General features: G+C 44.2%; 1 protein-coding gene and 2 long non-coding RNA genes across 4 annotated transcripts; 1 reads left to right on the top strand and 2 right to left on the bottom strand.

The window, feature by feature from the left end:
* Window positions 1–16434: 16434 nt before the first annotated feature.
* On the bottom strand, window positions 16435–96552 carry CREB3L1 (cAMP responsive element binding protein 3 like 1). 2 transcript variants are annotated; one of them, XR_014545058.1, is made up of 13 exons: window positions 95892–96552; window positions 51358–51586; window positions 41089–41249; window positions 37716–37794; window positions 33685–33842; window positions 31846–31995; window positions 29071–29129; window positions 26374–26442; window positions 23149–23248; window positions 21624–21744; window positions 18676–18940; window positions 17243–17938; window positions 16435–16820 (listed from the first exon to the last, which is right to left on the bottom strand). XR_014545058.1 is itself a non-coding variant. In XM_083602543.1 (12 exons), exons 1-12 carry the CDS (start codon window positions 95997–95999, stop codon window positions 17902–17904), a joined length of 1536 nt encoding a protein of 511 aa, XP_083458669.1. In that variant the 5' UTR covers window positions 96000–96533; the 3' UTR covers window positions 16435–17901. The 2 variants fall into 2 exon arrangements, 1 of the variants encoding a protein (XP_083458669.1); XM_083602543.1 differs by having other exon boundaries at window positions 16435–17938; window positions 95892–96533.
* Window positions 96553–99902: 3350 nt separating this feature from the next.
* Window positions 99903–112184, bottom strand: LOC310757813. The gene is made up of 5 exons (XR_014545487.1): window positions 112082–112184; window positions 110899–111034; window positions 110672–110796; window positions 109947–110118; window positions 99903–101241 (listed from the first exon to the last, which is right to left on the bottom strand). It is a non-coding gene; the product is annotated as an uncharacterized lncRNA (long non-coding RNA).
* Window positions 101240–105272, top strand: LOC310757776. Its single transcript, XR_014545466.1, has 2 exons — window positions 101240–101763; window positions 101864–105272. It is a non-coding gene; the product is annotated as an uncharacterized lncRNA (long non-coding RNA).
* Window positions 112185–118555: the final 6371 nt, after the last annotated feature.

The following is a 118555-nucleotide window of genomic DNA, read 5'->3' as shown; positions in this document are numbered from 1 at the left end:
TGCCCTTGAACAGGGGTCAGCAACCTAAGGCCCATGGACCACAAGCGGCTCACAGGGGTCATTTAACCGGCGCAGAAGCCACCCCCGAACCGAGCTGCTCGTTCAGTGAGTCCCCGCGTGCTGTGCTAAACCGGCACGGCGTGGGGACTCGGTTCTGTGGCGCCAGAAATCATGTCTGCACATACGCAGACACTGGAAATTGCGTCTGTGCAGACGCCGGAAATTGCATTTGCGCAGATGCTAGAAATCACACACATGTGATCTGGTCCACAGAGGGATCTCCGCTGGAGTGAACCAGTCCAGGCGAAGTAAACCTTGCCGACCCCTGCCCTTGAAGGTCCTTTGATCTGAGATGGCCACCTCCATCACTAAGGGAGGGAACCTGGTAGGCTGAAAGCTTCTCCTGCTGGTTCCTGAACAAAGTCCTGACATTCCATTGCCATTTTTTATTTGCAGCAATGGCTGGTTGCACTAGCATCTATTCCTATGGATTAAAAGATCAATACAGAAATTGGTCCGTTAGGGAAAATGCAACATTGTCTTACCATCCTCAACTGGCCCCTACCTACCTGTCTGTCTACTGACTTACGTCCCACCCAGGAGGTGGCATTTGCTTTTACCTTCCTCCTCCTTAGTATCAGTCTCACCCTTGCAGATCTCAGCCGGGAGGAGGGCAGGAGCAAAACTAGGATGTGGGCTTGGCTTATCATTGGTTCTAGCGCCACCTGCTGTTGACCTCTCTGCCTTCCTCCCTGTCATGAACTGGCATGACAACGGGGAGGACAACGGGGAGGAAGAAGAGGATCCTGGCGAGGGGTGCAGCCGGGACTGGGATACACGGGGCAAGCTGGGGGTGGGGAAGGTTGGTGTAGGAAGTATTCACGGGGTGACAGAGGATGACGAGGAGGTGGGGGCACTGGCGGAGGAAGAGGAATGTGGGGGAGCACCCCGCACCGGTCAGCGCGATCCCAGTGGGGTGCCATCGCACACCTGCGGGTGGCACGGCACACTCCTGGGATGCACGCCAGCCCCGCCTCCGCCTGCTCTCTGCCCCCCAGTGCCAGAGCATGAAGCTCCACCACTGGATGGGGGTCCATGCACAGGAACCAGAGCAGCAGGACCTATCACCAGAACCAGAGGAGCCCCTGTTTTCATGAACCTGGCGGACTCTAGATATGTAGGGAGCAGCAGGCAGGGTTCCCCAGGAGGCTGAGGCAGGCAAGGGCCCACAGCCCAGCTCCCTAGCTGGCCAGGTGGGGCTCACTAGCTCTGGGGGGAGGTGTGTGGTTCCGGAGTAGGCGAAGAACAGGTGAGGGTCTCATGTCTCATCAAGCCCAGATGCTGCAATCAGCAGGCAAAGCACAAAAGGAAGGCAGAGCTGAGCTGCTGTGCTTGCTCAACTGCCCATGTTGAGGAATCTTGCTTTGGATGTTGTGGGGTCTCTGTGGGACTGTGCTTTAGTTTGGACTTTGAACATGTGGATTGACCCTGGCCTGGGGATTTTGACTTGCTGCCAGGTAGGCAGGATGCTCCCTACCAATTCCAATGGGCAGCAGCCCCCATACAACCTGAAGCTCCCTTGACCTTGCGACTGCTGCCCTCCCCACACTCCACCCTCATCCCTATGTGTGGCCCTGGGAAGACACGGTGGCCTCTGTCGTCACCCCCAGTATGAGCCATTGATGTGATTTCCTCCCGGCCAAGTGTGCTTAAGCCTGCTGCCTCAATCTTCCAGCTGCAGCTCTGACTGTCCTTTTAGCATGGACCCCTCAGGCTTTGCCAATGTAAAACGCCAGGCTTTGCTGCTGCGCCTTCCACTGAAGCCTGGCAGGCTGAAGAATCACTGTAGCTCCATGCCAGCGAAAAATTCACATGCTTAATTTCCACCTGTTGGGCTGCTGTTTAAAAGCCAGGGAGGAGAGAGAGTAATAAATAAAACTGGCAGCACTGACTGTATGAAGTGGGATAAAGGAGGAAACATATAGCTACTTTTTGATGGTGGAGCCAGAGGAGATGAGCTCTGATCTGTCTCAGTTGGAGGTCCCTTAAGGAGCATGGTGGGAAGGAGGGCGCCCCCTCTAGGGGCTCATGGCAACTGCATCCTCTTTCTTTCTAAGTAGGGGGTAGAAGAACTCCACGGCTTTTTTTCTGCTTACTGAGCCATGGAATTATTTCATTAGTGCTTTTTCTCCTGTGACATTTCCCCTGACACCTGTGCTCTGGTATCCCCAGGGCTAATTAGCAGAGCGACCCACAGTGAACCCGGGGGTGTGATTTCCAGTCAGCTGGAGGTGACATTTCCTCCCTTGATGCTGCTATTGCTGATGCTGAGGTACTGAACTCCAAGCAAGGGCTTTTGGGAAGGCCTTCAGCAGGAGCTCTGCATTCCTTCATTTTAGTGAAGCTGCTGTTCTGTTGGGAGGGGAAGCGGAGACCAATCCCTGCCACCACCCCTCCCTTAGCGCCAAAATCTTTGGCCCTGGGCACCTGAAGGGGTGGTGGAGAGCAAAGTTGAAGGAGCTGAAGCAAGGCAAGGTAGAAAAGAGAGGCGATCAATGGGATCCTACAGTTACTACTTCCACCCAATTTAGGTTAGAACATTATTATTGCTGCTATTTATCGATTTATGAATCGGCTTTAACACACAGCTCAAAGCAATTTAACAGCTGAAAATAGTTCTTAAAAAAACCAGTGCAAAAACAACCAAAGATGGGTGTTTGTGTTTTGTTTTTCAAAATTAAGGCGGAAATCTTGTCATCCAGCTAGAAAAAGCTTTGACAAGCAGCAAAAAAATATGTATTCTATTGTTTCCTGAAAGTGCAGATAGTGATATGCATGTTGTATTTCAAGAGGAATGTGTTGCTCCACAAAACAGGGGCAGTCACACCGCAAGCCCTGCTCTGAGTTGCTATGGAGCAGGCTTCTGATATTTTAGGGACTTGGAAGGAGAAACTGTCTTGCAGAACAGTGAGTTACAGGATATGCAAATATGCAAGGATAAGAGCTCCGCTGGATAAGACCAAAGGTCCATCTAGTTCAGAGGTGGGGAATCTTTGGCCCTCCAGCTGTAGCTGAACTCCAACTCCCATCAGCCCCAGCAAGCACGACCCAATGGCCAGGGGTGGTGGGAGTTGTAGTTCAACAACAACTGGGATCCACTGCACCTGGAATAACCAGCAGACACACTCCTTGGAAGATCTTAAAAGATTGGCTTGGTCTGTGTCAACTTTTACCAGCAACTGACAAAAGCCTATTTGACTTGAAATGATGACAGGGCAAAACAAGTGTGATCCGAGTCCACAGCATACATTTCAAATGCGCACAAACAATCCTGGGAAATGTAGCTTATGTCTCACATGGCTATGATCCCCAGCACCATCAACACACTACAGTTCCCAGGATCATTGGAGTGTGTGTGTACTTTAACAGTATGGTGTGTGTGTGTGTGCAGCTTAAGGTCTGTGTGATGCCACTTTCAGCCCCCTTGTCATGGGCCTTGTTGTGGGTTTGTGTTGTGGGGTGGGGAGGAAGGAGGAGATTGCCTGGCGTCTTGAATGTTAACCGGGAGGGGGGACTTGAAGGAACCACAGGATTCTGTCCCTTGACAGCGGGGAGAGGGGAATCAGCTGGGTAGAAAGGAGATTGCTAGTTCTAATCACATTCACCCCAGACTTCAGTTCACAGGAATTTGTTTCTATTGTCACTCAAATAAACACTCTTGTTAATCTTGGGTAATTGTCAGTAAAACCCACGCTTGAAGGGTTTGAACACCTACTCTTCTATCTACACCTGCACACCCCTTTAGCACAGTGAGGCTGCGACAAACAATTGTTTCCAGCCAGAGTTTCGCTCTCCTTTGTTTCCTTCTTGTGGGCATGCCTTTCATCCTCCTTACATGCCCCCACATCTGCTATTTAACCATAACACTGCTCATATTCATGGCTTGTAAATCAGAATCTCTATTATAGTTGAGGGTTTTTTTTAAGAGGCTTTGAAGCTGCCTGAAAGGAACCGATCCTCCAAAACTACACATTTGCAGGTGCTTTTTGACTAATCCTCTAATTTTTGGCTAATTTCCCCCCTTTGAAAATAAATGTGACTGAGCTGGATTATTGGAGCAATTTCCCCACCCACGAACATAGCGGTGGAAATGGCGCTGTGGTCACCGTTGCCAGGCAGCTTAACCGTGCTTTCCACTTCTCTGCCAGGATTAGAGAAGGGGGAAGGAGGGAAATGGACTTCTAGATGTAGACCAGTCGTAAATGGCAGGAACGCTGAATCGGCAGGATCCACATGCCTGAACCATGGCCCAGAAAGAATGAACAGCATCTTTAGAGCTGTACTGTATTGGCAGAGGGGAAACAGCAGCTGTACTGCAAAATGGCTAACAGCAATGCTAAACCTTCATGCTAACCAGTACTTCTTAAAGCAGGGTGGTGGTAGTTTTTCCATCACCTTTGTTTTTGCCCTTTGACAAAGCGGCAAAGCGCTCCATAATCACTAACCACTCCAAGACACAGTCCTTTCTTGGATCTAGAAGCTCTCTTGGTTCTTTGTGATTGATCTGACCTGTATGCAGTATTTCTATTGATTTCCACCTTTTGCATTCTGCCTTTGTCCTGGACTGAGCCGGATGCCGTTTATTTTATGTATTACACTTGACCCTGATCTTCATCCAGGTTGCTCCAGCAGCTCGCACCCAATTGCTCTTTGATCTCAGATTCAGCTGCTTACAAGCGCAAAACCTCCTTAGTTTCAGCAGTAAAACTGAATCCTGGGTCTTCGGACCATTCTCAAGGCCAGGGCTGGCTCCAAGTTTGAGGGGGTCTTTGGCAAAGTGCCCAGTGGGGCCCCAGACCTACCTGGCAATGGGGAGGAGCAGCAATGGAGCAGTGAGCAATAAGCACAAAGGCATAACATAAAATCATTGAATACTTTATAAAAGCATAAACAGCAAAATGCAGCAGCGGAAATAGAAACAGCAGGATGCTTTTATGTCTGTTAATTTTTTAAAAAGAATTCCTTGTATGGGCAACTATTCAAACTGTAAAATTAGCCTATTCTGAAATACTTTTATCAAAAACTAACTTGTTGCCTTATTAAATCTTTAAGAAAAAAAACACAATTTGTTTTGAAAAAAGGTCAGAAGCCTTGCTATTCGCCTGTCATGCCACTCTACCCAGTATAAGGTGTAGGATGGCTGAATAAAATCCAGAAGGTTCAAGGGTTGTAGAAAATTAGATATGAAGTTGGTTATAAGAAAGTTATGGTCTGGATTGGCATAGCTAGTTTGCTTGCCTTCTGGTGATTCAGGCTACAAACTGTGCCATTACGGCCTCTCAGAGAAGTCCGAAGGAATGCACAGCACACATATCATTATTAAAATTTCAATACCAAGCTACAATATAAAACCACAAAAATACATACCATAACATCAAATAAAAACAATACCCACTACACACAGTTTAAAAGGCCATTGCTTGTTTAATCAACCAAAGGCCTGAAAGAAGAGGACTGTTTTTGCCTGGTGCCTAAAGATATATATAATGAAGGCATCGGGCAAGGATCCTTTGGGAGAGCATTCCACAGACAGGGATACACTGCAGAAAAGGCCCCGCTCTCATGTTGGCACCCACTGGGCCTCTCAAGGAGGACGCACACGAAGAAGGGCCTCAGATGATGATCACTGAGTTTGGGTTGGTTCATATGGGGAGAGGCAGTCCTTGAAGTATTGCAGTCCTGAGCTGTTTAAGGCTTTATAAGTCAAAGTCAGCACTTTGAATTGGGCCCGGAAACTGATTGGCAGCCATTGCAGTTGGGCCAGGGTTGGCATTCTTATGCTCAAACTGCCTTGCCCCATTGAGCAACCTGGCTGCTGAATTCTGTACCAGCTGAAGTTCCCAAGCCCTCTTCAGAGGAAACCCCACATATAGTGTGTTGCAGCCTAACCTACAGGTTACCAGAGCATAGGCTATTCCTGTCCAGATGGGGGCGCAGCAGGACCACCAGAGGAAGCTGATGGAAGGCACTCTGATCCACTGAGGGGGGGCAGTAGTGACCTTTAAACACCTTAAAATACATTTATTCAAGCTTCCCAGGACTCGGACTCTAAATTTTTATTATTTTGTTCTGTACATGACTCAGTTTTATTTGTGATAAACTGTTGCATTTTGTTGGTATCTAGTTTTTAGGACATTTTTATCGAATTTTGCTGTATTTTATTACTTTTATGTAAACTGCTTAGATATTATCATGAGACAATATATATAATTTTATAAGAAAACGAATAAATACATTTTTGATACAGTACCAGACCCTGCAAAACCTCTTGGTCAGAGGTGATAGTGAGCTGAGTGTAGACACCACAATCGATCATGCCTCCATCATATTTTTTTGCAGTGTTTTAGAGGAAAGCAATCTGATTTTCTGTTTCCAGCCTTCAGGACCCTCAGTATAAACTACTGTCAAAAGCCCTTCCTAAAGACTAATAAAAATGTCTTAATACATCAGGCGAGCTTTGCAAAGTGGAGGTGACAAGCAAAGTGGTTGTAGGCAAGGCAACTAAAGAGTAAATTGCTCTGCTACATGACATTCACTGTTTAATTCTTAAATAACAAGAGTTGCCTGCTGAGCTAGGTTTGATGACCTGCTCTTGTGCTTTTAAATATATAGATATGTTTTTTACTCTGCTGTTGTGCATGTAACAGCAACACTGCTGATCTCCATGCCATAACAGCATCCCTCTGCTGATAGCATTTTGCACTAACTGCTCCTTCCAGATCAAGCTCAAGGGCAGCCCCACATACAGTGCATTGCAGTAATCAAGCCTTGAGGTTACTAAGACAGAGTATTTCCCCCTACAGCTTCCCTGACATAAACTTTTCCTTGATGAGAAACATAGATCTGTTTTCTGCTACTTTAATTATCATAGTTTCCCAAAAGGGATCTTGGGGGGGGGGGGGTGAGGACATAGGGCAGTTGGGGAAAACACTGGATTCTGACCACTTCTCAGCTAGGAGCTCAGAAAAGGGGGTTGATAATTAGGGTGAGAGCTTGGCTCCTCAACTATGCACAAAAACTCTGTGTGAAGGAATGTTTGGTGAATGGGATGATGTTTTTTTGGGGGGGGGTTGGTGGAACCCTAGATTAAATCTGGTTTTGGCTTCAATATGTTGGTCTTTTAGTATACAGTGGTACCTTGGGTTACAGACACTTCAGTTTACAGACTCCGCTAACCCAGAAATAGTACCTCGGGTTAAGAACTTTGCTTCAGGATGAGAACAGAAATCGTGCTCTGGCGGCATGGCGGCAGTGGAAGGCCCCTTTAGCTAAAGTGGTGCTTCAGGTTAAGAACAGTTTCAAGTTAAGAACGGACCTCTGGAACGAATTAAGTACCTAACCCGAGGTACCACTGTATGTACCTAGGAGACTGTCGGGATTAGTACAGTGGTACCTCGGGTTACAGACGCTTCAGGTTACAGACTCCACTAACCCAGAAATAGTACCTCGGGTTAAGAACTTTGCTTCAGGATGAGAACAGAAATCACGCAGCGGCGACAGCGGGAGACCCCATTAGCTAAGTGATACCTCAGGTTAAGAAGAGTTTCAGGTTAAGAACGGACCTCCAGAACGAATTAAGTTCTTAACCAGAGGTACCACTGTAATTGTATGTGAGTGTGGGTATGAATCAGATTGGATCTGAATTGGGAAAAAGAACTCAACAAGCCCTACCTGTGTTTTAAGGCACAAAAACACTGACCAATGAAGACAGTGGCAAGCTTGATGCAAACTGCAAGTACATGAGCAATACCTGTAAGCATGGAAATTTAGATTATTATTTGTATACAGTGGTACCTCGGGTTAAGAACTTAATTCATTCCGGAGGTCCGTTCTTAACCTGAAGTTGTTCTTAACCTGAGGTACCACTTTAGCTAATGGGGCCTCCTGCTGCCGCCGCTCCGCCACCGTGCGATTTCTGTTCTCATCCTGAAGCAAAGTTCTTAACCCAAGGTACTATTTCTGGGTTAGTGGAGTGTGTAACCTGAAGCGTCTGTAACCTGAGGTACCACTGTATATGTATGCGTGTCAGAACTAGTGCCAACACCGTTATGTCCCTGTCATGGGAGCCTGTATTGGGGCAAACCAAGACCCAGGGTGAGGAAAAGTAAATTTAGTTGCAGTGATACCAAGGAGACAGCAATGAGCCTTGGGTCCCTGCTCTCTTGACAGAAGGGTTCCCAAGTAACTAGAGCCATTTCTTTAAATAGAAGTCATCACTCCACTTTAACATAGTGTCTGCGCTACACAGAAATAAAAGCCAATTCTTTTTTCCTTTGACAAAGGCATCAGTGCCCAGCGCAGATCGCCGGCCTACCCATTTCCTGCTCAGTATGTTAGGGAAGAATGATACACCCACCTGGGGGCTGTGTCTGCAGTAAATGGCATAGAGCTCAGCAAGGAAATGTAGCTCTCATGGTAGAGGAGCAGAGAAGGCTTCATCTGAAGTGCAACCCTTTGTTAAAAGTATGATGCAGTGCCTAATAGGTACCCATTGTTGAAGTCCCCGTCCGTCCGTCCATCCCCAGTTACACAAAATCATGGTAAACAAGCACATGGAGCTGTGTGTGAAATGACAGGACAGCCTTTATGATTTGGAAGTTTTTTACTCTCAAAAGAAAAGTGCATCCAGGTCTGCCTACAATAAATTAAGCAGATTGAAAGAGCAATCCTACAAACCAGAACTTGCTACCATGACGACAGGGATGCCACTGAAAGCAGGAGGCCTGGCAAAACCATTAGGTAAAGAAAGGAGGCTGTCATGGGCAGCTGATCTGGGCTGTTATGAAAGGGCAGCAAATTACCCATTATTTTTATTTTTATTGGACTATTAGCACCAAGGAAGCTGAGAGCCACTTGGTGAATTATCTGCCTCACGTGCCAATATAACTTGACTGGCCTTGGGGATTCTGGACCTTGGCCTGGGCAGAAGTAGGATCATTTTTTTGTTCTGCATCAGGCAGAGAAATTGTCGCTTATAGAGAACCAGTTTACTGGGCATTCACTCTGTTTTGTTTATGGTGAGGTTAGATATTGTGTCAAACAAGGATCTAGGAGTCTTGGTTGACCACAAACTTGACATGAGCCAACAGTGTGACGCGGCAGCTAAAAAAGCCAATGCAATTCTGGGCTGCATCAATAGGAGTATAGCATCTAGGTCAAGGGAAGTAATAGTGCCACTGTATTCTGCTCTGGTCAGACCTCACCTGGAGTACTGTGTCCAGTTCTGGGCACCACAGTTCAAGAAGGACACTGACAAACTGGAACGTGTCCAGAGGAGGGCAACCAAAATGGTCAAAGGCCTGGAAACGATGCCTTATGACGAACGGCTAAGGGAGCTGGGCATGTTTAGCCTGGAGAAGAGGAGGTTAAGGGGTGATATGATAGCCATGTTCAAATATATAAAAGGATGTCACATAGAGGAGGGAGAAAGGTTGTTTTCTGCTGCTCCAGAGAAGCGGACACGGAGCAATGGATCCAAACTACAAGAAAGAAGATTCCACCTAAACATTAGGAAGAACTTCCTGACAGTAAGAGCTGTTCGACAGTGGAATTTGCTGCCAAGGAGTGTGGTGGAGTCTCCTTCTTTGGAGGTCTTTAAGCAGAGGCTTGACAACCATATGTCAGGAGTGCTCTGATGGTGTTTCCTGCTTGGCAGGGGGTTGGACTCGATGGCCCTTGTGGTCTCTTCCAACTCTATGATTCTATGATTCTATGATTCTATGATTCTATGATTCTAAGTGTTATTCCATACTTTCCAGGACATTTCCCCATTACTTTCCTTACTGCAAAAAAACAGTCTTGGGGAAAAGCCCATTTGTTGTGCAGGGACTCCAAATCAATTCTACTTGTATGAACTGAATTTATCACTGAATCACACCTGACAATCTGCAAGTGCTCTGTGTCTCAGGCCAGCCCTGGAAAGTAGCATCCCAGTTGCGCCTTCTCAACAATCTGTAAAGAATGCAGCTTCTCTCATTTTAAAAATGTCAAAATAGAAAAAAGATTCCTCTTGGATCAGACCAAAGGCATGTTTGGTCCAGCATCCCTTTTTCTGCTATGGTCAACCACCTATCACTGAGAAGTCCACAAGCAGGAGACAAGGGCGAAACTGAGCTTGCAGGGCAGCAGCAAAAAGGGTTTTCTTGTGTGTGTTTCTTGTGGCTGATTAGCTGCTCTCCCTGTGCAAAGGTCAGAGGGGACAGGGTTTCTGTTGAGGCAGGTGATTAGCTGTGGGAGGAGCTTATCAGAGCTTGCAGGGCAGCGGCGCGTGCCTAGTGGCGCGCGCAGTTTGATCCATCTTTTAGATTTAGGGGAGCTAGTCTCAAACGTTTGTTGGGGGAGACCTAGGTTTTTTGGGGGGGGAGTTATTTGTCCTGTCTTCATGCTTTTTATGATGGAGGACCGCTGTAGTCACCCCCAACGACACGTTCTCAAGATGGAGGGTGAGGGAACAGCTGCAGTCGCCTGCGGTTCCTGCGCAATGTTTGCCATCTTGCCAAAGGTTGCAGGCAGCTTTACCTGCAGCAATTGCATGTTGATTGCCCTCTTAGAAGACAAAGTCCAGCAACTGGAGGAACGTGTAGCTACGCTCCAAAGAATTAGAGAGCTGGAGCTCTTCTTGGAAGCAACAGAGCACACCGTCTCCACCAAGGAGGAGACAGGGGACTCCCCTGAGAAGGAGGCTAGTTCACCAACACAGGAGCCAGATATATGGAGAAACGTGACTCAAAGAAGTAGGAGGCCCAGGGTTTGCTCTGATTGTTTAGAAATACACAATCGCTTTGAGGTCCTCTCCCCTAGCATGGAAGACGAAGAGCAGACTCCATTTGAGGATCTCTCCCTCATTACAGTCAATCAGGTATATGAAGACAAGCAGCAAAGTCAGTCCTCAGGGAATGTGCAGGTGACCTTGGAACGGACAGCTCACGGAAGAACCCCGACCAGACCTAAGAGGAGGCGTGTAGTGGTGATAGGGGATTCCCTACTGAGGGGAACAGAAGCAGTGATCTGTGGGCCTGACAAGATGTCTCGGGAAGTGTGCTGTCTCCCCGGGGCTAAGATCCAAGATGTAACTGAACGACTGCAAGGAATCATAAAACCCACTGACAAATACCCCTTCCTCTTGGTTCATGTGGGAACCAATGACACTGCAAGCAATAGCCTCCAGAAGATCAAAAGAGACTACGAGGCTCTGGGCAGGAAATTGAAGCAATTAAATGCACAAATTGTCATCTCATCTGTCCTCCCAGTTGAACGACGTGGCCCAGGGAGAGAGGGAAAAATAGTGGAAGTGAACAACTGGCTTCGCAAATGGTGTAAACAGGAACGGTTTGGATTCTTAGATCACGGACTGCAGTTTCTTAAAGATGGACTTCTGGCAAGCGATGGGCTGCACCTCACAACAGTTGGGAGGAATGTTTTTGCCAAAAATCTCAGAAACCTCATCAGGAGGGCTTTAAACTGACTAATGTGGGGAAGGGAGACAGTGCTCCTGAAGGTAGGAGTCTATCAATTGATGAAGATGATCATCCAAATGTCATAGACCAAAAGGAGCAAACAGCACGCAGACCTAGTGGTGGGAGGAAAAAATCCTTAAATAAGAGACACGGGGGAATGATTAATGGACTTCAATGTCTGTACACTAATGCGCAAAGCATGGGAAATAAACAAGATGAGCTTGAGCTCTTGGTACAGCAAACTAAATATGACATAATAGGCATCACTGAAACCTGGTGGGATAAGTCCCACGATTGGAATGTAATAATGGAGGGATACAATCTATTTCAGAGAAACAGACCAGACAAGAAAGGAGGAGGAGTGGCGTTATATGTCAGGGATGTGTATACCTGTGAAGAGATCCAAGATTTAGAACCTCAAAGCCAAAGTGAGAGCATTTGGGTCAAAATTAAGGGAGAGAAGAATAACAGTGACCTCATTGTGGGAGTTTACTATAGATCCCCAAGCCAAACGGAGGACATAGATGATGCCTTCCTGGAACAGATGGCCAAGCATGCAAAAGGAAGGGAGATAGTAGTAATGGGGGACTTCAATTACCCGGATATTTGTTGGATGTCAAACTCAGCCAAGAGCATAAGGTCAAACAGATTCCTCACTGGCCTTGCAGCCAACTTCATTGTCCAGAAAGTGGGAGAAGCAACAAGAGGAACAGCCATTTTAGATCTGGTCCTAACCAATGTTGATGACCTGGTTAGTGGGGTAGAAGTGGAAGGATCATTAGGCGCGAGTGATCATGCTCTTCTGAAGTTTACTATACAGCGGAAAGGAGTAGCCAAGCATACTAGGACTCAATTTCTTGACTTTAAGAAAGCCGACTTCATAAAACTTAGGGAAGTGCTGGGTGAGATCCCATGGACAGTAATACTAAAAGGAAAGGGAGTTCATGATGGCTGGGAGTTTGTTAAGAGGGAGATAGTAAAAGCACAACTTCAGGCAATACCAATGAGACGGAAACATGGAAGGTACCTAAAGAAGCCAGGGTGGCTATCTAAAGAACTTTTAACTGAGTTAAGATTAAAAAAGGATGTGTACAAAAAATGGAAAAGGGGGGAAACCACCAAAGAGGAATTCAAACAAATAGCCAGCACATGTAGACACAAAGTCAGAAAAGCTAAAGCACAGAATGAACTCAGGCTTGCTAGAGAGGTTAAAAGCAACAAAAAAGGCTTTTATGGGTATGTTCGTAGCAAAAGGAAGAACAAAGAAACAGTGGGGTCACTCAGAGGAGAAGATGGTGAAATGCAAACAGGGGACACAGAAAGGGATGAACTCCTCAATGCCTTCTTTGCCTCAGTCTTCTCCGATAAAGAAAACAATGCCCGACCTGAAGAATTTGGAGCAAATGATTCAGCAGAGGAAACACAGCCCAGAATAACTAAGGAGATAGTACAAGAATATTTGGCTAGTTTAGATGTATTCAAGTCTCCAGGGCCAGATGAACTGCATCCAAGAGTATTAAAAGAACTGGAAGATGTGATTTCAGAACCACTGGCAGTCATCTTTGAGAATTCCTGGAGAACAGGCGAAGTCCCGGCAGACTGGAGGAGGGCAAATGTTGTCCCTATTTTCAAAAAGGGGAAAAGAGAGGACCCAAATAATTACCGCCCAGTCAGTCTGACATCAATACCAGGGAAGATTCTGGAGCAGATCATTAAGCAAACAGTCTGTGAGCACCTAGAAAGGAATGCTGTGATCACCAATAGTCAGCATGGATTTCTGAAAAATAAGTCATGTCAGACTAAGCTGATCTCGTTTTTTGACAGAATTACAAGCCTGGTAGATGAAGGGAATGCAGTGGATGTAGCCTACCTTGATTTCAGCAAGGCATTTGACAAGGTGCCCCATGATATTCTTGTAAAGAAGCTGGTAAAATGCGGTCTTGACTATGCTACCACTCAGTGGATTTGCAACTGGCTGACTGACCGAACCCAAAGGGTGCTCATCAATGGTTCCTCTTCATCCTGGAGAAGAGTGACTAGTGGGGTGCCACAGGGTTCTGTCTTGGGCCCGGTCTTATTCAACATCTTTATCAACGACTTGGATGATGGACTCAAGGGCATCCTGATCAAATTTGCAGATGACACCAAACTGGGAGGGGTGGCTAACACCCCAGAGGACAGGATCACACTTCAAAATGACCTTGACAGATTAGAGAACTGGGCCAAAACAAACAAGATGAATTTTAACAGGGAGAAATGTAAAGTATTGCACTTGGGCAAAAAAAATGAGAGGCACAAATACAAGATGGGTGACACCTGGCTTGAGAGCAGTACATGTGAAAAGGATCTAGGAGTCTTGGTTGACCACAAACTTGACATGAGCCAACAGTGTGACGCGGCAGCTAAAAAAGCCAATGCAGTTCTGGGCTGCATCAATAGGAGTATAGCATCTAGGTCAAGGGAAGTAATAGTGCCACTGTATTCTGCTCTGGTCAGACCTCACCTGGAGTACTGTGTCCAGTTCTGGGCACCACAGTTCAAGAAGGACACTGACAAACTGGAACGTGTCCAGAGGAGGGCAACCAAAATGGTCAAAGGCCTGGAAACGATGCCTTATGAGGAACGGCTAAGGGAACTGGGCATGTTTAGCTTGGAGAAGAGGAGGTTAAGGGGTGATATGATAGCCATGTTCAAATATATAAAAGGATGTCACATAGAGGAGGGAGAAAGGTTGTTTTCTGCTGCTCCAGAGAAGCGGACACGGAGCAATGGATCCAAGCTACAAGAAAGAAGATTCCACCTAAACATTAGGAAGAACTTCCTGACAGTAAGAGCTGTTCGACAGTGGAATTTGCTGCCAAGGAGTGTGGTGGAGTCTCCTTCTTTGGAGGTCTTTAAGCAGAGGCTTGACAACCATATGTCAGGAGTGCTCTGATGGTGTTTCCTGCTTGGCAGGGGGTTGGACTCGATGGCCCTTGTGGTCTCTTCCAACTCTATGATTCTATGACAGCTGCTGAAGACCTAAGGCCCCCAAATTCATGTGTCAATAAATTGATAGGTCAGCAAAGCAAGTACATTTGGACTTGGGGGTCACTACACCAAAAAGTTTGGGAGCTGCTGCACTACAGGACCAAACAGGAAGGGCTTCTGAAGCTGAGGCTTCATCCTACGTACACACAGAAGATATAAAGTACACTCACCACCCATGTCTGAAACCAGTAGTTTCCCATAGGTGACAGAGGTCTGACAAGCATGTGGAACTCCCCTCTGTAAAAGCTTTCCCTTGATGTCGTATTTGTTATTGCAGAATGGAAAGGGGAAGGGGGCCATTTCAAGAGTGAACAGTCATTCTAGCTGCCGGAGGTTTTAATGTGAGCAACAAATGCAGATTAATATACATTAAACCCAGTAGTTAGATTGCTGGTTATGAAAATAGTCTATATATTTCCCCTAAGAGCTTGTTCACATTTTACGGTGGAAAAACGAAGTAATTTCTCCAGGACTATATTTTTAGCTTACTGGGTGGGTGTAGTGCTGGAAGAATATTGGAATATTTTGACGTAGGCTCTGTGGGTCCTTACTTACATGTACATGTTCACAGTCTAATAGTCCCAAGGCTCTGATAGAATCTGGCTAAACCAGAGGAGGGGAACTTTTCCAGTCCTGAGAGCCACATCCCATTGGTGCATGGGCCCAAAGGCAAAAGAGGCAGAGCAAATATCACTGTTACCTTTGTACAGCTCTGCTTCTCCTCCATCCAGACAAGCAAGCAAGAGGCATTATTCAGGTTCAAAGACACATTCCAGCCAGGCAGAAACACTCTCGGAGGAAGTGAAATGGGACCAGCTGGTATGGCTGCATAGCAGGAGTGGCCTGGGAATGAGTCCCAAGGGCCGCATAGAGAGACCATGAGGGCCCGTTTGGCCCATAGGCTGAGACCCCTCACCCCTGGGCTGAAGTAGTGCATTTTCAGAGAAGACCTTTCAAAGGTCACAGCCTTTAGGACATCTATTGGGCTTTTAGAACTCCTGTGTATGTTGGATCCCTCCCTCCATATTTCATCCTCACAACAATCCTGTGAGATAGGTTAGACACATTTGATTTCCTTGAGAAATTGCTTTGTATTTGCAATTAGTCTTGAGGAAGACCTAGGTGTTCCCTCCAGGTCATGCAGCTGCCATTGCCGGGAGCCTGGAATTTGCTTTCGTTTTTACAGCACAGTGGTACCTCAGGTTACATATGATTCAGGTTACAGACTCTGCTAACCCAGAAATAGTGGTTCAGGTTAAGAACTTTGCTTCAGGATGAGAACAGAAATCGTGCTCCGGCGGCGCGGCGGCAGCAGGAGGCCCCATTAGCTAAAGTGGTGCTTCAGGTTAAGAACAGTTTCAGGTTAAGTACGGACCTCTGGAACGAATTAAGTACTTAACCTGAGGTACCACTGTATTATGTCTTTTCTTTTCTTTTCTTTTTTTTGCATTGCGATTTTTTGTGCTGTGAACCGCCCTGAGTATAGAGCGATGTGCAAATTTAATAACAGCACATCTTTTATTTGCTTGTTTTGAAAAGCAAATATGCTTTGCTCCTACCAGCAAGGATAGTCCCCATGCAACAAGATTTCTTCCTCATCTATTATATTATAAGTATATTATATTATAATTATATTATTATAATACAATAGCTACCGGGGTATTGCTATCAGAATGATAGATCTAGGAGGGAAGCTGCTGTCATCATTTCTCAGTAATTAACATTTCTGCATAAGCCCTCAGAGAAACACTGCTCGGCTCAGAGACCTCTGCTCACAAAGGGAGAGCACAGCTATTATTCGGTGAGTGATGGCAGGCCTGCACTTGCACTGAGATTTGCTAAATTAATAACCCCTCAATTAAATAATGAAGAATCCGAACAACAGAGCTGATGCTGCATCTTTTTTTTTTTTAATTTTGCTGCTCCAAAGCAATTGCAGAGCTAGTAACAGGAGGAAAAGAGTGATATATTTAAAAAGAAAACTAGGCAAACAACAGCTGCTAGACTAAGAGGAAACAGCGACCTGCAAAGAGAGGAAGTTCATAGAGGCCAAGCTCGCAATAACTCTTAATAAAATACAATACAGAAAATAGGATCTGAGAGTCTCCAAAATACAATATCTTAAGGGATTGGCAATAATACAAAATAAGGTTCATTATGTACAAACAATTTCTGCTTTTGGTCTCTGTACAACCATGTGAACTTGAGGCACGCATGGACTATGCCCAGGAGCATGTCTAACTATGGAACAGTGGTTCTTTATGCTGGTTTTGGGTTGGGACAGAGAAGGGTGTTTTAGGGGTGGGTTGGGGGGGCTGCAGCGGTATGTGTTGGTCCCTGGTGGACTTGACTGGAGAAGAATTGCTCTGAAGGATCTCTCCATCCCTACATAAACTTTGGAAAGGAAAGCCATGGCTGCAGCTTGTTGACTTTTACATCGGTCCCAAATGTCACCAGGAAACATTCAGTGAATGGGGGCATGCAAGGAACATACACTTGTCCCTTCAGTCTCATGTTTTAAAGGGGGAAATCATAGGTAAAAGGAAAAGTCCTTGAGGTGGCTTGTCTAGAGAAAATTGAATGAAAAGAGGGTCAAGAACTGGGATAAGGCAAGTGCGTTCCTCATCACAGAGGAACTGATTCATGGGGTGCTTTGTGAACTTTGCTTAATGTTTAATGGGGGGAAAGCCTCCTATGAAGAACGTTTTTCTTTTTCTCTTATCTGAACATTTAACTGTAATATGTCTCTGCCTTTGAATTCTCTACTTTTTTTTAATGTAACTATGTAAAAATAAGTCACAAAATAGAAATTAAGCTTTTTCTGACACGGAGACAGACACAGCTGGGGAAAATTTATATAGTACAGATTTGTGTGCCAAGAAGTTGGTAACTTTTGGTGACATATTGCAGAGAGAGGAAAGAACATAACCAGTGGCCATGGTGATTGTGAGTGGGGGTAAATTAGAGGGCTGACTGAGGCTTCTGTCCAAGTTGCCAGACGCTATCCCTGATTGTAGGGAATGCAATTTTGACACTGGAAATCAAGTGTATAAGAGGCGGAACTCAGGGCCAATTTGGAGATGTCTAAATGGAACATCCTCTCCCATGTGCTGTGCAATCCTATGCATGTTTATGCAGAAGGAAGTCCAATGGACCTTCTCCCCTAGTAAGTGTGTTTAGGGTTGCAACCCACGCCCCTTACAGTGTAATCCTGCACATGCTTACTCAGGAGTTAGTCCCACCAAGTTCAATGGGACATACTCCCAGGTAAGCATGCATGGAATTGCAGCCTTAACCAGGCATCTACTAAAGGATCCTACATCCAGACGGAAGAGGCCTTGAGGGTTGGCAGCTGCTACAAGTATTCAGCTGCATCACTGGAGATTCTGTCTCTGCAGAAAGAAAGAAAGAAAGAAAGTACCAGTCAGTCATTTTGTCACCTGCTATTTATTTCTCAACTCTGGCCTCTGATAACTGCTCTGTTGCTGCCTCCTCCTCATTATAATCAACAACAACAACGTTTTATATATTTCTATCCCACTTTCCCCCCAGAACTGGGACTCAAAACAAGCACAGATAAAATACAAAATCCTTTGTTCTATTTTTCAGGTTGGCTGGTGAGGTTCCTCGGAAGATTCTCCTATTTCTTTATTTCTCACTGTCAGTTGAGTGGGGTGGGGTTCTCTTTGCCTGGACCAAGTTTTCCCAAACTTGGGTCTCCAGCTGCTTTTGGACTACAGTCCCCATCATCCCTGGTAGCTTGTAGTCCAAAAACAGCTTGAGACCCAAGTTTGGAAAACCCTGGAACATCGCTTAGAGTTAAGAGTTTATGCTGTGCACGCAAGAGGTCTCAGGGAAGGATCAGAAACTTTAGGTTGACGGTTACAAACAGAGAAGAAAAAACACAGCCTGCCCTTGTGACTCTTGAAGACTGCAATCAGCAGTGATGTTCTGGCATGGAAATAAACACCATGAGTGGCTGATGCCTGCAGATCTGTTAAAAGCACAGGAGTAGTGGTTAGTGGTTTGCTTTAAAGTTGGCAACCCTGCTTAGACCCCACGTTGCACTTTGGAGATGGAATATAGCTGGTATGAGCTGGAAAGAGACGAAAGCCCCACACCTGCTTACCTCTCCTGGAATTGCTTCTTGGGGTTAGTGAGAGCTGAGCTGGTCTGGTTCTGATCTGGCCCCTCCTGGTGGGGCTTGTGCAGGTATTTGGCTGTTTCGTGAGCCACAGCCAGGGGGCTGTGCACATGCTCCTGAGGTCGCTGTTCTTCGCTTTGGCGTTGGTCAGCTTCCCACTTGTCGGGATGCTCCACAGAGATGAAGGAGCTGTAGCCTTCCTCGAGGGAGCCCCCATGCTCATCGTAGAAGAGAAGGCGCCGTGACTGAACTGAAAAGGGAGAGTTTTGTTAAGGGCTGAGAATAGGAACTTCATGAGGCTGTTCCCAGCCCACTCCCATGTGCCAAGGCATGTAGATAAAGCCAGTCACAGAATATAGAGACATCTTGACCCTCACACACAAACTTATTGCAAGGCTTTGCATTCTCTCCCCTTCTTGTTCTCACCAGCTACACAGAAAGCAGAAATCTAGCAGGTGAGGCATTCATCTGCTGCATCTCCATAGGAGTAAAAGCTGCACTGCCTGTCATGCAGTTCTTGGAGGCTAAAAAACCAGGCCAGAAAAAAGTGGCAACTGTAAGAAAACTTAGTTGTCGGATTACTTCCATGTGGATGTTGCATGTAGAATATACCAGGCCAATACCAGAGATTCTTGGTGGCTGCTACAGAGTGAAGTTGCCACACAGAAGCTGTGATTTATAGGCTGCTGCTTTGTTTGGGCCAAGAATGTGCAGTGAAAGGCAGCACTTTTGAACATGACATCTGTACCTTTAAGGAGCAAATAAAGTCCTTCCTCTGCACCCCCCATGCCTGTATTTAAACAGAGCTGAGCCTGACCAGTGTTTGAATGGGAAGCCTACATATGTTGTTCCAGCTTTTTAAGGGATGGTTGGGATACAAAAGCAATAAGGAAAAAGCACTACTAAAACTGCCACTGAGGCTATAAAACAGACTATCCCAACTGCTTGAGGGCTTTAAAACAGGCCATCTGTTCTGTGAGAGAGAGAGAGAGAAAGAGAGAGAGAGAGAGCGCTATTCTTCCTCCCTTCAAGGCTTTCAGCTGGTCTGGCTACCCAAGGGCCAATATACACATTGCAGCTGCCTCCCTACTGAGTGTTGGCTGAGCCATAAACAAACAACTTAGGTCTGGTTGTGGCCTCCATGCTGCCAGGCTTTAAAGCAGACCATCCTGCCTATGGCCGTATACAACAAAAGGGTACCAGCTGTTCGGAAGTTATTGGAGATTTTAAATTCCCCCATTTCAAAATGCCAGCTCAGTTGAGATGAGGAAGCACTTAGACCTAGTGCTCATGAACAGCAGATAGGTTGGTAAGCCAGTGTCTGGACTGTAGCATTTCAGACTGCAGGTGAGGCCTCAACAGAATAAATAATTCTTATGTACTTATTTAATATCCCCCCCCATCCTTTCCCAATGAGCTAAGAGCAGCATACAAGATTCCCTGGCACCAGTAGGGAATCACAACAACCCTCTGTGATAGATTAGGCTGAGAAATATTGATACTGTCAGGTTTATGGCTACATTAGGGACTTTAAGCAGGCAAAATATGTGCTCCCTTTTCCATGACATCTAATTTTCCACAAAGAGGAAATTTGTATGAAGGAGAAAGCTAGCGTGGTCAGGGAGTAACAAAAGGAAGCTGCCTTATCTGAGGGCTCAATGGACAATGAGGCTGACCGGGTACAAGGCAGCTGCCTGTGTTTCTCCTTGGCAAGCTAGCTCTCTGTTTACAGGACTTTTAAAAAATGGAGAAGCATTCCATAATATCAATCCCCCTCCCAAGTACACTCCTTGTACAATCTAAAGTGGTGCAGCCCACAGGCTTATGTGGGAACCAGGCCCTTGTTTCCAGCTTTTCTTGCCGTGTGTGTTAAGGAGACTCATTAGCCCAAAGAAGGATTTTAGATCAGAGGGCTGAGTTGGAGTGACAGATATAGGCCCCATTTGTACTTTAAAGCAGTATCATACCACTTTAAACCATCATGGCTTCCCCCAAAGAATCCTGGGAAATGTAGTCTGTTAAGGGTACAGAAGGTTAATCAGGAGACCCCCTATTCCCCTCCAGAACTACAATTCTCAGAGTGGTTTAGCAAGCAATGTCTCTTCCCAGAGACCTCTGGGGGTTGTAGCTTTGTGAGTAGGCATCTCCTAATAACTCTCATCACAATTTTAAAGGCAGGCTGAGAGTGAACAAATGAACTGGAAGATCACATGTTTATTTGAATTTGGGTTTTATCTTCCAAGGTCAGGGAGACTTCCTGGCTAATTGGTTTACTTCCCATGGTGGGAGAAACAGGAGAAGAAGAGAAGGAGAATGAATCCTTTAAAAGGCAAATGAGGCTTTACTGTACAGCTAGGCCATAGGACCATGTAAAGAATAAACTGGAGCAAGCAGCTCTGGAGGAAAGATCACTCAGGAAACAAGAACAATGCATCACTCTAATCCGTGTTTCCCAAACTTAGGCCGTCAGCTGTTTTTGGACTACAACTCCCATCATCCCTAGCTAACAAGACCAGTGGTCAGGAATGATAGGAATTGTAGTCCAAAAACAGCTGGAGACCCAAGCTTGGGAAACACTGCTCTGTTCAATTGATACACTCTTGTGAATAAAACAAACCACAGGGACAAGACTGGCTGTGTACACACCATACATTTAAAGAACGTCTCCACCAAAACAAAATCCTGGGAGCAGTAGTTTGCCTTTCACAAGCCTATAATTCCCAGCATCCTTAAACTACAGTTCCCAGGATTCCTTGGAAGAAGTCATGTGCTTTAAATGAATGGTACATATGCAGCCTTGGCTAGAGCTACCATTAAGACAGAAGGATAATCTGCACCATTTGAGGAAATGGCTGGCTGGATTCAGCAGTGACTTGGGGTAGTTCTGGCTCTTCAAGAGGGCTTTAGTAACAATTAGATCACATGTGACTCACTTTTACTGGTTGTGTATATGTCTGACGTTGGAGCTGTTTTTACTGTCTGCGATGCTGAAGAGAATTCTGGGAGACACGGCATTAGGGAGCCCAGAACCAGAACAAAGCACAAAACGAGGACCTGTGGAGGAGATGTGGCAGAAATAGTCAGTGCAGTCAACAAACAGGGTGTGGATATGTACATGAGTTCACACAGGTCAACTGAGGAGAAAAGAAGGAAATCATAAACTATTACAGTACGGTGAAAATCAACAGAATTCAGTTACTAAGCACATATTTACTTTAGTTTTTAGTTTAGATGTGTGTACAGTGGTACCTTGGTTTGCATACATTTTGGATTACAAACACGTCAAACTCGGAAGTGCGTGTCCTGGTTTGCAACCTTTTTTTAGATTACAATCCTTTTTTTGGGATTACGAACAAATTTTTTTCGGAGGCCCCATTGGTGACAGCGCGCCTTGGGTTACAACCTGTTTTGGTTTACAAACGGACCACCAGAACGGATTATGGTTGTAAACAAGGTACCACTGTGCTTATACCATTAAAATCCCAAATGCCATTATGATACTTGCAAGCAAACCAAGCCACCTGACATCTGAATGTTAGTATTACATTCAGGTTTTAAAACAAATTATTTACTCCATTTCTGTTCTGCCTTTCCTCCAATGAGCTTGGGGCTGCATACATGACACACACAGCCCCCCCCCCCAGTTATTCTCACAACAACCCTGTGAGGTAGAATAGGCAGAGAAAAAGTAATTGGTCCAATGTGAGCTTAGTGGCCGAGTGGGAATTGAAACTGGATGTCCCTGGTCCTAGACAGACGCTTTAACCACATTTAGAAGAAAAGTAGGAGAAACAAAATTCAGAGACCACTAAACTAAAACATGTCATTCTTGCCCATAGAAGGCTGACACCTTTCCCCCCCCCCCCCCTGGCAAGACTTGTGATTTGTCTCACTGTAAACAAAACATGAACTGTAACAAATGTTTCTTCTTGGATTACCATTCTTGGGTTTGTCTGGGGGAGACAAACCACAAATGTGGCCTAAACACCGTCCAAGTCCAAGACCCTCTGGGGGGGAAATGAGATATATGTACTGAAATATACTCGGAGTCGAGAGTGGATTCATGCTCTTTATTCAGCTCATAGTGGTGAGGAGGAATGGAAATTCCCCCACAATATCTGCTTTATATACATTATTTACACAATGGGCTGCACGTGATTGGCTAATTCCGGGATTCTCCTGTAGGCCAATCAGGTTGTGGATTCACTTCCACCTGGAGCTGGATTGGGTGGCTCCTGCGGACCAATTATACTGCTGCATTGTTCTAGGACTAATCAGACTGCTGCATTCTGAATCCTATTGTTCTAGGACCAATCAGACTGCTGCATTTTGGATCCTATGGTTCTAGGACCAATCGGACTGCTGCATTTTGGATCCTATTCAAGTCAGTACATAACATGTACACAATGAAGAAATAAAGCTTAAGTAACCAAGGAATGGATAGCATGCAGACCTTACCATCAAGCAGGTCCCTGTCTGTGTGGAAGCCATTTTATATGGCCTAGAAACTTTCCCTGCTACCAGAGCTTGCAGCTTTTGTAGTTGCTGGAGGAGAGTCCTATGAGAGAGCAATTTTTTACATTTAAAAGAAACTGTTAAAAAAAAAAATCAGAGAAAGGAAGAAACAGAAAGAAATCCAAAGACATTACAAATTCAGAAAATTATTATTTATTGTTATTATTTATTGAATTTATATACCGCCCTATTCCGGAGGTCTTAGGGTGGTTCACCCTGAGCTTAATACTTTCAATGTTCTTTTTTCCAGAAATACTATATGCACAATGTAAGATATGAAATGTAAAAATCAGTTAAATGTTCTGCTGAAGATATAAGCATGTCAGAAGAATACTTATATGAACAAGTCATGCAAATGAGATGCTCCTTTAGCTAATGCTACCTATTTACAGACCCTTTCAACATTAAACATGGAGACTGTCTTACAAACTGCTCTACCATGGTAGGGTATGCACATTCTCAGTGGCAGGTTAAATGCCTATTTTTGTTAAACCCCCAAAATGTTGATATCCTTTGGGATTAATGCCTGAAAACCTCATTTGTCCATAGGTATAATGCTGGGGTTGTTTATTTTTCCAGTAGCTGCAATCTTTTAAAAGAACAGTGTGAACAGTTTGAGGCTGTGACGTAATTACTGCTGCACATCGTGAACCATGGATTCAGACTGGAGCTGGATTAGAGTATGTAGACCTGGGAACCATTTCAGAATAACTGCTTTGATGCACATAAGCAGTAGTACCAAGAGAGGAAGGAAGAGTGAGACGGGAGGGGGCAGGGTGGGGGAGATCTATTATTCCAAATACAACCAACAATAAACGGAACTCCAGAATTCATGGGAGAAAGGGTTCATAAACTGAACACAGGAGTTCATAAATTGCCCAGCAGATGGCAGTCACCAACCACCAACATAGCTACTTTAGCTACTGAGAAGCTGAGAATATGCTCAGCACTTCCAGGGTCTCTAGGGAGCAGCATCAAGCCACAAAGGTAGGGTCAGAAGCTGCTGTTAGGCAATCAGAGGAAATGAGTGTGACAAAGAGTCTCTGAATGAGGGCAGGGAGCTCAAGTGCAAGGTCAAGTGTGCTGGCAAGATTAAGTGAGGGGATAGGTCCTGGATAACAGGGTCACTGATGATAGTTTCCCCCATTTGGTTGAAGTCTTGCAGATTACAGAAAGCTCTGTGCTTGATGGGAAGAGCCTGGGAAGGCAGCATCTAAGGCTGATTACAAAGGACGTTAAGCAAACCATTCTGGGAAGCTCCTCTAGAGGTGCTTTATTCCTGCACTATTCATACATATGCTGCTCACAAAGGAATGCCTTAATTCTGCCCACAGATGAAACTTGGGTGCATTTCAGAGGGCAAATAAGCCCATACTGTTTGTGACTAACGGGAATGCCGGAAAGAGAAGGCCAGGTTCTGTTTCTGCATTGCTCACCTAGACCAGGAGTAGCCAATGTGGTTCCCTTTGGATGTTGTAGATCACAGCTCCCATCATTCCTGACTGTTAGTTATGCTGGAGATGATGGGACCTGTTATCCAGAATATCTTGATGGCACCACATTGTCTTCCGCTGACAGAAAGTTAATCCTCTATAAAGAAAAAGCTGTACTCCTGGGTCCTTCTTTCTTCTCAGCACCTCTTGGTGTGGATAATACATTTGTAAAGCTGAAAAAGCTATTCATGTGACCCTGGCCTGTGGGCATGCGTGGAGAAAAAGAGTGAAACTAGAGCAGAGTAGCCTAGTTTAGGATGTGAAGGTGTTGCCCCCAAACCTGCTGTCTTTTGCATATGTTTTATGTGCTGTGACTTCATTTTGTTTTGGCCCTTCATGGGAGGCTAGGCAAAACTCCCGGTCCCTCCTGTTGTCTTCTCCCATTCCTACATGAAGCGGATATTTTGTCTTCTCCATAAGCATCAAAGGAAACAAATTCCTTGGACAGAGATTCTGCCAGACGGGAATAAGGGGGCCTCAATGATTCTTCAGGCAGAAGCCCAGCTCACGGCAAGAGGCGATATCTGCTTCTTTGTTATGGCAAGTGTGATGCCTTGGAGGGGGTGGCACCACACCAAAACCTAAACCAGAACCGTACAGAGACAACTCTCCCCCAGATTATGAACAGAGGAGGAAATGCACAAGCTGTCAGTCTGCGGGACTAAGGAGCTATCACATCCACACCACATACTTTAAGCACATGACTTCCACCAAAGAATACCAGGAACTGTACTTTCCCCCTCTCAGACCTACAGTGCTTTACATGCAGATGTAGCCTTTGAATCTGGGGGCAGCAGTTTAGCATTCTGTTCCCAGCCTATTTGTTGCTAACAGGCCTGCCATAAGAACTCCCTTAAAACTGCTCCTCATATAGCTGCTAGACTCTTTTCTAAGCTTTCATGTCTCTAGGTAACACTCTCTGCACCTCAAAGAACATAGAAGAGAGTTTCATTTAATGTAACCAAAGGCCAGGGCCTCAACCACTAAGTCAGTATAGAAGGCCTGGGGGAAAAGTAGAACTCCACACAGTCCCCTGTTCCTTCAGGCATCTTGATTGGCTCTGAGCTCAGCTGGGTGTGTTTTTTGCCCCCCCCCCCCCCCGGTAAAACCCTTCCAAGAGATCAGGTTCTAATCTGGACATTTGGCTGGTGAACTTCAGTGACTGAGCCAGGATTGACTTCCTTGCTCCCTTCAACTCAGCCCCATTTAACCCTCATCCTGGTCGCTGACTCTTGTTCACCATGGCCTGTTCCTCACCCTTGACTATATAGAATGCTTCCCAGGATAATGATTCCAGTTTATAGCTACCTGACCTTGGCAAGCACTCTCCCTAGAAACCAATCTACAATTAATTTCACTTCAGCTGTCAATCACTTGGTCCCAAGGCCAGGCAGGCTACTGAGAGAGAGGCAGGAAATGGTCCACTCAGAGGTGCCCCCATCTGCACCTCCATCTGTCAAAAGTTCCTTCCTGGCTGTCATAACACAAACATTCCTCATTTGCTAACCAAACCCAGCTGACTAGCTGCTGCTGCTGCTGGAAAAATGAAAAAGTTATACTTTTCCGCCAAAAGTCCGCCAAGAAATCTCTTCTCTTTTTGTTCCCAGCCTTCCCCTGACCTCCCCCTTTGCTTGGCACCATCCTTCAGTCAAATATCAAATTGGGTTCTCCTCACCTGTTTGCATTTTCTAAGGTCTCTACTTTTTTCCATAGTTCATTGTTCTCAGATGTATAACTTTCAACCCTGGAGAAGTAAAAACAAGCCCCGTTTTAAAAATAAAGCAATCCATCAGCCTGATCCACACCCACCTCCAAAATCTCATCCTTAAGAGCCAACCTAGATGCAGCAATGAATTGCAGTTAACATTCACAGTTTTGTGATGTAAATAACAGCAGCAAGGAAGCTTCAGAAGTCCCTAAACTGTTAGATTAGGGGGGAACTTTAACTCCTTCTGTCCCTATAATGGTCCTGACAAAATAGCTTCTCTGACATTGTAATCCTACACGTGCCTACTCATAAGTAACCCCCCCCCCCGCCCCTTAGGTTCAACAGGATTTACTTTCAGGTGCATATAGCCCTGCTGCTGCTATTTGCATTTCAAGAGAAGCTGCACTGGTGCCACTCTGGAGATCCTTGAAATACAAATAACATATTTGGAAAGGCAATTTTATCAAGACTGTGGCAGAGAGAGAGAGAGTTAACCTTCCTTTCCCACTCCAGTCCCAAGGCTGCTCAGAATTCCTCTTAGATGCTGTTTGCATAACAAGAAACACTTTTTTTTTAACTCTTGGGGGGAACTGATTTTCTAGATCCATTTCAACTGGTGTTTTAGGCCTGGTTTTGGTACAGAAACTACTTGGGCTGCCCTGTGTGATTACTTCTGTTGGGAGAGAGATGGGAAACATGTTCCTGTTAATTCTCCTTGACTTCTCAGCAGCTTTTGATACCATCAATCATGGTATCCTTCTGGAGTGGCTGTCTGGGTTTGGGTTTGGGGTGGGGTGGGCAGCACTGCTTTGCAGTGGTTCCAGTCCTACTTGAATGGTCATTTCCAGAGAGTGATGCTTGGGGAGTGCTATTTGGCCCCATGGAGCCTTCATTGTGGGGTTCCTCGGGGTTGGATTTCATCTCCTATGCTGTTTAATATCTACATGAAACCACTGAGTGGGGTCATCCAGAATTTTGGAGTACGTTGTCAGCAATATGCTGATGGCACACAGCTCTACTTCTCCTTTATATTTGCAGGGGTGGCAGTGGATGTGCTCAACCATTGTCTTGCGTTGGTTAAGGAGTGGATGAGAGCCAATCCAGATAAGACTTAGCCATTATTAGTGGGTGGTTCCCTAGAAAAGATCAATGGAAGGTGGTCTGCTCTTGATAAAATTGCACTCCCTCTGAAGGAACAGGTACATAGCTTTGGAGTTCTTCTGAGTCCACTGCTGTTGCTTGAGGCTCAGGTGGCCTCAGTGACACATAATGCCTTCCATCAGCTTCAGCTGGTGGCTCAGCTGCACCCATATCTGAGCAGGGATAGCCTAACATCTGTCTATGCTCTGGTGACCTAGATTACTGCCATGCATTATAGTTGGGGCTGTCTCTGAAGACAGTTCCAAAACTTCAGCTCATGCAGAATTCAGTTGCCAGGTTGCTCACCAGGGCAAGACAGTTTGAGCATATTGAGTTCCCATATTTTGAAGAGCAAAAAAAGAGGACACATTTGCCAACTTCTACTTTGAATCACTTTGACAACTCCCGTTTTACAAATGCATGAAAAAGAGGGTGTGTCCTGGAAAAAGAGGACATATGGCAACCCTTAAACCAATCCTGCAGCTGTAAACGCAGAAATCAGGGCTGAATAAGCCCTGTTTGTAGGAAGTATAATTTTATATTTTCTTATTCAGATTCATATGCCACCCTTCAATTGGGGGTGGGGGATCCAAGGCCGTTCACAACAAAACAAACAAAATGCAATAAGAAACAACCATTAATGGTAACATCAAGGTGTACAGTATTCCTGCTGTTTTTACATGGTGCCCACTGTGCAGAACATGTTGCAAGAAACTATTGTTATCTCCCATATAGCATTTTTCTATATACAAAGTTCTTTACAATTCTAATTGCATTTACCTTCACTATGGAACTGAGAAGTAGGTTAGGCTAAGTAGATGGTGACTGACCCAAAGTCATCCAGTAAGCTTCATGGATGCTTATTGTAACAAAAGCTACTGCCTCATTCACTGATCCACGCTTCTTCCTCCCACTCCCTTTTTCAAGGATGAGGATCAGTGAGATGGTGGTACCAGGCTATCCACGAAGAATAGCACATTTGTTATTGAATTCAAGGACACAGATTCAAGGACATCTCACCCAGCAGCAAATTCCTTTCATGGGAACAGGAACTAAGGAATTTGTGCTATAACAACTCGGGTTTCTCCTTCCATCTTTATTAAGCTATTTGCAGTGCTTGGGAAAGCGCACCAAAAGCTCAAGGGGTTTTGAACAGGCTGGTGGAGAACAATCTTTCTCCCTTGGCACTCGAGTTTCATTTACATAATTGTTACATGGTGAAACGTTCAATTTAAGTGATATTGTTAAGCACATATCGTTTCATGCATTTATTTATTAGATGTGCATCTTACTCTCTGGGTAGCAGGTGGACTTCTTGAATCATTACATTCAAGACTTTGTCAACAGCACGACTCTTTCCTAAAGCAGGGACGCATTAGGGAAGGGACTTAAGAGATTGTGCCACTTCTGCAAGAGGGTCACGATGCTCCAGTAATTCTCATGATGCTGCCGAGTACAAAAGAAACTACTGATCTTACAAATCCAGAGTTAATGTAGCATGGGAGCTCAGAGAGAAGAACATACTTTTTCTCCAGACACTCCACATATTCTTTCTTCTTCCTGCGACTCTCCTGTGCAGAAATCTAAGGAGTGAGGAATACCAGCGTTAGAAATGCTAATTTAACCTCCTGAAGAACAATTCCCATATAGTAACTCTCCAACCTGGCACCTTCTGGGTGTTTTGGACTACAACTCCCATCAGCCCCAGCTAGCATGACCAATGGTCAAAGGTGATGGGAGGTCCAAAACAGCTAATATAATAATTATAATAATAATTTATTATTTATACCCTGCCCATCTGGCTGGGTTTCCCCAGCCACTCTGGGCGGCTTCCAGTCAAATATTAAAAACACAATACAGCATTAAACATTAAAAACTTCCAATAATAATAATAATTTATCTAGGAAGTATGTGGGTAGGGAAGGCTGTTCCAAGGGGTCAAAGTCAAACTAAATGTTACGTGAACAGAATCACCCACATTTCGTTTTGTTTTTTTTAGAATTTAAAAGCAGCCACGGAGAAGCCCAATTTGGATCAGGGTCACAGCACTTGGGAGAGTTAACCCTTTCTACCCCATATCAAGGTGCTGTTCCCTTTGCTGGACAAAACCCTCAATGGTTACCTTGTGTGTGATATAAATTGGGGGAATGGCATGGGAGGAAAGAGTTAAAGACCCCTCTCCCAACATCACAGCCCCAATCTCACATAAGAACCCTGTTGCTCTTTTAAAATTGTGTGTGTGTGTGCACGCACACACACACACACACACACACACACACACACACACATATACAGAAGATAACCTGTAAATAGATTTTCTGTGTCATATCTAGTTTGGCCCTGAGTCAGGCCTCCTGTCACTACATAACTCCCCAGAGCACTTTCATATGTTCTTGCGCCAGCTGAAATGGGAACTGCATGTGAGCTGGACTTCTGCTTTCTGTGCTCCTCCTATGTCACTTGCCCACTGTGGTCATGGGGAGATGCACACGACAACAATTTATTAATTTATATCCCGATTGTCTATTTTCATAATCGTAATCAGAAGGTCTTCCAAGAAAAGGTCCATTAAAAAGTATGGTGTGCTCTTAAGGTTTCCTACTCTGTCCAGTTGATCAGCCCTAATTTGGCTGCTGTGTCACAATCTGGGAAGACCCGTAGGCTAGAGGTAGAGTACACACACTTTGCCTGCATAAGGTTCCAAATTCAATCCCCTGTAATAAATAAAATCCTCTGCTTGAGACCCTGGATGGTTGTCCCTAGCAGAGCACAGAGCTAGGTGGGCCAATGATCTGATGGTGTATGCAAAGGATCTTCATGTGTTTGTGTGGCTAAGCTCATGCTTTGCACACCAAAGTTCCCAGACTCAGTTCCTGAAATTTCCAGTTGAAAAATTATGCCTCTATCAGGGCTGGAGATCTCCTGACAGCCAGAGTAAGCATTACTGGGCTAAATGGAGCAATACACTGAGTGGAGGGCAACTTCATATATGATCTATTAAACTGAACTGACAACCCACATTAATGTTATTGAACTTGAACCATTCTCCTTGTGCTATTTACTTTAATAGGACTGGCGCCCTGTCCCTAAACATTTGCTCTAAGATACCTTGCCTGGGACACCATGATACAGTGTTTTTTGAGGTCACCCTATCCTGTTTTAAACACTTACATGTTGCTGAATCAAATGTTATGATCAGAATGCAAACCAACTTATAAGCAAGGGCTATGACTTAACTTCTTTGTGGATCAGAATTTCCCAAAGTGGCTGAATCACTTGGGCCAAATGGGTTGTATCTTTGTCTGAGTCACAACAGGTGACTAATGCATACTGTGGGCTCGTAATATGGGAACTTACACTGAGGGGGGAACCACAGTTAGTATTTCATATCACTCCACAGACATTTGCTTGCTCATTCACCTGGGTGAGAAACAACTCTTTCTGAGCAATTAGCTGATGAGACTGACCACTCAAGAGGCCCATTATGCTCACAAAGTTACAAGGGAATGGGTAGTATGCTGCAAACAGTTTTGATGGAATGGTGCATTTATCTTCAAAGCTTTTTAAATATATTAATAAAGGAATGTAGGGGGGGAGAGGGGAAAGAAGGGGTGTCTAGTTTTCCAAATTCTCCAGCTAGAAGGCCCACGTGCTGCCATGACACTAGGCCAAACCGTGGCTCAGTGCAAACACAAGGCTCCAGGAGAGGAGGTTCTTTCAGTTATATGGGCTGAGTCTTAGTCATGAAAATCATAATATTGGGACAAGAGGACAAATAAACAATTAAGCATGATAACTCCCAGAGCGCAGATTGCAGCAGCTTTGCTCCTTCCAGCTTCCTTTGCTGCTGTGCCATGCTGAGATAAGTCATTGTTTGCCTTAGCATGTCATACAAACTCAGGCCCGTATTTTAGCTCTCACAAAAAAGCACAGACCATAGGACAGACCTTAGTTACAGCTGTGGTTAGTTTGGAGAGAGCTAAACCATGAGCCTGGGCTTCAACAGCATGGTAGACTACTGGTAAACTATGGCTTAGCTCAGCATGGTACAGCAGCAGAACGACTAGGAAAGAGTGAAAAACTGCGATGTTGAAAATGCCCTTGATGGTTATTTTTTAAAAGAACTTCTTCAAGTTCTAGATCTAGAAAGCTTATGGCAGCATTCAAAGCCCTATCACTACACAGATTTAATTTTAGCCAGCGAACCTCAGATGAGGCAGCAAGTTAAAGAAGGATGATCACATTAATCAAACACACACACACACTCCTGATTTTTCCCAATTCAGTGGAATTACCGACCTTGTTCTTGATCTTTCGTCTAACTCTTTTCAGTGCTTTCTCCTCTGCTTTGGTGAGAGGCAGCTTGGTTGGGATGGGATAGCCCTCAGCAATCAGGGTACGTTTCTCCTCCTCGGTTAGGAGCAGGGGTCCCGAGGTCCCTTGTAATTTCTGTAAGTGAAAAGGAAAAGCAGCAACATTTTCAGCATTCATATCAACAACCCTATCCCTAACTTTCCCCTGCAAATAGAAGGACCTTGCCCCAAAAGTCACTATTGTACCGCTTGAAATTTGGGGTTGATATACTGCTTTTTTGCGGGGGGAGCAGCATTCCTCATTAACACAACCCAAGAGGCCTAACTACAAGTTACATTAATGGTTTTGCATCGTGAAACTCCAACTCTTCAGGCAATCTGAGAACTGTAAAATCTAAGGCAACAAAAAAAAAACCCCGTGCATGTGGCAGAGGTCAGTGTAAATGACTCTTGGCTGTGGCTGTCTCCTAGCACAGAGCTGGGTCACGAAGCCTGAGCTTCCACAGACAATGCCTGCCATGAACCAGAATTGGCAGTATAGGCAGCAACTGTAGCAGATATGTTCTATGTTTGTGACAATATTTCTAATGTTTTAATGTTGTCTTTTAATCTTGTTTTTAAGTTGTATTCATTCAACTTGTTTTTATTATTCTTTGTTAGCCGCCCTGAGCCCGGCCTTGGCTGGGGAGGGCGGGGTATACATTTTATTATTATTATTATTATTACTATTTTACTCTCCTGCTAACTATGCTGTTTTAAATGTGCATTTTATATTTGATTTCCTTTAGTAATGTTTTCTTTAGAAATGTTTTAGATAAAAAAAATTTTTTACTGTGTTAAATGTGAATTCTATAGTTTACCTCCGTTGTAATGTTCTATTTTGAAATATTTAAGGTAAGATTTTAGTTTCCTGTCAGTTATGTTGCTTTTAATGTATACCTTATGTTTAACTTTCTTCTGTTTTGTTTTATTTTGTTACGTTTTATTTGATGTTTTAATGTTTAATATTGTAAACTACTTTGTGATTTCCCCCCTTAAAGATATAACACTGTATAGAAATGAAATGAATATGAAGTGCCTTAAAATAGCTGCTTTGCCAGTAGTTATGGATTATTTCAGCTTCACGCTGATGGATGAATCTGCCAATTTCACTTTCTTATTTTTTCAATCTTAAGTCCAGCTTACCCCATTTCTACATTAGTTTGCAATTAAAAAAAACATTTTGCACAAAAAAATTGTACAATTTTTGTGTGTGCATTTAAATGTACTTTTGTCTACTACAGTCATACCTCGTGTTGCGTTAGGTTCATGTTGCATCTTTTCGGCTTGCGAACGCAGCAAACCCAGAAGTGTATACTTCTGGGTTTTGCTGCGCGTGCGTGCGCAGAAGCGGCACTCTAGTTACAGACTTTTTGGGGTGTGAATGGCACCCCAGAATGGATCGAGTCCGTAACTAGAGGTACCACTGTATATGCATTTCTGCAAGCAAATTTTCCTGACTTTTTGCACAATATTTTAACTACTATGCACATTTTTAAAAATGCATATTTTGTTGGGAGAACTCCCATTACAAAATTCTGAGGAGTGTGAATTTCGAAGGGCAGCCGCATTTCCGTTTGTGCCTTGGTTCGGAAAGTGCAAATTAGGAAAGTTCACACTTAAAATGCAAACCATTTTGTTTTCTCCTCCATCCTTGTCACAATCCTGACCTGTCACACATTCCCACTGTGCACCTTATTAGGGGGTCACTGCCAAAAGCCACCCTGGACCTCGTGCTCCGAGCGGGGAGATGCCTTATGATTCATGACAGGAGCTCCCTGCTTACATGTGGTGCTGTGAGGAGAGGAGAAGAAGAGATTGCTGTGGAGGAACGTGCAGTAGGGCGGACTGGGCTGGAGGGAGGGAGGGATCTTGGGCTCTGAGATCCGTCACTGTCACTGCCATGGCTGCTGGGAGGAGTCGGTGGCATCTGCACCAGGTCATCTAATGCAGGAGATACAAAGCAGAGGTTAACAGATGGTAACAGCACACTGAGTCATGGACAGGGAAGGAGAGAAAGTACAGTGGTACCTCGGGTTACATATACTTCAGGTTACAGACGCTTCAGGTTACAGACTCTGCTAACCCAGAAATAGTACCTCAGGTTAAGAACTTTGCTTCAGGATGAGAACAGAAATCGTGCAGCGGCTGTGGGAGGCCCCATTAGCTAAAGTGGTACCTCAGGTTAAGAACAATTTCAAGTTAAGAACGGACCTCCAGAATGAATTAAGTTCTGAACCCGAGGTTCTACTGTATTTGATGAGAGAAGAGTGGGAACAAAGGAATGTTTCCAGGTGACATTGAGACATAGAACTGTTCTGGGAACAACAAGGCAGTCAGAAAGAGACAACGAATATTAGGAGAATCATAGAATTATAGGGGTGAAAGAGACTGCGAGGATCATCTAGTTTGACCCCCTGCAATGCAGGAATCTTTTGCCCAATGTAGGGCTTGAACCCATGACCCTAAAAAACCAGGGAAGGTTACATGAAGACAACACCACTAAAATATTTCACTGAACACAGATGTTTAAATGAAGCAGGAATAAATTAAGCTAGGAGGACTGCTTTGTGCGCTCTGGCAATAAATAATAATAATAATAATAATAATAATAATAATAATAATAATAATAATAATAATAATTTATTTATACCCCGCCCATCTGGCTGGGCTTCCCCAGCCACTCTGGGCGGCTTCCAACAAAACATTAAAATACCATAATACATCAAACATTAAAAGCTTCCCTAAACAGGGCTGCCTTCAGATGTCTTCTAAAAGTCTGGTAGTACCGTAGTTGTTCTCTTTGACATCTGGTGGGAGGACGTTCCACAGGGCGGGTGCCACTACCAAGAAGGGCCTCTGCCTGGTTCCCTGTAACTTGGTGTATTAACGGTGTATTAAGGCTCATGAGAGGTTTGAGCTAAACTGTGGGGTGGATCTTTTATTATCTCCTATGCAATAGGTCTTTGGTTCAGTTCCTGGCATCACCAGCTAAAAGGTTCTCCCATACAAAGACAGACTTCCAGCAAGATCTTGGAGAGCTGCTGCCAGTTAAGTAAACATAAATGGTATAGATGGTTCAGTGCCATGACTTAATATAATATGGTGGCCTTCATATGAATATTTTGTGTTGCCCACATCAAGGTCCTAAATGAGAAATAATTATTTGAGATATGTTGCCTTTTGATATAATATGCAGCTTGGCTCATTTGCTTGATTCATCTGAAGCAAATTGTTCTGTGCACACCATTATGCACAGGGCATGTTGTGATCTGTATTGTGTGGCGCAATTTGACAAGGGGCAGATAGATTAATACTCCTATCTTTGTGCAGTGGTTTGGACTTGTTTTCATGTGGTACTGTGAGCTCTATGATTCTATCAATGCAAGCAAACTTTGATTATCTTGAGACAGCAGTAAATCTTTGGTCTGGGGTGCAAGCTTGAGCCACTTGGACTAAGCACCAAAATAACTGGATTCTTGATGATGATTTGTTGTGATTGCAATTCATTCACATTGTTCCATCAGTGATGCACAAATCAATTCACCAAATTCAGTAAGATGGATATCTGAATTCAAACCCAGATAAAGGGGGAAATGAATCAAGGAAAGGAATGGAGGGGGTGGGGGGAAACCACTCTTTGTTCTGTAATGTTTGGGGATGTAGAGCATACGGATGGCTTTCCAGCTCCTCTGAGTAATTGGTTCCACTGCAGAACTGCTCCATTTTGCTGCTCTTAGCATCGCTTGCCAGCCTCAGCTATTTAGCTTTCCTGACGCCGTCTTTACAAATCTGAGCTGCTCATCCTTGGTGGCCTGTTCCTCTTCCCATTGCTTATGCATGTCCTTTTTTATTTTCATCTCTGCAGTAAGCTTTTTGTGCTGTCGCAGTGTCTTTTTAAGATGCCTCCCACTGGAATAATTTGTAGCCTTATCAACTCCATCTTTAGGAGCTCCCACCCATCCTGGCATCCTTTCCCCCTGTATCTCTAGTCATAAATTATTACCCATTAAAGCCTATTACAACCAGCTTTTCTGAAGTCCAAGGTGAACACACTCATCACACTCATTCCGTTGTGTGACAGTCACTCCCCCCACCCCCATTTCTTTTGGACAAGTTATATTCTTCAATTGCTCCTTTCCTATCATGAGAGTTGTCCCAACGAGAAGTCTTCTGGAACGTACTCCCCTTGTACCTTCCACCAGAACCTGGATTTGTTAGATGCTGCCTCTCCTCCTTATTTAATGGACTGCTGATGGAAGATGCTGAGCTTGCTAAAAGTCACATTTCAAAAGACGCCTGTTCTGCGAGGATAAATAATGAGCTGAGCATTTAAGAGGGCCTAATATTTTGTGTGAAGCATTGCTTGCTTACTTGAATATGAGTGCTTAGTGCCTAGGGGGAGGATATTACATTTTAGAGCAAATAAATAAATGTGCTCATTTGTTCTGAGCAGACCCCTCTGTGGTGTGCTAATGACTGCCAAGCTGCATTCTTGATGTCATTACCCTTCTGGAAACCAAACTGAGATCCTTTACAGTGATACCAGACGCATAAGAACTGGCACCATACGCTAATATCCTTCTAATGGCTTGCCGCTAAATGTCCTATACAAAATGAAACAAAAAACCCTCAAAATGTCTGATTATAAGACAAGCCTTCTGGATCAGACCAAAGGCCCCTCTGTTCCTGCATTCCGCTTCTCAGAGTGTTCAACCAGATGCCTATGGGAAGCCCAGAAGCAGGGCTGCTATTCAGAGGCATAGCGACTCTGATCCCAGAGACAGAATATAGAACAGAGCTGGGTAACCTGTAGCCCTCCAGATGTGGTTGGACTCCAGCTCCCACTGACTCCAGTAGAAGTTGGAATCCAACAACATCTGGAAGGCTAAAGGTCCCCCATCCCCAATATAGAATACAGCTATCATGATTTAATAACCATTGCTAGCCTTTGCTGCCATGATTTGCCTAATCCTTTTCTAAAGTCATCAAAGCCAACGGTCATCACTACATCTTGTGGTAGCAAATCCCATAATCTATGTATTGTGAAGAAGTATTTCTCTGTTCAGCACCTGTTTAAAACATTTTTGTTTAGGCAAGTTTATTTAGACATGTATTTTAATCTGTTTTTACTTGCTGTTGATTTCAATTATCCTTTGAATGTTTTAAAACACCTGTTTTTAGCTGTCTTCTATTGATAATTTTAATGTGGCTTTGTAAACCACTTGGAGGTGTTATTTCAATTCAGCAGTATATACATTTTGGGTTTTTTTAAAATAGTTGTTGTTTTTAGCAAGGGGTTGTATACCCTTTCTCTTGGTGAGCTACTCACCCCAACCAATAAGCAGCCTGCTGAGAAACAGCATTGGCATCTCGGGTTTCACAGCCAGCTAAAGGTTTTCCCAAGCTCCAGGCACAATGGCATTTGCATTTCACAGGTACACTGTTTAGTCAGTGCCATGCGACTATGAGAAAGCCCACTAAGAGAGGCATAGCACTGCTAGTTGGAGAAAGTACACACAGACACAAGACTCATGAAATCACTAATACTCAAAGAACTCAAGTACTTGTGCCCTGTTAACAATTGTTTCTTGCAATCTCATTAGGTTAGTTTAGCAGCATCAGCGGATTACAAGTGAATCCCACACATCCACAGCTGACATCCCTCATAGTAACCTTTTTGGGCTGGGGGAGGAGAGAGAGATGCTTTAGAAGCTTGTGCTAATGGGTTGGTGGAGGATCCACTCTGCAAAAGATAGTTTTTTAAATTAATGAGTCTGGAGGGCTGATGAAAGCAACTTGTAACTATTTTCTTACCTGTTGGTACATTTAGAAATTGGTTCATCTCTCTGGGTTCAGCTTTGATTATAGGCTGGGGCGTCATTTCTATGGGAGCCTGTATGAAAGAATACAGAATGCAACAGTTTGATTTTGCAAAGGCAATTCTTGCATGATTCTACCCTGCAGATTAAGAGGTTGCTTTACCATGCAATGTAGACTCACAAGGTGCAAAACATCATACTGCAGCCCATCATTTGCTTCTTATCATTTACTCTGGCCTTTGATAGTTAAGGTTTTTTTTATGCAGGACACACCTCTTCTGCTGAATGTATATCATTCTGCTCCATTTGGGCTCAGTTTTACAGGTTTTATAATTGTAATGGTTTTAGACACTTCTCTAATTGTATAGAAAGGGACGCGGGTGGCGCTGTGGGTTAAACCACAGAGCCTAGGGCTTGCCAATCAGAGGGTCGGCAGTTCGAATCCCCGTGACGGGGTGAGCTCCCATTGCTCGGTCCCTGCTCCTGCCAACCTAGCAGTTCGAAAGCACGTCAAAGTGCAAGTAGATAAATAGGTACTGCTCCGGTGGAAAGGTAAACGGCGTTTCCATGCGCTGCTCTGGTTCGCCAGAAGCGGTTAGTCCTGCTGGCCACATGATCTGGAAGCTGTACGCCGGCTCCCTCGGCCAATAAAGTGAGATGAGTGCTGCAACCCCAGAGCCAGTCACGACTGGACCTAATGGTCAGGGGTCCCTTTACCTTTACCTATAATTGTATATTTTGTTACCTGTCCTGGGACCTTACGATGAGAGGCAGGTAAGAAACCATATGAGTGAATGAATGAATGAATGAATGAATGAATGAATAGGTGGATTCATTCTGAGACCATACAGTTCTGCACAGGTATGGTGTGATTTCTGACACCCTTCTGGGTGCCACTGAGGCCTGCACTTCTTTTTCTAATGATGTAATTCTGTGCCACGGGTAGAGACAGAAAGCAGCAGATCCTGTTAGTACCATAATGGATGGAATAAATTCTCTGATGCAGGGACTGGAATTATTAGACACTGTGGCATTCAACCCAGGAACCGTGAAGGTCAAGCATTGATACTCTGCTCCTTGCACCATCTGGGCCTCTGGTCAGAAGAGAAAATGGCAGGCAACTTGAGCTAGGATGCAGCTACCAAGGACCAGAATTCTCCGGAAAAATCATGTGATTCTGAAGGGCCAATCCCACGCTTGCTGTATGTGTCATGTTCCCTCATTCTGCACAGCTTGAAAAGAAGTTAACCCAAAGGCCAGGGTCACCTTTGATTTTGTAGCAGACAGCTATAAAGACTGAAGGCCAGGGCTGGGGAACTTGTGGCCCTCCAGATGTTGCTGAACTACAGTTCCCACTATGCCTGACCACCCTGGCTGGGACTAATGGGAGGACCCTACACTAGAGTATCCCTCTGGACTTCCAGGCTGGTTCCTTGCCTGCCTGCTGCCCCCTCTGCTCTGGGCACTTGCCACCTCTCCAGCCATTAGAGGCCGGACTTTTTCAGCAGTTGCGTATTGTCCATGAAAAGCCTTTTGAGCTATTATTGAGCTATGGAGCCTTCTAAATGCATGGTAAGAGTGCAGAAGGTGCAGGTCAGTTGGTAGCTAACCTGCCTGAAACAAAACTTATGGTTTTACAGCCATAATCCTTCTTGCTTTGATGACAATTATTTCTCAGCCCTTCAGTTCCCCCTTCTTCTCCATCTTATCAGCTTGCATACCAATAGCCAGCTGCTCAAAGACAAGCAAAAACTTTTTTTAAAAAATAAAGTTGTCTCCAGGGAAGTCACAATTCAAAACAAGAGTGTTTTGCCAAGGGAGAGTGAGCATCATGCAGGTGTGCTGCCAGGGTGCACGGCGCAGGTGGCATTCACTTTGTGGACAGAATCAGATTTGTCATTACCTCCTCTCTTCTCAAGCTGCTTAAAAAAAATCCATTTAAACTTTTCCTCCACATTCTCTCCCTCTCTTTTGATCTGTTGTAATCTGAGCTGGGAGTATTTGCACAGCCTTTGGAGATAGAGAATAGCCTCTACTGTTCTCTGGGCCTTCTGCAGGACCACTCAACAGCTGCTTCTGATCAAATGAGATGAAGAGTTAACAGGAACAGCACTTAGTTCCCAGCTGCACCAATGCAATCCTCTTACCAGCATCCCTTTCCCACCAAAGGCATACACACACACACACACACACACACACACACACAACATTAAACAGACATATTTCACACTGCCTCATACTGTAAACACAGCTCAGGGAGGGAGCTTGGTATGGCTGTCAACTGCACACACGCGCCACATGGGTCTGCATTTGCAGGCCCAGGGAGTTCAAGCTGTGTAAACAGAGAAGGAAGTTTGTGTACATGTTTGGCTCGAGTAGCTGGCTTGTTGCATCCAGTTTCCCTTACCCACCATAAGTGAAAGGAAGATAACCCACGCTAGGCTTTGCAACAGATCAGGGTGATCACGCACTTTATTCCGGACAACAGAAAGAACTGCAGGCCAGGGTTGGGGAACCTATGGTTTTCCCAATGGTACTGGACTACAGCGCCTATCATTCCTGACAATTGGTCATGTTGGCCAGGAATGATGGGAACTGGAGTCCAACACCATCTATGGAGCTACAGGTTCCTTACCCCTGTTGTAGGTAATGTAAGAAAAACCTAATGCTACCTCTGACCTTACAAAGCACCCAGCAGTAACAGTTACGGTCTAATACTGTAGGTCCTTTGCCAGCCTGAGAGGCAGTTATGTGGTATAGTTAGGTAACTTTAAAATCTAGATTTCATGGTTTTATGGGCCAGATGGTGACACGTGTTAACGCACTGCTTTCAACACGGGGTGTGTTTGGCTGCCCTCTGGCTCATACTACTGAAAGCAGCCAAGGAATAATTTAAATTTCTATAACGTCCTTCATCGTAGGATCACAGGGCATCATCTGGATGGCAGTTTCCTCCCATGAGTGATTTAACACTGCAGTGCTAAACCTAGAACAAAAGCAGGAAGGTACTGCTAGGAAAGGGTACCAACTGGTGCAGGAGTTTGACTCTATAGATTTTAAAATTTTATTTTAGACTGTATTTTGCCATGGGTCACTTTCATGCAGATCCTACTAATTCTGGGCCTTCCATATGAACTAACAGCTATCAGCAAGAGAGTCAGCACTCTTTCCAGACATGCCTTAGGTGTCCTCTGTTCCCTTTCCTCCATTAGTGGCTTATTTCAAATCAGTCATAACAAAAATAAGAAAAAGCTAGATTTTATCTTCCACCACATAACAGCCCTTTCATTTGGAATGAAGGGCTTGTAGGAAGATAGGTTGAAGAACAACTTGTTATATTGCAGACAACAATGATGCAGCAAACTCACCTCTTCAGGGACTGGCAACCTTTGCAGTGGGTTCAGGTTCAACATGGGTACTGCATTAGCTGGCAGCTGGGTCTCAGGAAGTTCTGGTGCCATGTTCTGCTCCTGTTTCACCAGGATGGAACACAGCTTGTGCTGGAGGGACCACATCCCATTTTCCAGTTCTGAGAAAAGAACCACATCAAGTTGTACTGTAAGCAATGTAAGGGGTGTGTGTCTGTGTGTCTGTGTGTGTCTCCATGTCTCCAATGCCTTCTAATTAATACACAGGAAGTGTTGCAGTAGGCGGGAAACCCCAGTAATCTCAGCAATAAGCTCTGCTGTTTCAGAAGGCAACACTAAAACCCATCTGCACTACACATTTAAAGCAGTTTCATACTGATATAAGTTTTAAAAAAACTGCTCCTTTTCCCTTATTGGGTAACCAAGAGCCCATATAGAGCCCTTTTGTAAGTTCTCTGTCGGTAGAAGAAAATAACAGAGACCAACCAGAGGATATTGAGAAGCAAAGCAGCTAGTAAGCCTGATCTTTATTAACTGTTGCAACAGGGTGCTCCCCCACACGCAGGAGAGAGGAGGAGGACCCTGAGCCATGCATGCAAGCCCTTATGTAGATATTTTAAATTGCCCACCCTGAAGTCCAAGACCACCCCCAGAAACATCATACATACATCACAGAAGGGGTGTAGCCCAAGACCACTCCCCAGATACAGCATACCTACATCAAAGAAAAGGTGGTCTACAACAGAAATCTGAGTGCATTGTTTATCTCCTGTCTGGCAAGTTACCTAATTGCATTATCTGGGTTTTGGCCACTCTTTTGTTATTATAACTACTTAATTCCTGAATCTAGGTCACAGGTTATAGGCTCACACCCTGTTCATATCTTGAATGTGCCCTTAAGACAGGATTCGTGAGGACAGGATTTGTGAGGAAAGAGACAATGGGGAGGTTTTCCACTTTGACCTTGCAGAGAAATATTTGAGGTCAATTGGTTCAGGACCTTTTCTGTTATGAACATTTATTTTATATATATATGACCTTAACATTCTTATAACAATACCATTTTAAACAGCCAAAGCACTGTGGGAACCGGAGTTTGTTTAGGGTGCAGCAAATTATTAGGGAACAGCTATTCCCCTCACACAGCTACAATTTTTAGAGTTCCCTGAGAAGAGGGATTGATTGTTAAACCACTCTAGGAACCGTAGCCTCTTACGGATGATGCATGGTATTGTCTGCAAAATGTTATTCCACAATAAATGTGTCTTAAAGACACATTTGGTCTCTGTGTTGCTTTTGCTACAGCTGGTTAAACAGGGCTACTCTTCTGAAATTTGCAGAATTAATGTTTGCAGAATTGTGGTGGCTATAGACTCGCCTAAGCCCATCCTTAATTCAATTTGACACCGCTACTTGGTTAGACGCCAGGTGAAATATTTTATATTTGTGGATCCATTGTTGCTCCCCTTGCAAACAACTTATCAGGCATACCATTGTAGAGTCAGATATCTAGTTTTAGCTGAACACAGTCGAACACTCAACACCTCAAGAGCAAAATGTTTTTAAAAGCAAATTCCTCTAGTACTGTTTTTATTTTTGACAAAACAGCTCAAAACAGAACTTGTCAAGACGGACCCTTCCTTACCAAGTGCTCTCTTGTAGTCTTCCCAACAGCTGTTATTTGCAGTAAAAAAAAATAGTATGCTGCTAATTCCAGGCAGAAACAAGCACATGACTATTACATACAAACTACATGGAAGCTTCTCAGTGCTGGGAACAAGAATGAAAAGGAAATTTTCTTCCAGAAATAGCTCCTGCTTGAAACCCTGGAAGACCTCTGCCAGTCAGTGTAGACCATAATTAGCTGGACCAATGGTCTGGTTTTGTATATGTTCTTCCTGCAAAGGTCTGCAGGTGCCTCCCATTGCAAATTGCTGGAGGCACTTATCTGCTTCTTGTCTGCTGCATTCATTTATTCAGCAGTAACTGCAGCTGCACTGGCTTCTGAAATACGTTGGTTAGTAAAGTGACCACAAAGGTTCCCTTAAGAAAAAAAGCAAATACAGTAACAATGCTTAATCTCATGTTGTATCTACAGAAGCAACAGGAACACATCCAGCAACATTTACTATTATGGTCATTCTATTGGGAATGGAAGAGAGGCAACAAACTAGCATTTTGTGTATGGAAAAACAAGAGAAGAATTAGCTTAGCTACAGTCTAGGCTTGGTCACAAGTTATCCTGCAATATGTTATTATACTGTTACTTAAAAGTTCACTAAGTAATAGCAGGCTTGGATCTCGATGGTGTCTTACATATATTAACCATGAGGTTCCAAGAATATATATGTCCTAGGGTAGAGAGTAGGGACATGTAGGTTAAACCACAGAGCCTAGTGCTTGCTGATCAGAAGGTCGGCGGTTCGAATCCCTGTGACGGGGTGAGTTCCCTGCTCCTGCCAACCTAGCAGTTTGAAAGCACGTCAAAGTGCAAGTAGATAAATAGGCTCCGCTCCGGTGGGAAGGTAAACGGCATTTCCGTGCGCGGCTCTGGTTTGCCAGAAGCGGCTTTGTCATGCTGGCCACATGACCTGGAAGCTGTACGCCGGCTCCCTCGGCCAATAAAGTGAGATGAGCGCTGCAACCCCAGAGTTGGCCACGACTGGACCTAATGGTCAGGGGTCCCTTTACCCTTTACCTTTTTAGGGTAGAGAGTAGAAGACATTTACAGCAGAGAAACGAAGTACTGCACCCACTCCTCCTTCACCATGCTCTGTTCTAAATTCCTCTTCTAAAGTGGTTCTTAATTAAAACAAACAAACTGCATCAGGGCTCAATTAACTTAATGTATTTATTTACAACATTTTTTTTACCCAGTTTTTCAATTGAAAAGACTGTCAGGGCACTTTACAGATTTTTTGTTTTTGGACAATCCTTGCCCTCAGCCTCATAATCTCATGGCACAAAGGGGGGAAGTGGTGGTGAGAGAGGAGGGGAAAAAGCAACCTCAGGCACCAGTTCTTAAAATTACAGTGGTACCTCGGGTTACATATGCTTCAGGTTACAGACGCTTCAGGTTACAGACGCCCCTAACCCAGAAATAGTACCTCAGGTTAAGAACTTTGCTTCAGGATGAGAACAGAAATTGTGCAGCGGCGGCATGGCAGCAGCGGGAGGCCCCATTAGCTAAAGTGGTGCTTCAGGTTAAGAACAGTTTCAGGTTAAGAACGGACCTCTGGAACGAATTAAGTTCTTAACCCGAGGTACCCCTGTACTCAGTTTGCATACCAAAAACCAGCTGGGGTGGAAACTGTGTGGAGAGGAGCCAAAAAAAGTCTCTCAGCAGGGGCAAAGCAATGGCCCAACTCCCAACCCTGGAGCCTAATGTGTTTGTATGTAAAGATATGCAGGAAGTATAGTCAATTCCTGTATTTCTTACCTATTGATGATCCTAAATCAAGAACCTTTTGAACTGAGGCTTGGACTACCCTCATGGGCTATCTGGGGCAGGTTGCCATGAATGAGGCCATTTTAGAATCATAGAATTGTAGAGTTGGAAGGGACTGCAACGGTCACCTTGTCCTATCCCAGGGGTCAGCAACCTTTTTCAACCGTGGGCCAGTCCACCGTCCCTCAGACCATGTGGTGGGCTGGACTATATTATTTTTTTGGGGGGGGGGAATGAACAAATTCCTATACCCCACAAATAACCCAGAGATGCATTTTTAATAAAAGCACACATTCTACTCATGTAAAAACACACTGATTCCTGGACCGTCTGTGGGCCGGATTGAGAAGGCGATTGGGCCACATCCGGCCCGTGGGCCTTAGGTTGCCTACCCCTGTCCTATCTGCTGCAATGCAGGAATCTTCTGCCCAACGTGGGGCTCGAACATATAGCCCTAATATTAAGAGTCTCATGCTTTACTAACTGAGCTATCCCAGGAGAAGGATAGCATTATATGCTTATTGCTCAAAAAAGCTCTCCAGGCATAGAAGGAAATAAGGGTGTGCATGCAAAATAAGAAGGTGTTACGATCTATCCGAATAGGCCAGGCCCAGTATAAATATTGCCTGTAACAGTGGGGGGGGGGGTATACTGAAAATGAGCACAAATTGTCACTTACATTGACAATTCCTCACTTACTTATCCACATAGCAAAGGTAAAGGTAAAGGGACCCCTGACTATTAGGTCCAGTCGTGAACGACTCTGGGGTTGCGACGCTCATAAATGTTGTTAAATGGAGTTGGACTGTTGCAGTTACTCTGTAATAAGTACTGCCAGATCCATTGTGAAATTAAAGTTACTTATCGGTAGTTTGGTGTGTGTTTGTTTGTTTGTTTGTTTGTTTGTTTGTTTTAAAGCAGACAGTGTTATGGTTAGGTTACTTCTTTAACAAAAAACAAAACAAAACCTTGCTTCAGAAACCAGTACAGCCAGACAGTACTTTGAGTACAACTCAGTTGAATACCGCCTATTAAGACAAAATAGATATTTAGGTAAATAGTCTTTGCATGCGGGCGGGAGGAGACTAATGCACAAACAGGGCAGACCTATGAATAAGAACATGCAAAACTGACATGGACCATAAATAGACTACCGTATTTTTTGCTCTATAAGACACTTTTCCCCTCCTAAAAAGTAAAGGGAAATGTGTGTGTGTCTTATGGAGCGAATGCAGGCTGCACAGCTATCCCAGAAGCCAGAACAGTAAGAGGGATCTTATGGTCTGGTGCATCTTATAGAGCAAAAAATACGGTAATTGGTCCATCCCCAGATGGCTGCACCCTGCTGTGCTAGGAGCGCCAAGAGAACTGGCTTGAGCAATCTCCCCTGGACACTCCACATATAGTCAGATACTTGGAATGTGTGTGTGATAAACACTAGGGACTCGTAATCTAAAGATATTTGGGGGGCGGGAACCCATTGATTCTCCAGAGCTGTGCAAGGGTACTAGAGATGAGCAGTCAGGGAAAGCTATTAACTGTACTGTCTTCTTTTCTCATCTTGCCTTCTGTGCTTGCTGCAGCATGCAAAGGAACTTATAGCGCTCCATATTACAGAACTGTTCCACTGTTCCTCAGTGCCATAGTCTCCCACCTTTGCTATGAAGAAATGCACTTCAGAATGAAGAACTGTAGCAGAACCCAGAAGCAGCTAGCGTACCCAACTGCCCCGTCCCTAACATTTGGCAGAACAAGACTGCTGCCTCAGGCAGCTGATTCTGGGTGTCATGTAAGGGCAGCCAGTTGTTAGTTATTTAATTGCATCTGCACTGTTAGGGAGACACGCTTGTAGGAGGTTCTGTCTCAGCTGCCAAAATAAATTGGGTACTACACACCTTGATCTGAGAGGGGGAACATTTGCTGTTCCTCCTCAGGCAGCAAAATGCCTTGGGTTAGCCTTGTGCACATGGCTTCCGCTAAGACACAAGATTATTAGCCATCCTGTTTTACCGATGGTCTCGATCTTGAGTAGGAGAGGTTTGTTCTGAGCAGAAGCCCATGGAGGAAGCTCACAACCTGAATACATGCTGCATTATGTATGAAAATATTGCAATTACCAAAATGTACATCTCGTGGATGGGGGAGGTCCTAGGAGTGTACCACTGGAGAGTACCTTATCTTCCCAAGCATGCTGGCATACACTCCCTCACACACAGTGAAAAGTGGTACAAACCGCAGACAAGGTTTGGCATGCGGCAAGCTCTTTCTCTAGATCAGCCCTGCTCATTCCATTTTAAAAGATCTACGGATGAAGGGTGGTATACAAATTTAATAAATAATAAAAACAAAAATAAAAGAAGGCTCTACCAAAAGGAGGGAGGAAAGGGAAATTTCTCTGCCTCCTCTCTTTTTAATGTTTGGTATCACTCAGCATGGATAATCCCTGACCACAGCAGGGAAACCTATTCCCTGCTTTTGCTGAAAGGAAGGCTTTTCTTCTCTTGTGTATACTGAATCTGTGCCATTCTCTCTTCAGGCCAGCTGCTGTCCTTCAACTGCTGGGACACCCACATGGTCCCACAAATTACAGGATCCTCTGCTGGGGTTGCTCTAAAAATATCCTGCCATCATGAATTATCCTAAAATGAATTGTTTTAAAAATAGGCTCTGAAATGACTGTTCCTCTCCGTCTCCTACCGAGAGATCTGCGGGTAAGTAAAAAAGCCACTTAGTCTTCCACACGCGCCAGTAAGCACTGGCTGCAGGCAGCGGCTTCCACTGTGTCTACTACGCCCAAGCCAAAAGTGCCAGGAGAGGCACAGAGGTCTGTGCATCCACATCCCAACAACCTAAGAGTCCCTTTTCTCTGCTGCTGCCAAGAGCCTGTCAGAGGGGGAGGGGAAGAGCGCAAGTTGACATGTTTTATTAGGCCTCCTTCTTGGAACGGGGATGCATGAGTTTTACAGAACTTTTTCCAGGCAGGTTGCAGTAGGCCAGGCCTTGACACAAGAGGAGGAGCTTAGAGTTAGGTCAGTGGTAGAGCAGAAGCTCCCAGGCTTAATCCATTGGATTCCCAGGTAGTCTGAGACCCTGGAGAGCCTCTACCAGTCAGTGTCAACAGAACTAGACTGGGCAATGTTTTGCCTCAGGAGAAGGCAGCTTCCTAGCCTCCTAGAAGTACTTGGCAATTGGATGTCAGAGGCTGTGTGAATATTGAGATGCTCCACAAGTGAAGAAGGGGATCTCTACCACTGAGCTGTGGTCCTTTGCCATTGAACATCTGAAAGGAAACCCACATATATAACTGTACGCAATGTGTGCGCTCTTGTATGTGAGGGACTCCATTTGCTGTCCAATAATGGCCTAGGCCAGGTGTACCTGAAGTAGCATCTACACCCCCATCGTTCAGCCCAGACACTGAGGTCCTCCTCCGAGGGCCTTCTGGCAGTTCCCTCACTGTGAGAAGTGAGATTACAGGGAACCAGGCAGAGGGCCTTCTCAGTGGTGGCGCCTGCCCTGTGGAACGCCCTCCCATCAGATGTCAAGGAAATAAACAACTATCTGACTTTTAGAAGACATTCTGGCCCATTTGGGGTGCTCCATCACATTTAGACTTAGTTAAATTTCAAGCTAAACATTCTAATAAAGATCCTAACAAATCTTGCTGGAGTCCATTCATTTCCCCTCAGTATGGTTGTTCATTCTTTGCCTGGACATAGGCATATGGCTCTTAAAAGTTTCACTGCCAAACAAATCCTAAACACCACTGTTATTTTTTTTCTGCATTGCCTCTATTGTATAACCACATTGATGATTTACTTAAGTCTGATGGATGGAAAAACAGATAAAGTGAACCAAGACCCCAGCATATATCCCCAAAGGTGCTTACTAGTTCTATACGGCTCAAAGCAGCAAGAACTGCTTTGAAATATGGGAACACATTGTAATGTTCAGTGAATAGTACGCTAGCGGGAGGTCATTTTTTTGGACCAGATCCAGTATGGAAACAACTAACTCTCACACTAAATGAACATAAAGCAGTAAGTTTTCTCTCTCCCTCTCTTAAAATAGTGGGTTAGTGACTCTTACTGAGTCATGAAGCCAAAATCCCTGTTTAGTCTGTTGTTGCAAGCCCTGATTAAGAAGCAAAGGTCATTGTTAAGTCTGGTATATATTTTCATATAACAGAGCTCAGTTCTTATTTGAAATGGTCAATTTCTGTTTCTTCCATTACTGCTGCTCTGAGCAAAGGACACTTGGTAAGCAAGGAAAGCTGAAATTGGCTTTCTTTAGTTTGCTGCAAACCACAGCATAATCTTATGCATGTTTACTCAGGTGTAAGTCCCACTGTGTTCGGTTAGGATGCTCCCTAGTAGGGATGCACAAAACTGTCAAGTTTGCTTCCTCTCTGTTTCTAACTTTTCCAATCTTAAGTTTAGCTCCTCATATTTCTGCATCAGTTCACAAAACATTTCTTTTTAAAGTCCTTTTGAAAATTTGTTAGCAGTTAATGTGTCTTTCCCCTAATATATACATTTCTGCAAGCATTTCCCCCCAATATAATGCATTTTGCATGTTCTTTTCACTGGTATTTATTTTTGGATTTTATTTTATTTATTGCATAAGATTTATATACCACATGATTGTAGAAAAAAAATCTCATAGTGGTTTACAAAGAAGAGAAAAACAATAAAATTATCACTAAAAATGTAGTCCTAATTTAAAACATACAGAAGGTTAAAACCACAATAAAATAGACTAAAACAAATTAAAACTCCTACAAACTTTCTAAACGTCTGGGTAGGCTTGTCTAAATAAGACACTGAAAGAATACAGTGAAGGTGTGAAGGCGTCTGCCTGATTTCAATAGGCAGGGAGTTCCAAACTTTCAGTGCTGCCACACTAAATGATAAAGTTCTTACAGATGTGGTGCCAGTATTATGTGGCACTTGTAAAAGTGGCTGAGTTGGCACATAAATATGTTATTCACACTTTCCCATAGTATATGCATTTTATGCACATTATTTGGGTGGAGAATTGCAATATGTATGAATTTCAAAGGATAATTGTTTGCCAGTTCATACTGTTTCAGGAAATGTAGATTAGGCAGGATCACATAGTGTGGTTATTACTGCAGCTTTATTTCCTTACCTAGTTTTCCTTTCCTGGGCTACCTGGTTTTAGCATGCTCATTCAACTTCTCCAAACCTCTTATCAAAAGGAAGCAGGATTCTTGAAAAACATGTCTCCAAAAAGAAGGGAGGGAGAAGAGGCCTGCACACCTTTCTATTTTAGCCTAATGGGGTATTAGCACTGGCGGAGGAAGAGGAGTGTGGGGGGAGCACACTGCCCCCGGCAGCGCAATCCCGGTGGGGTGCCATCACGGCTCCCCCCCCCGCGCTGGGCACCACGCCCCCGCAGGCAGTGTGCCACGCCCCTGCGGGTGGCACACCATGCCCCCAGGACGCACGCCAGCCCCACCCCACCTGCTCTCCTCCTCCCGCTGTCAGAGCATGAAGCTCCGCCACTGGGTATTTGTATGTATCACGGACAATTAAGTGAGCAACACCAGTTCTATTATTATTAGGTAGATTCAAATCAATTAAAAGTAGATCAAATTGGCTACATTCAAACATATTTCACATAAGCATCCATCTAGACCAGCGGTTCTCAATCTGTGGGTCCCCAGATGTTGCTGGACTACAACTCCCATCATCCCTGAGGTTTGGCCTTGCTAGCTAGGTGTGATGGGAGTTGTAGTTCAACAACATCCGGGGACCCACAGGTTGAGAAAGGCTGATCTAGACATACTGAGGGCTTATACTGAATTAAAGATTTCTGTACCAATTGTCACTGTATCTGCAATGTGAAATGATGGTGGTCTACTATTATCATTCGTATCCTTGACTAAAGTGGAAGCTGGAGTCTCTGTGATACTTGGACTTAAAAGAAGTAAGAAACAAGATTGGGACTCCAATTTTAAACATGGAGGTCTGGCTGGAAGAAATATGGACCTTATTGGGACAGAGTTTCTCCGAGATTCGGTGTTTACTATAAAGGACTATCAAAAAAACCGGCAGAGAGGAAATGAGAGAGACTTAAGAGCCTCGGATGTGAGGTCACCAGGCTGACATTAGATAGACTGATGGATATTTGTTGGAGACTGAAACCGGGAAAGGCGGGGAGTGGGGTTTTGGGTATCCAAAGGCTGTACAATTATACTTTGTCTTGTTTTTTCTTTTCTTTTTTCATATATTTTGCTTTGCTACTTATATTAAAATGGGGAACTTGTGAAAGGGAATTGGGGTCGACCTTAGAAAAAGATATTAAGAATAAGTATTGATGTATAAAGATTGAGGTTTATGTTAAAATTGGTTAATCAAAAGGATTTAAATATAATAGGGTAAAATTTGGGGATAGGAACTTGCTGAATTTAAAAAAATGGAAGTGGAATACAAGAAGGGGAGATGTGGGGAAGTCAAGGAAATATGTTACTGAAAGAAAGGATAGTAATTATACGTGTGTGTTTTTCCTTGTTTTTCTTTTTGTCTTTTGTTTTCTTTATATTTTTTTGAAAATTTCAATAAATATTATTTTTTTAAAAAAGATTCATTGCCTGGAATTAAACTTTCTTCCTGAAAGTAAAGCTATGGGCCATCTCTTTTAGGTAGCCTGATCAGCTGTTTTCAAGGGCAATGGTTCATTTGAAAGAGAACACACCCACCTAACAGAACCAACTCTTCTGCTAGCAACACGGTAGGCTTTTAAGAGGTTTAGGGACACGTTTCTCGAACCAGCATGCATGGACCTTGCGCGCTCACCATTGGCATTGTCTTCTGTCTTGACAGGCATGAGGGGGCTCTGGGGAGCTGAGTCTCCGCTCAGGGAGTAGCTGTGCTCTGCTTGGATGCCAGGAGTAGGAGGGTCCAGATCCATGTCCAGCAAAGGGTTCTTTTCAACCAGCATGGGGTCATCAAAGAAGCTGTTGAAGAGTTCGTTGGAAAAGTCCTCCATGTTCTCGGAGAAGTGGTCGAAGTTCTCAGAGAAATGCTGAGAAAAGGGCAAAAAGAAGAGCATTAAGCATCACCTCCGTGAGGGACTAGAGGGCCTTCTACTGAAATGTATCCCAAGCCAAATGTATCAGGAGCTAAATTATCTGGAAGAGAAGCAGCTATATTCATCCTTTTATTCTTACCGTTTTCATAGCTACAGAAAGCTGTTGTTTTCTTAAAGAACGAACCAGACAATATCCACAAAGATATATCTGCCGTTTATACCTTAATTTAACTAACCCTATTTAATGGACCCATTTCTTCTCGGCACTCATAACAAACCATCTGTACATCTTTTTCAACAACAAGCTTCATGTTATCAATTACTGTGGATATCGGAATTATTGGTTTGTCACCATTGGCATACACCATTTCAAACTGACAATGACAGTGGGTGGATCTACACACAGGGGGGAAATGCTATAAATAAGTCAGAAATTAAATTGTTATATTTTAAAAATTGCAAATAATTTCCCTCCCTCTCCAGCACCATCTGGTGTTGCATGTTTATAACGCATTCAAAACACTAATTTTTGACTAATGTAGCTGAGTCCAGTGACAGTGGCCAGAGGTTTTCTGTTTGCCCCACCACTTTCCCCAGGAAAACCCACTCTTTAGAGCTGAATCAGAACAAACATCCATCTGTGGAGAACACAATTGACATTTGCTCTGATTCAGCAGTAAAGATTGGGTTTTCCTGGGGAAAAGTGGTGGGACAAGCAGAAGCCTGGGTGAGCCCTATGGCAACAAATTTTAGCATAATTTCCCAAATAAGCGGAGGATGAAGCAGCTAATATGAATAGTGGTGCTACTGGATTATTATGAAGTCTGGCCCTGAAAAAAGTATTTCTTTCTTAGGCATATTGTATAAGACATTTCCACTTAGCAAAGGAATAACCAAATAGCTAGGGGAAACTCTAATGTTTCTTGCAGCAAACACAGATAAACATATCTCTTTAAAGACATTTATATGTCCATCTGGAAACCCTGATTGGGAAAGGGTTCCAAGATGTGTGTACATGGATGTTAAAAGACATGCATGTATATAATGCCCACATGTTATATGCTTGCTGCAAGAAACACTGGTGTAGCACCATTTTTTCCTTCAACACTCTTAGGCTGCATATGCACCATACATTTGAAGCACATTTCTTCACCCACCCACCCACCCAAAAGAACCCCAGGAACTGTAGTTTACCCCTCACACAACGGCAAACCCCAGCACCCAAAAACTACAGTTCCCAAGTTTCTTTGGGCAGGGAAATGTGCTTTACCTGTATGGCGTGTACACAGTCAGTGGAACACTTCTTACGAAAAGCTTTTCTATTTTTGTTAATGGTTTTATGAAGTCCCACCAGATTATACGTTTCAGCTCTTAACAGATTTCTAACCTGTTTCTACCACAGCTTTCACAGTGACCTCTTGAGTCTCCCTTGCTGGCCCCACCAGCTCCTCAGGGACCAGAAATGCAGTACTGCAGCTAACTCAGATTACCCTATGCAGATTGCGCCCTACAGTCTTCCTACCTGGCTAGGACCAGTTGGGATTCCTTTCTATCTCTATGCTGTAAGCACCGTACAGCTCATATGCTTTTCATGGTGTCAAACATCTGAGAGGCTTGCTATGGTGCAGTTTTGCCACAGGTGTCCAAAATCTATCCATCTGTCTAACTAAAGGTGAAAAACTACCCAGAAAGCCCCATGCAAAATTAAAGAGAAGCATCTCCAAATCCTGTACTCTGCAGATACTGTCCCTGAGATAACAAGCCCTCCCGTATGTTCCTCAAACAGCATTACACACCCACGTCCCTCTGGAGTTTACAAGGCCAGATGTTTCTGTCTATCTTTATAAGAAGGAACTTAAGCTAAACAAAAGGAAAGGGCTGTGACATTTTAATATCCTTTAGGATTCCGGCCATCTTTTGAGAGTCCTAGAAAAATAGAATAAAGTCACATGATGCCTGTGAATATCTGGCTTGCTCAGAAAGTTTAACTATGACTTAGTAACATTAACATGACCTGGTAACATTAATATGAGTATAGCACTACATTCCAATAAATCCACATTTTATAGTTTTTTAAAAAATACCCCAGATCTTTCCATATGGCACACTATTGTTTGCTGGCAGGGGACAAAAGGATTCATCAAACAGTAATCAAGAAGTTACCCTCTTAAGAACCTAGAAAAGGGGAAAGGATTGCAGGGATGCTTTACATGTTACATTTCCCCTACACAAAAAAGTACCCATATCCTTTCATACTACATAAAGGTTACTGTGACCCCCCCCCCGCTAGTGCTGCTGTTGCATACAGATGGATCAAAAACTGACCTGTCCACATTCCTGCTGCTGAGGGAAAGGTAGTCCCCTTTGTGTTAAGACACTTGCCAGACCCAGCCACTAGGAGGCAGTCTGGGGCAGGGGGCAATTTAACTAGACAGGTTGTTACTGTGACCCGAGATGTGTTTTGTGGAGAGTGTTTTTAGCTGGAAATCTAATCACTCCTTACAATGTATCCAGTGTGCTGGGTTTTTTTGAAGACATATGATGTTCACCACAACATGATGTTCACCACAATATATTGATCCTGTTGTTTCTTGACAAATACTACTATTTGATATATGATGCATGGAGTAATTAAATTATTGATCATCTTGATTACATATATAGTAGATGGAATGTAAGCATAATTACACATATGTGAGTAAGAGAGAGAGAGAGAGAGAGTGCAGTCGTACTCTGATTGAATATTATATAAAATACTTTTCTTCTTGGTTTGCAGTTCTGATGCAGAGCATCCATTTATGACTGAAAGATAGCATTTCAAGGTGGGAAGTAAGCACCGTACTTTATATGGTATTCTACACAAAACATCAGAAAGGAAAGATGTGCTCTGTAGAGTGTGGTGCATGGTCTTAAAATTCCACTCTGAGGCACACTGCTTGCTTTTTATTATCCAGACTGGAGAGGAGAGTGGTCATTGTTTGGCCTCCTCTCCCGTGAGGAAATCCCTTGAGCAGGACCTGCCAGCTCAAAAAAACTGAGGGAGGAGTTGAGCTGGGCACCCCGGATACTACAATGTAAGTTCCTGTTTCAATAGCAAGGTGTGTGTTTGTTTTGCTCTGGCATAATATCATTATGTAAATAGAAGCAAGGCAATGAAAAGGCTGCATAGAGGCTGGTTAAAGGAACAGATATCAGGTAACTTTTAAAACAATCAGTTCTCAGCCATGTACTGAAAAGAGCAGAGAGTTCTGGAGTGTAGCTGGAAGAGGACTATAGTCAGGTAGATATTCAGATATTCAGGCAGGAAAGAAGCTGCCACTGGGAATTTTATGTGCACACAACACCAACCCAGCCATCAGCACTGGTGACATTTTTCAAAATGCATTCAAAAGGTCTATACATGACAATCATAGCATATGGGGTGGCTAATATAAATCTCAAAAGAAACTACTAGGTGAAAACAATGTTTTAAGATCTTGAAAGCAGGCCTGGATGAAGAACGGAGTAAGAGGGAGCACATGCGCTGGGCAGCAGGTTAAAGGGGGCGGTGAACAGTTTCCTGCTCTGATCACACCACCGCCCCCTGACACCACCCCTGAGAAAAGTCTCCAACCCCCATTCATGTCCCCTACTGCTGAGAAAAAGAAGGGGACCTGAACCTGCAGACTTCCTTCTCGCTGCGACGGCAAGGGGGAGGCAAAGGGGAGAAAGTCTTTCTCTCCTTCATTCTCCCCTTGTCCTTGCTGCCAGCAAGATATGGAAGTCTGCATGGGACAGAAGAGGAGAAAGACTTTCTGCCCTTGTGAGTCCTCCCTGCAGGTTCAGCCTAGATTGATCAACTCCTTCCTGGGGTGGGGTGGGGGTTGGCTTGCCACACTCCAGCCCTGGCAGTGTCCAATGGAATAACAAGTTCAGGGGCGGCTAAAGCGATGTGAGCCATTTAGCTTCCCGGCACCAGGAGAGGAGGAGATGGAGCCTTCACCCAGGCCATTGCACAACATGGAGCCTTGTGGGACAGAAGGGATTGGCCCAGCTGGCTAAAATGGAGATAACTGTGCCAGTAGTGCACCAAGGATGCTGCAGAGGTGAGCCAGAGGAGGGAAAGGAGAAGCACCAGAGTTTAAATGATTTGAAGGACCTTTCCTCTCTAGGATTCTGATCCTTTTGCAAGTGCAAATGCTTCCTCATCAGTGCTTGCCCCTTTTATCTCTGGACAAGTACTCATTTACCAGATTAGCACTAACCACGGTGTGCCTCAGAATGGGTTTTTCAGAGGTAAGTGCTTTCTGCACTTAAGGTAGTTTATGCACTGGGATAAGGGATAATTATGGTCATTACCAAAGACTGTATGAGGCACAGACACCCTTAAAGAAGAAAGCACTCCCAGATCACTCCAGATTTGGAAAATGCTATTTAATTTCAAGGCAAGGCAACAGATTCAGGGGTGAATCATAGTTCATATTTTCAGCAGGGTGAATCAAAGGTTGAAGAGAGTTGAAAGATGGTCAGCAACACCCCCTGACAAGATCAGAGACTCTTGACTTGCCCTTCTGCTAAGGCCCATGTTTGGTGGCTGGAGTTTGCACTTCCATACAAAAACACTGTGACCTGTCCACGACCCCTTTTTAAAGCCATCCAGGCTGGTGGCCATCTCCACATCTTGTGCCACTGATTTCCATAAATTAATTATGTGTTGTTTGAAGAAGTACTTTTTGTCTGTTCTGAATTTCACTCTATACCATCAAGTTCTAGTATGAGGAGGAGGCAAAAAGCGCCTCTCCCTCTTCACACCATACAAAATGTTAAAAACCTCCCTCATGTCCTCCCCAAACCCCTGGCAGACAGCAATGGGGATGGATGGAGCAAAAAGCAACACCAATGTCACATCCAGAATTCTACCACTTGCACCAGCCAGTGAGGGAGATGAAAGGGCAGGAAAACCATGAATTTCTGTTGCACTAGCTCCAGCCAGCAGCAGCAGCAGAGACCTGGATTAGGTCTGTTGCAGTTAGCTAGACTGGCTTAGGATCCTGTGCATACTGAATCCTCAAACCAGGATGCTTGTCTTCCCATCCAAGCTCCTACATGAGTTACGTGACCAGTGTGAGCTCACAGAACACAAAAGGCCTGCCTTTTGGGGTACCATGTAAGACTGCAGCCCCTAAAAGAACACTTTCTTCAGGGTGAGATCTCAGTGCAAAATTGCAAGAGATCATGGTGCCCAAAATGGCCACCATGCTCTTGCAGGAAAAGAATGGGACATCCTGTTTTTTCCAGCACTTGTGGGGTATGGGATCCAGCAGACTCTTGGCCAGGTGAGCCTTGTCCCACCCTCTCCTCCCTGCCTCCCAAAACCTCACTTTTGAGGGTATACACCAACTACCTCCCATAGGGAAGCCACCGGGGTATCTTCTGCCTGTTGTGTAGATTAGGTGGTACAGTGGCAGATCATCGATCTAGCAAAGCCCAGCACATGTATCTTCCCGACAGAAACCTCTGCCATCACAGCATTGCTCTTAGTTGTGGTATTTTCCTAAACTAAAAAGCCCCAAATAATTTAGACTTCCCTTTTAGGGAAGGTGGTTCAGCAGTGTTTCCTACTATATATTTCAGTTCCTACAAGAAAGTTTCCAGATTAAATATAAATGATACTGGATGGGATATATATCTTCTTTCAAAGAAGGAAGTTACATTTGTTTGTGTTGTATCCTAGTGGCTCTGCCATGATTGCTTCTTATGTGTCAGGAGACTAAACTGAGAAGCTCTCTCTTCCTATATAACCTATGACTAAATGCTTCATGAAACAATCACTTTATGTCATCTAGGGTGTGCTGCAGAGATAACATCAATCAAGCACTGACTGGAGTCCAATATAGCATAATGGAGAACATTATGGATTACGTAAAGCCTTTAAGAACGGGGTGGGGAACCTGGTGCTCTCCAGATGTGCTCCCACCATCCCTGACCATTGGCCATGCTTGGAGGGGCCAGTGGAAGCTGGAGTCCAACAGCATCTGGAGGGTCACAGATCCCACATCCCTGCTTAAAGACTTTTGCCAGTTCTCTTTTGCACTTAGGAAAACCATGGAATGAATTAATATAACTAGGAAGAGGGCTTAAGGCAGACACTCATGTAGATCTTGGGCTGAAGTTCTGCAGCCTCCTCCAGATCCAGATTCTAGCTTGTTTTCAAAACCATATAAACACCCTTACAAACTGTTCACTGAGTGATTTAAAAGTGAATGAAGACGGCTTTTGCAGCAAGCATCAAGTGGCAAGAGTGAACCTCGCTGTGGCTTCTGTGAACTTGCCTTCAGGCAAAGCCACCAGTTTGAGGCAAGCCACTTGGGAATGGGACCAACATCATTTTGTAGGGAAAGCTGCTTCCCAATGCGGCCTGAAGTTAAAAGCACCAAGTCCATATTTAGTGCTCCATTATCTGCTTCTCTATTTCACCCCTGTGTTTGTGTTCTCTCTCTTCCTCCTCTCCTCCCCTCCCCTCCCCCACCCCTCATATTTCACAGCCAAGAAATAGCACAATATGTGTTTCCAAAGCGTTACCAATGAACAGTCAGGATGGGGGCAGCCAAGGTTCACTGAGACCCATAGTGGGGCTGCGCCGATTTCCTGACACAAGCCAAAGTCTCAGGCCGCTCTTAACTGCTCCACTCTTTCCCATGAGCTTGGAGATAGGGGAAGATATACCGTATTTTTTGTTCTATAAGACGCACCAGACCACAAGACGCAGCTAGTTTTTGGAGGAGAAAAACAAGAAAAAAAATATTCTGAATCTCAGAAGCCAGAACTGCAAGAGGGATCGCTGCGCAGTGAAAGCAGCAATCCCTCTTGCTGTTCTGGCTTCTGTGATAGCTGCGCAGCCTGCATTCGCTCCATAAGACGCACACACATTTCCCCTTACTTTTTAGGAGGGAAAAAGCGAGTCTTATAGAGCAAAAAATACGGTACCTCCTGATCTCATATTTAGGCATCATTCTCCAAAGGCATGCAATCTTTTAACTTCGTTAGAAAATCTGCTCCTGCTTAAGCCGTCTCATTCCTGAAGCAAGCACGTGAGGCTGTCAGTCATTGGCTGCGGTACGACACTCTCCCAGTGACAGACGCATGATAGGCCGAGTCTTCCAAACATATTTTCACCACATGTTCTCATCACCACAAGATGAGCTAAGGCTGCCTGAGTGACACGGCCCAAGCCTTTGTGAATCTCCATTGCAGGGCTGGCCTTACCATGAGGCAGGGTGAGGCAAGCACCTCAAGAAGCAGGTGCTGGGGGCAGAAGCAACAGCCCTACCCCACCCCTATGGCAGTTCCTCACGAGCCATTTCCCTCCGCTGGATGTCAGAGCTGTACATGCCTGTCATGCATCACCTCAACCACTCTCAAGTGGTACTAACCCACTGCCAGAGTTGAAGTAAAATTCAGCTTACAGCCCAGTCAGCTTCCGTACGTGGAAGCCATGCAAGGGTGGTGATGGTGCTATCTTGTCCTTTGCCTCAGGGAGCAAATTGTCTCGGGCTGGTTCTCCTCCATTGCCTCCTGAGCATAAAAGTTTGTCTCAGAGGTTAAGCCAGGAGTGTTTGCTTTGTGCCTTTAAGATGTGGGTGAACTATAGCAGCACACACCCCATAACTTTAAAGCCCACCCCCACCCCCGAACTGTAATTTGTTAAGGGCATTGAGAATAGGTGACTTGTGAGGGGTACACTACAGTTCTCCAAATTCTTGGGGTGGAGGAATGTGCTTTAAAAATGGTGTGTATGCAGCCTACAACTCCCAGCTTCCTTGACCGCAGGCTGTGCTGGCTGGGGCTGCTGGGAGTTGGAGTCCAACAACATGAGAAAGGCCCCACTTCGGCCACACCTGAGTTAAGCTGAAAATATACAAATGTGAACTCAATCTCTGTTGCTTGGGCTACCCCCTTTCCTTTGAGAAACCAGAATTCTTCATTTCTTTTCCTCAGGGCTGTACCGTTTTTTCACCTTAAAGGAAAAAATCCAGGAAAGAGTCTCACCCCCACTGCTTCAGATTCAAATAAGTTCTCCCCATCCTGACCTTTCTACACTAAAACTCACTCCAAAAAGAAGCCAGCAAAAGGCTAGTCCCACTGGACTAAAGCCCAAATCCAGGAGACGAAAGCTGCTTGAAAACCAGAGGTTCTCCTCATGCTGGCCAACAGTGCCAAACCGGGAGGGGATTCTTCTAAGTTTTCTCTTTTACTTTTTATTATTAAATAAATATATATTTTTCCTTCTCTGCCTGCCAAGATAAATCTCCAATTCCAGCTGTGACATCTGCATTTCCCTTCTCTGCTTTCAATAAGGAATGAGCACCCCCCCCTCACCCTACACGCCAGCTTCACAGCTGAGGTTTCTTTTACACTCCAAAAAAGAAGAAGCTGCACGCCTCCATCCATTCTTTGCTCCCTTAGTAAAAAATTGCGGTGAATGTTAGTGCTCGTGAAACTGACAGCCTGACAGTGTTAACAAGAGACAGGCAGCATGTGGGTTTTGCAACCTGGTTAACACACCTCCGACCTGATCCTCACGATTACCGTAAGCCTATTCCCACATTTCTACCCTTCCTGTCCTCTCTTTGTTCTTAGCCCATGAATATTTCACTTTAGGACGTCCATGCTTTCCGCCATCCAATGGCTACTTCACATGTGTTTTTAGCATGAACAGAGCCTAGGACTTGCCGATCAGATGGTCGGCGGTTAGAATCCCCGCGATGGGGTGAGCTCCCGTTGCTCGGTCCCTGCTCCTGCCAACCTAGCAGTTTGAAAGCACGTCAAAGTGCAAGTAGATAAATAGGTACCGCTCTGGCAGGAAGGTAAACGGCGTATCCATGTGCTGCTCTGGTTTGCCAGAAGCGGCTTAGTCATGCTGGCCACATGACCAGGAAGCTGTACGCCGGCTTATGCCGTTTAAATGACTTAAGCTGAGGATTTAAGACTGTGTGGAGATAATTTTCTAACCAAAGCATGTTTTAAGGAGACCATGGAAAGTATAAGAGCTTTGGAATGACGCAGCAAAAAATAGCGTCGCCATTTTGGCAAGTTCTGTCGAAAGACTTATGTCTGGGAGGAGGAATAGATCTGTTTTCATATTGTGGGTGAGCCTCCTCAGAGGGACTAAAGAAGGCGACAGATTTGCGAGATTTGATGGAAAGAGTGCTTCTATTTATGAAAGTGATGATATATGGAAACCATCTCGACATGATGATTGGACGAACGGAAAAATTAACACAGGATTATAACTGGTGTTTATCTGCATAAGGAGATTATCAGAAGAGATCATAAAGAAAAAAAGAAAAATATACGAACAAGACGAGATGTGGGAACAAGATAGGACTGGATAGAATTATGAACATTATTTGGACAGATTTGTGGATTTTAACGCAGCAGCAAGAAGATGATTGGAATCCCCTTCGGAACTTGAAATATGGGTCCCCCCAACAAAAAATTTAAAATTTGGCTTTGTAATTCGGAATTTATGTGATGTGACCTGATTTGATTGGTCGGTTAATAAAAATTATTTTTTAAAAAAGAAGCTGTACGCCGGCTCCCTCGGGCAATAAAGCGAGATGAGCGTCACAACCCCAGAGTTGGCCACGACTGGACCTAATGGTCAGGGGTCCCTTTAGCTTTACCTTTATAATCAGATAGACAAACCTGTTTTTTTGAGAACATATGAGCACTGACTGAAAACAAGTACACATGCCAAGGGACCCAGAGTCAGCCCAATATATTTTGCTGCCTGAGATGAAGGACAAGATGGCACACCCTCCTCATTTCATGGACAGAGGCTGAGTGGAATGGCAGCTGAACTTGCCTGAACACTAAGTGACAAGATGGTACCTTCCACTGCATCTGAGGCAAGTCTAGGGGAGCTGGGTCAGCTCATATGGCATACACAGCTCTGTCTTTCAACAGAAGGAAGCAGCTGGAGGTTCAGGAGGAGCAGCCAGAGAGTTGCCACTGCTCTCCCCCAGCATCTCCTGCATGAGGTGGTGACCTTGTTCTGCCTAATGGTAGGGCAGGCTCCACAAAGACCCAGTAATTTGACTCTTATGATGACTTAATTCTGACTTCATGTGAAACCATTGTTTAGGACCCAAACTACTTCCTTAGCTTCCAAAGGTACAAAAAGCAAGCCATGGTTTTAGAGCTGCTTCTATTTTCTATCCTCTCAGCACTCAGCTTCATAAATTCACTCCCCGCTACATGAAGACCAGCTTCCCAAGGTGGTGTGATAGGTGAAACTACTGAAGCCATCAGATGAGACACTCTACTCACTGTTAGACAAACCACAATCTGCAAACTCACTCCAAGCTATGATGTCTGTGCTTCCTGGCTAATCACAAACCAACGGATAACATCATGACAAAGCATAGTTAAGCTTCTTCAAGCAGACATGAGACTGTGAAACAGCCCTGAGAAAATAAAGTAGGTATTTCGCTTTTACATACATGAACAAGGTATTTAGTGTTATGATACAAACTATGTCCAATGAGAGCACCAAGTGAGCTTCCTTGAGCTGGTGCCAGATTGGATGCAAACCCACTATGTGTACTTCACACTAAATTCTCATGCTAAGGGCAAATTAAGCAACCATCACTGAAAAACACTTATAAGGAAAACAGACTCCATTTCTGTTTAAAAAGATGCAGTTGGAGGTTATGGATCATGAAGTGTAACCTCATACACTTTGGTCCTGAATGATATTTTCCAGGCCTGTGGATTGTTTACTGCTACACATGTCACTTGCAATCCACAACTGGGGCTGCAAGTTCAAAGAGACTTAACATATGACCTTTTTCTTATTGGGTAAGTGAAGCATGAATGTTTATTTTGCTAAGAGCATGATTGTCAGATAGCTGATGAACAGAATGCAACTGATGGTATATACAGCCCAGGGGTGGCTGGATCAGCTTTTTCTCATTCCCTGTCAGTGTCTCCATAAGTCGATTGTGTCCTGTTAACATGGATTGTAAAACAAACGCACACAAAATTAGAAATTTCTCTATGCAGTTTGGGTTTTTTTGCATTTTTTCTATGCACCTTCCCCCAAAATATGCATTTTGTGCACATTTTCTCCAAAAGAAATGATTTTGCATGCCCTTCCCCTTGAAATATGATTTTTTTGGCAAGCAAAAAATTTGGAATGCAGTTAGCAATCTGCATAGAAGTCTGGGAACTGCTAATTTGGTTGGCACACTTTAAAACACAGGGCAAAATTATCCTCCATTGCTAATATGATTACCCCTTGAAGACTGTCTGGTAGAATTATATGCAGACTTTCTTTCTACTAAAATGAAATGATGTTATCCAAAGTTGGGTGCCTGAAACCCTTCAGTGGCATGGAAAATACAGAATGTGAAAGAGGTACGGTATATATATTCAGCTGTTGCAAAAATTATATTTTAACAACGATTTTTGCCCTAAGCTTTTTTCTGAATCTGTGAGTTGTGAGGAGAACTCTGCAAGCCACTCTAGGTTCCTTATATTTTATAGGAGATAAAAATATAGTGAACAAGTCAAATGAGTATATACCAGCAGAAATGTCATTTTAAAGATAAAAATCCTTATGACCAGTCCTACTGTTAAGCAGAGTGAGGCATCCACCTCAGGCAGCAGCTGCTGAGAGCAGCTGCCAGGTGTAGGGAGAAGAAACTGTATGTGTCATGCAAAGTGCCCTGCATCCCCATAGCTAACCTGCTCCCTTGAGCTGTGGACACAAAAGTTGTTGAGTATTTTCTTTCTTTCTCGAAGCTAAGAAATTTTTGAGCTATTTTTAAGAAATTCACAAAAATCTAAACTTCCGACATGGGTTCCCTTACGTCTGGATTTTCATGAACATTAAAGCTATTTTTGCCCGGACACTGTTTCCAATGGCCAGATCCTGTCAGTGTCCAGGAAATTCCGGACGTATGGCAACTCTAGTTTGACGCAAAATTCATCTGCCAGTCTACTCAACTTCTGTCGGTGGAATGAAGATTTGAGTTGCCATATTTACCTTTGCTTCCAGTTGAAAAATATCTAAAATAACCAAACTGCCCTGCTGACCCCTGCAATAAATGAAGTCTATCCCCCTTTGCAAATTCCACCCATCACTTTTAAACAAACCTTGACAGCACACAATCCTGCGCATACTTACCCAGAAGTAAGTTCTTCTCTGCTTAATATGAGTTACTTTCATGTCAGCAGGCGTAAGATTGCAGCCCAAAGCACATTTGCCTTTATCAGGGGGCTAACTCTACTGCTCAGCTGTGGCCTATTCAGAGAGTTACTGATGCCCGGTCAATATCAGAATGCACACAGTACATTTCCAGCACTCTTATTGCCATTTTAACAGTCATGGCTCCCCCCAAAGTATCTTGTGAAGTTTCATTTACAGTATTAGGAGTGCTGAATGCAGTTAGAAGACCCATAACAGAGCTACAATTCCCAGCACCCTTATCGCACTACAGTTTCCAGGATTCCTTGAGGGATTCCATGACTGTTAAAGTGGTATAAGAGTGCCTGAAATGTATGGTGTGAATATGACCTATACTCTAAATACAGATCTGGCTGAGGGGAAATGCTTTAGAATAGTCTAGACTCTTTTTCTTTTATATTGCTTCTGCAGGAAAGTTGTAAAAAAGAATCCTGCTCAGTTCCTTGAGTTCTGGAATCCTTGAGTTTCTAAAAGGCTCCGGGGTTGACATTCCTGCTTTTCTGCCAGCAGCAAAAATGAAGGGCGGGATAAGGGGGCACTTTTACATAATCAAAACCAACAGAGAAGAAAAATATTCATGAGACAGTAGTGAGGAGTATTTTCTTCCTATGTGTTAATAATTTTCAGATCTAACTGTGGAAGGTGATATGTAAAATATACGTTCTCTTTGGCTCTCGTCGCCGTCCATTTAAAGACGCCGCAGTGAAGCCTCATATTCATTTTAGTGCAAACCTCCTTCCAGCAAAGGATCTTTGCCAAAGCAATGGTTTTAAAGTTTCTAACGCTGGGTCCCATAAGGGCCGCAACGGGTGTCACAGGCACACAAAAAAACTCCTGAAAAACAGTTTGAGCATTGCAGCAGAACCAGGAGCCAGCATTCTCAGGTACTTGCCAGGGTCCCCATCTCAGCAAGGAGGCCCAGTGCCGAACCCTGGAACCTCTCAGCCTGCCTGCCTCTGCTCCTTGTTGTCCTTCTCTTTTCACCTGACCTCTCTGAACAAGCCAGCAATGGTGGGAGAGGGGCAAGCATCAGCCTTGGCTTGTGTTCCCTTCTCCATCTTGAGGGCCGTACAAATCGAACTGTGACAAAGGTCAGTGAAGGGTCAGTGATAGTGGAATACTTGGCATGGGGCACTTACCCAGAGGCTCCCAAATCCTGCAGCCAACAGCACTGAGCAGGACATCAGATGTATCACAACAGGAACACTTCAGTCATTCATGCTGGCACTCTTTGAAAATGTGCTGGATTTCAGGTGAAGAGTCAACTGCCAGCCCAAAGTGGCCTTGTTTACATTTAAGATTAAGTGACAGATTCACAAAGATCAATTGTAAGCGGAAACTATCCTTGAATGTTAGTGGTTTTTCTAATATCCAGCTACCTAAGAGTATCTAAATTAATTATGGCACAATAGTTTGCATGATGCAAGCTTTATCCTATTGAGCAAAGTCAAATAGGTGAACTGTCCTTATGTTAGTCTGGGAAAAAGCCACCCTTACTACCAGCAATCCCACCACTGCCAGACGCAGAACTGCCAGCAGACTTTGCTGTGGAGAAGGGGGAGGAGGAGATGAATGTGCCAACACATCTTTCTCCACATTCTAGATGGGAAAAGAGAATGACTATGAAATAAACTAGATTTAATAGTCCATCATGTAAGTACTACAGTGGTACCTCGGGTTAAGAACTTAATTCGTTCTGGAGGTCCGTTCTTAACCTGAAACTGTTCTTAACCTGAGGTACCACTTTAGCTAATGGGGCCTCCCGCTGCCGCCGCTGTGTGATTTCTGTTCTCACCCTGAAGCAAAGTTCTTAACCCAAAGTATTATTTCTGGGTTAGCAGAGTCTGCAACCTGAAGCGTCTGTAACCCAAGGTACCACTGTACTGTATATGCATGGAAAGATCAATAAACCTCTTCAGACATCATAGGCATGTGCAGAGGGAAAGAGTGGGGTTTGGGTGATCAAATCTGAAACAGCACCCACCCACATGTAACAACTGTGCAGACAGAGGGGCTCTCACCACATAATGGGGAAGGTTAAGAAATCAGGAGGAAGTTGGCTCACACAGGCTTCCCCTTCCCTTCCCATGTGTTTGTGGCACCCGAAAAGGGCTATGTGCAGTAACATAAGCAAAAGACAGTATAACAGTCTAAATATGGTCCCTCTGTACTCAGTGAGAGGCGCCTCCGAAGGTGATTCACAAGCATGATAGCTTTGGTCTTTGTTAGAATAGAACCAGCTGTGACAAAGAATTCCAGGTTAGGCTGTGCACACCATAAATTTAAAGCGTATGGCTTCCTACCAAAGAATTTTGGAAACTATAGTTTACCCATCACAGAGCTACAATTCCCAGCACATTTAACAAAACTTCAGTTCCCAGGATTCTTTGGGTAAAGTCATGCACTTTAATTAACCTTACTTAATTTGAAATATGAGTGTAAGCTTGAGAATCCACTTTCTATCTGAACTGGGGGCAGGGGTGTAACAGGGGCTCCCCATGCCTTGAGTGATATATGAACATTGGAAGAGAGAAGGAAGAGAGAAAATAAAAAATGGGGGAGGAAAGATCCCTTGCAAGCATTTAAAAGAAGTGGGGAACGGTTTGTTCTGGCTGATATGTGTCTTGAGGGGAGGGGGCTGCTTTGATTTTATTTGTGTCTAGACAGTATATGGGATGTAGCTGCTGCAAGGATCCAAAGGAAATAATGCACAGTGGAGCGAAAGGAAAACTAGGGGAGAATGCCAGAGGCGTGCGGGGTCAGCCTGAGAAAACAAAACGGAAGAAGTGAACTCCCTGAGAAGTCAGCCAATCTAAACGCCTGCAAAGGGTTAACCTGCTCCCAAAAGAGGCCTTCTGAAGAAACAATAAGAAACCTATCAGCCTATTGGACAGCTCCTAGAGACCTAGGGCCAATGGGAAGAGCCTGCCAACGGAGAAGCCTTTTCGGTGAGCAGATCAAGAGGAGTGCAGGGCTAGAATGGAGCAGTCGCTCCGCGTGCGGTTTGTCAGGGCTGAGGTAGGAGCCCCGGCGAGGTTGCCTGGGATGAAAGCTCCCTTGCACAGCCCCGAAATCTCCAGGATGCGCGAGGTGCTGCTTCTGGAAGTGGAGTCATAAAGCGAGAGGCGCCGGGAAGCTATTGAGTTGCACCTCCTGCCTGCAGCCAGCATTGTGTGACTGCTGTCACCAGGGCCATTCGTTTCTGCAGATATCGAGGCTGAAGTCTGGTCTATCTATCTGTCTGTCTGTCTGTCTATCTATCTATCTATCTATCTATCTATCTATCTATCTATATCTATCGATCTATCTATCGATCTATCTATCTATCTATCTATCTATCTATCTATCTATCCACACATACACACACGTGTCAGTATCATTTGACCCTGAGTGCTGTTAATCTTGCTGCCATAGGACCACCTTTCCAAAGGGAGGACAACCTGCATCCTTTGTGCCATGGAACACAGGAGTGAGTGAAATCGGTAGGCATCCTGCGGGGTGGGCCGCATGAAGCAGGGATGCAAACTACCCAAGCTAGGAAGACAAAAAGCTAGGAAGACAATCCCATATACACCCTGGATTCAGGGATCTGCTGGAAAGTTGTCATTGGCAAATGTTGTATTTATGCCAAACACATACACACACACACTACTTCTTTTCCTACTGGAGGGCCTTGGCCTCCCCAAGGCCCATCAGTCTGCCCCCTTTGAGTCATGCACCATGTGGGAGTGGGAACTGAGCCACACGGCTAATGTGGATCTACTAATCAGCTAACAAGATGTTGGAAATCTCTCTTGAGCAATTCCAAACTCTCCTCCAGGCCCATGAGATTGTACTTCTGAAAAGGTTGTCGGCTGGCCAGTTCATAATAATTAGCAAGTAGTCTAAGCCTGGCTTTTCCAAGTCACATTCCATTTCTTTTGCTTAAGGACATGTTTGCAAAAATCGCTATCCTGGTCCAAATCTGACTTGCTCCACCAACAAAAAAAATGCTTAGTGTGGGGGTGCACAAGTTTCACATTTGCATTGTGAGCGTATGAGCCTGGAAATGCTTAGGAGTCAGAGGGCTAGGCTGCAATCCATAAATCACTTACTCTTTGGTAATGCAATCTCTAAGATTTCAACCAGCAACAATACTATATTAGGGTAATTGTTTTATGCATTGGGAGTAATCTGTTAAAAAAAAAAATCACACTGAGGGTGGTCTACCACTACCTGCACTGCCCCAGAAGCATTTGGTCTGCAGCAGCAGGAGAACAGTAAAAAAAAGACTCCCAAATGCACTAATTTGTGCAAGCATGCATAAATGGCCATGCAACCAAAAGGGAATAGAACTGTTGGTCTAAACAATACCTTTGGACTTCAGATCTGATTCTAGTCATCTAGATTCACTGTATCCTCATAAGGTGAAGCTAGCACCAGCATAAAAACCCCACTAATACAGCAGCAGGACTCAGGACACACTTAAGATAAAGAAGTGAAGGAGGGTGGGCAAGTCCAGAAGAAGCTCTTTTCCCATATCTTCTGAAAAGGGCAACATGAGACTCCCCCTAGTGTGTGACTACTTAGGAGGGGGAGGTGGCCTGTGTAGGTGCTTGTGGATCAAGGCCTGGCTGAGAGCCAGAAAGGGTGGAGCCTCAGTCTGAGCCAGGCTGTTGCTGAAGCAGCAATTCTCTTGGGGCTCCCTAGCAAGTACTTGTTTGCAGCTAGCTGTCAGATTTTGTACCTCTGAGCCTCTCCAGTACTGGGTAAAGATGGTCACATCTGGCGGGAGGGGCGGGGAGTCTATGCAAAAAAGTCAACATGCAGCAAAATGCCATATTGAATCCCATAAACTTTTAAAAGGAATTCTCAATTTCTCAGATCCCTTAAAGGTTCATCCTGGCTATTTGTTTCTTTCTCTGAAAGAATTACAAATAATCATGGCTCAGTATCTAGAAGGGCTTGTTGCTATAGCAAAGTAGTTAATAGAGAGGACTGGCTAATTCTGTTGGAAACACAGCTGGGTTCTGTTAAGTGTGACCAACTAAACTGTAATAAACTAAAGACTGTCAGGGAATTCCCTGTAAATTTACTTCAAGCCCTTCCTTTTTGAAGAAATTTCATATTAGATGCATGTGACAATGTTCCACTTCTCTCTGACTCCCAGAATAAAAACCTCAATGCATGCAGTTCTTGTACTTCGATGTGTATCAGAGAACCCATGCTGCGGTTGTCACTGAGAAAGCCAACTGAGATTTCTTGCTTGGGGTTGTACCAAATATTTATCATTCTCTGGCTTTTGCTTTGGAATATGTATGTTCTTGGACAGAGAGCAAAGGCTTAAACTTCTAGACTCAGTTGATTCATCTGCATCAATATATCAGATTTGTATACCGCCAAGGCACCCAAGGTGGTTTCAAAATTTAAAACACGGGAACAAATAAATTATATAAAAACATACGAGTGACAGCATCCTCTCAGGCCAACTGGGAGCTGATGAATTGTGTGCTCCTCAGCCAGGGGTTCCTCACTTCTGCCTTGCATGCATCATTACCCTTCCTATCATGTCTTCCTTGGCCTGACCCTGTCAGTCATCACGCTGTGAGTTTACTGTCTTGACTGCTGTGAATGAATCTAGGAGTTAGACCAGATTGTTAAGCAGCCAGGATATTAGTGCTCCCTTAATGGTCAGTGCCTGTGTTGTTACAGCCACACTTTCTGTTAAGAAATTAAAGGTGAATGCCAAGCATGGGTGGCGGATATCTCTTTATAGAAACTAATTGTTAGAGAGGTTTCTTGACCATCCCTAGAACAGGAAAGCCTTCAGCTAGGAAGATGGCTCCCCACTCCCCTACCTCACAGAAAAGGGGTGGGGCATAAAAGACTGTATTAGTTTAGCATTAGGTGGAAAGACAGTGGCTGGTGGCTAAAAGTATATTGGGGTGCACCTCTGGTATCTGACATGCAGCAGGGCATCTACTGTCTGCTTATAGTAGAGCTTTCCAAACTTTTCAAGTTGGCGACACACTTTTTGGACATGCATCATTTCGCGACACAGTAATTCAGTTTTACTAGCAAACCGGAGTTTAAACTGGCCCCTTTCCAGCCCTGGGAGGAGTGTGGGGAGTGTTCGAGCGACACACATACACACTGCAGCCGACACCCTAACGTGTCGTGACACACAGTTGGGAAAGCTCTGGCGTATGGGAAGGAGTATTGTGTGATATGCCTTCACCTAAGTTTGACTTCTATTTGTGTAAATAAGCCCAGATATTACCAAAACAAAAGAATACTATGTTCCCCGCAATTGTGCCTAAGGAAGTCAAGTCTATGTAAGCTCTTGAACCTGAGAAATAGGGAGCAACTACAGTAGTAGAGTACTCAGCAACCCGTTACAGCTGTTAGATGATGCCACTACCTTCTAGGGCTATTATTAAATAATGTGTAATCTGGCTCTGCAGCAACACTCTGAAGCCCATAATGTTGCCAGAGCTGAGTTCTGATGTTGTCCCTAAACCAGTGCTATTTTTCGAAAAAAAGAGGTCTCGGAACTCACCATGAACACCTCCCTCATTCTCTTAGAATGGCAATAGCCCCCAACCTGATAACAATTAGTCTTTTGACACCTCTGGGAGGTGTCAGAACTGAATTCCAGGGAGTTCCAGCTGGAACAAAAGCCCTGCGATAAACTATCTCAAAATATAAAATACTCATTTGAGGAGCACAGTTTACAAAACTGTAAAGCACTATATTGATCCCAGAAGAAAATCTGTAATCCTTTCTTCATATAACCTGAGGTATAGGTTTAACGATAAAAAGGAATTATTTTATGTCTCTGACTGATGGTTGTGACTTGAATCTTCAGGTAGCGGTTGTGGACTAGAAGATTTTGTGAGTAGTTCTGAATGCTAAGGACCAAGCTCATGTTAGAGGCAAACAAACTGTGACAGTCCTTGAAAAGCCCACTTTGTGAGGGGTTCACTGAGAACAGATAAATAGGGCTAAGACTTTCCTTGCTTCATATCCTCTCAGATTCACTGGGAAAGTGGGCAATTTGGATAAGGGAAGTGGCAGAAAGGAAAGAGGTTGTTTTCCACCACTACTTCTCAATAGGCCCCTCTCAAAGCAACTTTCCAAGCTTAAAAAAAGAAAAGACATTTATGTCAGGATCTAGTTACACACATTTTGAGCAGATAACATACAGTTTGGCCCTTAGAGACCAAAGAAACAGCTCATTTGGGTTTTCCAGCTCTATCTGTGGTAGACAAAGACTAGCCTGTGTCCACACTGGAAAAAGAAACTGACAGGATTCATAATGATGTCAAGATCACTCAGACACACAACATAAACCACATCAAAAGGTTGTGGCCAGAATAACCAAGTCATGAAAAAGAAGCACAACATTTTAATCCCTATCATTCATGGGGAAGGAATGCTGAAAGACCCCAATAACTTTTTTTAACCTTTATGTGTGGATGGGTTTTTGTTGTTGTTTGCCTTGCTTCCCTCATAAAAAGATGATGTGGGAAAACTGCCTCCAGATCTTAACACTCATTTCCCTCAATGGGAATTCACATCTTCATACAGGTATAGAAACCATACCTGCTAGTATAGCCCTGGCAGGACTTAATTCTACCACAGCCTTGTAATCTGTCTTGCTCTGCATGTTTCTCTAACTGCAACTGGCCTTTGGACAGGCTTCCAAACATTGGAAGTACTTTTATAGCTAGGAAGAGATTATATGGAAGGAGGCCAAATTTCAAAGAATAGTCAGGCTCTGCTGAGGATGAACCTTTCAAAGTCTGAAGCACAGAACGCAGAATACTCAGAAGGACTTCAGGGTTCATTGTCTGTGACATTTGAATTTGCGAGCGGGTGAGCGTTGCACTACAAGCCAGTGGGGCCAAATAAGAAGTGACATTAATTGTGCAAATAGAATTGACATCCTATTTAAACATAAAGACCCATAAGAAAGGAGAACAGAGAAACTGACGTTGGCATCTGACGGAGTGAGAAGACCGCTCATCTGGTCACTGTCTTCCCCACTATGGTGAGATGTAGTTCCAAGTAAATTAATTATGTCTAATTCTACATTTCTACATATAAATCAGGGATGGGGACGCTGTGGCCCTCCATATATCATTTGATTCCATCTTCCATCCAACGACATCTGGATGGCCACAGGTTCCCCAATCCTGATTAGTATGCATAGTATGTAGAAGAAGGGCCTTACTCTTGTAACCACTAGCCACCCCTCAGATGGTGGGGGCAACTACAGGAGACCTTCCACTGAATATCTTAAATATGCAGATGGGTACATATTGAGACAGATAGTTACTTATGATAGCAATGCTCATCTTGATAGGTAGCAGCATTTCTGTGACCACTTTGGGTGGCTAGGAGGTTAAAATAGCTATCTGCAGACTTGAACAAGTGCTAGTTGGGGGAGGGGACAGGCTGGGGAAACTGATACCAAATACTATTGGAGAAAAAAAATACTACCAAATACTATTGGAGAAAAAAAAGCTCCATTGCTGGCATTGTGCCCAAGGTTTGTGATCAGTTCCAAGAATTGTTTTCAATTTGGACCACAAGTGAATAACTAGAGGAATGTAACAGCATTTTCCTTATTATAAAACCACAGATTTAAGCTTTTTCTTTTTTTTTTTAATGGCAGTGAATGTCTGTGCACATGGCTTGCCACAAGTATCTATGGCCAATAATTCAGAATGAGCCACAAAACTTGATATACACAAATAACAGAACATCTGTACAAAATGTATTTCATTATTTTCTGTTGCTGAAGGTTAAGCAATCCCCTCCCATTTCACAGTACCAGTAGGCAGGCATTAGAAGAAAGACTGACTTGAGAATGATTGAAAACGGGATACAGATACAGTATGGATCTAATTCATCATGGCATTTCTGATGCCATAATAAGGTTACCAGACATCCCCGTTTCCTGGGGACAGCCCCCATACAAAATCAATTGAAGTTAAAAAGTGTCCCTGGATTCATTGAAAAAAAATCTGGTAACTACCATAAGAACACAGAGCACCATGTTCAGAGGCACTTGGCCCTGGTAGATTGGTATAGGGTTGCATCATTAATTATCTATAGTTGTCTATATCAGTATTCCAAGGGGCTAAACTACATCCAATCCTTGTAGTTTGGTTTGAGCAGGAGTCCACAAAAGATTCATTTAGTCCAACATCTTGATTCAAATACAGACCAGCTGGATAGGTGAAGGGCCTTAGCTTGGTAGTAGAAGTTCTGCCTTTCTTAATCATCCCTAACATTAAATATAATGCTATTTTCACAGCTGCTGCACATTTGATTTATGTTCTCATTGCACTATCCCCCCTGGTCACAATATCTCTTTCCTGGATAGTCACAGTGAGTTCACATCCTATCAACGTATATGTTCAGCTCAGGAAGGGAGGTTTGTCTCTCAAAATGTATCACTTGCCCTCTTGCCCATTCAGATTTGGAGAAGTCTTTTGAAAGCTCTTGACAGTTTGCTTGGGTGTTCAACCAACCATGCTGAATTATTTGTAACCCTCCACAAACTAGATTTTTCTCCCTGCTCACCATAGACTCCAGATAGTCTATGAATATTTTAAATATATCACTGGCCCAGTACAGACACTTGGTGGGCCCAGCTGCTTACACCTCCCCATTGTGAGAACTGTCCGTTTATTTGTACTCTCTGCTTCCTGCTGTTTAGCAGCTATGTTTGCTCAGGAATCTTCAGTTCAAACCTATATTACCAAAGTACCCCTATCTGTGCATTTGTTGACACTCTCAAATTATACAAAGAAAACAGCTTGGCAGGACTGAGGATTACAACCACTGGGTAATACTGCTGTATTTGGGTTTAACTGATTTTTTTTTTAACCCAGTGTATCTTCCCAAATTAACCCCTGGCTTTGCTAAAATTAAAGCCTGCCACATTTCTATTTACTCCTGCTCCCTGCCAGCCCAGGAACCTATGGTTTTGTATACAGTGTGGAACAGAACTGGGTTACAATACAGGCTTTGTTTTCGCAAAACAATCCCAGAATCCCAAGTATATACAGTGGTACCTCAGGTTAAGTACTTAATTGGTTCCGGAGGTCTGTACTTAACCTGAAACTGTTCTTAACCTGAAGCACCACTTTAGCTAATGGGGCCTCTTGCTGCTGCCGTGCCGCCAGAACACGATTTCTGTTCTTATCCTGAAGCAAAGTTCTTAACCCGAGGTACCATTTCTGGGTTAGCGGAGTCTGTAACCTGAAGCATATGTAACCTGAAGCATATGTAACCCGAGGTACTACTGTAACCTGACATCTCAGCACCTGGGACTTCACTGAGAGGGATTTCACCTTTAATCTCTGATTTAGGGCTTGTCCACCCAGAAAATTTAATTTGTGTTTGCAGTTGTTTGAGGTCTCATTTAATTTGCATTGTCCACATGAAATAACATGACCTTCAAACAACACCAATCTCAATTATTTCCTCCCACAAAGTTGGGATAATTCAATAAATTGGGGTAAATCAGGTTCTAAACCACTTCACTCAGGGTTGCAGACTATTTTTTGGGAGGTGTTTTGGGATGGGTGAATCAATCAGTCATTACTTTCTGCTATTCCCCTCTCCATGCCCACCATTTCCTCAATGCTTTGATTTCTTTTCTTCCAGGGACTGCAACTATTTCCAGCACACTCCTGAACAAAGGTGTTTTCTTTTCTTTTGAGCTTTCAGACTTTCACAAAACCAGAAAACAGCACTAGCAAATTGCCTGACTGTATGCTTTTATGCACTTCCTCCATAAGGAGTTTTTTTTAAAAAAGAAAACAACAAGGTACACACAAAGCTAACTGCACACATTGCCTATCAGTACTTAATCATCATAACAGAATCAACAGATTAGCAAGGTGCAAACACAAAAGGGAACATCTACTGGTATGAATGGGGAAATTGTTCTATACATACACATTCAAAGGTGTGTAGGTATGGACTCCTCTAGTCTTACTTGAATGGGGGAAATTCTGAATTAACAGCTAAATAATGCTCAAATGTGCACAGGACCTTAGACTCAATTTTTAGTCAGACCTCATGGCTACAAAATTCAACTCAGTTTTTCTACTTTTTGGTTCACCGTTTTGTTTGTTTTCCTTCTTTTGTGTACCATCTTGCCTGATGGAGAGTTCTGGAGAACTCACTTGGAACAAGCACCAGCTCATCTTCCTCCCTAAGCTTGGTGGTGGCAGCACTGCTAGAGGAAATAGGGACATTCTGAGATTGAATCAGAAGCTGGGATGGCTTTTGTAATTCTAGGATTGTCCTTGGAAAATCGGGACACTTGGGGGGTATGCAGACACTTTCCCTAAATCTGCGCTGGAGGGTCGGGAGCACAGCATGCGGGGGGGGGGTGTGACAGGAGATTGTTCCATTTGGCAAGCAGAAATCCTTGCATTGATAGAACGATTGTATTAGTACAATGTTGAATTCTACCCAGTGACTTTATAAAATTTGGTAATTAGGCCTAGAAATATTTCTTCCCCTTTTACCTCTGTTTGAGAGAGGACTTTGTCTTCTCTGAGAAGAATCTGATTTAGGTGGAGAGTATCAGTCCAATACCTTCTGAAGCAAAAACATATGCAGCATAAGAAGAAGAAGAAGAAGAAGAAGAAGAAGAAGAAGAAGAAGAAGAAGAAGAAGAAGAAGAAGAAGTTGTTACTTTTCTACTGTCTCTCCCCTCCCATGAGGATTCTTTCATTGCTTTGTCCTCCCTGGCTATTTTCCTGCTTCTGATATATTGAAATAAAATTTTAGTGTTTGTGTTAAAGTTGTTACAATCTGCCCCTCAAGTTCTTTTTACCTTATTCTCAACTTACATTTGTTTTTGCCAGAGTAGATGCTTCTTTTTATTTGCTTCACATGGGCAAGACTTCAGCTTTTAAAAGAAATATTTTGTGCTTTTAACAGCTCAACTTTGCCTGTTAACCATGCAGACATCCTCTTGGGTTTCTCTGTACCTTTCCTAGTCTGTGGTATTTATTTTACCTCAGTTTCTATTATAGTTGTTTTCAATAGCATCCAAGCTTCCTGAAGAGACTAGACCCTGCCCCCCCCCCCGCCGCTTTTACATTCCTTTAAAAAGATCTGCTCATTATTTTATTTTATTTGATAAACTTGCTCTGCTGAAATTAAATGTGATTCTTTTGGACTTTTTGAACAATTTTCCACTTCTATATATACTAAATACCCAAGAGGTTTCCCACCATATCACACCCGGAAACCACTCAAGATTGATGCGATCCTAACCATGTCTTCTCAGAAGCCCAATTGCATTCAGTGGGGCTTATTCCCAGGTACGTGGGATTAGGGGAGCAGCCTAAATTTAGTTTAATAATTTAATAATAAATAAAATAACCGAAGGACCACTTCCCCTCTAGTTGGCTCTAAGACTAATTGTTATCAGTCAATGCTTCTCCTTTCGCTATTTTCCCAATTTCTTTTTCAATATCATCATCACAGTTGGGAGGGGAGCAATAGTATGCCCCCACCATTAAGATTTCTTTTGGAGCTTAGTATTCCTGTTCACAATAATTCTGTGGAAGAGTTACTATTCACATTGGTCCTTAACCCTAGTTCAGATGTGGGGAAGCATTAGCCTTCCAGATGCTGCTGAACTACCACTCCCATCAAACCCAGTAAGCATGGTCAATGGCCAAGGATGATGGGAGTTGTAGTTCAGCTCATCTGGAGGGCCAGAACTTCCCTACACCTGCCCTGGGCTTAGTCCTGGGTTACGTATACACCACCCATTTAAAGCACTTTAACAGATGTGGTCTCCCCCAAAGAATCCTGAGAATTGTACTGGCAATTTGTTCAGAGTGCTCAACAAATTACAATTTGTAATTTGAGGACCCTTCTATGAGGGGTGTGCAAAGTTCTGAATGCTAGCAGAATAAGTAAAGTTATGGAGATTGGCTGCCGCAGGGGAGGCCCGAGTTTGCGACACACGTCCCAGTGCCTTACTGTACTAAGAATTCCTGTACTAATTCCAGAAGCCAAGCCAATCTTTATGCTAATTCCAAAATTCCAAGCCAAGGCTGTGGAACTGGAATGCTTAGTATTAAAAGAAAAAGTAAGTAGGCATATAACCTGGTGGAACATGTTGTCAATGCATACAGCACGCTATCCATTGATATAAAAGGACGTGTTAGCAGCGGATGCATAAAATATTCCAAAACGATTCTGGAGCAGTGTTGTTTAATACATCAAAGGGGCCATTGAGACTAATCAACAGGAAGCCAATCAGCTGATCTGACAAGCCAATCAGGACTCACCTGACCTTCCATATAGAATCTTAAGAACTTCTCAGACTGATAAGCTTACCATTAAGAGAAGTTGCTAAACCGACTTGCCTTAACCTCACCCAGAAATTTGTCTGCCTCTTCCAGAACCACCTGCCTGCTCCGGGGCCCAACCACTGGCCTGTCTTTGGCCTTGTAATTTGGCCCTTTGGATTTTGAAGCGCCTGTGCTGTAATCATACATGTATAGCTTAAGATTCTCACACATGAAGCCACTTATGTATACAAATTCTACAATACTGTGTGCTCATGCTAATTTCTTCTGGGCAGTAGCTCTTAGGGGTAACTCCCCTGAGTTGGCATGGAACTCTCTTGGAATGGCTCAAAACCTGCTTTTGGTCTCTTCTTTTTCCTTCTAAAACCTGCCAAACATCACATCATTTTGGAGCCAAGTCCTATTGCTCTAAATTTAAACCACTATGCCAGCAGCATAGGCTCCAACCCAGGTTGTATCACCTCACTAACATTAGAACTGTGGCTCAATTCGTCTTCAAAGGCTTCTACTTCCACCCAAAATGGTGCTCTAATTTTTGCAGACTACGATAATTATTTGCTCATTTTCCACCAGCAGAATCCTATGTTGATAAAGAATGCTAGGACACAGATTGCCAGATACAGTCTAATTTCCCCCCTTTTGTACAGTTTACCAAAATTTCTCTTCCAGCATCAGAGGTTCTGCCCTTACTCTTTTATCGCACTGAGCTTTCTGTTAATTCTGAGGCCACTCCATGTGAGCTTTCATTCTGATTTCCATCCTCTTAGGATGTTCTTATACCCAGTCAAAATGATCCAAAATGGCTTCTTCCTTACTGATCCCCAATACTAAATCCATAAGAAAGAATACTGAGTGATCTTCTGTGGGATTCTTCAATAACTTGCAGAACAAAGCCAAGAACAATTCCCCACATTGTGTAGGCGCTGGGGCCCCGAAGATCACACTTGTGAAAAGCAAAACAAGATTGCAGGTGATCAGGTGACACAACTGATGGCGACCTTTCTTTGGTTCTTTATGAAAGGGATAGTGCTGTTTTCTCAAAATGTCCCAACATAAGACCTACTATATACGATCAACCCAGATGCAAAATCCCTTTGCATCTAAATCATCTTAAAGCCAAGCTGGAAAAATCTTAAGGACTACAAAAGAGTTGCTTTCAGCAGGATGGTGATGTAATTAGCAGACTGGGCAGGATCTCACCAGCTGCTAGACTGCTCATGGTTTCAGTGATGTGATATGTCTAGGCACCATGGCAGGCAAGGAGCTCTCTGGGAGCTTGTTGGCAGGAGGTGTACCTCTATGCCTTCAGGCATCACGGGTGTTTTCCAAGCGCTTTCGCTCAGAATGTAGAATTCTGACCTGATGCCAGTAACCGATGGAAAGCCTGTGCCCTGCAATCAGAGAGGTGATTAACGTTTAACTCTTAGCTTTAAAAATGACATTTTTTGCAATCACATTCAAGTTGAACAATAAGAAGTGAAGAAACCAGGGAAAGTGAAGGTTCTTCTTTGTGCCAGAGAAGGCTTGAAGCCTGCAGGCAGGTCTGCTGTTGAGTATGGGTTCAGCCCACTGGCAGGGCTCAACCAAAATGAGTTCAGCAGGAACAATATTTTGAAAACCTGCAACCGGTAGAGGGATGGGGTGGGAAGCTATTGTAGCTAGCTCTGTTACTGTAAACAAATTCAACAAGAAAAGAATTCAGATCAGAATCCCCTATATTCAGCTGGGGGTGTTACTTTTACAAGCCACCTATTTCTGTTTCAATATTTCTCAACACGATCAAGTGTAAATAGTAGTTCCACCAGGCCACTCTTGACAGGGAAAAACACATATATCAACAGGTATATGTTTTTGTGTGTGTTTTTACTACTCTTATAGCATCATTCAATGAGAACTGCAGAAACACTTTATTGACTTTTTTCTTTACAAAACAAACCCATTTCATTATAAATTGTCAGAAAATTGTCACCAACACAAGAGCTTGTAATCAAATAGTCCTTGGTTAATTTAAATTTGTTAAAAAGGAGATGCAGTCACCGGCAAAGTAAGAAATCAACAGCATGTATTGTCAACACTGCAGCAAATATCCTTCATGCCACACTGAAATCAACCTTTCACAATGTCCACTGATGATAATTTGTTCAATTTTGAGTTCACTGGCCTTAGCAAATGTTTCAGTTCCCTATATAAATCTGCCCCCACTTTAATCACCGGAAGGCAGCCCTGTTTAGGGAAGCTTTTAATGTTTAATAGACTACTGCATTTTAATATTTTGTTGGAAGCCACACAGAGTGGCTGGAGAAACCCATCCAGATGGGTGGGATATAAATGATAAATAATAATAATAATAATAATAATAATAATAATTATTATTATTATTATTATTATCTGCTGCGTATTTTCCAGCCAAAGCCAAGTACCTTTTAGCAGAGCTGAGCCCAATCTACTCACCTATTTTTGGCAGAGCAAAAAATATTCACATTCATTGACATCCATGTGTAGCCACTGCTAATCCCATTCACTCTGTGACCACTGATTGAGTGTGATGAACCATGTGACCAAGCAGAGAAGAAAAAAGAAAATGCAAGGGCTTTTTCTTTCTTTTTAGAAAAAAAGTATTGTTATAGGTCGGGGGAGGGGCAAGGCCAGCCAAACCGCTAGAGTCAGTAAAGGGTTAGAATCTGAACAAACTTGTAAATTCCTGAATTTAGCAAGGGCTAGGAATAACACCAGTTCATCTCCTAATGAGACCAGCCTGGTGATGGTTTCTGGGGGTGGGCTCTTGAAGGAACAATGGTGCTGATGGGAAACAAAACATGACTTGGGTGTGATTGCACCCATTTGGGGGCATAGGTTTGGCCGCCTCTCAAGATATCACTGCCAAATTCATCAAGAGGGTTCCTGAGGTGGGGCTAATGGACTTTGTCACTGTCCAAAAAGGTACCAAAAGTTTGTAGCAACCTTTTGTATGGGGCCATATAGCAGACTGACTGTCAAATGGATTGTCCCTGAAATGGTACAGTCCTTTCACAGGATGGTGGCATCTCAAGATGCATATTAGGAATGGCTTCTTTGAAAGGACTACCAAGTTAGGATCTTTTCAAATCAATAGCTTACAAGCCGGGGGGACCCCTCTGCCTTCTTCCTAACATGTAAAATGAGACTAGAGAACTTATGGCTCTCTAGTTGTTGTTCAGCAACAACTCACATAATCCCTGATCATTGGCCATGCTAACTTTGGTTAACAGGAGTTGGAATTCAACATCTTCCGGGTCACAGGTTCCTCGCTCCTGATGTAAAAGCTGCCCTATGCAGGAACGTATTGACACAGGGATACTTCCAAACAAGCATTCTGTAATGGTTTAATCCAATCAGAGGACTGCACCATATCAAAACTATATGCTTGAGTAGGCTCTGGCAGCTGTTTCAAAGCTACTTGAACATATTTTCTTTAATCTCCCAGCAATAAGTAGAAACTCTCTCTCTCTCTCTCTCTCTCTCTCTCTCGTACACACACACACACACACACACATGAAGCATACAACCTCTGAAATGAAGCTAAAGATCCATTTGTGTCCCTGGAAAAATATTAACTGTCTGCATGCAACAATATTCTAGTCTGCACACCTATATGAATATTCAAGCCATTTTGTCCCCCTATTATACAATGCTTATACAACATAAACAAAAGTTGGACCAAGTTCTATGGGTCCACAATGCTGACCTTCCACAACCCATAGCCAGAACTTGAGTCTGGTCAAGTCATTTCCTCACCCACCTCCTTTACACGTAAGTCTTGGCTTCTCTCCCTCAAGCCTGCTACTGGTCATTCCAGGCCTATCAACAGTTTTGTTGTTTCCTTCTGGACCTAGCTCATCTGTGTCTACTGCTAAGTAAGTGCCACTGTGTTTAATGGGGCTTACTCTCCCAAGTAAGCATGCACAGGATTACCTCAATGCTCTTCTGTTTTGCCCCACATCCAATCAATGCTCCTGCATCTTTCCTTCTCTCTGATGCTCCAAAAGATGCCTGCATTCTTCTGATGTTTTGCTTCAGGTAAAGGCAAAGGCAAAGGACCCCTGGATGGTTAAGTCCAGTCAAAGGTGACTATGGGGTTGCAGCGTTCATCTTGCTTTCAGGCCGAGGGAGCAGGCGTTTGTCCACAGATAGGTTTCTGGGTCATGTGGCCAGCATGACTAAACTGCTTCTGGCGCAACAGAACACCGTGATGGAAACCAAAGTGCACAGAAACACCATTTAACTTCCCACTGCAGCAGTACCTATTTATCTACTTGCACTAGTGTACTTTCAAACTGCTAGGTTGGCAGGAGCTGGGACAGAGCAACGGGAGCTCACCCCGTTGTGGGGATTCGAACCATTGACCTTCTGATCAGCAAGCCCAAGAGGCTCAGCAGTTTAGACCACAGCGCCACCCACGTCCTTTCAACTGACTGCTTATCTTAGGGTTGTTCTCTGCAGGGCTTGAATGGAGTTTTGGAAGTGGTCTGACTTGGACAATAGGAGCTATTGCTTTGATCAAGACCTAGATGGAAAGTTATCTCCAAGGAGTAGTTGACACACCAGTTTTGTGAGGTTTGACTCTTGGTCTCATTTGCATACCCTCCAGCATTTCTCTGGTGAAAATAGGGACATCCTATTCTATTACTACTACTACCACTACTACTAATACCCCATCCTTTCAACTGGGTTGCCACAGGCACTCTGGGTGGTTTCCAACATAAAAAAACATTAATTTTTTTAAAAAAACCTTCCCTATACAGGGCTGCCTTCAGATGTCTTCTAAAAGTTGTATAGTTAACTTATCTCCTAGGCTTGGGACATCACATAACTCCATACACACCAACATTTCTCCAATGAAAATAGGGATGTCCTAAGGAAAAGTGGGACATTCCAGGATCAAATCAGAAACCGGGGTGGCTTCTGTAAATCTAGGACTGTCCATTAAAAATGTGGACACTTGGAGGATCTGCATTAGCATGTCCTCCCCATCTCTTCTAACTTGCTTCTGAAATTTCCTGAGATTACATTTTGGAGTTTCAGACTTGCTATTATTATCGTTACTATTCCTGGCTCTTTTACTTACAGGTGTGGTTGGTTCTCCCCACTCTCTCTGGCCTAGCTATGGAAGGACCAGGCTGTGTAACCAAAGCAATGACTCAAAGGCCCTGGCTCATGTTCAGCAGAAACATGTTTTAGCCAGAAGGATTCTTAAAGAGGCCTTTCTAAGGGCTTGTTGGCTTGTATCTGACCGTATATTCTGGGACTACCACCCCGTCCCTCACTATTGGCTGGTGGGGCAGGAGGCTCACCATTCCTCTGCTGATTTATAGAATACTAGGGAAAGCCAAAGAGAAGGGTCATTCTGTGCAAACTCTGGTTATTCTCTCAGAGAATACCTTCCTGGTATTCTCTACAGAGAAGGCCTTCTTGGTAGTGGTACCCTCCCTGTGGAACGCCGTCCCTTCTGATGTCAAGGAGATAAAGAACTACATAACTTTTAGAAGACATCTGAAGGCAGCCCTGTAACAGGACGTTTTTAATGTTTGATGTTTTATTATGTTTTATATATGCTGTAAGCCACCCAGAGTGGCTGGGGAAACCGAGGTAGATGGGTGGGGTGGTATTATTATTATTATTATTATTATTATTATTAGTCACCCCCAACTCTGCCAATAGAAAAGTTTCTTCTCCTTTTCCAGGTTGACAGTCCTTTACTCCTAGTCCAGATGAAGATGTGAGCTACACAAGCATGCGCAAGGGGCAGATTTACCAGGCAATGCAAGGACAGGGATCCTTCTCAATATGTGTGTGCATGTGGGAGAATATTGCCATCTTACTGGCAGATAAGAAAAGGTCACACGCCTCTTCCAGCAGGAATTAGATGGAAACAGACTATCTGTGTATCTGTACTTTAGAGGAGAAACCACAGTTTGCACACTGTACAAGCAGCTGGCTTGAAGCCTGACCAAGCCATGTCCAGCTGTTCTGCATCCTGGCTGGAGAGCATCCTTTCACTGAAGTGATACAAAACATAAGCAGCTACTAAGGAAGAGCCAGCAAATCTCCACATATCTCAGCAGGAAATCAAAACACCCGCTCCCCCAACATGCACCAGATGCAGGGCCATCCCAAGGCAAGAGGAGGGGTAGAGGGAAAATCAGAGCTGGACTGGGGGGATTACATCATGCCATGGATCAACCCATAAGCTTGTCCAGCTGAGGCTGTGCCAGGAGGTCCAGATGACTCAGAAGTGTGCTGCATGCATCTCCAGCTCTGTTCTCTCTTTCTTCCCTAGTCGCTCTCTTTTTGAACTAGTCCCTTTCTTTTCTTGCTTACCCTTCCCTCAGAAACACATGAAGTGGAGTGCATCAAGTCACTGAGGTGTCTGTGTGAGTGAACACTGGTCTGGGGCCTGCAAGGCCTGTGTCCTGAGGCAATGACCACAGCGAGGACAATTCCTCATTTGCCATATCTGAGCCCGCTGAAGTCAAAAGGAATTTGTGTTCTGAAGTGTAGGTGAGTTCCCACAAGGCAAGACACAGTGATAACAGCAAGAACCTTTATTGAACTAACAGAACTGGACAACAGGGGTAAAGCAACTGCTTATATACATTTCTGAAGGCCTGGGCCACTCCCACCCCCAACATGATTGGCTGTCTAAACTTCCAAGCTGTGAATCATGACTCAGAGTTTAAGGGCCAATGGCAGAGGCCCAAATCCTGAAATGTTCTGTGATTGGATATCATGTATCGAATAAAAACACTGGGGCTCAGAATCCTTAGTCCAGACTCCAGCTCAGGCAAACCGAATACAGACCACCGAATACATAACATGTTCCATACTATGAAAGGCAGGCTTCACTGGAGCCACCTAGAACCTACTTAAAGCAGAGGCTTTTGGTACTATTTCTTGATGGGGTGGGTTTCACCATTCTCTTTTCTTAACTAAAATACAGCTCCCTTAACTAAAATATAGCACAGCTACATAGCGGGAATGTGTGACATGGAACTGATGTCTTGCCATAATAGCACCACCAGCAAGCTAGAAATCCAGGGGTTTGCCCTGGGTACAAAACCTCCTCCTTATAGCTCTGCTTCTATGTACTAAAATTCAGCACTCTTATCATGCTTTGTGACACAAAGTTTATGTTCCAGATTTGATTCCTGCTGCTGGACTCGATACATCCCAAGTTCTAGCAACAGCACTGAAAGGACATTCCAAAGACCAACTTGGTTCTCTCAGTTGTGGTTCAGTGAAGTGCAGTGTTAGAAATGAGCAAGGCACCAGACACATTTTGCTACTACTCCCTTGGGTCCAACTGTGACTATGTGAAGATTTATGAGTGCTAGGCTGGCGGCCACAGTTTAAAAGCCTCTGCCTTAGTCCATAGTTAATACCATTTCCACTGTGTGTTTCTCCTTCTTGCCAAGCGGTAGCAAGATTCTGGGGGGGTTCCAGGCACACACTCAGGGTCGTGTTCCCATTGGGAAGTTGAGGCACAGTGGAGACTGGTGTCTTTGAGAAGTATGATTTATTTTACACAAATTTATACCTAGAAATTGGAGGGGGCACAGAACATTATGCTGCAAGTGTCCCTCATGGCTCCTCCCATAGCTTCAGTAAGCTTGGGTCCAAGTCAGCAGCCAATCATGGCCTCTGGTTTCTCAGTGCAGCCTCCTCTAGCCAGCACTGAATGGTGCTCTCCTCCACTTCCTCCTTCTTGTTCCCAGAACACCTTGCCAAGAAACCCACCTCACCTTCTGCCTGCTCGCCCCCCTTCTTCAGACCTGTTTTTTAAAAGGAAACAATTTTACTGTGTGACATCATGCCTCCTGTAACCTCCCTCTCCCAACTGTGCTATTTCTTTTGCTAACTAAGACACAGCTGGGGGGGAAGGACAGCACCTGCCTGGTCAATTGCTCTTTAATGGACCGGCACTTAATTCTCCTTGTGTTCTTAATGGCATTGCTATCATTGAGCTCCTGAACAGGAGAACTGTTTCGACCTGTATTTTAAAGCTAGCATCTGGTATATTCCCTTCATCCTACAAAAACCCGCTAAATTCTACCCCTTTATTAACTTCTAATGTTCACTGACTCTAGCAATTATGGGTGCCCTTGGACCCCCACACTCTGTTACTCCAGATCTGTAACAATATATGTAGGTATCTCAGACTATTTATGGGAATCCAAGACTATGACCTGTGTCATTGCATTGAAAAGGAGCTTTCCCAAGAGAATCAAGTATATTAAGCTGCAATTCTATGCATTATTACTTTGAGAGTAAATCCCATTGAACTCTGTGTGACATACTTCTGAGTAAAAATGCTTAGGATGGTGCTGTATATTTCTTATCCATCCATCTCTCCCAAGACCCAGAAGGATCAAAATGCCAACTATCTGTGGTTGCTCTCAGGACCAAGGCCAGAGCTTCAAGAAGGAAGTTGTCATGATAATAGAAGCAAAGAACAGGCACCTAAGTAAGAGCCTTGTGGCTGTATCTCCTTCTTTCAGACTCACTCTCTTGCCACATGGAGCATAGCGAAGATGATCGTCAGCAGAAAGACGGTTGCTTGTTTGCTTAGAGATTATAAGGAAAGCAAGCTCTAAAGTCTAAAGAAGCAGTGACCACTGCTGCTTACCTGCTTACAAAGGGAACTGTCACAACCATCTCCCTGAAGATGAAGGCACACACAAAACTGACACATGCATACTGTGTTCAATTGAACATACAAGAGGGGTGAATCCCTCCTCTACCCCACATCAATATCAAATGAAAATGATTTCCTGTGCAAGATCTATTCTACCCTGTACCAGTTTTACCCAGTTAAAATTCTTGCTTACCCTACAAACACGGTCACTCAAACATTATAATAAAATACAATGACGTCAACCAAACTTGACTTTTTGCCAGTGAATTTTGACATTTTGAACCAGCAAGGTGAACCTATTGGCATTGCAAATTGAATCACGGTTCAAAATCCTAGTGGAAGCATTGGCCCTCATGGTATCATGAGTACCAGATCAGTTCAGCACTCTGTAAATCTCTGAAAACTTTGGTGGATTTCAATGATTAAAAAACAACAACAACCCAAGAATATATCTTGGCTTCTATATCCCAACCACCAGAAAGCAATCAAATGGCACATGCATGTTAAGCTCCTTCCTTGGAGGTTTTTAAGCAGAGGTTGGATGGCCATCTGTCATGGATGCTTTAGCTGAGATTCCTGCATTGCAGAGGGTTGGACTAGATGACCCTTGGGTCCTTGACAAGATTCTATTATTCTATGATTCCTTCTTCTGCTCTTTCCTCTCTTTTCTTAGGCCTTCTCACAGCATGTAGATAATTTATGAAAGTTGCTGCCACAAGATGCGGTAATGGCCACTGGTATAGATGGCTTCAAAAGGGATCGAGATAAATCCGTGGAGGAGTCTCAATGGCTACTAGCCACAATGGCTACATGCAACCTCCAATACATGGCTGCATGCAAGATGCTGAAGAGCAAGAGCAGGAGAGGGTCACTGCCTTCATGTCCCATCTGTGGGATTTCTAGAGACAATTGTTTGGTCATTGTGGGAAACATAATCCTGGGCTAGATGTGTCCATTAGTCTGATCCAGCACAGTTTTCATCTTCTTCTGATGGTCATGTCACTGGAAGCATGGCAGTACTGAAGCTGGTCCCTGTATCCCCCTCGCAAGCTCAGGGAAAAGGGCAAGAGGGAGAAAAGCCAACTGATCTCACTTCCCCGCACAGATTCAAGGGCAGGTCAAAGCGAGGATGATAGCAAGGTATACTACTTGCTATGGAGAAACAGGGATGCACTCTCCAGCCTTGGGCTGCTCTAATCTTTCTATGACTACATCATTTCATCCTCCTTCCATAGTGTAGGAAGGTGTACCATATATCCATTCATACACTAGTGAGAGAGTCATTAAAACCTATATGGTTTTATAGATTGCCTGTACAGACAGCACTTTCAGCCCACATTAAAATTCAGAATGTTAACGTTCAAGAGAAGGCATTTCCAGTTGGACATTTTTCTACTCAAAGAAGATGCTTTAGCTAAAAATGCCTCTAAGAGGAGGCAATTTCCAGCCAGAATTTGTGCACTCTTAGGCATCAAAATGCAAGCCAGTTCTCCAGCACATGCAATGATATTGTTAACATCTGCAGCTCATGTTAGAAACATGCCTGTGCCCCCACCCTCTGATGAGTGTTTAATAAGTTTACTCTGCTAATATTTTCACATACTTTCTTCCTTATAACTTTCCTTTAAATTGGTTTTTAAAACATTTGCAAGGCGTTTTCTTACTTTTCTGCCACCAGCAGCCACCAACCATTTGAATCGTAGTTTAGACTGTCACCTGATAGTTGATGATTATTTTTATTATTTATTAAATTTGTATAACACCCTTCATCTACAGATCTCAGGGCGGTTCACAACATTAAAATAAAAGATAAAAACACAAAATACGTAAGAAAAACAAAAACAAAACAATAACAAACCCCTCCCCTGGAAAGATAAGCCTGAACTGAATGAGTTTACAGCCGCATAAGACGTTTCCAGCACTCTCACTCTTCACTGCTAAACTAATTATCTAGCTAACTATAACTCAAAATATGCTATGGATCAACTAACTGTTTGCAGCTGATAAAATGGGAAGTGTGACACTTTCTATGTAGGCCACAGTGCTGGGCTGGCATCAGCTCTCCAGAGACATCTGTGTACCTCTCACAGCAGCTGGGAGAGCTTCCCGCTGCACTAAGGAATCCAGCAGAACTGGAAACTGGTGAGGATTCCTGGCTAGTCTTTTAATTCCAGTTTCTTTGGAGGTGGGGAGGGGTGCTCAGGCAGAATTAAATGCATATGGCCCTTTTCAATTAACAGACCTTTTCATCCACTATGAACACAGTATTTGCTGCTTTTAAACAAAAGAAAATGGAGCAAAAGGAAAAAGCCCCTATGTATTAACTTGATAATGAACAACTGTAGCCTGGAAATGGCCCTAAACTGATATGAACTCACAATCTCAATGCAGTGCAATACCAGTTATGTTCAGTGTAAACAGCCCGGGGCTGATGGGAGTTGTAGTCCGAAACATCTGGAGGGCACCAGGTTGGAAAAGGCTGAATTAGGGCTTCTGTTAGAAACCAGAGAACTGGGTGGACTTCCATCCTAGCTCGGTGCAAGCTGGTTTAACAGCCCAAGGCCTTGTCCATCTCAATCCTCCCCTTGTTGTATGCTCAGCTCCAGAGCGCTTTCCCTCGCTCTGTTCACCATAGTTTCCTATGAAGGGCCCTGCTGGAACAGACCAAAGGCCTATGTAACCCAGCATCCTGGATTCTCACAGCTGCCAGCCTGTAGGAAACCTGTCAGCCTGTAAACATGATCACAATAGCCCTCTTCCACTCCTGATCCCTTGCATACCGTCTCTGATTCTGGAAGTAGTAGTACACAGCCATCCTGATTAGTAGTCTTTGAGAGCTTTATCCTTCAGGTCTTCCCCTGTCAGGTGCTACTTCAGCTTCAGCGTGGCCATTCTGCCAGACCCAAGGTCAGGAAAACAATTGCCTTGCAGGATACAATCCCCAGGTAACTTCTGTGTCGCCAATTACTAGCAACTGGCATTTAAAACTCCCTTGTTCCCCGGAGCCAGAAAATTGGCAGGTGAAATGCCTGGTGATGGCAAAAACAACACAGTAGCCAGGTCACCCAAACTGTGGTAACCCAATCAGTGATGACAGCACCCAGTTGTTCAATGCATGGAGCAAGCTTGTTTTCTCCTGATCTAGAGGGTAGGACCTGAACCAATGGATTCAAGTTACAGTAAAGGAGATACTGACTAAATGTCAGGAAGAAGTTTCTGACAGTAACAGCTGTTTGACAGCAGAATGGACTCCCTCAGAAGGTGGTGGACTCTCCTTCCTTGGAGGTTTTTAAGCAGAGGTTGGATGGTCATCTGTCACGGATGCTTTAGCTGAGATTCCTGCATTGCAAGGGGTTGGATAGATGACCCTTGGGATCCCTTCCAACTCTACAATTCTGGAAACTTTAAAAAAACTTCTTGGTTAATATTAATGCATTGCCATTCACTGTCCCAAAAGACAAAGCAGGTTGGTTCATTGTGGGTTTAAAAATTCAGAAAGAGATAAATTCCATGGCTCACCACGACAGGGGCATAAAAGCAATGAAAGGACTAGTAACCACCGGTTAAGAAACCAAAATAAAGCACAAAAGGTGACTGTGTCTGAAGCAACATGTGAGAGGTGCCGTCTTAGTCGTGGCATTAATGAAAACAACGAATGAATAGGAGCATTCTGGCAAGATTCAACAAAGTCTACAGCTGACAATAGAAAGGTTAAAGCAGCAAGTACAATAATATGATGAGAAAGTTCACTGCAATCTGTAAGTAAACATAGCATGGAAGATTAACCTTACTTTTGAAGACTCCTTTCAAGTTTGAAACCCAAGCACAGGTTTCCAAGGTCAAAACAGGAAGCCGTGTGCCAAGCTAGAAGGGTCTGCTAGGATGTACTTAAAGACCTGATAAAATTAAGAAACAAGTGAGCCCTGCGGCAAAATGTTGTGACGTCGAGTACTGTTTAAGTTTCCAGCCATGCCCTTTCCCACAATACTCCATTCCATTCTTCCCCTGCCCCCACCCCCAGTTTTCCACACAGTAGCCCACTTCAGGCATTTTAAATGCATGTGAAATAAACACTGGGGGGAGGGGGGGAGTCATGTTACCTCAGACCTCCCCAACCAACCAACAACAAAAGAGCTTCCATTTTCAAAAGCAAAACATTGGAAGGGCCAAGAGGGCTTGGCTGAAGAGCCATGTTGGGGACCCTCATTTCCCAGCCATGACCACAAACAAAGAGGATAATAGATAAACCAGTTACGGACATCCAACTCTCACAGACAAGAGGGGTTGTCGCGAAACCAATGATTGTTACCACCAGAAAGAGGCATGGATACAAATAACACACTGGGCCCAGACGATCCTGCTGGCGGTCCAATTCCCATTACTCCTGCATTATTCAGCAGTCATATATGGTCTATATGTCACTCATAAACCTGTCCTATTAAAAGACTGGAAAAGAAACAGATTGCAGAGAAGCTGATTACATCCCCCAGGCCATGTGCCCCTAGCTGGTTTCAGACTGGCTAAACCAACCCCATCATAATTTTGCTCTAGTCAATCCAATATAAGTGCCCTCCATCCCTGACTTTCAAATATAGGCTTTAATCCCTCTAGGCTGGTATTGTGTTATTCCAGTGTTTTATGATGTACCATGCTGCTTGTGCTAATGAAATGTTAAATACTATTGGAACAATAATAGTATACCTACAACTGGTGGTAGTGATGGTGTTGACTGGAGCTCTGTTTTTAGTTCATAATGAAGCCAATTAAGTTAACCAATGACTTAATGTTTTCAGACTTATTAACAGGACAATCCCATAAATATATAGTCAGAGTGCTGTTGAGTTCAGTGGGGCTGACTCCTGGGTAAGTAGGTATAAGTTACAGCCTAAACATGTCATTTTAGATGGTAAATTCCAACCCTACTTCCTTTTTAAAAGGACAACTACATGACAATTAAAGGTAAAGGTACCCCTGCCCGTTTTGGGCCAGTCTTGCCAGACTCTAGGGTTGTGCGCTCATCTCACTCTATAGGCCGGGAGCCAGCGCTGTCCGCAGACACTTCCGGGTCACGTGGCCAGCGTGACAAGCTGCATCTGGCGAGCCAGCGCAGCACACGGAACGCCGTTTACCTTCCCGCTGGTAAGCGGTCCCTATTTATCTACTTGCACCCGGAGGTGCTTTCGAACTGCTAGGTTGGCAGGCGCTGGGACCGAACGACGGGAGCGCACCCCGCCGCGGGGATTCGAACCGCCGACCATGTGATCGGCAAGTCCTAGGTGCTGAGGTTTTACCCACAGCGCCACCGCATGACAATTAGGCCTCAGATAATATTAGTGGGACGCGGGTGGCGCTGTGGCTAAAACCTCAGCGCCTAGGACTTGCCGATCGTATGGTCGGCGGTTCGAATCCCCGCGGCGGGGTGCGCTCCCGTTGTTCGGTCCCAGCGCCTGCCAACCTAGCAGTTCGAAAGCACCCCCAGGTGCAAGTAGATAAATAGGGACCGCTTACCAGCGGGAAGATAAACGGTGTTCCGTGTGCTGCGCTGGCTCGCCAGATGCAGCTTATCACGCTGGCCACGTGACCGGAAGTGTCTGCGGACAGCGCTGGCTCCCGGCCTATAGAGTGAGATGAGCGCACAACCCTAGAGTCTGGCAAGACTGGCCCGTACGGGCAGGGGTACCTTTACCTTTAATACTACTCTGCCTCAACCTTAATTAAAATACAGATACTAATGAACACCCAAAATCTAATGAACATAGGGTTGCCATATTTCTAAAAGTAAAAATCCTGGACACTAAAGTTGTTGAGCTTTTTCTCAAGAAAAATTGATGTTGGTTGCCATACGTCTGGATTTTCCCGGACATTTTTGCCAATTTCCACCCTGACACTGCTTCAGACTGCAGCAGATTTGGCCTCTAAATGCACATGTACAGGCAACTCCCCATTTATGTGGGGGTTATGATTTGAGGCACTGCACATAAGTAGGACGCACATACAGTGGCGAAGCTTCATGCTCCAGCACCGGGGGGCGGAGAGCAGGCGGGGCTGGGGCTGGCGCGCGTCCTGGGGGTGTGGCACGCTGCCTGCAGGGGCATGGCACCCAGTGTGGTGGGGAGGCAACCGCAATGGCCCCCCACCGGGATCGCGCTGCTGGGGGCAGTGAGCTCCCCCCGCACTCCTCTTCCTCCGCCTGTGTGCACATAGGCCTGCCCTGAGATGCTGAAAACGGTGCGCACACCAGCAGTTGTGTGCATGCTGATCACACACAAATAGGGAGTTGCCTATTTGTGCATGTGTATATGCATACAGTGCGTGCAACACACATACCCTGGATGGCAAGAGTTAAAAATATGTGTTGGGAACCCAACTGCATATAAATATTGATAATTAGAAACTGACTCACTGATCATGAGAAAGAAATAATCATACATTTTCATCAGGCCAGTTTTGCAGTCACCATCCAAAAAGGAACTGTAATTTAAATCAACCAGAAAAACAACATGGTATACATAGCCAGCAAAAATGTTAAGAAATATTTGCAACATTGCTGACAAACCAAATTTTTCTCTCACAACTTCTCTTGCATTCATAAAAGGGCAACCCATAGGCTCCAGATTGAGGGAGGAGCTGGTCAAAGCAATGGAAGATCCAGAATTGGATTTTGTGTGTTTTTTAAAACAGTAAATGCAAATTTTGCGGGCCTGGTCATGTAGCTGTCACTACATGAGGGAGTTAATTCCTTGTACCCACCAGATGCCACTTTCCCAAAGCTACTATTTTCCCACTGAGTAAAATACACACACTTTTAACTCATAATTTTTAAATATATATTCTAATACTGTTTTTTTTAACATGGACTGCTAATCTTGAATACAGCCTCATTTATTTTAATTACTGCTATATCCTTTCAGCACCTTTGAGAATAAAGAAGGAAATGTGTGAATATGTAAACAGAGTGTATAATTTGAAAGGCATTCTTACAAACATTCCTGTGAAACAGATCAGTAATATGTGCCCACTATGAAGGGCCTATCTAATTTATGAGTGTAACATTTGATGGAAACAGACAAATAACTATATTATATGGGCTAGTTATACCAGAGGAGGGAGAAAATTATTATTATTTTATTTTATTTTATTTATTTATTTATACCCTACCTTTCCCCAAAACCAGGACTCAATGTGGCTTCCAAAAAATTAAAACAAACACAGATAAAACACAGAAAGCTAAAGAAAATTAGCAATTTTGTGCAATTTTGTTAAGGCAGCAAACATAAGTAGATCTAATACAATTATCTACTGTAGTAGTCATTGATACATGGTTTGTCAGTACAACCCCACTGGGCAAGAGGGGAGAAACCATTTGCTTCAAGTTTCTATTAAGCTAGATACCATATGCTAGATACCATTGCCCTACACACCAGGGCAATGTAGATAATTATCAATAGTGGAAAACAAAATTGTGGCATCTCTCACCACACAAGGACATGGAAAGTGGCCTTATATCAGGTCAAACTATTTGTTCACCCAGCCCAGTATTGCCCCCGCTGACTGGCAGCAATTCTCACATTATCTACTACCATGTCCTTTTTGGTAACTGGAAATGCCAAGGACAGAACCTTGGAACTTTTTGCATGCAGGTCATGTGCATTGAGTGACAGCTCCTCCCTGAATCTCTTGCTTATGGAGTAGGATATCTTCTTTGGCGATCACTCATAGCCGAGTCTTCCATAAACACGGTTTTAACAATGAGTCCATAAGTGACTGTGGAGGCCAGTTCTGGATCCACACGTCCTTCCACAGTGGGGACATTGGTTTCCAGGCAGGAGTTGATCATGGTGTAGATTTGCCAAGTGTGCCTTCCTCTTAGCACGTTTCTCCCTTGCGTCCTGAGTTCGAGTGTCTTCAAAGCCCATGACACCTTTGGTAAAGGCTGTTCTCCAAATGGAGCGCTCGCAGGCCAGTGTTTCCCAGTTGTCAGTGTTTATACTATGTTTTTTTAGATTTGCCTTTAGATTAGATCTACGCTTTTCATTTTTAAGTTCGGAATAGTTGCTTTGAAATACAATCATCAGGCATCTGCACAACATGACCAGTCCAACAAAGTTGATGCTGAACAATCATTGCTTCAACACTGGTGATCTTAGGATATAAGACACCCAGGGCAGGAACAAAGCTTCAGAGAGTGAAAAAGATTTCTAAAATAAAATTTGACATTACGGAAAGGTGGCCCCGGTATATAACCTATGGGACACTGCATGCCCCAGTCTACAACAGGATGCTATTTCAGTTTCCAGTCGAGGAAACAAGTTTCACCCAAAGGTTCAAAGGCCTTGTGTTGTATATATTCAATATCAGACGCTTTGCTGAGGCCCCATAAGGGTTTCTGTATTCATGTGTGAGATTTTTTCTTGGGTTCCCACCCACCAAATATATAAGACACCCCCCCATACTTCTGGAGAAACTCTTCAGACTACAGTTAAGATGGGCTTAGCCAAGATGAAGCTTTCAGAAGGTAATATTCCTTTATTCTAGAGTCATATTCCTTTATTCTAGAGTGATTAACCTGAAATAATTATTATTTTTTATTATTTATTACCGCCCTTCATCCAAAAATCACAAGATGGTTCACAGCATAAAGATACAAAATGAGAACACAAAATACATAATGAAACAAAAACAAACCAATACCCCCGCCACATTATTACCCTTCACTGTTGTTATAGTAACATGCCGATTTGGATTGCCAGTGCATACATAAGCATAGACAGAAGCAGGAAATCCACCACAGATTCCTCAGGAAGTCTAATAACAGCTCAGGTGGGACTTTGGATTTAGACAGGATAAACAGTACAAAGGGGAGGCTTTAAACCCCCACCACCACTACCGATGCTGATGCTGATTGGAGCTCTCTCCCATGCTCATTGCTAGAGAGAATTCTCATCACAGATTTCCTGAATACATTCTGGCCCCTCAGAGGTAAAATTTGCCTCAACACCACAGACATTAGCCTCTGGTGTTAAGGTTCTGGCCTGATTTTTTACCTGATTTAAGGTTTTGGGGACACTTTACTGAATATATTCACCTATTCACAACTTTAAGATCACATGGAACCCCACTGTTAAGCAAATGAACATAGTAGTCCTACAATAGAATTTTTTAAAAAATGGAAATCAACTCTAAGACGTTCCATTACCATAGATAGTTCATCTAAGAATAGATTCACAACAACCATTTGATGCATGGTGAGGTGAAATTTTGCACTCAGATCACAAGTTCCATCCACGTTCACCTCGCAGCTGGCATGTTTTGAAGCAGTCCTGGGGCTGCTTCACCCATGCATGACTATCTCCTGAAGACCACTCCTGTCCCTTCAGATGTGGTTGGACTCCATCTCCCACCAGCCACACAGCCAATGGTCAGGGATGATGGGAGTGGGGATCCAACGACACCTGGAGGGCCAGGGGTCCCTCGCTGTTGCATCAAGTGCACGAAACAGACATCACAAATCAAAGACCAGAGGTAACGTTTCCATCTTATGCCAGACACTGCATTTTAATAGAGACCCTTTGCTAGTCACCAAGCGTTGCGAAACCAAGTGATGTGCATCACGCCTTCGCGAATCAACGGGCGCTTTTTGAACCGTGCCGGCAAGGAAAGGGGTGGAACAGCTGCTTACATTTACAGGGGACGAAACGCTCGTGTGAATGTGCATGTGACACGTGTTGCTGATCATATCCGGACTGGCATATTAAAATCGCGGTAGTAGTTCACAACAAGGGGTAGCCGGCTGCAGGCAAGCCAGGGGCATCCCGGGACACAGCTAAGGCTCCTGTCGACTTGCCCCCAGCCTACCTCCTCCTGCTCACCTACGAACCCTTCCCTTCACCCCAGGGTCCAGAAGAGACCACCGAGAGGCCCTCAGACCTTCGGGCAAGGAAAGCCGCTTTACAAACCTACAACCACCAACCCCCCGTCTCTCTCTCTCTCTCTCTCTTTCTCTCTGGCCCGCACCCAGCAACCTCAAACGCCGTCCAGCCGCCGCTCCGCTCTTACCACATTGCTGAGAAAATCCGCTTCGTTTAAATCGCCCAGATCCAAGAAGCTGGAGGCTCCTCCGGGGAAGAGGCGCTCCGAAGGGAAGGGCTCTAGGATACTGTCCATGGTAGCGGAGGCGAGCCGAGCCGGGGGAGCCGTCGGGTGTGGGGAGCAGGGAAGCCGCTTCCTTCCCCTCCAGCGCTGCGGGACCTTCCTTTAAGGATCGCCCGGCGGTTCACTCCAGAGCAGCAACCCTGAGCGGCAGATCCCAAGGCGCTGGGCAGAGAAGGGCCATGCCTACGTCTTCCCTCGAGGGGAGCCTGTAATCCATGGGGAGGGAAAGAGGGAAGCAGGGTACGGGGGGGGGGGCTCCTTTTTCCCGGGGGGGGGCGAGCGAGTGGGGAGGGGAAAGACAATGGGGCTCAGAGGGGTGGGGCTGATGGGGGCCACTCTGGGAGGGGGGTGGGAGGGAGAGGAGGAAGATGTGCAGGATCCGGGCTAAGAGAGGGAGCGGGGTGCGCCCGGAGGGAGGGAAGGATCGTGCAAGGGCTGAGGCAGCCTCCTGTGGGGACGGAAGGAGGGGCGCCTTCGCCTCCTCCGGGATCCCTGCCCAGCTGTCACAGCCACACTCCGCGCACCATCCCCAGGCTCATCCGCCTCTGCCCGGCCTCCCTGGACACGCCCCCTCCCTCCCTCATGAATATTGAACGCCCGGCCCAGGCAAGGCAGGAGCCTCCGTCCCCGACGCAACCCGAAGTCGCGCCCACTGCCGCCCCTGCCCAATGGGAGCTCGAGGGAGGAGTTCGGGGCCGGTCGCTCAGAGCGAGTCGCACGGCAGCGCTCCGCTTCGGGAGGCGCGGTACCGTAAGTAGCGTAAGGGACGAGCAGCCGCTTCTGGGCAGCAACAGGCGGGAGAGATCGTCATGGCAGCATCGACGGTGCGGGCTGACCCTTGGCTAGCGGCTGCTCTCCCTCCGGGGAAGATGCCAGCTTCCAGCGCGCTTCGTAGCCGAATTGACTTTTCCCCTCATCTAGAGCTCCCTTGCTTAGACTGAGTCAGACCATTTGTCTGCATTGTCTGCTCTGGGGTTGAGCTGGGGACCTCCCCCCGCTCTCTCTGCCCTTTGCAAAGGGGCCCAAGCAGGACTCTGGGTGTGCAGGAGCTAAAGACCGGGCACGCGCTCAGAATTTACACTGTACTCAGTACAGTGTTATATATGTCTACCCAGAAGTAAGCCTTCGTGTTTAATGGGGCTTACCCCCAGGAAAGTGGGTACAGAATGGCAGCCTAAGCTTTGGTTTAGAGTTGGCTTGGGACAGGGGAACACGTCTTGTGTGCCTTAAGCAGTTGCATGGCAAGCAGGAATTCAACAGGTTAAGCCTTTCCTACTTGGCAAAAGCTTCACCGTGACTTTCTCCCATGCCCTCCATGGAAGCCCTCACCCCCATGGCAGCCATTTTGTGATTTGTGCCCACAGCACTCTCAGAATTCAAAATGGTCCCAAAAAGGCACAAGGGATGGATCCCATCAAATATCCCGTGGAAACACAATCAGCTATGAAGCAGCCCAGTCATAGCTGCAGTGTTGATTGCACAGCAATTTTGCTGATTTTTGAGATTTTCCTGAGTTTTGCAAACAGCTGTTTGAGGCACACACTTCCCAGCTCTTCCCATTGTCATCATCCAGAGGCAGACAGTTTCTTCTTTGGGGAGCCAAGAAGCCCAGCAAATGGATGTAGGAGATTGTCCCATTGAGACACATGGTTTTTTTATAGGGCAGTCTCTGGGACAGTTTCATGCTTGAAATAGCCAATGTTGCTATTGAGTGATAAGTCTGATTGTATGAAACGGATCACAGATGTTTATCTCTGGTTCCACCATAGCCAGAACTGGTACCCCCATGAGGCAAGGCCAGGCAGCCGACTCAGGCAGTGGAAGTTCAAGAGACAGAACCCTGCCTGCCTCATTGCTTCTGTCACTGGTGGAATGCCTCCCTTTTGTTGAATTTCAGAGAGAGGGAGGTGTTTCGGTGCATGGTGTTACCGCCCTTCTTCCATACCCTGCGGAATGCCCCTCTCTTGCTGGGTTTTGACCAGTGGGGGGCATTCCACCAGTGGCAGAAGTGAGGGGCATGTTCTCATTTTGCCTCAAGTGGCAAAACAGGATGAGCTGCCCATGGCCAGTGTAATGCATGCTCCAGCTCTCTCCTAAGAGATCAATCTTCCAGAATATTTAGTATATTGGTGACACAGAAAGAAGAAAGTCTTCAATTGAATTACACCATTTCCTGAGGCGTAGTATCTCCCATCAATTTCCGCATATCTCAAAGAAAATTGTATTAACTGCTGAATTCACAAAATATTCTTGACTATCATTATTTAAAAAGATGACTCTCAGAAGTCAGATAACTTAATTAAAGAGAGCAAATTTTCAATAAAGAGCCAGCTTATGATACTGCTGTGCGGAAATGGCCTTTTGAAATTATCTACCCTGTTTGTGGTCAGAGAAACTGGGAGGACCATTTCACTGCATTTCTCCTGGTTAAGGAGGAGGAATGGTCCTAGGGTTGTTTTCAGTGTTAAGGTTCACCATTAGCAGAAATGCAGCTTCTTTCTCTCTTCTTTAGTGGGGAGACCTGCCTCTTCAAGTGGCAACAGCAGCAAATGCACTGGCAGCCTGAGCACTATTTCTGTGTCTTCCATAATGCCCGAGACCTAGCATCATTCTGGGAGATTGGGGTTGTGGGGTTGGAATGGCAGCTGCCACAAAAGAAATGTTGGGAAAAATTCTACAAGGTGGCCTTTTTCTGCAGAGGGGGTTGAGAAAGAAAAATCTCATCTGTTTTCTCAGAAAAATGTATTCTGAGAAATTCAGGTAGGGTCATGAAAACACATGTGATTTCTTTGGCAAGCCTGCTCTTCTGACCTAGTCTTCACCCTGATATTAGTAGTCATCCGGGTATGCTTAGTGAGAAGAGATAGAGAAGATATTGATTTGTAAGTTGAAAGCAAGCAAGGAAATTTGTCTGTTGATTCCCTTCATGCAGCCAGTTACTCTGTCAAGGCAGGTGGGCCTGTTTCCTGTAGTCCATCTAATCACTCTGTAATTAAAGATTCAAGTGCAATTTTAGACTTTCAGGGAGATTATAGGGCTTCATATAAATGGGATTATAGATCCTTGGCCAATCTCATCCTCTTTCAGATAGACATCTAGAAAACCTCTTAGAATAATCTTTCGGGAAAAGCTCAGCTATCTGTAACACAGTAAAGTAGCCTTGCCTGCTGTAAGGGTTTTCATTTCATTGCAAGGGAGTCAATCAGTGTACAGCATGGACCACAGTCTTGTAGTTAGCCTATGTGTGACGAAGGCTGAGGCACTGGGCAAGGTCTGTAACGTCAGTAGCAGAGCAATACTTTGAATGCGGAAGGTTCCGGCTTTGAGCCCCAACATCTTCAAGGAGGGCTAAGGAAAAAAACCTGTCTGAAATCCTGTAAAGATCTTGCCAGTCAGTAGACCACAGGAGGGGAACCTTTTCTAGGCTGGGGGCCACATTCTGGGGGCCTCATGCCAGAGTGTTATCCTCAGACATTCCACATACAAGAAGACTGCATGCTTATTATTGTCTTCCAAATGCCAGTTAAAAAAAAAAATCCCTTAGTTGGAGCCGGATTCAACTGCTTTCTATTTCCTGCTTCCTTGTTCGTTCTGTACATTTGCCAGTTATAAAAAAACACCTGTTACCATACCCAGGAAGCCCCAAGAGAGCCAAAAGAGCAGTGAAATGAGGCATCGCACGAAAGCTTATGCCATAATAAATTAGTCTTTAAGGTGACACAAGCCTGCTATCACTAGTAGAGGAACTCTTAAAAGCTAGGGAGTTCACTTAGTTATTTTTGCATTGCAAATTATATATACAGTGGAAGCTCGGGTTAAGAACTTAATTGGTTCTGGAGGTCCATTCTTAACCTGAGGTACCACTTTAGCTAATGGGGCCTCTTGCTACCGCCACGCAATTTCTGTTCTCATCCTGAAGCAAAATTCTTAACCCGAGGTACTATTTCTGGGTTAGTGGAGTCTGTAACCTGAAGCGCCTGTAACCCGAGGTACCACTGTTTCAGTTTGCATTTTTAATCTGAACTAATGATTGGATTGTGGTTCAAGTGCAAAGAGCACTCTGTGTGGACTGTGTGTTTGCAGCAGAGGCATGCATGTGCAAGGGAGAACATGTAAATCCTTTTTTGTTTCTCCGCTGCTCAGGCCTCTAAGCTAGCTTGTGGGGAACAAGAGAGCGAGGAAAGAAAAATATAAATTACAGCTCTGTCTGTAGATGCGTCCCATCAATGCTGTGGCTTAATGAGCAACCTCAGGCTATGCCAGAAACAAAAGGGAAATCACAAGCCGGGAGTCTATGTAAAGTTTCTATCTGTTTTGGTCTTTGATATCACTCCAGATCAGAGCAGCAGAGACCAGCAGAGGAATCCTATCCACCAGCTAGATGGGCATCTCCTCCCTACTATATTCTGTATATGTGCTCAGCCCATGATGGGAGGAGGAAAGTACAAAAATTATGGATTGAAGATGACAGATACACCCCCAGCATGTCTTGACACCCTACCAGTAGGCACCAATCACCTACTCTACTGGCAACAATGCCTACAATATTAGCTCACACATGGAAAGTGTCAATGAACTTGGGTCAACATGGATACATCCCTGCATCAACACACATGCAAAATGACACCTCAGCATCTTCAGTCACTCAAGCATCCCTGCAGGCAGGGGCTTTAATTCCCTCACAAGTACAGTTTTAGATTTCAACACACAAAGGGGAAGAAGGAATGGTTCTCTGGGCTGGATGCCTGCAGGCAGCTGTCCTGGGAGAAGGGATCAAGACAAGGGTTTCTCACCCAGTGAGGGGAACACCCATATGATTAGCAGCTGAAGGGGAGGGGTCAGGATCAATGATATTAACAGCAGCATCCAGTGGCTCACTCCACAAGGATGTGAAACAGGCAATGGAAGTTTGAGCCTTACTATGGGTGAATGCCCTCACTTACCTTTGCATGCCTGGGGGAAAATGAATAATGGCATTGGCAAGGAGAGGGTTTTTGTCCACAGTGCAAACTCAACAGCACAGCTCCCTAACTAACCACTCAGCCACAGTGAGATGAGGCATATTTCTTTCTTTCCGTCCTAAACCACAAGACCCAGTTGGTACCAGGAGACCCAGCCTTGCAGCTTCCATTTTGGGTATCTCCCCCTCACCTTGACTCCAAAGTCTCCATTGCACTGGGATGGTAGAATAAGCTGAGATTTTGGCACCCACGACAAGCCCTTCAGCAGACAGACTGAACGAGAAGACCGCACCCTAAAAGGAAAGATATCTGAATTATCATTTTCTTGTTTTAAATGTAAAACTCAGCATGACTTGCTTCATATTTTCTGTTGGCCATCCCTTCAAATTGTGAGCTTTTCCTTTCGCAGCTGTGTTCATAAGACATCTACTCCCCCACCCATCCCATACAAAAATTTTCAGTCTTCAGAAACTAATCCTATACATGTCTATCCAGAAGCAAGTCCCAAGTGAATTCGATGGAACTCACTCTCTGCTAAGTGTGTATAGGAGTGCAGCCTATATGTATTTGTATTTAGTGTGTGCCTTTTTTAAAAGAACTAAAAAACATTTCATAAAGTAATTTTTAACTTTTCTGTGGTCCTTAGGAACAAAATATATTTTGAGCCCAGGATTTTTCATGCTTGCTTTGGGCCAGGGAACTGAACTGTGACAAAAAATGGAGAAAAGACCCAGAAAGCTTGTGTAAATTGGAACCAAACCAGAGGCATAATTTCTTGTACATGTTGGGTCCAAGTTGGAACTCAGCAACAGAAGGTACTTTCAGGTTTCCAGTTAAATTAATGGTCTGGCTTTTTGAAAAATGTTAATATAGTTTGATTTTTTTTTAATTGTCATGATGTTTTAATTCCAAAAGGATGCTACAAAGAAACATACCAGCATGTTACTAACTACAATCAAAAGCTCCGCCTGCCCCGCCCTCCGAAAACAACACTCTAGGATGAGGAAGGTAGCCAGGCTATGCATAAGATAGTCTTTCCAGCTGCATGCCAGATGTTGGAACTAATAGCCCCACCCCCAAAATCACCAAAAGTTGTGTATCTCTTTAAATAGAATTTTTGGGTGCTTCTTAATGTAGCCTCTTGTTAGATTCTAGCATGAGTTGTATGATTCAGCAAAGTTGCCTTGCTCATGCAAGGACTTTTGCTTGTGCAGCAGAACTTCCCCTCCCTCTCTTTCCCCCAAATCTGTTCTAGGGGTCCCCTAACCCTCCAAAGCAGATGGGGGGCAGCACAAGGCATGCAGGGAGAGGAGAGGAATGGAGACGCTCCATTGTGCTACTGGAAGTCCTTGTGCGTATGGGATCACTTTGTTGGATACAAGCCATTCTTTCTATGATCTCAGTTGTCCTTATTCAGCATCTGATTCCCTCTACCAAATATTACATAGTTCTATCATGTCTCTTTTTTAAAAGACCATATAGTGATGGAGAATTAGTATCTCCACTCTCCCAGAGGGAACAGGTAGGATTTTCAACCTGGCCTTTGCACGGAAGGAAGTGCTGATGAAGACAGGAATGGCAGACCTTTCATATGTCACCAATGAAAGGGTGATGAGATTATTTGGGGAAACTAATGTGTTTTAAATGTGTGGTGTTTATCCAACCTACAATTCTCTTCATCCTCCTAAACATTGTTTATGACGGCTGGCACTGATGGGGAGTCTGACAACAACTGGAGGGTCACAGACTGCCCATTCCTGCCACAAAACCCCCAAAGCACCATTTTAAGCCAATAAATCTATAGTGATCTTCCCCAAGGAATCCTGGTGCTGAAATGATGTGATGGAGGACTCCAGTCCTTGACAAAGAACTTTTCTATGGAGGGAAATGATGGCATCTACACAGGCTAAACTTTGCACATGAACAGAGAAGTTGTGTGCTGCTCTAAGCAGATTGTATTCTTTCATAGCTGTCCTTAGATGGCCTGATAAAAATATCTCTATCAGCTCTTCAGGGAGTAAATTTGTAAAAAGAGGTTGAACGCCTCCACAGCATAAATAAAAAGCAGCAACCCAGTCATGTTTCATCATCCTCCTCCCAGTTCAAATAACATTGTTTTAGTCCCTGGCAGCCTCACCCCATGGTAGGTAATTACAGACTTTAACTTGGGGAAAACAGAGACGAAGTGGAGGAAACCCTCATTAGAAAATCATCTTTCAAACAGAAACCCCCAAATGTAATGTCTGCGGCAGCATGCCAGAGCCGCCACAACTCATCAGAACAAAGCTTATGCTTACTCTGTGATAAGGGGGTGAAGTGTTAAAGAGAGATTTCATAGGATCACTTTGTTAAAGTTGTTCTGGGGAGGGGAGGGCTTTGGGAGAATTACGGTGCTTTCAATAATAAAGAATGCTCTCTCTTTTCCCTTTTTCATCCTCACTTACTCTTCCTATATGGGCAGAGCACTCCTATACACACATTACGCACCACCACCTCAGAGCTAAAAGGGAGGGGTGCACCCAGACCCTCTTTCTATGCTAGGGGTGAAGAAACTGTGGTCCTCCAAATACTGTACTCCAGCTCCCACCATCCATTGTCTGTTGGCCATGCTGACTGGAGCTGATGGGAATTGAGGCCTAAAGCATCCCAAGGGCCACTGGTTCCCACCCACCCTTGTTCTATGCAACTGTGCTTCCAACCTGTGGATCTGCCACTATCATGTTTAGTTTAGCTCTGTGAAAGCTCCAGGCTATGATTCTCAGGATTTTGATTTCTGCTGCCACATCTGAAGCAGTCGAAGAAACCTCCAAATTGCGCCTCACAAAGAACGTTGTTCACTCCAAATGCATTGGGCCTAATGAACTCTCCATTTCTGATGTTCTTTCTTTCTTTCTTTCTTTCTTTCTTTTTTATTCACCTCTGATGTTATTTAGCTTATGTGTTTTTTGTTCTGTTTTTTCATCGTTCCTCTCCCCCACCCCCAATCCACACACACTGGTGTCTTCCTCCTTACATTTGGGGGAGCCCGAATGACACGGGCTCAATTTCTGCCTTTAAGACATCTGCTTAGGGGTAACAGGGGTAGGACGGTTTAATCAGATTTTCATCTCTGTGTAATGCACTGGCTGAATTTTAATATTCTTTCCTCACTTCACAGAAGGGAGCCGAGAAAAAGGTTTTTTTTACCTCCTGGCCTTGCCATTCAGATATGTTGACATTTCCATTTGGTCTTTCCTCTGATGCAGAGTTTTGACGTCAGGTGGGCTGGTTAATAGCTTGAAGTGTATATGACTCACTCAGCAGTGGGGTGTGCAATGGGATTTGTAGCATGGCCTTTCCTCTTTCGTATTGCTTGTTAGGGCTGTGTGTGTGGTTTTTTAAAAAAAAAAATAGCATGAAACCTGATTCACAACTTGAGAGGAGGTGCAGCTCAGTTCAGGCTCTAATAGGCATCTCCATGGCAACTGGTTTTACAGGCATACTTGAAATGTCACTATTACAGCAAGCCCTCATCATTGTCCCTTTTGGTCGGCTTTGGCAAGCATCTGCTCCCTCTAGAAATCCATCTAGCCAATCAGGTCGCAGGACTCGCTTTGCTGAACCAAAACCCATTGCTACGCACTGGAGTTCAAGCTATGTTTTCTAAATCAAAGCAAATTGAGGTAGTTTCATATTGGATCGGACTTTTGTTTGTTTGTTTGTAAGGAGCAGTTATAAAGTGCCGCTGTGAGGTTGGTGCTAGGTGCCTTACATAAAACCGTAGCAAATGCTGTTTTGAGGTAGCAAGTTGATCGTGTTGAATTAGCTTGCTGTGTTGTTGCTAGGCGCAAGTGGAAGTTTTTGCATGGTTCCCATGTAAGAATGCATGCTAAGCATTGTGGTTACGTCAGGACTGGATTACTGCAATGCACACTATGTGAGACTTCCCCAACGCTTGTTCCAGAAGCTGCAATTAGTGAAGAATTCTGCAGCATGGTTGCTGGCAGGAGTGAGGTATTGTCAGCATATAACACCTGTGCTTGGAAATCTACACTGGTTTCCAGTTTTCTACCAGGTGTAGCAAGGTATTACTATTAGTAAATAAAGCCCTTAACAATTTAGGACTATTTATCTGTGAGATTGCATTGCCCCATATTGACTGCCTAGCTTTGTGGAACCGGCACTGTTACACGTGCTACAGAATACCTGTTCTGCAATAATATCTGTTCTGCACTTGTAAGAAATCAATCTCCCCCCCCCTTTTAAAAATATTTTACTTTTCAGGTTTTAAAAAAATTACAATCGCACAAATTAATTTCATTTTCCAATAAAAAATGCATAATTTCACTTCCTTTCCCCTCCTTCTGTGGTTTCTTATGTTTTAATTTTCAGTACTGCATCTGCCACTTAATTCCATTTATTAATTGTTCCCTATATTTTCCTTAATAAATATATTCAGCTGCTTGTTTTGCATTAATCCTGCTAGTTAACTTAGTTGTTTACAATATTTTTAATCCACAAATCTTTCCCATCCTTCGTTAAAAAGAAATCAGTCTTTTAGCATGGCAGCACCTACAGTTTGGAACGCCTTGCCTTTTGATATCTGGCTTAAAAGAACGAAGCAAGGTTAAGCGTATGATAGCTCAGACCTTGAACACTTGCTGACAGCAGATCATGTAAAATATCCTATATTATTTTGAGGGGGGGGGGACACTGTAAGGAAGCTTTAACTATACTTGCAGATGTGGCCCTAAAGCCAGCACTTCTGTAGGACATGTGCCTATTGTGGGTGTGGCCAAAGTGAAACATTGGCACAGCCAAAGTCAGTGTGTGTCAATCACACACACGGTCAGAGACAGCAGAGGATCAGAGAGAACATTTTGCGCGTGCTGGGATGGATAGAGTGGATCAAGCCTACAGGAAAGGAAGAAAAGGTTTACCCTGTTCTCAATTTCTCCCAAGTGAATAATAGTAGTTATTGATACCAGGTCTTCACAAAGCAAAGATATCGTAAGGAATAAAACATTATGACCTTTTTTTATTTTTTTGAGGTCAGAAACATGACAGTACCCTGGAGGCCCTTTTCAAAGATTCATGGCAGCAGAGAATAGCTGCTGGGAGAGAGCGTGTTAGCAATCTCTGCAGTTTATGACTTGCCTACTTTAAACAAACTTTAACAGCCAGGAGATGTTCCAGCTGAAGCGCTTGGTTGGAAATTCCATCCATCAGAGCAATTTTTCTCCTCCAGGCATGTACCGTTGATGTGGCAGCTTTGAACCTTGTCACGATGTTCCCCTCTGTTTTCCCCTCCCCAAGTGTGTTAAGTGATCGATACATGTGGATTTGTGGACCCTATGCCTGCTTTGCACAGATCAGTGGTCCTGATACGAGAGCTATGCAGCTTAGCTTTTTAGAAAGACCACCTCATAATTTCAGAACCTTGGTTAAAGAGTGTGTTGATCAGGACTGAGGACTGGCAGAAAGATAACTGTACATGTTTATATTCTACTCCTAAGCTTAGTCCAGTGCAGAGATAGGAATGTCTTAGCTATCTCAGAATGCAATGCCCCAGAAAGGCAAGGAATGCTAAACTGGATATATATCAGTGCAGCAAGTTCATAATTGCACAGATAATATTTATTATTAACGTATGTGTGATGGGATGACAGTATGTTTATATTATTATATTTTAAATTTTTAACTATTTATTAAAGCAATTTATATACAGCTTAACTACAATAGTCTCTAAGCAATTTACAGAGATACAGTAGAAAAAAAGAGAGGCAAAACTGTAAAATCAGTTGCTGGAAACCACAGGAAGAGAGATTGCTCTTGCACTCAAATTCTGCTTCCCACAGGCAACAAGTTGGCCACTGTGAACAGGATGCAATTGGCCTGATCCAACAGGCTCCTCTTACGTTCTTAAAATCAAATGCCAATTAAAATGCCTGTTGAAATAAAATCCAGTACGGTACTGAATAATTATAACACCAGTAGTCTACCACTGCCTGTGAAGTACTGCATGGAATCAATGCAGCTGCACTTTTGGGAATAAGTCCCATTGGATTCAATAGGACTTAGTTCTGAGTAGGCATGGTTCACTTTGCACTGTGCAGGTATACAACTGTCTTGATCATGAGCTTCCCTGTTTGGTCCTCCATGGAAAGGAGTATGCTGGACTATGTGGGACTTGGTTTTGATCCAGAAGAGCTCTGCCTATGTTCATATGGCAAACGGATGTACTTAGCCAAGTGTAATCCCTGATCAGACTTGCATCTTTATTTTGCGAAGAGCTCCCCAAACGGTTATTGTGGTTTTGGGTTTTTGATATTTCTAGTAAGAAATAAAATAAATATGAAAATCCCAAGGTCTGGAGATGAAAAGCGGTTGCAAAAGGCCAAAAGAGTTGACCCGCAGTGACTGTAACCTAAATTGCTCACTTGTGGTTGAGGGCTCTGAATGACTTTTTAAGGAGGGTTTCAAAAGGGAGTGGGAGGCAAAATGCCCCTCCTGGTGAACCAGTGGCATTGGCTTTGGGAAGGGTTGACCCAGGGATGCCACAAAGGGAGGAAATTAAAACCTGTCTCCTCCTAGATTATTCAAAATTGAAGGCCGCAGAGCAAAGGCCCTTGTAACAAATACTGGTGTGAGACTGAAAATAATTTCCTTTCATGTGCAAAATAGTGTTTAGATAAGGAGAAATACCACAATGAATGAAAGCCTGGAGATGGAATGGGTAGAAGGAAGAATACACACAGACCCATACACCCCCACACACCCTAAATGCACAACCATTTCTGCTTAAATTTTTTTTTTCAAAGTAAAACCTGTTACTTTGGATCTGGAAACAAAGCACAGAGAATAAATGGTTGCATCAAGACTTCTGCATTTTTTAATCTCTGTGATGTTTCTGGGAGACCTCCATCCTGCCTAATCCTGCACTGTGATCCACATCTATCCTGCATACAGTAAGTAAACCAACGATGACACACCAGCCTGCAGAAACAGAAAGGTTACTCGTTCCCACTTATAGGGTGGTTTTATTTATTTCATTTATAATCCATACTTTCAGAAGATCAAAACAGCAGCCGTGGTGCTCTCCCCTCCCACTCCCACTTGATCCTCACAACAACTATGATAAGGTAGGTTAGGCTGAGAAAGGGTCATCTGGTCAGCTTTGTGGCTGAGTGGAGATTTGAACCCAGAACTCCCTAGCCCTGGTCCAACACTCTAACCCAGGAATAGCCAAGGTGGTGCCCTCCAGACGCTCTTGGATTGCAGCTTACATCAACCCTGACCACTGTGGAGTGGATGAGAGTTATGGTCAAATATCCATGTTGGCTATCCTTGCTCTATCCACTATACCACACTGCTTCTCTTTAGGTTCTTAGTCTGTTAGGCTTTCACAGTAGTGGTGGCAAAGAATCATAAGGCTTTTGTGAAATATACGTAGCTCAGTAGTGCATGAGATGTATTTTAACTTCATAGTATTTGTTTGTTTATAAAAACATTTATATAGCACCAATTCATACAATTGAACACGGCAGTATATACAATAAAATAGAAAACACACACACACAAACCATGGCTGTAGCTCAGGGGCAGAGACCAGGGTTCAAATCCTCCAACTCAACCATGAAACTCACTAGGTGACCTTAGACCCATAACTATCTCTTAGCCTGGCCTACCTCACATGGTTGTTGTGAGGATGCACTGTGGAGAGGACAAAAACTATGCACCCCACCTTGAAATAATTTGAGAAAAGGGTGTGGGTGTGGGTGTGTACACACTCACCTAGAATATTTGTATTACTACTGTACTATTACTGGTATCTTTCATTTCATCTCCTAGAAAATTCTGATTAATTGTAATGGAAACTCAGTGTCATGTATAATATTATTACAATTTATTAGCAGCCTTTCACCCTAAGGTTACAACAATTTAAACACAACATGGATATTAAAATGCAGCATCAAACTGTATCAGAAACGGATTGAAACAACTTAAAGAATTTTTTAAAAAGGCAACAGGAAATGTCTAGTGGGGGAATGAAGGTAAGTGAGGTCAGACCACAGCATAAATGGAGGCCAACAGAAACGGTTCCCTGAGTGCTAGCTTAGTTACGGGTAGTTCCCTGAGCGTTGTGCAGGAGGCTCACATGGTGCTGGTAGTGAGATTTAAGGGTCTGTTAAGCTGCCCTGCGATATCCCTTGTCTTGGGTTGATTTTCCCTTGTCCTTCCATGTCGTCTGCTATCCTCCCTTGTTTTAATGGTTGCCTGGGGATAATTTCTGCCTTGGATCATACAAGCCCAATGCTGCAATTACTTTCTGACCTCAAAGGCGAGTGTTTCCAAATTACACTTCTTCATAAAAAGCCACTGTCTAGTGGTGTGTGTGTATGTGCAAGCGCGCTTATTTTTATATACCTAAACAGTTAAATAGTGGGTGTGGATGAAGAGAGCCGAAACGGAGGAAGTTGCGGGGGGGGGGGTGTTGAGGGGGGAAGGCCGGTTACCATGTGGACGTAGCAGAAAGGAGGGAGAGGAACAGAAAGGAACTTTTCCCCAAGATGGCCCAAGCTCAGGGATGGAAGAAATGGAAGAAATGGAAGAAGCACTTCATTGTTGTCGCCACAGCATTTGCCAAGCTGGTATCTCCCCCCCCCCCCCGATGTTTTGGATAGCTGTGCTGACTGGGCCTGGTGGGAGTTGTAATCCAAAGCATATGAAAGGTACCAGGTTGGCAGATTTTTATTTATTTATTGCATTTATACACCATCTTTCTTTCCAAGGAGCTCAAGGTGGTGTATATGGTCCTCCCCTTCCCATTTTAGCCTCACAACAACCCGCTGAGGTAGGGTTAGGCCAAGAGACAGTGACGGGTCCAAGGTCACCCAGTGAGCAGCATGGCTGAGTGGAAATTTGAACCCTTGTCTCCCAGGTGGTAGTCCAACACTCTAACGGTTACAACACACTGACTCTCGGTGCTAGGAATAGCAGTGGATTCTTTCCAGCTCACCATTTATGCTTGCTATTATCTTGTGAGGTAGGTCATGCTGCTCCTGGGCCTGTTGTTCTTCAACATCTTTATGGATGAAGGTATTGAGAGGATGCTCATCAAATTTGCGGATGACACCAAATGGGGAGGAGTAGCCAACGCCCCTGAAGATGGAATCAGGATTCAATTTGATCTTAAGTTGGAGAACAGGACCCAAATTAACAGAATGAATTTCACTGGGGACACATGAGCAGGAGAGGGCTGTTGCACTTGTATCCTGCATGTGGGCTTCTCTTGGACATCTGGGTGATCCCGGTAGGAACATAATGCTAGAGAACATGGGTCTTTCAACTGATCCAGCATAGCTCTCCCTATGTTCTTAAGGACTTAACACACCGGATATAAGGATTTCTGCCAAATTTCAGGTAACTTTACCTTCTCATTTACTCTTTTTAAGTCTCCAGCATCATTCCCTCTCTTTCTGATGTATGAATCTGAGTGCCATTGCTTAAAATGCCAAAATGGCACTACCCCACCCAAGAGGGAGATGTTATTGCTGTGTTGTCTGCCTAGTATAGCCTGTTAATGTCAAACTGGTGCTCTCTCCTCCATTTCAGAATGAGCTGCATTCTAATCCGAGGTGAACTGAATCCGATCTATAGCTTATGGGGTTCCTTAGTATGCTGGAAGAGGGGGCAAGCATTGCGTACATCCTTCTTTTCACACATGTGCCCACACATACTCACCGAGGGAAAGGGGCTGCTTTGTCAACCTTGATCTATACAAGCACTTCCCTGCTCCATACAGGGATTAATTCAAGGCAAGGCAGGATAGTGGTTCTATCCTTGACATATTGTGCAGATCCAGTTTTCTGCAATAACCATAAAAGGAGGCAGGGGACATAATGTGATCTCTTGGCGTAGGAGAATTTGTGGCTTCCCTAGATTCGATTGAACAATCCTTTCCCACCTACCAGCATCTGCCGGGTATCAGTATCCAAGACAGAAGCCAGAGCTACAGCCCTAGTAAATTCCAATTCAGGTTTTTTTTAATTAATTCTGAGCGTTTCGTTCCTTTTGGGGTCCTGGGGTCAATCAGCCATCTACAGCCTGGGGGGGAGAAGCGTATTAAAATTCAAATAGCACAAAAAAGGGCTTCCAAAAATCCCCCTGATCTCTCCCTCCTCCCGCTATATATCTCCTCCATGCACATCTGGATAAAAGCTTGCACTCCAAGAGCAACAGAAAGCATTAGCTTGGGCACCAAGCCCCCAGAGCAGGGCTGTGCTCCCAAAAAGCATTGCACATGCTTGCATCATATGGCAGCTATGGAAGGAAGAGCTTCTGAGCCATCCAAAGATGGTGTCCTGGCAACTGCTTCTGCCCCGTAGTGTTGTTGAGTCAGGAAGTAATGGAAGGTGTGCTATTTTATTCTACTTGTTTATTGCCGTCATTTGCTTGCGTTGTGCCAGATAGACCTTCCTCTGCCTTTCAGATGCTGATGCTGCAGGCAAGGCTGCATCAGTCAGCCAAATCTGGATCCGGCCATTCAGCTGCATTGCTGGCAACAGCCCTCACTCACAGGGTGGGGGCCCAGACACACGGATGAAATGCACACCCTCCTTCTTCCCCTCCACAAACCTAGAAGATATCAGTGGAATATTTCTTAGGGATCTTCCCCCCTCCCCCTCCCTTGGTAGGAGGCTAATAAATCCCCCTGGATGTGAGATGACCTTTATTCTAAGAAAATTGTTGGAAAAATGAATGCGCGTGATTGGCTTCAGCTCGCAGACTGCGCTGGCACACAATAGAAAGCCCTGAAGAGGATGTTTATTGACAATGAATTCCTTGATTGAGCAAGTAATCAACCCCTTTTACAGTGCTTGTAAAATGCTATTTTATGGTAATTTACTTGCTGGAGTGTCATTTATGGGGTAGGCAATCCACAAAGAATGCAGCCAGGGTTGCGAGACACCCGTTCACCATCTAAGAAAAGGTGTAGACAGAAGTTTAGGGAACAGATCAGGAGAAGCAAGAGGGGCAAATGAGGGACAAATCCCCTGCCATTTTAGATTCCATGTTTCCCCAATACCATGTGTCAGAGAGGGCCCCAGCAGCCTAAATGTGGAGGGAAGGGGGCTGACAACACCCAGAGACCTTCATCTCCACCCCTGGCCCCACAGCTATGACTTGAATGGGCTCAGCTGTCTTGTCCTTCCCTTTAAAGAGATCACCACACACCACTCAGGCCTGTAGAGAGCCTTCAGCCACTTGTGTGGATCTGAGACTTCTGGAGCAACAGACGGTGTTCCTGTTGCCATGGCAATATTGCAAGTTCCTTCCAGGTCTTTTGCCCATCTCATTTTGCTCTGTTACCCTTCAACAGATGCTTTTGTGGGGTGAGGTGGGGCTGGCACAGGATTGCTAAGGGACCCCCTTGTTCCTGCTGCTCAAGGTCTTCCATCCTTGAAAATACCTTCTGGTCTCCCCAGGCACATCCTGTGCCAGAACACAGGAGCCTTGGATTTAATTAGATGCTATCAATAATTGGGGTAGGAATGGAAGGATTGTCCATTTCAGTTCTCTCAGTTCTCATTTTTCCAACCTTACAATCACTTATCCACATTTCTGCAGCAATTTGCATTAAAAAAAAATCCTAATAAAGATTCTTCAGCATTTTAGTGCAACTTTCTCCTAATAAGCACATTTTTGTCTGCAGTTTTGACTCATGTACATATTTTTGCAAGCAATTTCTCCTAATACAATGCATTTTTGTACAATAGTTTTAGTAGTATATTTATTTTTATACACATTGTCTCCTAATGTATGCATTTATTGCATTATCCAACGTTTGGTTGGAGAATTGCATTGCAAAAATTGGATAAGCGCACATTTTGAAGGATGGCTATCATATTGTTCTTGAAAAGTGTGGAATTGATAGATTTGGCTTTCAATGTGGACTGAATCAAATGTCTCTTGCATCTTTAAATGAGTCTTCAAATGGGTGTCTCTGAACGTTATTATTGTTCTTTAATGTTTGAGGTTTTATTACGTTGCCCGAAGTGGCTGGGGCAACCCAGTCAGACCAGCTTATTATTATTATTATTATTATTATTATTATTATTATTATTATTACTATTAACATTAGTAAAGGATAGCTCACAAACTGCCATAGACTAACCCCTCATAGTGGTAATTTGTCACCTATCCCTTTCCCCGTAGAGGGAAATGGAATCAACTTAGACACACACACAATCACTCCCCTTCCCCTTTGGCCTAAATCCAACGGAAGGGTAACTCTTCAATCCTGTAAGTGCTTACTTGAGAGCAATTCCCACTGACATCACAGCCACACCATACATTTAAAGCATTATTATACCACTTCAAACAGTTATGACTTACCACAAGGAATTCAGGGAGGTGCTGTTTTGTTAAGAGTGCTTGGAATTGCACCTCTCTGATGGGTAAAGCACTTTTTTGAGGGGATGGGGAACCAAAGGTGGTATAAATGTACTGTAAACATATGGTGTGGTTATAACCGAAACTCAGTGCATCTTACTTCTGAGTAGGCATGCCTTATAAGTGTAGCTATGCCCATTTATTTCAACAGACATAGGCACACATTCCTTTTCGCCTTGCACCTCTGTAGACACAGATTTGTCTGATTTCTTCATCTGCTTTTACTCTAATCCCAGCCTTGCCTCCCTCTGCCCTGTGAAGCAGACACAGCGCCTACCCGAGGAAGTTTCACAAGGAATGGGAAACACATGTGAAAGAAGGAAGGCTGTTCTGTTCCCAGTCGTGTCTGTCCCTTCGTAGATGCTTTCCCCTTCGCGTCTAAAGAAAGTTGGTGTTCATAGAAGTTGGAGGTGATGATGCACAGGGCTCTGCTTCTCCTAAAGCGTGCATGCATCTGTGATGTCTGCATGCACAGGAGCCTACGTATGCTGGTTTATATACATAATACATGATACATGTCCATATGGATGTGTGTGAGAGGAAAGGTGTATGAATGTTCTTGGGAAACTTAAAATTTACACTGTGCTTCTCCCCAGAAAAGGTTATTTGACTTTAAGGGATTCCTTCTCTGACGATTGGACCAGGTGGTGGTGACACATACTTTTCAGCTTGCATCACAATCATAAATGCTAAGATTGATGGTTCTTCTTAGGTTTGCTTGCAGGGAATACCAGGGTATGTTGCGGCCAGCTGCAGTGGCGTAGCGTGGGGGGTGCAGGGGGGGCCGGCCGCACCGGGCGCAACATCTGGGGGTTAGGGTTAGGGGGCACAAATCCACAGGTTAGGGGACGCAAATCCACGGGTTAGGGGGCGCAAATTACTTGCCTTGCCCCGGGTGCTGACAACCCACGCTACGCCACTGGCCAGCTGACCCACAATGCTGCGTTGCCTGTCATTTTTCTCTGAGCAGTTGGTGGTTTTATGTTTACAAAATGCAGCTGTGACACCTGCAATCTATATCAGAAGACCTGCGAGGGAGATGAGTGGTTTCTCAATGCTTTCCCCCCCTCTGTTATTTTTTTCTCATTCAAAATCTCCACCCAACTGCATTTTTTTTCCTGGGGTGGGGGACCGTGAGGGGGGTAGGATTCAGAAAGCCCTCTGCATCAGGTCTTCCAGGGCAGATGGTGATGATGATTGCAATTTGTATACCACCCTTCATCATATATGGTCAATCTGCTGTTTACGCCGTGCAGGACTGTCACTTTTAAAAATTCATACAAACCATGGAAAAATACTCTATGCTTTTCTCTATGAGAAGAGAGTAGCCACTATGCTCTGAGTACGGAGGATTTTAAAGGAACTTGGCATTGAGAACTGTATCAGTTTACACTGTTTAGATAGAAGTGCACTTACTTAATTGCAGGGAAAACATTGGGGACCTGATGTGCAGCTTATTTAGCCTAATGGTTAATCCAGCCCTGGAACGGACATTTCCTTTCGTGGTGAGGATAATGTGTGGATCTGAGAAGTGTACCAAGGGAATCTTAAGAAATGGGATACACTGAATACTGAAACTAGACCCACACATATGACAGGCCTAGGGCTTCTTCAGTAACTGATTTATTTTTAGCTAGTTTGCAACATCTGATTTCATCTATCAAACTTGTGAAGATATAGAAGCCACAGAAGTGTTTAAAATAACATGCCTTGAGGCAACATCTGTCATCTCCGAAATTAGGAGGCGGAGTGAGGCTTAGGCTATGTGAAGTTCACTTCACTTCTTGGGCTGCCTTTGAGTACAGAGTGGTGCCCCAGCCGTCCCCCCCGGGCACTTCTGCGCAGAGATTTTCACAGTTTAGACTCCAGGAAGAAAAGAGTCAGGAACATTTAGTAATCCTTTTCAGCCTTAATTAGATTTCCTTTACATAAAAGCACTCTTGCAAGGGAAATTCAGAGTTTTGTTTTCTAGCTCTCTATTTATGATAAGGGGGAGGAGATTTCTGACTTTTCATTCCTTAGCTTGTCTCCATATTTCTTTTTAAAAGGGAGGGCGCAGTAGAAATTTCCAATCGATAGTCTTTCTACTATAGGTGATAAAATAAGAAGTACTGCCTTAGACCAAGTAATAGTGTTAGACTGTCTGTTCTAGTATTCTTTACTCTTGCGCCCTGAAATCTTTTTAACTTTAAATATCAGGGAGATGCAAAGCAGATGCTGTCTGGTTCTATCTTCCAAACAACCACAGCCCAACACCAAAAACAAATGATTTGTGATCCTAATTCTATGTTGGATTGTGGACACTGTCTTTCAGAGTTAATACTCTATATATCAGGGGTGGGGCCTTTGGCTCTCCAGATGTTGTTCAACTCCAGCTCCCATCAGCCCCAGCCAGCATGGCTAAACAGTCAAGGATAATGGGAGCTGAAGTCCAACAACATCTCAAGGCCAACCCTGCTCAGTGTTATAGGTACATTACAGAATCCCAAGAGAGAAAGAGATTCCAACAGCACAGTGTAAACTACAAGACTTGAGTGTGGGCTCAGGACATGTAAAATTTCCAGCTTTTCCCAGGTTAGGATAAATGCAAGTGATGTTGTTGTAAGCTCACGCTAGGAACTTCAATAAGCTGCACATGCAATCTCTTGTATGTGTACCATATCACCATGGAGAAGCACTAGCAACATTGTCAATGTCTGTGCATTGCTTTACAGTTTCACACTTTTGATTTATGTGTGTTAAACCCTAGCACCATCTCACTTGCAGCCACTGACTGACCATGTGTGTGTGTGTGTGTGTGTGATATGTCAGTTGATTTCCTGATATTCAGTGGAAAGAAATTATGAGGGCTTTTTTGCTCAGTGCAGAAGTATAGAAAAGCTGCCCTCTGCTGGCTGGACAAAGCACATTTCCCTTTGTTCTTGATGGGCTGCTTCATATGAAGTTATCCTTTTATTAAACAAAAAACCTATTTGCATTGTCAGTTGTGAAGTGTGACACAGATACTTATTTTTCACAGGTACAAACAGCCAGAATGCTGGTGTTAACAGGACATCGGGACCTATTTTTCTGACACAGAGGTTATTTCCATGGAGAAAACACAGCATGTGTGAAGCAGCCTTTATAGATGGTGGATTCTGCACAAGTGATAAATTTTAGGCTGGTGATCAGTGACTAGGCCATCTGTTTTCAATATGCATTATTATAAGTGCATAATGTAGGGTGAATGTTCTCAAGTCACAACTGCCCAAAGATAAGCCCGTAATGCAAGATATTTTAGTAAACAGAAGGAATGAAGAACCTCCTGCATTATCATGCCAATGAAAAAAACATGAGGATTTCTCACAGGCACCAGTGCAGGGCTAGCCAATGGGGTGACTTCCTCATGTTGACAAAGTACAAGCCCATCAGTAGTCCCGAAAACATCCGGAGGGCACAATGTTGGCTATCCCAGCAGTTGTGGATGAACCTTAAGTACGATTTGAACACGTTAACAGTGTAGAACAAGTTGGAGAGCAAGTTTCCTGTGAAAATTGGGATATAATGAACCACTTGGAGAGACCTGGGACCATCTGACTACCTTCTTGTTGTGTTTGTCATTCACTTGATCCTCATGGAAAAGAACTTGGGCAGCTTGCAACACCATAGCAGCAGGTAAGCTTAGCCGAGAACAGGTGACAAAGAGATAGCACTTCAGAACAGCAGCAGCGAAGATGACCTATTTACCTATAGATAGCCTCGCTTTGCATCAGTGGAGTACTGGAAATAGAGTTGGGAATAAAGCATAGCGTTTGCAAAAAGCACAGCCTCGGTTGCATGCTTTTACAACTTTTTTTAACTTTCAGTGACTGAACCTTGCAGGAACCTCACATTTTCCTGGCTCAGCTTGAACTTCTTCAACTCTACATTTCTTGGCTTGTATCCCAAGATTCTTCAAGCCCCAGAAATGGAGACACTCAACAAAGTTTTAAATACAGAGGTGGGGGGGGATGAGAAGAGATGGGGGAAAGGCTTCTTGATCCACCCAGGGTCAAGGGGATGCATGTTAAGTACATACTACCAGTCATGTGCATTATTATTTTTTTGTTTAAAGCAGCTTTTAAACAAAAGTTCTGAAGTCTCTTGGGAGAAGAGCAGATACTCATAAATGACAATTGTTTCTTCCTAGTTTCATATTTCAGGATCTGGAAGTAGCATAATTTAATTTTCAGTGAAAAGAATAGGGGGAGATAGAGCCCCCCCCAATTTATGCTGTTGCCATGGCTCATTTAATGGAGGCAGCTAAGTGAAGAGGGCCCAGACCTCCAACCTGAAGGGCTCTCCAACAGAGGCAATTATTTTTCTGCCTCCTGAGTGCGAAACAAGAATAGGAAACCTGTGGCCCTGTTGCTGGACTACAACTTGCATCATCCCTGCCCATAGGCTGTACTGGCTGGGGCTGCTGGGAACGAGTTTGGAGGGCCACAGGTTCCTGTTAAAAACGCACCGTTTCAGAAAACCCACCACGACTGCAGTGGCGTAGCGTGGGGGGTGCAGGGGGGGGGGCGGCCGCACCGGGCGCAACATCTGGGGGTTAGGGTTAGGGGGCGCAAATCCACAGGTTAGGGGGCGCAAATCCACGGGTTAGGGGTGCAAATTACTTGCCTTGCCCCGGGTTCTGACAACCCACGCTACGCCACTGCACGACTGTATTGAGGGGCCCTTGGTTGGTTCCCCCTCCTTCCATCCCCGCATTTTATCCACCTTCTCTATAGCCTTCTCAGACCTGCTCTGCTGCAGGCACCTTCACTGCACTCTTTTCGGCACCTGCTAGAAACATTCCGGTTTAGACAAGCCCACCTTAATGCTTATTTTAATCCGTTTCAGTATTTTAATTTGTGTGTTTCAAAGTATGGTTGTGTTTGGCCCCCCTTAATTTTCTGGCTTTAACTTTTTGTAAAGCGGTTAACCCCCACCCTCCAACCAAGCGGTGTATAAATCTTATGAAATAAATATAAATGAATAAATGTGCGGGGGTGGGGAGACTCCGCTTCTGCCCTCATCCCTCCACTGCGTTTCCTCGGCTCCGTATTTGTTACGGGCCAAGAGAGGGCGCCAGAGGAGAAGAAATGGCGGCGTCCAAAGCGCGGCGCAAACAAGGCAGGCGGCGGCCGCGCTGCGCTTCCCGCCGCG

Source organism: Podarcis filfolensis (genome assembly GCF_964270895.1).
Source record: "Podarcis filfolensis genome assembly, chromosome: 1".
In the NCBI taxonomy this organism is placed as follows: domain Eukaryota; kingdom Metazoa; phylum Chordata; class Lepidosauria; order Squamata; family Lacertidae; genus Podarcis; species Podarcis filfolensis.
Note: the sequence above shows the minus strand (reverse complement) of the source record. Positions and strands in the feature narration are given on the sequence as shown.

Coding starts and splice junctions, on each gene's coding strand:
- CREB3L1 (XM_083602543.1), bottom strand. CDS start 95,999: ATGGACAGTATCCTAGAGCCCTTCCCTTCGGAGCGCCTCTTCCCCGGA. Junction 29,130..31,845: donor GACGAAAGATCAAGAACAAG/GTCGGTAATTCC, acceptor CTCACTCCTTAG/ATTTCTGCACAGGAGAGTCG. Junction 21,745..23,148: donor AGACAGGGACCTGCTTGATG/GTAAGGTCTGCA, acceptor TCTCCTCCACAG/GTCCTCGTTTTGTGCTTTGT.